The sequence below is a fragment of the Strigops habroptila genome, chromosome 7, assembly GCF_004027225.2.
Source record: "Strigops habroptila isolate Jane chromosome 7, bStrHab1.2.pri, whole genome shotgun sequence".
Lineage (NCBI taxonomy): Eukaryota > Metazoa > Chordata > Aves > Psittaciformes > Psittacidae > Strigops > Strigops habroptila.
In genome coordinates this window covers 37,347,527-37,491,705 of record NC_044283.2, presented here as the reverse complement: position 1 = coordinate 37,491,705, position 144,179 = coordinate 37,347,527, and the positions used below count along the sequence as shown (strand labels likewise).

The 144,179-nt window shown below is 37.4% G+C and overlaps 3 protein-coding genes across 15 annotated transcripts; 2 read left to right on the top strand and 1 right to left on the bottom strand.

Annotated features, from left to right (window-relative positions):
* Positions 1 to 25,396: 25,396 nt before the first annotated feature.
* WDR17 (WD repeat domain 17) lies at positions 25,397 to 87,718 on the top strand. 6 transcript variants are annotated; one of them, XM_030491902.1, is made up of 31 exons: positions 33,259 to 33,364; positions 34,263 to 34,288; positions 43,315 to 43,443; positions 44,525 to 44,708; positions 48,993 to 49,223; positions 52,000 to 52,251; positions 53,039 to 53,161; positions 53,503 to 53,690; positions 54,337 to 54,505; positions 61,475 to 61,566; positions 62,684 to 62,766; positions 63,661 to 63,747; positions 64,487 to 64,651; positions 65,672 to 65,874; positions 66,002 to 66,151; positions 66,279 to 66,409; positions 68,155 to 68,280; positions 70,498 to 70,653; positions 70,950 to 71,014; positions 71,387 to 71,519; positions 73,028 to 73,119; positions 74,009 to 74,108; positions 75,410 to 75,549; positions 77,959 to 77,979; positions 78,930 to 79,041; positions 79,763 to 79,904; positions 79,993 to 80,095; positions 80,987 to 81,088; positions 83,770 to 83,865; positions 84,050 to 84,233; positions 85,917 to 87,718. In XM_030491902.1, exons 1-31 carry the CDS (start codon positions 33,334 to 33,336, stop codon positions 86,034 to 86,036), a joined length of 3,936 nt encoding a protein of 1,311 aa, XP_030347762.1. In that variant the 5' UTR covers positions 33,259 to 33,333; the 3' UTR covers positions 86,037 to 87,718. The 6 variants fall into 6 exon arrangements, with proteins under 6 accessions (XP_030347764.1, XP_030347762.1, XP_030347767.1 ...); XM_030491901.1 differs by lacking the exon at positions 33,259 to 33,364 and having other exon boundaries at positions 34,193 to 34,288; positions 85,917 to 86,040; positions 87,221 to 87,718; XM_030491904.1 differs by lacking the exons at positions 33,259 to 33,364; positions 34,263 to 34,288 and adding an exon at positions 25,397 to 25,467.
* A 3,386-nt stretch (positions 87,719 to 91,104) lies between these two features.
* On the bottom strand, positions 91,105 to 132,457 carry ASB5 (ankyrin repeat and SOCS box containing 5). Of its 8 annotated transcripts, none has more exons than XM_030491908.1 (8): positions 132,092 to 132,457; positions 118,752 to 119,044; positions 98,340 to 98,419; positions 97,146 to 97,253; positions 95,510 to 95,660; positions 95,240 to 95,374; positions 93,006 to 93,197; positions 91,105 to 91,703 (listed from the first exon to the last, which is right to left on the bottom strand). In XM_030491908.1, the coding sequence occupies exons 2-8, from the start codon at positions 118,945 to 118,947 to the stop codon at positions 91,576 to 91,578; spliced, it is 990 nt and encodes a 329-aa protein (XP_030347768.1). In that variant the 5' UTR covers positions 118,948 to 119,044; positions 132,092 to 132,457; the 3' UTR covers positions 91,105 to 91,575. The 8 variants fall into 8 exon arrangements, with proteins under 8 accessions (XP_030347768.1, XP_030347775.1, XP_030347770.1 ...); XM_030491915.1 differs by lacking the exon at positions 118,752 to 119,044 and adding an exon at positions 100,933 to 101,000 and having other exon boundaries at positions 132,092 to 132,140; XM_030491910.1 differs by lacking the exon at positions 132,092 to 132,457 and adding an exon at positions 131,723 to 131,746.
* Positions 131,825 to 139,140, top strand: SPCS3 (signal peptidase complex subunit 3). The gene is made up of 5 exons (XM_030491917.2): positions 131,825 to 132,166; positions 134,607 to 134,680; positions 137,174 to 137,250; positions 138,327 to 138,442; positions 138,930 to 139,140. The coding sequence occupies exons 1-5, from the start codon at positions 132,024 to 132,026 to the stop codon at positions 139,060 to 139,062; spliced, it is 543 nt and encodes a 180-aa protein (XP_030347777.1). The 5' UTR covers positions 131,825 to 132,023; the 3' UTR covers positions 139,063 to 139,140.
* Positions 139,141 to 144,179: the final 5,039 nt, after the last annotated feature.

The following is a 144,179-nucleotide window of genomic DNA, read 5'->3' as shown; positions in this document are numbered from 1 at the left end:
GCTAAATCTGAAAAAGATCTCCATCAAGGGCAAAACCAACTTAACATAATACACAAATAACCAAAACTTAAACTACAGCTTTGTAAAGATGTAGAACATGTATTATTGCTCAATAGGAAGGCCACAGAAAATTCCATATGTCCAAGTAACTGACAAAATAATTCTGCTCTTATTTAGGTATTTAAGAAATAACAATTTAAATGGAAACAGCATATCTAGTTTTTAGCTTTTAAAAGAAAAAATATGACTGAGAGAAGCACTGCAACATGCAGTTACAATGTTTCCAAGAAAGCGATGTGCTATTCAAAGGAGAATGAAGAAACATGTTTTTGTTGAACTTTATAGTAGTAAAACCTTAAGAGTAGTCACTTACACTTTTATGTTAGAGTCACCACTTCAGCATCTGTGATACAGCTCGTGCTGGAATATCTTTTCTTTCAGATATCCATTGGAAAGTGAATTAAAAATATCAGCATATGTTGCCTTCTGAGGCTAACAGTTCTATGGGCAATGAAAGAGTGGAAAGAAATGCTTTAACAAATTTCACATTTAAACAAAGTAATTTTCCCAGTGTGGGTCAGGTATAAATACCAAATATAACAATCTTGCTGTTCACACACAAATAAAAAAGAATAAACTTTTGTTATTGTTAGTATCCACGTCAGCCTACCTGCCCCAAAGAATTTGTACACCTATTTATTATTTGATTTGAAAATATCTGTTGCATATTTCCAATCAAATACATCTATTAATCTTTTGATTCAATACAGATAAAGCTAGAACATACACACAGATACCATAGTGTGAACCACTGCATGCTACAACCATTTTATCTTCCTTCCATAAAATAGCATAAAAACGTATCAGTACTTTCAAATAGTGGACAAATTGGTCATAGATCAAATCTCTTTGTAGGCTTACTTAGGATTCAGATTGCAATGATAGCGGCAATTCCAAAATAGATGTACTAAAAATTCTTTTAGTTTGCCTAGAAGGTATTAATAAACAAAAATTTCTATTTTGCTTTTGGAATACACTTCGCTGACTGTGACTAGTTAAAATTAACATGCTTATTCTTTCAAGGCAAGTAGTTTCTGAAATAGATTTTCTACTATAAATACAATTCCAATTCAACACTTACTAAATTTCACTAGGAAGAAAAAGTCATATTTGCACTCTGGGACATACAAAGTAAAATTTGCAACTAAACATACTACTTAAAGCTATATATTTTTACATATTCTTATTTCCATTTAGATAGTGTGGAAAAGTACATAACATTTAAAAACATTTCACAGTATAAAGTACACCAAGAGAACTCTATTCAGTTCCCAAAGCAACTCTTGCATTCACTGTCACTTGGCAGTATGAGTACTTTCTGTTTACAGTACAGTTCTAGTGACAGGAATATTAATTCTGAAAAAATCTCTATTTAAAGAATGAATCTCTTAGAATTCTAAAAACCTTGTCTTTAAATAAAAAGGGGAAAAAAAAAAAAGTCACCTGAAAGCTGTTATTACAGACTTCCTTTTAACTGCGATATAGTAATAGCTACAGATTATTCTCCCCTTCAAAGTGTCTAAGCTCCTTTCCAAAAGCATGGCAGACCTAGACACTCTAGACAGTATCTCTGTTAACCCAAGGAACATCCCAGAACTTGCCTACAAAGACAGTGAAGATGAGGATCTATTCTTCCCTAGAGGTTGGGGTGAGGAGGGGTAGAGGGAGGGAAATCTGCCTCTGTAACTCAGTACAGGCTTTGTACCATAAGACTGTAAGTATTTTGTGGTTTTGTGGCTTACAGATTACCTAATACATAAACACAATCTGGATTATACAGTCAAAAGCACAGGCACATCCAGCAAAGAAAACATGAGTGAAACAAGCAAGGATGCTAAGTTGTCCATGCATATAAAGTAAAAACAAAGAAAATAGGACTGGCAATATCATCTAAATCGCCTGGCACAAGCTAGGATAAAGCTTTAACCTTTCTACTCTTTTGAAGAGCTTACTGCAATGTCTGTCTCAAAAATATTTAGAAAGCCAGTGAGGTTTGCTATGCTTCTAGCTGTTCCAAATATAACTTGTTTGTTCCTGAAAAAAACAAAGGTATGATTCAAGATAAATCATATATCAGACTTCTTAGTCACATGACTGGTGTGTGTTCAGCGTGGTAGTCTCTGTATGCTCTGTGCAGAAATGACTCAGAAGCAAGTTCCACTTTTGCTGGCCCAAGCAAGGGATACAACAGCAATTGAAAACTCTAACAATTGGTTGAGCATCAAATATGTCTCATGCATCTAGAACTAATAGATGTAATAGATGAGGATTGATTTTCTCAGGCTTACTCAGCATCATAATATATAAATAGATCTGGTGGAAAACTTAATACTAAAAAAAAGTTGAAAAAAAGAGAAAGGAAAGATAAAAATTGGCCTAGTTAGTAAGTTAATTCATGGAAGTGCAAGTGCTAACTGGCAGTTGCAACCAAAGGCTTCTTATTAAATAGCTCTTTCTTTGAGACTTGAATACATTCCCAGAGAACAGCACTAGAATAAGAAAAAATCTATTTACACAAGTAACTCCCACAACTCCTCCATCTCGCTCCATCAGTGTGCAGTTAAGTTTTCATATGTGTTTTCAGATCTTTCCAATAGTTTGATAAGAATTAGATGTAATAACATACTTGGGCATCTCGAAGTTACCTTTCATTTTAATTTTTAGGTGTTTAGTCCCAAATTTGAAAGCTAGGATCCTATGACAGGACTCCAGGAAGAAAGCTAGACATTTTAAAGGATATAACAAATATCCTGCACACCAATCAGGAAGTTGCCTAAGCATAACCAACAGGAAGACTAAGAAAAGCAAAATATATAAAAATCCATCCTTTTCCTGGCATACCTTCAGTAAAGTAGATATCAGAATCGGGGTAAGTGCTAACTGCTTTTTTTTCAATAATTAGGAGATAATGATTCTATTGTAAAATCCAGATAGAGAAAAAGAAAACATTTTACACCAAAGTACAATCCAAGAACAATTACCTGTGAAATGGAGGATGTAAAGCTTTTTCTGCCTGAGGCGATTCAAATACAGCTTTAATGACACATCCTCATCATCAAACTGTAGCATTGTCTGGATAGAATATTACTCACTCCTCCCAACTAATGTTAAGAAAATAACAGAACACGCCACTCACACTCCAAAACCTACCAAATACTGAAAGCTAATTCGGGTCTCTGTCCTCTGACTTTTCCCCAAACAGATCAATGACTCAATAGCTATGCTTTTGACACCCTGTACTCAATGATCCCCTCTCATGCTCTCCTTAGCCAAGTCAATTCAGAATTAGTTTCTGTTCCTTTTCTCTTACATCTATCCAACGGATTGTAAAATTACTGTTTTGAATGCCAATCTTTTTTTACTACTTCAAATATTTAACAGCTAAAACTAGCAGTTAGTTTTCTTCCTCGCAGATTTTAATTTTTTTTCACGACTGCTACTAAGCTCATTATACAGACCATAAGGGACCTCTTGAAGTACTATAGAGGTACACATGCTGGCAACAGTACAACATGAATTCACTAGTAGTTAGTGGGCACATTTTATGGAAAATCAGACATATTCCTAGCTAGCCTAGCTTTTGATAGGCTCTTTCAATCTTTAAAATACCTTTTCAACCATGAACGGAAAAGCTTAGTCAAAATTCCACCAGCATAATGAAACTCGAACACTTGAAATAACCCTAGTGGATCAACCCAAAACATCTCACTAGCCCAATACTCAGTTTTCAAAAAAGGCTCATTAACAGACAATCTGTTTACTTCCATCAGGAACCTGCTTAGGAATGCTGGCCTTTATCTTTTCCTCCTGCTGTAAAAAAATGCATGCTACCCGTGAGCATTTTACTATTTATTTGTCCCTTCCAATTCCCTCTTTAAAGGTTTAGTCTGTATATAGCCACTATTAAACCAAATGGGTGGATTACTCCTACAAAGATTTTGAATTTAACAATATTACTATTACCATAGATATAAAATTCCTCATAGAACTACTTTTTTCATAACTGCATCTAAAACTAGGTCTTGTGTACTGCTCAAGGCTAAAAAAAAAAAATAAATAAATAGTTACTGCTATTTTTCAGTTCCATTACCAGTAACTCTGAAAAGCAACTATTTATGAAATCTAAGTGTCTGCATCATTGCCTATCAGAACATTTATCCAGTCAAAATAAGCACTTTGGACCAAGCTAAGAATCTGCTTTTCATGCTTTTCAAACAGTAACAATTTATTTGCTTATAAAGCATACACTGTATTTCAAAGCCAATAGATATTACAAAAATCACGATACTGTAGTTTACCTTGGGAATGAAACCATAAACCCTAAATAAGTCACACAGAATATTTTTAAGCCCTTTAGAATGAAGTAAGATTTTTAACCAATGTTTCACATTAAAGCTCTGATACGACATGAACCAAAATATTATGAACAATCCTATTGTTACCAAAATCTATTTCCATTTTTGAGGCGAATGCCTATTTCCTCCTACTAGCAACAATATCACCCCCCCACACACACACACACACCCCCCCCATTTTAGACAAAACGGTATGAATAGTTGGGTAGGTTAGATAAACCAAATGGCCTTATTTTACCAAAGAGAGAGAAAGTGTTATTATAATACAGCTCATAGCATAGATGGAAACTGTCTGAAAACACCTGTACAAGTAACATGAAGGGTATTTCCAAATCAGCTCTTTGTCTATATGTTTTCAATAGTGACTGAAATCTCTACGCATATAACTAGCCTAGCATGTGCTAACACTGAAGTCGCCTACATTCTGCAGAAATACAAACCTCCTTATAATGCACTGCAAAGCCTCATCATTTTTAAAAATGATCTTTTGACTTCACTGAAACCAAGACAGCAGGTGTTCTGTGACAAAAGAAATTACTTGAACTATAATAAACAGTATGGTACCTCTTTTCCTGAAATATAAACATGTCTACAAGCGTGAAAAAGGCCTCCTAAAAGAGAACTGTAGTTAACAGATAAATATAGGTAATCAGGACATCTTCATGAGAGTTTGTATGTTTTTAGTAACCATTCTTGCATAACTTGAAACACAAGCAGTGTTTCCTGCTTTAAAACTCAAAATATTTAGAATTTATTTGAAAGTTTGAAACTCATACCAATTTAATGGCAGGTCACATACCAAGGAAAGTCACAAACTGATTCTATCTTCTGCTCCAGAAGATCTTATTTTGCCCCAGTAGAATAATGTTTTCAGAGACAGAGAGGAGCAAGGCTGTAACATTTATGTCACTTCACTAGGCCACACTTTTCTGAAGCGTTTATTTTTTTCTTTAAAAAGTGGCCTTGAACAGTCTGCATAAAGACTAGATTATAACCTAACTGCTCAGCACCTACGGTTTCCTACAAATCTCAAGCACATGGATGTCTAAGTACAGCTTAGTAAATAGCATCTTCCTCCATGCAAGCACAGTTTTAAAACATTTGTTCCTTAGTACATGCAGGGTTGTTTGCATGTATAAAACACCTGTGCAAAGAAACAGCCCACGCGAACCTGAAAATTATTTTGAAGAATCTGGATTCTACCACATGTGTACAGAACTGTCAGGACATTACAAAGAAAAAACAAATGATAAACCAACCTGCTGCTTCAGGAGAAAAAAAGCCTGGAAGTTGCACTCACTAAATAGGACACAATATTGAATTGCCTGGGAAAAATATGTTGTAATATTTCACCAACAGATGATGTTTGTTTGAATGTTTGTTTGTGTGTTTGTTCTGTGTTTGAGTTGTTAAGGTATGCAGGCAGATGACCAGGCTCTGGAATTGAGTTTAGCTGTCTGAACACAACATAACGAACATGATATGACAAATTTCCAGACGTACTAAATAACGCAGTGAGATTCTGACAAAATTTGCAAATAACACTAAGAGGAATGGCAGGATTTTACAAGTCGTTGAAGAAGAGTCAGGACCGAAATGGTCAAACCTCATGGATAATTAAAGGGAGCAATGGGAACCTTTTGGGAAGCAAACTCTTGTTAAGCCAGTGGTTCCTAGGTACAACTGGGACCCATGGGGTAGAAGTAATTACACGCAAGTTGTTCATTTTGGGAAGACCAGGGTGGATATAAAGAGGGATCCACAAGGAACAAGGTCAACAAAATGGAGAAGAGTTGGGGAATAAAAGAAACCTGACATGTAAGCAAGCTACTGGTCAGTATGCTTGTCTGGCTCATGTTGTTCATGTTTGTGAGTGCTGTGTGTGCTTACGTAGGTGCCTGTAAAGGCTGGCTGTGCCTGTAATATGTGTGTTTGTGTGTGTATATGTCTGCTCCTACTGGGAGGTAATCTGGCTACAGACTGGAAACAAAGAGAAGCTGCCAATTCTCACCTAACAAGGTTCATTGAATACAGCTACTTTTAAAACAAGTCATGTTATTTTAAGTCTGAACTGGCTAACACTAGCTTCTTTATGTTTATAGGCTCAATTCACACTTCCTCTATCAGTAAACATTAGGAAAAATCAGAATACATTCTCATACAACACAGTGCTTCTGTCTCTTCTATATTTTTTTTCTCCCTCCTCAGTTCACTAGAGGAGTACCTAGCAATTATTTGGTTATTCAAATATACTGGAAGACTTACAAGATGATATGGATGGTGAAATAAAAAGAGCAAATCATCAATGTGTTTAAAACAAATGGATGTAAGCAGTCTTACATGATATATTCATTAGGCTTGAAGAATTAGGAGAGAACAATTTTGAGTTGACTATAAACCACAGCACAGATACCACTTCCATCTGCCAATAATAAACGATGACTATCCACCCTTTCCAAATAAGATGCCTATCTACTTGAAAACGTCTATACATTTTTGAAGCAAAAATCCGCAACTCATTTGGAAATTACACAAGGAATTTCACAGTTAATTCTAACGAGAGAAACAAGTGATTATGTATTATTAGTACAGCCACATAGTTTTTGAAAATTATATTTGCCTATATATTTGAACTTTTAGAACAGTGTTCATGGCAACATATGAGAATATCAGGAATCGTAGGAGTTTTTAGATTGGGTTTTGTTTGAGCGTGGTGTGCTATGTGCCAACTTCTATTGATTACTCTATTTAATATATTATAACAGCACTTTTTCATAATAACATGATGGGAGTACCCAACAGCTGAAAGAGCATAGAAAGAAATATTGCAAGCATTCTGTATCAAACTATGCAAACTTTCTGTTTTGTTGGGGATGGGGGTGTTTCTTTGCTTCTGTTTTTTAACTTTGGTTTTTTGATTGCTGGGCAATATAGATTAGTAGCACTAACAATACTGGTGAAACAGAATTTTTTACACAATGCTCACAGAACTTTATTTTAAACCACATTAATATTTCACCTTCTTAAAGAATATTCTACAGATGAGAAAGTGAAATAGTTCTATACTTTTCATTTAAAAGCATGTTCTAGTTTGTTGTAACGTAAGACTGGAATTAAAGCCTCTGAAACCCCCCCTATATATTTCAAAATGTTAAAAAAAAACCCCTACCTTTAAGGTCTAGTAGACCAGTCATCTCAAGCAGGCAGATTTCTCATAGGACATCTTAGGAAGTTTGGAGATGAAGTCTAAAGATGAAGCTAGATAGATTTAGCATAAAAAAAAAAAAAAAAAAATCACGAAAAATCCCAGTCTGCAAATAATTTTCCAAGTGACAAATGAGAGAATAATAATTATTTTACAATGAGAATAACATTTTTTGATGGACACGTGAAAACTAATCCAGAAGTTATTGAATTAGTAAATTTTGGCAAAGTTGTGGGTTTTGGTGGGGGTTTTTTGCTGTTTGGATTTTGTTGTGATTGTTGGGAGTTTGGGTTTTTTGGGGGAGGGGCAGTGTTTTGGGTTCTTTTGTTGTCACTGGGGCTTTTTTTGTTTGTTTGGGGTTTTTTTGGTGGGTTTTGTTTGGTTTTGATTTTTGGTTTGTTTTTGTTTAAGAACTAAAAGCAGATAATATACACTATTCAACCGACAGAGTTCACTATACAGTATAACAAGGATGTTTATGGAACCAAATGGGAGAGACACTGGTTCTTCTGCCTATTCCACAGTCCAAAAACTGTTTAAGGGAAATATGAGCATAAGCTCTCCATACTCACTAAATATAGTTATACCTGTAAATCAAGCAAAGTCAGTGTATCATTCTTAAAATTTTAAAATTCTAGATCTTCTTTACAAATGTATTCGAATTTCAATTCACATCCTTCTCTCACAAAAGACTGTTACTGAAACCAAAGGGAAGATAAATATCAAAAGCATACATTGTGTAGCAGTTCAGGTTTTAAAAAGATTCTACTCACGTAAATTTTTTTTACACAAGAAGAATTTCACTCCTAACAGAGATCTATTCTTTTCTGCTAAATGAGAAGAAACTTAGAAGGAAGATCTACATTAGTCTGAAGAAGCAAGAGTAAAGAAAGTGCATCAATTAAGTCTATTCAATAAGCCACCTGTGCACCAGTTTGAATGATAATTATCTCAGGTTTAGAATTATTTAAATTAGCTCTTTGGATACGCCATATTTCTCAATTCATACTACTTCATTGCATACTACTTCACTGTTTAGGTGAGTCAATGAAACAACATAAAAAGTAGTAAACTGCCAGAACACTCACCACATAGCAAACAGGAAGTCTGTATTTCACACTTCACTCCAGGTTTGATAAATGGATGACCTGTATAGCAACAGACATACAACTGTTTCACTTAGATATATATTTCAGAATTCTGTATTTCAAATAAATTGAAATTTTAACTCGAGTTCAAATCTCTAAAAATTTGAAAATTTCTACCTTTATCCTAAACATTTGAGAAAAGACTATTTTGGATTCCTGACCACACAGGTTATTAACCGTTAAAGAGATGGAGAAGACATTTTAATTAAGCATGCTATTATTGTCAGACAACAATCACAATGAAGAAAGTTCTGATTCTATTCTTTCTATTATACACCACAAAAACGTATTTGGGAAGACAATATTTTAGTGCAGCCAGAGCTTTGGAAGTGGAAGATAGTTGAAGAAGGAAATAAAATATAAATATTATTTGACATGAGAGATGATTGTACACTAATAAGGTAAAATAATAAGACAAATGTTTGTTTCATTTTGAAAACAAATACCAAGTTTTGGCATGGTTTTTACAGCACTGATCATCAACTGCCACTGAAATCTCTATGCTCATGTTTAGTGCTTCTTGGAAAGCACTTTTCATTTGTGATCTGTCCCGCAGTCACTGCACTTGAATAACTCCTCACTGAACTCTGTGTCTGCTTCACCTTCACTCAGTTATGGAACCTGAGTCCTGCATATGGTAAGTTTTTCAGGACAGAAGATATATCTAATTCATTCCCTTTATTTTGTAAAGAAAAACCCATATTTGTCTAAGGAGAATTTAAAAACATAACAGAGACTTCACATTGATAGTAACTAGAGAACAAAATTGGATTGTATTGGATGTTCAGTATGACAAGTCTTTTCTATAATAGCCACTGATCATTTACAAATGCTATATAATTTGAAATTAATGCATCAACCTTGAGTACAATACATTCCTTCTTTAATGTGTCTCCCTTGACACAAATCTAAGCAGGTATATATTTGAAGACTTTTTCTTTTTAATAAAATTTAACAGATCATGATGTGCTAATGTGCTACTTCAGGATTTGTGGTAATAAAATGCCAAAGAACAAGCTGCAAGCTGTTTGTTACTTAAGATACTCAAAGAATTAATTTTATGCTGGCATATACTGTAATTAGAAATAGCTCTGTGCATCATGATTAAACTAGTAGCTATGGAAACCAAAGCAGACTAGAATAAGAAGAATACTGAATAGGCCAATCATAAACCTCCTTTAATCTGTTTATTTTTAATCTTTTTCATAATGTAAATTGGAATACTAAGGGTAGATATTACTTTACTTTTCTTAACCTTTGTATATCTGGAAAGAACCGTATTGTTTCCAGACAGCTTCCTAGCAAAGGTATTAGATTTAGTTTTCACATCAGAACTTCTCAGCCCACACAATCTTAGATGTTAAAAGCACACAATTTTTAATGACCCATTTTGTATTAACTAATTGCATATATTCGTTCTTTTATAAAATGAGAACTCTGTTGTTTCAAGAGTGCAAGATCTCCACTATACTCCATCCCTTTAACCATTCTGATAGCCTTCTGCTGAACATATTTCAGTTTAGCAATCTCCTTTTTGGGGATGAAAGGGGGAGGGAAGGATGGACATCTCTCCATGAAGTACTCACCTGGTGCAATCTCAAGTGCTGAATGAGGTGAAAGAATCACTTCCCTTGCTATGCTGGCTACATGTACTGTGGCCATCAAGCATGCAGATAGCTTTCATCACACAGAGCTGACTCATATTTAAATTCTCATACACCCTCAAGTCCTTTACGAAAGAGCTGTTTTGTGGCCAGTCACTCACTACCTTATGCTGTTGCATGGGGTTATGCCAGCCCAGCTGCAGGGCTTTTGCTGAATTTCTCCAGGTACATTTTGTTCCACCCCTAGAGCTAGCCAAGGTCCCTTTGAATGCTAGCCCCACATATGGCCCAGCGTATAGACTGCCTCCCTTACTCACCCACTTCTCAGCCATTGTCAAACATAAGGGCACCTTCTATCCTATCACCCAGGTCAACGATGAAAAATTTCATCAATATTTGCACCATTATTAGCCTCTAAAGTGCACCACTTGTAATCAGCCACTAATTATGCTTCAAGCTGTTCACGTCTGCTCTTTGAGACATCAAGTGCAGCTGCTTTACCACTCCTGTTGTGGTCACCAGTCTATAACGCTGTAAGAAATCCTGCCGAAATACTTATTCTAAGTCAAGGTAAATATCGTTGTTTACCTGTTCTCCCTTGTCTGCAGAGCCAGCTGCCTCATTACAGAATGTAATCAGGTTAGCCAGACATGAAGACATCACTTGCCCTTGGTAAAGCCACTCTGGCTGTTAACAACCACCTTATTTACCTTCTTGTGCCTGGCAATGGCTTCCAGGAAGATTTATTCCATAATCTTACCATCAATTGAGAGGAGACTGTCCTGTGTACGGTTTCCTGGATATCTTTCTTTTCCTTCTTGAAAGTGGGCATGATTATGAGACGTCTCATAATCACCACCACGGGGGAATAGCCCCCTCATGATAACAGCAACATTGGACACACATCCAGCAGTCTCAGTTTGCTTACATGGAATCTAACCCAATCTTCCTCTAACATAAGCAGCATTTCTCTCCCCCAGACTCTCCCAGCAGGCGTAGAAGTCTAGGAGGCCAGTAACCAGAGGCTCAAAGAAAGCACTTAAATAGAAATGGAAAAACATTAGGCATATTTGCTATACTGCAGATTCATCGAGTGTACCTGCCTTTACAAAGGGACAATTTATGCCACTCCATGCCAATATTTGGTATATTACTGGGCCATTAATGTAAAAGAACAATTCAGAAAATGCACTTTTCTCACATGAAGAATTTATTAGTGCAACTTTATTGAGCCAGTGCCTATCCCCCTCAATAACATCTGAACTGCTGGACTACTTCATATGCAAACAATTACCTACCAGGACTAAATAAGTATTTTTCTTGGCAATAAATCCAGGTGAGTTGGTGTGATACCAGTGGTGCCTGCTATCAGTCATTACTATACCTGTAGCCAGTCCTTGGCCACAATAGCCATCATCACAGTTACCATGCTTCTGTTTTTACTAAGAACAGTTCTATGAGCAAACTACTAAATAAAGGAATAGTGATATTATATAGGTGGCAATTTAAAAACCAGTGGTCTTACACAGGAGTATCATCCTATATGCAGATCGTGATGATTGCTAATAGACACATGCATAAATTATTGGTACTATGTTCAAGTTAAAAGTAAAGTACTGCACAAATCACTTCTATATTTTTAGATCAGTTTCTACGAAATAAATACAGAGTACATACTGGCATTTTACAACTTTCAGTGCATGCTGGCTGGCAGTGGCACAAACAGATCTACATGAAAGAAATGAGTCTAGTATCTTTGTGGTCTTAAACTGATTTGTCTTAGTCCTTTTCTTATTTACTTTTTCGCAGGCCATGATACTTTGTTGTTGTTCTTGTTTTAAGGCACAATTAATATCATAGATTAGGTATAAGAAAGTTCTTTACTGTGAGAGTGGTGAGGCACTGGAACAGGTTGTCCAGAGAAATTGTGGATGCCCCATCCCTGGCAGTGTTCGAGGCTAGGCTGGGTGGGGCTTTGAGCAACCTGCTCTAGTGGAAGATGTCCCTACCCATGGCAGGGGGGGTCGGAACTAGATGATCTTGAAGGTCCCTTGCAATCCAAACCATTCTATTTTAGTCTGAGGAGCAGAGAATGCACTTGAAACAAGAAAAAGCCCAGATATGACATCAGTAAAAAAATTGGTTTTATTTTATTACAAGGAAACTATTTCAGACCAGGAAGAACCATTATGTTCTGTACTATTATACGTTACTATCTTTAGAAGAGTGGAGCTTGAGGGCTCTGACTGACAGGCACAGAAATTTTTCAGTTTCCTTGCGCAGGTGTATGAGCTATTCCTCAACAAGACCCCAGACTACAGTTTACAAGCTCCATCTTACAACACAGCATTTCCAAAACAAACTGAAATCAGCAATACCTTGATTGGAAAATGAAGTTGTAACATTATATGTAATCCTTACTCATTTATCAAAACATTTTATTTTTACCCAGCTTAATTACTAGATCACAGTCTGCATCACAACCTCATGCTGTACCACAGTTAAAGTCCCTAGAATAAAAATTCCCCCCATTTCCCTACCTTTTTATGCCAAACATGATACCATAAAGGCTTCCTAAGCCTGTATTTGTGTATAGGTGTGCTGACCTGAAGACCAAGGGAAAATAGCAGTCCCTTCTTGAGGTTTTCAGAGGGCTGAGACTGAGAATTTGAGACTGACGTTCTTCAAAAGACTTGCTGGGAAATAAATGAAGCTGAATAGAAGGACACAATAAGGATCTTGATAAGGTCTACCAAGTGATAATATCCCATATCACAATACCCGGAGTATCTGGATAACCAAGCTGTACCGCAGGTCAGCAGACATCTTAGAACAATGCTTCAGTGTGCAGACATAGTAACACAAGTTCTGGATAAAGACCAGATAAAATCTTTTGAATAGGGCAGAAAACTACATAAGGAGTCTCCCTTCCATGGCACAGATTTTAATATCAATCCCTCCAGACCTTTTAGCAGAAGTTAATAAAGAACAACTTGTACAAACAACCAATGGACAGAACACATCTTTCAAGTTTATTCACAAATCCTTTGAAGATCGCTACCTCTTAGTCTAAACTGTGTTAAGTGGTAGAGTCTTAGAAACTTTTATTAGAGCCAAACTGGAAGAAGGGCAAAAGCGATACACAATGAAAGTGATGCGATATGCTGGTTTTGCTCCCTTCTCCCCAGTCTTCTCCCTTCTCCTCCCTCTCTCCACTCCTGAAAAATATTATTTAGTTGCCTACCTCTAAGGAGAGACAGATTATACATATAGTACCCAGATGATTTGATTTAATTTCTCCAGTTTTTAAGAAAGGCTATGAGCCAATTTTGTTACTGTTTTATTAAAAGCCTCTTGAATTTTAATCAGCCTGTTGCAATTAATGAAGAACTATCAGAAAGGTTATTTAAAAGGCTTGGGTACAATTTGTTCTCTTTTCAGAGATGCTGAGGGGAAGATTTTTTTTCTGGGTGCAGCTGCATTAAACAAGGTCAGGCAACATGCTGCTCCTACCTCTCACGGGCCTTCCTGGTCCTTGCCTTACAGTGGCCTAATTTACCTAGCACTGGCTGGACATGCACTGGCTTAAATACAAACTGCACTCCTCTGTGAGCCAAATCAACTCTACTCAAGCAAAAAAAAAAAAAAAAGGCAGCTACTTTTAAGATGGGACAGTGGCTTGAATAAAGATCAACAATTTTGACTTCAAGAAATTCCTAAGAACTGTGTTGTCTTCTCTGTCCTCCCCCATGACGTGCTCCCTTTCAGACCTTGAACATCCTCCAGTTCTCCACCTGCAGGCAGGCAGATGCGCTCACCTACAGCACATCCTGCTGGGAGAAAAGATATCAACCTGGTTTAAGCCTCCTGCTCAGTGAAAAGGGATTTCCACCCACTTTAAAAACAAGTTTATTTTTTTTCCTCTCTCAATAGGACAGAGATAACTACCACAGGCTACTGGGAGAAGAAAGACAGAATTAAACATAGCAAAGAAAAAGCAGGATGCTAAGAGACAAAATTATTCCACATCATGCTCTCACTTTAATTCTGTTCCAGTGGTTGTGAATGGTGTCTAGTTAGTTAAAACCTGTGCTGTGCTCTTCAGGAACTACCAGCTAAGGAAAGCTAGAGCTAGGAGGAGACAGGAAGCTGCGGGAGTCCCTTCAGCACAGCATTTACGAGCCCGAGCGCGCAGCATCCTGCTGGCGGCGCCCGCGCGAGCACACCGCCCCCTGCTGGGCGGCCCCAGCGCCGGGCCCAGCGGCGCGGGAGGGTCAGTCTGTGGGCGTCTTCGATAGGAGCTCAGCAGCTGCAGAAAAAACACAGCGGAGTTGTACTAGCAGTGAGCGCCACGCCGGTTTGGCCAGTGCTACTTGTAAAAGGGGAGCTTCCCACGACCCTGCCATTCGTGCTTCCTCGCTGCTCTGCCAGGTACCAACATAAGTGGTGCCTCAGAGCAGGGCTTCCCAGGCAGCACTCCGAGTTCACTTACTACATGGAGTGTCTCCAAACCATGGGGAGACAGACAGCAGGCAAGAGCATTTGTCACATTCCTGTGTTCGCAGGGATGGCTTTTGACCTCAGCTTTCCACAGGCAAAAAATTTTGTCACTGCATAGAAGCAGCTCCACTCTACTGACTTTCACAAAGAACAAATACCTCAACAGGTTTTCATCCTGCTCTTTTTTTCCTTTTTTTTTTTTTTTTTACAGCTTTGAAATAGCTGCTCTGATACATTTTTTTATATTCATTTTGATGCTACATAACATTACAAGATTGTAAAGAAAGGCTTGAAGAAGCACTCCTCTTTGGACAACCATCAACTCACGTTACTTGGCTGCGCCAAACAGGAGATGTCACCAGCACACACTGCAATCCAAATGTAAATTACCTCTGTGTTGTGCAATAAATAAAGAAGCCTGAATGAGGTACAGAGTTGATTGATAATGCAGTCATCAATACCACCACTCTCCTGGGTTTTACTGGACCAAGTACCATTGCTCAGAAACCCACAGTATCCTGCCACGCAGGTAATGTAGGCAGCTTATAAAAAATAAAACAACACACACACAAAAGCACGATCACCAAAAAAATCCCAACCAGAAAACAAATAGACAAACAAAAACTTCAAAACCCACCCACAATTCTCATCAGTGTACTTATTCGTCTGCAAATACCAAGTCAAAGCCAGTATCTTTTATGTTAATCTTCAAGATTCTCCAGGCAAATACTCCCAGAAAAGCACATCTCCATCCACAAAGCCAACCCCGCTATTTGCTGCTGCGTTTCTCAGTAGTGTGGAATGAAACCATCACAAGCAGAACTTGTAAGGTCAGATGATGGGGTCTCTCAGAAACAAGGCAAAAATCTTTGAGTCGGTTACTGGAAATGAGTGTTCTGACAGCTGCAAGGTTTGGAGTCAGAGAGGAAAATGCACTTGGCTAATCTTTGTCCAGAGCTACAGGTAAAAATAGCACAGAATAAGAAAGGAAGGAAAAGGGGAGGTAAGGGGGAGAGAGAGTAAAAAAAACCCAAACAAACAAATAATGGAGTATCCACTGACACTGGATTATGAGAGGTTCAACATTATGACAGGTTAAAATTATTTTGCCTAAATGAGTAATGTAGTCTTCAACAAGTCAAGCACATATATGTCATTATTTAACTAGGGTAGCAGACCAAAAAATGATTTTGACCCTTTTTCAGTGTTGCATTATATTTTATGAATCATGAGCAACTGCTTAAAAAAAAATTCTAATGTTGCCTTTCAGAATTTTTCCTTGTATTCACACAAATACATTTTCTTGCTTATAAATTCCAGAATGTAGGCAGATCATGATTTTTTAAACACTACAATAATCGGAGTAAGACCCAGCCACAGAATAGAAAACATATCTTCAGAGACTGCCAACTGTAAGGATTAGCAATCTGTTTACAGCATACCAGGCAAATTCAAATCTATATACTATAGGCTACGGAAAACAACTGCCATCTTTCACCCGAAACACATATGTTTTCTAATTGCTCATAAAAGCAGATTTCCATATTTCAGATGGCAAATAACATGAAGTACTAGCATTCACCAGCAGATAAAATTAACTGGAATCACTAGCCCAAAAACTGCTCAGCTCCCCAAAAAAGCATATGATACTAGCACAAAAATTATTATTTTTTTTTTTAACAAACAAAAAATACCCCCAGTGTTTACATAGGAAACTGGTTTTCTTTTAAGGGACTATTTTCCTGTCAGAGATGTTCAATTTCACGCATTTCAGCAAAAACAGACACTTGCTTTAGTCAGAATAAGCAGAAGAAAAAGCTTATATTTTATACAGTGGAACTAGTTGAAATAATTCACTGCCAAAGAACACTTCTTCTATTAACCTCCTTGATGACAGAAGACAGCATGAAAGCCCAAGAACAAACCAAACTGAACAGCTTTCTGGCCTCTAGACCAATTCTTAACACTGCCAAAGAGTTTTTAACTACTACAGTTATACATCATCAGCTGCTAACTCTGGAACATTGCTATATAGCAGCATCTGATGCCAGTAGAATTTCTAGGGAAGTCATTATTAGAATTTAGCATACTGATAATTTTACTACATTATGAAATAATTCAAAGATTATAAATGTGTATTAACTCTAAACCTGACTGTTAAGTAACCAAGTGCACTTAATAATTGCACAGATGTTCTGGTTTACTTCTGTTTATTTGCAAAAGGAGTTAGACCAGGATGAATATCCACAGGCCTATACTTAGAAAAATCACATCTGCAAGTTTCCCAGGGGCAAGAGGGACAAAGAATATTTTATAGCAGGCTTCCAGTACTGAACAGGTGCTCACATGAAATCTGGAGATGGAGTTTTTACAGGGGCATGTATTGATAGGACAAAGGGGAATGGCTATAAGCTGAAAGAGATTTAGATTAGATATTAGGAAAAAAATCTTTACTATGAGGGTGTTGAGACACTGGAACAGGTTGCTCAGAGAAGCAGTGGATGACCCATCCCTGGAAGTGTTCAAGGCCAGGCTGGATGGGGCTTTGAGCAACCTGGTCTAGCGGGAGGTGTCTCTGCCCATGGCAGGTGGTTGGATCTACATGAGCTTTAAGGTCCCTTCCAACCAAAACCATTCTATTTTTTTCCTTGTTCCAGTTAAAAGAGGAAGTTAGTAACAAACCAGTACAATTCTTTCCCTTCCATCCCCTATTTTATGTTGAAACCAGCTGTATATTTTTAAACATTCACAACCATCTGAGGTTTGGTTTTCCAAGCCAGGAAGACAAATTCAGTTTATGTTTTATTTTATAATTTGGTCATCCTTCCTGGTGACGTAATTTTACTTGAAGCTATAAGTATTAGAAATGATTACTCAAAAGAGAAATACATATAGATGATGAAGTTACAAATTGCAATAGAAATACGCAGCTTAAAAGAAGAAAAATGAAAACTTCATGAATGAAGAACCAGATACAGACTGAAAGAAATTCACATTCTTGGAATAATGTTAAATCCATAAACTAATCAAGATCCAATGCAACTAATTTTAATTAGTATCTCAAACAAAATATTTTTAAAACTCTGTCTATCCCCAGTAATATATGAACTGTCATTGTTACTTGTACAAATGAAGACTGAGATTGTAGCTATGATTAGGGAGAGACAAGATACATAAGTCCTATGATCAACTGACTTTTGTTTCCTCATTTAAATGAAATATTTCAGCTGAAAGCAACATTTCATTGTAAAACCATAGAAGTCTAGAAGCAGACATATTCTTTCTTCTCTTGCAGAAGTTTTACATAAAAGAAGGAAGCTAGGCTTCCTATGATTTTGAAGGTTTCTGATTTCTTCAAGAGCTAGCAGGAAGATGAAAGATGATCTTAAACATTGATGATTAATGTGTCAGTCTGAACTGTCATCATGTATTTCTTTCTTGCCTTTTACTTCAATAATTTAGAGTCACATTCTTTAGTTTAGCACTACACCTAAAAAAATTACGAACTTATGCTGGCTATGTAAAGGAAATTACTATAGATATATAATGCTATATCAAAATCAACCTATTAGCAATTCCTCTAGGTTTGCCATACAGCAATCTAGGATATGCTTATACACAACTGAAACTATTCAGAAGAAATGAAATTAAACACACATGTACAGTAAGTGGCTTGTGTCAACTTCTGAACAAATTTTGCCTTTTCCTTCCCCTGTTGGTTAAGATATATATATAAAAAAAATACACCACACATCAAAACAGTGATACCATAAGACTTTTTTATCTAGACTATCATAAATCTGACCCACTGCAACAGTTGTAAAAACAGAGTTCATTGATTAGAGCTTGAAAACAGACAGTTGTTTCCAACATCTTTTAAGTCAAAATGGTACGATACTTTTATCTGCCACAGTTCTTCTGCTGCACTTTCTTAACAGTATGTTTGATGTTTCAGTAAATTCTGAACAGTGACAGTGCCTTCAAATCTGACATTATCTCTCTGTTTCATGTATGTCTAAACAAAATCCTGGTCCCACTGAAATCAGTGACAAAACTTTTTCTTGGTATAATGAAAGACAGGATTCATTATCTCTGAATCTTACTACTACAAAGTTCTCTAAAAGGCAGGGGTTTTAAATGCATTGCTTCTATAAAAACGATTACAGTACTCTTTATGTAGATGCCATAATTTTCCAAATTTGAAAACAAGATCTCAGTTCTGGAACTTGGTTCCATTCCAGTTACATCCACTATGTTGCTTTCCTGAAAACTACTGATTTAGCCTTCAGAGATGAGTAAGCAAGCATGAAGAAACTATATCTGCATGAAAGCACCTGTCAAGAAATACAATATCCTATTTTATTCAGTGAAAACTGAAGGGTTTGAGTGGCAAAAAGGAGGGGGTGGGGACCAGGGAAGAAGACGGAAAGAAATGTGAATTAAGTGGCATTGTTCTTTAATCTTCCATTCTCTGCATATGAAGGATTAATACTCACAACATTTTACTACAGGCAAGTGTGTGAACTCCAACTTTTTTCAATTCTTCAACAGAACTGTCACAGTCAGACATTATGTTACTAAGTGTTGACTAAGTTACCATTCCTGACTTAAAAACTGTTGGCTTTTAACTTGTAATCAAGAGATAATGATAGGAGAAGGAGAAAGAAAAGCAGAGAGAATTCCTGCTAAGGAGAGGCTGCAATAAGGTAGGAAAAGCACATTAAGAGAAGAGGGCTAGAAGCAAATAATTAGCTATGCACCTGATCCCTGAAAGGCTAGTCAAGGATCAGCAAAGATGCAGATGAGGGACTGAAAGAAGTAAGAAGCAGGCAGACTAGGAGGGGAGGGCAGAAGTTCATGGAGTACATGGTAAAAACAACAAAGATATGATTTCACAGATCCACAAAGGAAAAGATCAGACTGTAGTTCTACAATCTGATGTACCAACAGTGAACAGCGCTACTGCAAAAGTGAAGTTCCAGCACAGAAAGCCCTGACTCCAGGCAATTTCCAGTCTCTTTCTCCCAAAGTGGCAAGGTCTGTCCTCACCTGTGCTGTAGCAGCAGCATGCAGCACCATTGCTTGGCCCCTGCCCACAGCACACCGCCCCACCGCACATATCCATTCCACTGCATGCCCCAGGTAGTTCTGTAGTCTGCATACCCATCAGCACTGGACACAGCACTGTGTTTGAAATTGCCCAATCCCACCGCATCTGGGCCCAGCCACAGCTGTTTGAGCATGGCAGAAAGACTTTCCTAATCAAAGGAAATTCTTTGTGTCTTGAAGCTGGCAGACGAGGGCCTCAGCAGTGCTGCAACATCTGACTGCTGGAGACAAGGACCAGCGGGAACCCTGTGCAAGTACATTTCTCATTTCCTGACATTAAAACACATGCAGGTTTAGCCTTTACAAACACATACAAAAAAGCACTCAGAAACCACCTTGCATAAGTGAAGGTGTGCTAAAAGTAAGATTTCAAACACACACAGGTACCTCTGCAGCATTTTTGGTAACGGAAAGACCTTTTCTCCTGAGCCTGATATTAGTTTGGAGTAAACACTATCCCGCACCTATGCCAGCCATGGCCTCACACAACACCCTGAGGGGAACCATGGTGACTGCCTGTAAGGGCACAGCTAACCCTGCTCTTGCTCACCACGGAGGAGTCTTTGCTTTTGGAAGCACATGGAGGAGTTCATCCCCAGCGGTTCACCCACCATTATTTCTCTCTCCCTTTCAGCTGTTCACACTACTCCTAGGACTCAGTTCGCTTCACTGAGTATCCTTACATCTCATCCCAGTCCACGGCACATCATCCTCTTCCGTGGCACCTTGAGCCTTGTTTTCTTGCAAACCCGGGTCACAGTTACCAAAATTCATTGTAAGCATTAAGAGCTTGGAGTATGAGTGAGGATAAATTTAAACCAACACAAAATAGTTGTAGTAGAGCTGGCAATATAATCTTCCTCCCTACCAGCAAAGAGCTACTGAAAATAAGTAGGAAAGTTGTCTGTCATACCTAACCTGAAATTACTCCTGGTTTCTGCATTTATCTAAAACTAAAAAAAAAAAAAAGTGCCTAGTTGTTATAAAACATAAGCAACTCATAACACATAGCTTCTGACTTAACACAATGCTTTTACGATATCTTATTCAAATTAGTGCCAAGATATTCAGAAAAAAAGAATCTTATTTCACAGGATTTAAATTAATGTTAAACATAAGATGAGAATAGTTACTTCAAGTTTGATTAGAACTGTATGAAATAAACCATTTGAGAGAAAATATGATTGATACCTGTGAAATAAGGGGTGTTGTTAGTGGGATTGAATGATAGCACAGTATATACCCACTTCTCTTTCTCCTTATCTCTCTGAAGAAGGCTGTGGAGGAGAGGAAGGAAGCAAACAAGAGGGAGAATACAATGTACTTTTAAATCAATAGGTCTACTGAGTACATGTTTTGTAACATCCAGGAGAGTTAGAAATGTTAATTCTCAGGTTTATCATCTTAGGTTTCTGCATTTTATATTTAATTATGCAAGATGCTGTAGTGGGCCACTGCAGAAGACGTGGTAATAAGGAGATAATGATTTCAAGCAGAATCTTGATAGTTTAATCATAGGCCTTGGTTGTAGAGACTTATACACAGGCATGAGTTAATGCTATACAACCCAAGCCCTTGTCATGACAGTAGTATGTAGGCCCTTTGACAAAAAGGCTTGTATCTACTGTTTGTAACAGCTTGTTCCTTTACATATGTGCAAGAGCATAATGCTATCTGCAAACCTCTATTCTGGTCTAAAAAAAAAATTATTTGTTCTGGTCTGTAATAACAGAAGTATCACATAGTTACATTTGCCAGCTCTTTGCTTTTTCAGCCTTAAAGAAATTCTACTAAGCCAATTGGAACTGTACCGTACCTGAAGAAGGAAACAGAATCAGCCTCAACACTTTTTTGGTTCTAAACTAACTAGCATCAATATGCTAAGTTACTTTTTTACAGTAGGCTAGAAATGCCACAAGCATTGCTGGGGGGGGGGAGGGGAATCAGAAAAGAAGGAAAAGATGTTGTTTTGCATCAGGAGATGCTGGTCCATTACAATCCTGGTTAGAAAAGCACTCAGACTCTCTAAAGTATCATTTAAAATGCTCTTTATTATAGCTAACAATATAAAGAAAGAGATAACAGTACAGGTAATCTTACCTCTCTTTAGATGTTGAGACCCCAAAGTTGCACTGCATCGAACAGGCTTCTGATCGGCACACTGTGCAGAGCCTACTTTAGAAAGGGTCACCTCATGTTGGTCATTTGAGCTACTATAAGGCTTTCTTACAAGACAGCAACTCATTGCTACTGTTAAACAGGAAGGATATTCACAGGAGAACTTTCTGCTGTGCTTTTAGATAAAGGTAAAGCCACGTAGATGGTGCAATCACCAGTACCAAGTGGCAGCAGCCCTACAGCCTCCTCTGTTACAATGAGCTGGCTGACATTGTCCCACAGCCACAGGGCAAGTGCAGCATACCACCGACCTGACAGCCATGAGGAAAGTCCAGCGCAGCGCCCTCTCAGATTCAATACTGCCTTGGCCAGCAGCTCTGCCATACGCAGAGGTCTTATGGTCAGGATCGCAGCAGGAGGGTGGCATTACCGAGGCTAAATGTCTGTTGCCAGTGAATATCTGGGGAGGGATTCAGATGGCTTAAATTCAGGTGTTTAAAATTCCCGTTATAGTCAATAATGATCTAATCAATACAGTCAATAGATTCCAGCAAACAATTCATTTTTCCCTAAAGACCTAGTCTCTAGTAAACTGAGCTACTCTGCATGAGACTGTGAAAGATCTTGTGGGACTCCTGTGAGAAATTAATGGTAATGGCAGTTTATGCACCTACCAGTCCAGTGCTTCAATGTAAGTGTCTCAGTCTCAAAGTAAACCTCATCCTAGTGCTAGATTATGTAACTCAAGCCTGACAGAGCAGTGAACGTCCCATGTTGGTAAAAGCTTCTTTTTAAAAACTACCAGTAGTCATCAGCCAGAAGTCTGTCACCTTGTGCTTCCACAGGTCCTGCAGAACCTCTGTGTTCAAAATCTACTCTGTACAAGTTACTAAGGGCAAGTAGGACTTTCTGATTTGGTCTGATCTCATTTGCAAATGTTGGACTCTGTGATAGATATTCCATTTCCCAAAATGAATTCTAAGCAATCCTAATGCTGTAACTGTAAACAGATGTCAACAGCACTGCTAAAGTGCTAAAATAGCTTATTAAAAGCTGTTGACTTTAGCCACAGCAGAGATGGTACGCATCTAATAAAATGACTGCATGAACTAAGTGTAATGACTGAAACTTCTTTCAAGTATTTTCTTCTTTTGACACCTTTCAGTAAGCGGTTCTCAGCAAGAATGGAGGAAAATAATTATCAGCCTGAGTTCTGCACGAAATCCTTTGCTAGTTGTAAATTGACAGTTAACACGAAGTAGAAAAGCACATGATCCCTGCCAGGCAGCAGGCTAATAGTATTATAGGATTCCTAGTGGAAAAAAAAACCCCAACCAACCAGCCAACCAACAACATTCTTAGTGAGAAATTAATATAAAATTACATTTGCTGACTCCCACCAGAGGTCAGTCACATCATAGGAATAAAATGAAAGTTACCAAAATTCATTGATTCTACAAAAAATGAAATCGAATCTCCATTTTTGACCCAATTTAAAGTTCTATTTCTACTTGTTTTATTGTATCATTCGTAGTTGGGATAAATGTATCCTGCTTTAATAACATGAGTGCAGGAGAAAATGCAGAGCTCTGGTAAGAAAAAGAAACAGCTAGCTGGATAAACTTCAGTATATGTTTCACTGCCCTAGAAAAAACAAGAAACAATTCTGTAAAAACCTAAGGTGCTGGTAACTGTAACTAATGTTTTAGATAAGACTGTGCATGATGGACATGGATGACAATAAGCTAGCACATTTCACCACGATTCTCATATTTCCTGAGCTCAAAGTCACAGAAAAGTTAGAAGAAGTAGGAATTGTTCTTAGTAGTGTGATAGAGCTAGACACTTTGATAAAGGAGTTAGGTAGGAATAGATTAATCAAGTCTTTCAGTAGTTAGTAGTTATTACCTTTCTGACTAACTAAAATAAATCACAACATAACAGAGATTACAGTGCTAAATATAATCTCAGAATCCAAAGAAATTATGACTTTATATAATACACTCAAATGTGAGTAGCCCCATTTAAATGAAAGCTTTCTATCCTTAATGCGTGAAAGAGTAAGTATTAAAACCTTTTTCTGTTATACATATTTAACTTTTTTTTAAGTCTACTCAGCACTTCTTAGATCACATCTGTAATACTGCATTCAGTTTTGGGCCCCCAACACTAGAAAGGTATCAACAAAATGGAGTAAGTTCAGCAGAGGACCACCAAGATAAAGCCATGAGCTACCTGGTTTGACCTGATCGCTCACCCTGCTTTGAACAGGAGGTTTGGCTAGATTGGGATACAAGGCCCTTTATAATCCAAATCATCCTCTTCTACTGTATTATAATGCTATGACCCACACACCATCTCTTTCCTAGGAATAAACTTTAGTCAGTTCCAGCCACCCTATCTCAAAAGAAATAAGAACTAGAAAAGATAAAGAAAAGGCAACAAGGATGGTAATTTGAATTTATAGATTAGGTCTCACCTAAGAGTCAAAATAGGGTAGATCTCTTCAACCTGTGAAAGGGACAGCTGGCAAGAGCTATGAAAGCAGAGAAACTGAAAATTATTATTTGCTACCTATCATTAGAAAGGGAACACATGGATTACCAGATGGATGTTTTAAAGATAACAAGTGCAGATGCTTTTCTGCAGGACTAAAAATAGAATTCAGTGTGATGGGATGTTTTGGAGATCAAAAGTTTAGGGGGATAGATAAATGCCAGGGGTACACATCCATGATCTGAATGTAATATTTAGTGCAAGAATCTCATAGTTTATAATTGGCGAAAGAAATAATATCAAAAGGGAAATAATATATTTCCTTTATATTCTTCGCACCTACCTCCACTAGAATCCTTTCTTGGAGATAGAATATAGTACCTGTGGGACCTTCTGTATGGCCAAGTCCCTAATTCATTGTTTTCAAAAGGCATAATGTAAAGAGAGAAAGGCTGTATGGCTTTGTTCCTTACTCTCTTTGCACCTACTTCTTGTACTGTCTGCGGCTGGATACGGAATATAGTGCTTGAGACTTTTGGTGTGACTAAGTATGATTGTTACAGTCTTCAAGAAGATCATGCAGGTTAAAACTTAGCATAGGCTTCTAAGGAAGGAAGCAAATTCACCAAAACTTTAAGTAGCAGGTGACCCCCGGGGGGCTGCGAGGCAACCCGCCACCGCCCGCCCACGGGTCCTCAGGTACGGCTCGCGCTGGCCGCCCCGTTGCTAAGTAACGCGGCCGCCGCTTCCGCCCGCCGGCGTCTCCCTCCAATGAGCGCGCGGCGGGGGCGGGCCCGCCGGGTTGCCCTGGAGGCGGGGTTGGATCCCCCCAGCGCGGCGGCGGGCGCGCTGTCGGCGCTGCGGGCAGACAGGTGAGGGATGGCTGCTGGTGCCGGCGGGGAGCGGGCCTGAGCCCGGCGGCAGGGCAGGACGTGTGCAGTACGGCGCTTCTTGTCCCGCTCTGTGGCGCGGGGGTGTGGTCCGGCTCGGGCGGTTGAGCCCGGCGTGGGCCCGGTTGTCCCGCGGGCGGCGGTTCTGTGGGGCTCGACCGGGCCGCGCCGCCCTGCGCCCGCCTGCGGCCTGGGGATGGGGCAGCCCTGGGGGTCTTTCGGGGCTTTGGGCGGTTGTGTGATGTACCCAGGAGCGGGCTGACGGTATTGTCAGAGTGTTGCACTGGTTTGGGGACTTTCCCACTGGATATCTCCGCACAAACGTGCTTGTGTGGAAAAATGAACAAAATCTAGTAAATGTGGAGGCAGCAGTCTTTAGAAGCAGCAAACTGTTGAAGACGCTTGTCCTCCGTAGGGAGGGAGAGCTTTGGGCTTATTTATACTCCAAATGCTTTTCCCAACTGGGATAAGAGTGTGGGAGGGGGGAGCAAGAACAAGCTAGAGAGTTAAAAAAGATGATTCAAGTACAAAAGCAAGCTAAGGCTAAACAAGCAAAGCTTATGAAGACAAATATAAGACAGCAGACTGCACAAATGAAGAAATTAGTTTTTGCTGTTAAACAAATTCCTCTGATATATTAAGAGATGTTGCTTTATGCAGAAGTGGTCACACAATTTGAGAAACTATTTCGAAGGCTTGAAAATGGTAGGCATGAAATCAGAGTCAGAGTGAGATCTGTAATTACTCAGAATGCTGTAGTAAGGATCATAATCCTGGTTTTTAAAGTGGCATTATGCAATTTCTTGCTATTGGTAAGAGCATTTAGGGGGAAGAATTCTGATAAACTTGTATAGTAAACAGATGTTCTTCAAACTTTAGCAAAGTGTTATTTTGCTTAAGTGATTCAAGTAACACATATTTCCCACTGTTTTAAATCAAGTTCAAGTTGCTAACCTCTGCATTTGCTAATTTTTTTTGTAGATCTAAAATAGGCTAATTGTTGTAACCAATAAGGGGACATGGTGATCTAAAGAACTTTCAAAGGCAATATGGAGTATGTATGGAATAATGCAGATAATGCAAAAAAAATAAAATATATTGGGAGCATTTTTTACTTACTGATTTTTTTCCTTTTTTTTTTTTTTATATTAATTATTTTCACTGACAAGATAGCTACTGTTGTCTTCCATCTCCTTATTTCAGTAGAAATGTCATCTTGGACTCACTGAGTAGCTCTGGCTATTTAAAGGACCCATGGTACAATACTAGGCTTGTAATTTGCTAATGAGGAAAATTTCCACATAGAAAGAACATCATATGAAAGTTCTCGCTGAGTTGGATTGACTGACTATTTAACTCTGTGGGCTGGTATTTTATTTCTAATAGTGGTAACAGGAGAAGATAACTTGGAGAAAGCAATGTTTTCTCTTTCTGCAGTCTTTGAGTCAGGGTCGGTGTGGACTATGAGTTACTTCAGCAAATCCTGGTGAAGATACCGTATAACTCTCATATTTTGTTATATAAGGCAAAAGGTATGCAGCACAAGAAGAGAAGTAAATATCGATATAACATTCAAATTATAGCAACTGGCTAAGAGAACTGAAAATTCACCCATAGAGTACAGGCAATTCAGTGACATAGAGTCATTCAGACTAGCGATTATTTATGGTAGCAGCTGAGCTGTACTCTTGGCACTGAGAACAGCGGAAGCTTTGTACAGTATTCTTTGCCCCATTTAAGTCTTGTAATAAGTACACCTTGACTGAATCCATTGGGGCCGTTTATTCCTTATCCTGTTCTAGCACAGGCTGAAGAATTTGGTTTTGATGCAATGTGTGGGATTTCCTAGATTAGTAGTAAAGGCTTGTACAGGTTTGCTGACTATTTCTTATGATGTTAACAATATCATACGCGAGCTGTCAAGGCAGTCTGAAGTGTGGGAACTCATCTCTTCCAGTTCTTTCTGTCATTTGGTGGTGTTTTCATTTATGGTGATGACCTTGACTACACCGTTGTCTCTGCCAAGTCCCCTACATAGATTTTTCACTTGGGCTGCTTCATTCAGTTTTATGTGGGAAGCTGTGTGTAAGCAGACAAGTTGATAAACAGAAATTTCTAAAATCTTCATCAGTGATGAATCTTTCTATTTAATGTCCAGTGTCTAATTTCCTGTTTAATGTTGGGGAATGCTCTCGGAAGCAGTTGTTGGAGTGGAAAAGTTCACTCTAAGTGTTCTTTTTTTTCTTGGACTGTATATTATAGGTCATCTATTGATGTGGTTAATACTGCCTTTTCCCTACTTAATTCTTTTTCTTAATGTTTCTAATGACTAGAATTTTGGTTCAGCTACAGGAACCATTATCTACTTTCCAGCCTATATAGCCAATTTGAACCTAGCTGCTTATCCTGTGAATAACAGGCAAAATAACACTTTTGTATCTCTGGTAATTACGTCCTCGTTCCATCATTTTTAAAACACTGTACTTATAATGTTTAAATTCATGTATCTTGAATATGCTAACCAAACCTATACATGAGTGCCTGGTATAATGATATCAAACTTCTTTCTGTGTTGAAAATATCTTTCCTAGCACACTGTACATCTCTTCTTATGGCCACATCCCATGCATAGCTCATACTTTTCCTGTGGTTTATCACATCCAAATTTTACATGTGTAGTGATTATGAAACAGACAAGCATTTCATTATAGATACAGCTTTATGAATAAGGTTGTAATTTTTCCGCACGAATATGCTGTGACCTATATTTGTCTTTTTTGACCAAAGAATTTGAAAATCAGAGTTATGTAACTTTCCCTTTTCTTAAATGTTATAGGTATTCTTCACAGAATTTGAATTTTGAATTGAAGCATCTGCTAAACCATACTAAAAGTGGTACACTATTATATATAAACATTCTCATTTGTATTTTTTTCTTAAGAGTTGTTAATTTAATTTATTTTTCAAGTTCCAATTGTGGAACATCCCTAGGAAGATACATGATCAAGTCCAATCCACTGCTATTGTTGGCAGCTAGAGCCTAATCTCCTCTGTAAACTGATAAAGCTCAGTCTTAAAGGTAGCTATGTTGTTGTCCTTGTAGTCTTGTGGGAAGGTTGTTCTAAAGCTTCATCCTGGTGCAGATCTGGTGATAATGATGGTCTTGCACACATTTATAACAGCTTATTCTAATCACTGTGAGGTGGCCTGGCTATCCTGGATGTCGTCTTGTCCTGATAAATCCATACAGTTTGTTGGGAAAGGGGGAAAATAAAAAGGACAATCATTTAAAGCCTTACTTATGTTTGTGCCCCTAGTAGCTTAGGAGGAGTACGGGAAATCTAATTCTGCACTGACCTCAGATGACATAGGATCACTGAGATATAGGTTTGCTGCATCATCATCGTATGATTGCTTCTTGAACAGCCTTTTTGTAAACTTTGTATTTTAGGATTTATTTTGGGTATTCTTCATATTCTTCATATTAGGTAGTATTGTGGTTTAAGCCCAGCCTGAACCCACGAGAGGTAGGCTTAGTTTTCTCAATATAAAGGTTCTTAAAGTAATCGTAAATAAACCTGAGGCTTTAAACTGACTACTTTATTACAGATATTGATGTAATGAATTTACATGATGCCATATAAAGTACTAAAGTAATGAATTCTTATATTCTTTTAATATAAGGAATTTTTAAAGTATTTTGTTCCTGGTTGGTTTTTTTGTGTGTGTGTGTGTGTGTGTGTTTTTCTTACGAGGACATTAATTCCTATAATGGATTTGGTGGATTCAGAATGTGTGAAAAGAGAAAATGCAATGTTGTAGCATGGTAATCTTTAGTATATGGTAGTTCAATAGATAATTTTCAGAGCTATGATGGGACATATGAAATAATGTCTACATGGATTGACAGAGAAGGAATTTTGTCATTGAATTGGGTTCAGTGAATCTGGAGACAAGTTTAATGAAACACCATTTTCTATGAGGTATAAATACAGTCAATTATTTGAAAATCATTCTTAATTCTGAAGTGTATTTAATGCTACTGATTTATGGCAAGAATACGTCAAACCTGACTTTTTAATGAAATTATAGACAAATGTCTGAATATTTCTCCATATAAGATTTAAGCAGAAATATAAACAGTGGTTAGAAATGTATTTGGAAAAATATAAGTGCATAGTTGATTTGGCATAGTATATTAACTACAAATTATTGAATAATAGGAAATTTGGTGGCAAAAGTGGGAGATCAAGATAGTGAGGTTTCTTACCTCTCTTCATTTCTTAAAGATCTTTCTTCAGAACTGAAATGCATCGCTGACTTCAGATATTGTCAGGTAACATGGGAGAATAGTATCAGTTTATTCATTCCAATGGCATATAGATCGTTATTTTCAGATGTAATCTTTTATCCTTTGTTTTCTAGGTAAACCGTATATATATGTTAGGTATATGTTTTAGTATAGATTGAGGCCAGTATACTTTCCAGCATGTCTCTTCAGACTCTTCTAAGGTCATGTCTTTGTAGGGAGCAAGGTAGTAGCTTACTCTCATAATAAATAGATACCTGCACTGGCGTGTCCAGAAGTAAGATCAACTTTCATACTGAACAAAAAAAAAAGCAAAACCCAAACAACACCCCCCCCCCAAAACCAAACCAAACCAAAACCGCCCACAAACCTGATTTTGTTTTTGTTGTTGTTGTTGTTTGTTTGTGGGTTTTGTGGGGTTTTTGTTTGTGCTTTTTTTTATTTTATTTAATTCTTGATCTTTGTAGCACTGAACTTTAGCCACACTGTGATGTTCTTATCCTAAAATATTAAAATTTAAAACATCACTTCCATTTTGTGCTTCTGGCTGTTTTGTTTGTTTGATTGGGTTTTTTATTGTTTATGCCTAGTCAGTCAAACTTTAGGGACAAGTATTCAGCTATTTTATCTACAGTACTGGAGTTAGTAACCTCCACTTACTGTCACTATTCTCAGATTGCATATACTTCCTTATTATCATATAAAGCAGAATCATTCAAAGTAGTTGGCAAAACCCAATTACTGTCTTACTCCTGCTGGATCATATCTTAGAGGAAATTTCATAGTGTTTGAGTTTCTGTCCTGCCTAATGTCCACACTTAAGGTAATTGAAGGTTGTCATCATCAATAAAGTAAGTCTTCACTTGGAATGAAATCCTCTCCTGCTCGAAGCTAGGAGTTTCTGATTCTGAAATAGTGTTGAACTGTTCAATATTCAGCTTTATTGAGAATAATTTGATTTAGGAATCCAAATAAGGACTAAAGAACCTTGTGTTAGTGGCTGGACTGATCCATTGTAATTTCAGACAGTAGTTCTGTGAATATGTACAATTTCTGTTATCCTTGACAGATGAAGTTCATAAAATTGAGAAGAAATTTCCTCTGTAATATTAATGTCTCTGAGACTATATATGTTACCAACTGGTAAAGCTGGAATTAAAAAAAAAAAAAAACCAAAACAAACCCCAAATATTTAGCATAGAGTATTTCCCCCAGTATCAACACCTTATGTGAAGGATTCCCAAACTTATTTGTCTAGTCACTATATTCAACTGTGGTGCATAGCTGCTCATGGCAGCAGATCCTAGGATTGTGCTGGCTACATGCATTACAACCATCATGGGATTTGCTTGTATGTGTAAGTGGAAATGCCTTATATGAACAACATTACCTGCTGTATGAGCCATCAACCTGATAAACTATGTACTCTATCCTTCTCCTTCATCTGCCTAGTTTGCACTCTTCCTCCTGAGTCGGCAAGCTTCTCTGAATCTCTGTAACTCATGGCTTCAGGGCTCACAGCTGTGGGATCCAGTGTCTCTGCCACATATACAGCTCTCTGCCGGTCGGCTTGGCTCACTAAGCATCCAGGCAGCTGTTGGTATACTTTTCAGCTCCCTAGTCACTCCCCATCTCCACAGTGTAACTGTCATCTTATGAGCAATCTTTTGTTCCGCTTCTGTCTGTTCTCCCCACTTGAACTCACAGAGCAATACAGGAAAAACCTGAGAAACAGTCTTCTAGGAGAATGTTTTCTTTCTTCCCCTGTCATGGTAACAAGATACAGGTTTTCATTGCACAGTTAGTGGAGAACACCAGACTCAGTGAGCAGAGGACCTTGTTTTGCTGAATCCCTGTCTTGATCTCAGATTTGCTTTGGCATTGTGAACTTGGCTGGTGATCACTGGACTATCAGCTGAACCTGGTTACCATCACTGGGTCTGTTCTGCTGCTCTTGAGTATGAGAGACTGTGCCCCTCATCAGAGAGGTCACACCCCCCAACTGCTTTGCAGTCACCTTTGGCTCCTGGCTTCTGTACTTTGCAAAGTAGCCTACTCGTGCTGCTCCCTGTTAGTCTTAGTGTAAGCAGATAAGAGCCCTCCCTACTCCTAATGGAGTCCAGACTGGGAAATAAAAAATAAAGACTGCACAGTTATGTGAAGGACAGAGAACAAAGTCCACAGTCCTATATTGTCCACAACTCTACGAAGTTGTGGAAGTTTGCCCTCTCCTGAGCATGTCGGCTTATTCATAGCCCCGAGACACAACCTCAGTGTGGCAGTGGGACTTGTTGAGGGCTGTGGACAGTCTGGACTTGAATATGTGCAAATATGACTGTGGATGCAGGAGGTGCTGAGCATTGTGAATTCTCCCAGAACAGCATTAAATCTAGAATGCTACTTTTCTATGCTTTCAGTTGGTTTATTTTGTGTATCTCACTTGCCTTTTAAAATGCACGTGGCAATGTGAGAAAGCTGAGTTGCTTGCTGAGCCCAGCAAGTTATGTTGGGTTTCTCTAAAATATGTTCTTATATTCTCAAAGTCTTACATTACAACATTGACAGTTATTGCAGTTTCCACCTCAAATGATGAGAAGTTAATATTTCTGAGTGCTAAATAGTAACAGACCTTTTTAACTTGTAACATACATTGGTAATATTATTCTTGTTGTATCACATATTTACATACTAGGTAGGTGCATCAGTAACGTTTGTATCATTCAGTCATAGAGCATGGATATGGTGAGGCATTCCTTCAGCTATATGACTAGAGGTGTTTGAATTTATCCTGTGTTTCCCATATGAGACCATGCAATACTAAACACTTTGCATTGTTTATGTTTGAGCTGAAGTCTTAAAAGGCAAATAATCTGAAATATTTCAGCAGTATGGTGGGAAGTTGCTCTGTATGTTCTTGTGTATGTATCCCTTCATCTGGAGGACTGTATAATCACCCAAAAAGTCTGCTAAGCTGGGAATGCTATTTCCCATAAATATAGTGGGTATCTTGATTTCAATTTTTATTGTTTTGTATGTGTGATTTGGCTTTTTGTTTGTTTGTTTGTTTGTTCGTTTCCCTTGGATGTCATAATTTCTGAGTAAGAGGTTGGAAAGCAAAAGTATTGCTACTTCATTTCCCTGCTGTGTATCTGAGAACATAGTTTGCTTATACAATAATCTTAATGGAAACTATGTGCACTAGAGCAGGACTGGTAATGACACTGAATTTCTATCTGGAAATGGTCAGTAATGTGGACCACTAACTCCATGTTAATATCTGGTACTTTCATCTGTTCTTTTCCTATTTTGCTTTGTTTAATAATTGACTTTACAGGCGAGCTTTTGCTTTCATTCTATTACAAATTTGTGGAAATGGCTTGTTAATCCAGTACAGAAAAGCAGAGTTTGTCTGGGTTCTAGATTTCTTAAGAAACTGGGTTTTTTTTAGGTCTCCATAATCTCTGTTGAGAATTTGCTAGTTGCTGCAACTCTCCCATCAGGAAGATTTGTGTGATGATGTCTTCTAAACAGCACAGCTGATGAAGTATGCTGCTGCAGTACTGAATTGTGGTGTGAGCAATACAGCTTTTATTTCTCCTTATACCTCTTGTTTTCATTGATATAATGCACTGTGAAATCTGATGTGAAACTTGGGAACATACTAGAAGAGGATAACTAGATGCAGTTAGGAATAAATACAGTCAGATACATGAAATTCTCCCAAGGGAGAGAAAAGAAGCAGATGTATTCTGAAATTAGTGAATTGGTGAAAATTAGGCTTTTTAAATTTCCCAGCCAGTGCTGGTGGCTGTAGCTGAGCCCTTCAGGCTCTGCTGGCTATGAACAATGGAGATACAGATCTTTTTTTCCTTTTTTTCCCTTTTAAAAAAAATGTTAAACGTAAGACATTTGGCACTTGTGATTAATTGTGGCCCCTCCTACTGTGCCAGTTGAAACCACTCCCTACATAATCAAAACCTATCACTCCCCATGATTCTGAAGGTATTTTACATTTCAGTCAAGCTTTTGTGCACTGAACCACATTTCTTACAGACAGTACATTTGAAAAAAAGGAAATATATTTTTTAGGAGACAAATAAGAATGACTTTAACAGCACCTTGTTTTCAGAGCTTAGAGTAAATTCAAGCTTGAAGCACTAACCTGCTTTAATTTAAAATACCGGAATATATAATCTATTGGTTTAGTGTTTATTTCTGTTTTTCAGTTCAGAATCCAACACATATAGCATTTAAACTGCTGCTAGAAGAATTTCAGATTATATATTTATGAATGTAGAATCATAGCACAGAGTTCAGATCTGATCTTTGGGTAGCTTGTTATAGTGTTGAGTAAATTTTAGCACAGGGCTCATTGTACTTACATGTGTTCAGGTTCTGTATTTTTTTATTTCAACTGTGCCTTCTGTCATGGCTTGGATGACTTATATTTCCCACTGGTTTGATGAAGATGATTGGTATGAAGGACAACAACGAGTAAGAATTGTTTAAATTAATATTTTTTCTTTTATTTCCTTTTATATTTTTCTTCTTTAAGCTGCTGTGTATTATATTACTAGTACCAGAAGTAATATTCCCATAGTGGTACTAAGAAGGGGTTTTTAGTAGTTTTAATGAGGTCTTGAATCATAGACAAGCACATCTAAAATTAGTTTTTTGAAAAATAATGTTGCTAGCTGGGTAAAAGATATTGGAAGTTTGGCCACCTACTGTATTTTTAGATTGCATAATTTAATGAGTAGTAATTCTTTAATACGTTATGAGATAGAAATCAGATTTTTTTTTTTTATTAGGGATTAATATACTGTGCATAGAAAAAATAAAATAATTATAAGTGGTAATTGAGTAAAAGAAATATTTGGGAAGATATTAAATTCGCCTTGGGCCATTTCCAAGTTGTACCTTGGATATCTGCATATTTTTATTAACATTTTTCCAAGGAGGAGGAGTTGTTACTATAGCAACATTTGCAGGATATCTTGGAATTTTTTTCATATTTCTTAACTGCATGCCTTGGGAAAGCTTGATCTACTGCTGCTTTCATGGATTTATAGTGGGAGGTGAATATAAGTCACATTTCACTGTGACTCTTTATGTAACCATATATTTCTGTAATTTCTATTTTGATCACATATTCTCAGCTAATGAATCAGAATGCTGGAGATGCTGCTGAAACATAAGGGCCGACAGCTGCCTTAATTGTATTATTGTGTATTACTTGGTAATGCCAGTTATATATGCTCATAAGTATTAAAAGCTAGTAGATTTTAATACTTTTCCATTGTTCTCATTTTACATGTCACTCATGATATGAATGTGTCATATGTGGAGTTAGGTTTTAATAGCTGCTCATCAGGGATTCAGGTGTGAGATGTGTCAAGAGAGAACTTCATTTGAAATCAGAAGCATCTTGTCAGTTAGCCAGGAGAAAAGCAATCTTCTGGTGATTGTGGTAGCTCTGGGGAGGAAGATGAGAACAAAATTCTTATAGAGGGTCTTAGATGCTTTATACTGAGATCAGATATGCTTGTATGTATTTTTTTGTATTACATACAGTATCTGAAAACTAGATTTCTGATACCAAATGACTAACCAATAGTCTCTAGCTGATAGTTTCATTACCACTGCTAGATATAATGTCTCAGGTTGATTAGGTATGGAATTCAACATTGCTAGTGACACATTGTTACAAATACCAGCATTTCTCCATGCTCTGTTTCAAACCCTACTATTGCCTTTAGATTATCTTGCTAAAGCTGCGCAATAAAAGATATAGGGTAGATTTAAAAGATAGAGGGTAGATTTAGATTAGGTATTAATTAGGAAGAAGTTCTTTACCGTAAGGGTGTGAGGCACTGGAACAGGTTGCCCAGAGAAGCTGTGGCTGCGCCATCCCTGGCAGTGTTCAAGGCCAGGTTGGATGGGGCTTTGAGAAACCTGGTCTAATGGAAGGTGTCCCTGCCCATGGCAGGGAGGTTGAAACTAGGTGATCTTTAAGATCCTGTCCAACGCAAACCATTCTAAGATTCTATGATATTCTAGTTAAACTGTACAAGTACTGTAGTCAAGACAGTCAAAAACACTCTTTTGTAAGACTTACCCTAGTCAGAAAACATAAAGCAAATAATTTAAATTTTTTAAAAGTCGTATTTTAGGGTATCTATCTTGGATTAATATATTTGGTTTTTTATTTCAAATAAGTGTGGGGTTTGGGTTGTTTTTTTGGGTTTGGGTTGTTTTGTTTGTTTCTCTGTAAAATACGATCTCAGGCTGTTATTTCAAATCCGAACTTTTTCCAAACTTCAGCAAGAGGTCCACAATTTCTTCCCTTGTGAAGCCAGAGATACTGTGGTTAAATAAATTCTAGTAGTAATTTGGCTCTGAGTTTATTGTGGAGGTTTATAATGGCTGTGAATACTATTAGAATACTTGTTTGTTTAAAATGATCTTTTAAGTAATAGTGTTCTTTTCCTAGTCAGCATCTGGATAACTGAATGTGCTTTTTTCAACACTTGCTAGGTCATCATAACTGAGGACATGCCAGCTGGCCATGCTGATTTCAAAAGTCTAGCCAAGGCTTCTGGTAGTTTTTGAGGAATCTTGCTGAAATTCAAAGCCTTGTCCAAGGCACTCTCTTCTTGCCTCTGGTTAATCTGATTCTCCAGGAGACCCAGATGGTTTTGTGCCATTAATTGCGTACAAAAGTAGAAAAATCTTTCCTAATTTTTTGCAGAGAAGCATACAAACTCTGTACTGCTCAGTGGTAAACTAGCAACCAACCTGACACTTCAACAAGCAGTAGACTACCTAGGTTAGATTCTACTGGGAAGCGTGAAGGGCTTAACTTCTGTTTCAAACAGTACATGCATAAACCTACGTAATTATTCTACATTGCTCTACATTGTGACTGTTGTCATTGATATAGTCAGTCTTTGCTCATCTTCTGCTCAGAAGCAGTTGCTTGAAGTACTGTGTGCACAGTCTCAGTAAGACTATTTGGAGACCTACATTAGTAAGTGCAGTTTGATTGTCCACAAGAAAATTTCAAGAACTGAAAATTGTTTAGGATTTTGTGGTATTCATGCAAAGTAGAAAGAATTTTTGTTTAAAGGAAGTAGCTCAACTGATATTGGGATATCTGATTCTTAGGAAATTATAATTGATATATGACATCGCCATCTATTTATTTGTTTCTAACCTTTGTTTTCCCTACGAATCTGTTAAAATCCATGATGGCTGACCTTGACAATATACCTATTGTTCACATTTTCATAGTGTAAGATTTCTTCTCATCTTCTGATGTGCTTAGTTTTACTTTTTCCCCAGGTTCATAAAGTAATAGATATAAATAAATACATTAAATGTAATGGATAGATAGCATAGAATAGAATTTAGAAAATGTACTAACTTCTTAAATGCTCCACCCAGAAACATTAAAGCTTTTGAAAATTTTATATCTCTGTTTAGTCATAGTAAATTTATTTTGTCTATTGGCTTTTAAGCTACATATGTACCAGAATATTTCCAATTATCACCTATTTCATGAGTCTGGACGTAATAATCAGAAATTAATTTCTTAACGTGGCTGTAATGTACTTGGTGTTTTCCAGCCCCACTGGAAGAAGGCTAGTACTAATTATACTTATGCTATTGCACGAAACTCAGTGCTATTGAGGCAGGCACAGTCAAGAAGTTGGTTTCTGCTGTGTCTTGCAAACATACAAAGATTTCTTGGTAGGTTTGACGACCTTCCTGTTTTTAATAAGATAAATTCATTGCCCATTTTCTGGTGCTTTAAACTGGTCCCGTTGGATAGTGTGAATGAATTTGAAACTCTATGGTTTGCAGGTCACATTTTCATCTCCAATGGATTTTCATAGAATAGCTTTTTCCTAGGAAGATGGATAAATATACCCAATGTCTTTAAGGAGACATTTTATATTTCCAAAGAGGATCTTTAATTATTTACATTATCATTGACATATTGACAAAAATAATGGTACCAGGGAACAATAGTCTGGATGAGATAAAGCAGTGTTATATGTCAGACATACAGGAGTGACAGCAAGCTTTCCATATAATCAAAAAAACAAACTTAGTTGGAAGATAGTGACAATAGAATGAACAGAAGCAGAGGATGCCAACACTTTACTGCATGTAGCTGTTCAGAAACTAGGAGTTTGTATACACAGAAGCAGATTGAGTAACGTAAGGCTACTGTATATTCACTTCTGTGTGCATGCCATATTGCATATGTACTCATCTGGACAGGTCATATACCATATGGACCACAATCGCTAACAGTGTAAGCATATGCTATTGGTTGTGCTTGATGGTTATAAATTTATGAATACTTGTAACATGCAAGCACACCGTTTGGTAATTAAAGAGTGCTAAGTGATGGATTTAAACAGCTATTATTATTCTGTAAATATAATTGTCGTAGAATCGGGAAATACAACTAGCAATGAAATACTCTGAGTAGCTGAAGCAAAGAAAAAGGAGTTACGTTAAAATTAAAATGGTGCCTGTTAAAGAACTGCAGTTGCCAGGCTGCTGACAGTGCCAGTTTGTGTGTGTGGTGCAACGTGATGCTCAGTCTTTTCTCCTGAATCCTTTAGTAACTGCATTATTCTGTGAACATCAAGGTTTAGTTCCTTCATCTGCCAAGTAAAGTGATTTCATACTACAACCAGAGCAAGATTTTGCATTTTTGGGAGCAGCAAGGTATTGGAATGAACATGCAAATTCTAAAGTCGTTTACAAAAAATGATACCTATGCTAAAGTAGGGATTATTAGGCATTTGTCTTTAAGTTATTGATATATAGCCATGTCTATGTATCTAGTCTATTCAGTTGTTATTTTTAAGCAATATTAACCCCATAGTATACAAAATTTCAGTTTAATGGTTTGGGGTTTTTTGTTTCAGTTTTTCTTTTTTCTATATTTAGCAACAAGGAAGGACTTAGAATGTTGCTGTTCATGCCAATTGTAAACAAAGGTTTTAGTTGTCCTCCTCCTTCCCCTTCATCTCTGTGGAAACTGTGGGCATCCTTTGATAGCATTTCCAGTGTAGTATAGGTTTTTTACCTGCATATTTTTTTCAGTGTATGCGTAAGAGTCCAGTATAATTACTTGTACGTCCCTTATTTTGAAATAAAATGCTTTTCTAACAAAGTATGGAAAATCTCCATTGTATAAAAATGCAACATGTGTTAAATAATATATATATTTATTATACTACATTTCTAGATTACTGCCATTTTACTCAGGCTGTTCTGATGAATGCTGCTTTCTCCCTTGTACTATAAGTAAGTATGCTCAACAGAAATCCATAGTGTCTGAAAAGATCTGCAGGAAACTTCTTTCATGCATAATACTTAAAAAAGAATAACAGTCACTATGCCACACAATTGTAATTTCTCCTTCTAGACACTATTGTGATGAATTTCAAACCATTCTTAATTCCAATATTTTTTTGTAAAACAGTATATGACTCATTAAAAGGAGCAGGAAATATTAAAAAGTTTTAAACCGTAAATAAAGTGCAAATTCCTTTCTATAATACAGCTCAGAATATTTTGTGTATATAGCTTTTTCACATATATTTAAATAGGAAAAATCTATATGAAGAATCAAAGTTTAATAATGTTTCTTAAGCATGAATTATTAACTCAGTGAAATAATGTTATATTACAAAGTGACATTTTTCATCTAAGTGTTGATCTTATTTAGGAGACATTTGCATTTGAATTTCAGACTTTAAGAAAAATAGTACATTAATTTAAACCAATTTTTTTTATATAAACTTGAGAATAAGGATTCTATTGGTGAATTTTCTTAAAAAAAACCCCAAACAAACAAAAAAACCCAACAAAAAGCAAAACGAAAAAGCAAAACGATTAAAATTACCCTTTGTCTTTAATATAAATGCAGAACAAAAAGAAGAAAAATGTGTTCTTCTGTTTCACATACAGTACTTAATATGACGTATCCAGCAATGCTTACGAACATTAGATATTTAGATCTAGGCTGAAATAATTTTATTTCATCAGCCATTTGATGACAATGTTTTTTGTTCATGCTTAATCTGGCCTGAATTCTAATTGGTGACGTGCATTTGGAAACAATCAAAATACCCTAAACTATACAAGAGTCCTGCTGACATGAAAGAAAAGTAAAAATACATAAGGGCCTCTTCATGTTTTCCATGCAGCCAATTAACAGTGGAAATAGTAGCGCTAGTAGTGGAACTATCTCCAAACCCAAGCACTAGTCCGTTTTGTGTGATCATGATATTTGTAAAACCAATGTAGAAGACCATTTTTTTTTTTTTTTTTTTTTTGGTTCGAGATTTCAGCACTTAGGCTTGGAATCCTTTTTATTCTCAGACGCTAGAATAGTATTTTCCTATAGACTAGACTTCATGTAGTCAGAAATAACTTCTCTCTTTCGTATCAAGGCAAAAGGAAGATCTACGGAATTTTTTTTTTTAATACAGATTACTACAGAATCCTATAAGACAAATCTGTTGTTACTCTGAATTTGTGGAATTCTGTTTTATAATCTGTAAGAGATCTTGACTTTACAATCAATTTTACCTGTAATCAAATCACAAATTAGACAAGAGTTAATATTTTCTTACAGATTAATCTTCATCAAGTCAGGAACCTCTTAGCTATCATATGAGAAGGTAAAAAAGAGGATCTGTACAAAATGAGACAAATCTGTTATTACCATGAAATACATATTTTTGCAATCTTAGTGTCTGAAGAGATGTTAACTTTTCATTACTCTTGTATGTGGTAAGCCTACAAAAAACATGTTTTTTTTAATATTCCTTCTCTGCTTGCTGACACACCTAGTTTTAACCATCATTTTGCCTGGAATCAAGAGTGGAAACCAAGAGTTCTGGTTCCAGGTATTATTCTGCATTTTAGTAAGTTGTTATGTAATCACCCAGGTCACTTTCAGAAAAAGTGGTTGTTAATGGTGCCATTTATATTTTTTTTTTCATTGTGACTGGAAAAAGTCTGCCTTGCAGTTCTGAATGTCCAAAACTCAAATATTTCTGAATACATGTGATTGATACTTCAGTTGCACAAAAGGGACCTCTGGAATTTTAGTTCTATTAAACAGTAAAAGAATGCTAAATGGCAAAATCAGAAACTTGGAGTCTATTTTTTTTGTCACTTTGGTGATGGTGATGATTCATAATAATGATAAGATAAATCTCTTTCTGTGGGACTCATGTCATTTATAACATGAAATGGATTGCAAATGATCTGCAAGGTGCCATTTATAGAACTGTTCTCTCTAGAATCTCTTTGCTGCAAAAGTCAGAATTAATATTGTTAGCAGAGACAGAAAAGAAGTGTAATAGCCAAAGCACTAGTCTGCAGCAGAGCTGTACCTTTTCACTTGTTCCTCTGTACATTTCTGTTCTCTTGTTGTACAGTCTCCTTTATCAAAATATTCAGAAGTTAAATGTGGGTGTTTCAGTTCCTTTAGGCATTTAGAACACAGTCAGAAATTTTAAGCACTATTGATTACAGTCAGCGATATCTTTGAGATGATCAGTCACAAACATTCAATCTGATCCCCATCTTTTGCTAAAGAAGCACCCAAAATAAGTCTCTCAATTTTTTTTTTTCTTTCACACTTACCGACGTGAGAGAGACTCATAATCTCATGGAGTTTGTTTCTTATATTTATTCATTACTATTTTTCTGCCCAGTAGATACCCCAAGCAGATAAGAAAAATGGAAGATAAAAATTGATCATTCAACTTCATTTTCATGCTTTTGTCAATATTGACTAATAGGTTCCCTTGGGTACTATAAGTCATTATTACTATACCTGTACAAACTTTTTTTGATATATGCCTTAATGCTAACATAATTCTGAAAAATATTTTCCCCTCCATACAGTTGATACCAAGTAGGTGAAGAGTGATCTGCAGACAACGTATCTGTCCTAGAGCTGTTACACAGCAATGCATTGCATAACTAACCCTTGCACTTGAACAGTTGCTTCCTCAAAATACTTGATTTTGAAAGTTTGTTGGTTTTTTTTCTTAATTCTAACACTTGGTAAATTGAACAGAACTCTTTTTGTCTTTAAAGATTATAGTCTCAGCTCTTTGAGCTGAAGATCCCTCCTCCATGCTCCAGGTAATGTTTTCCCACAAAATGTCCCTCTATTGTTAATCTATCCACAGTATGAATGTATCTTTAAATGAGACATTCTAACATAGTTGGAGGATTACATTTTTATGTCTGGACCTTACCTGAGCCCAAGCTGAAGCACTCAGTGGTATGGTGAAACTCAGTAGAATTGTCCTTCACCAGTCTACGCAAGACGATCGTGCTGCTAGCCCAGCTGAAGTTTCACCTATTGGTTATCTAAATATCCTGTGTATGAGTAGTACTTTCAGTCATGCTCACAGAGCCTTCTTTGGATTGATTTAATTTCTGTGCAGAAGTGTTGAATCCTGTTTGTGGCTATTTGGATCTTGTTATGCCATTTGGATCACCACACTGTTGCAGGCTGTGATCCACCTAGTTATCCTTGTCAACTTCATTTGCAGCTGTTTGGTCACTGGAGCCTTCTATAGTGGAGGTAAAGCCACAATTATTTCTGCAGATTGAACAAAGGAGCTGGCATTGCATCAGTTGACAGTTGGCTTGTACCTGGGACATTTGTATCACATGAAGATTGGTTTCTAAGTGAATTCAGAGGCCTAGTGGAAGATGTTCCTGACCACGGCAGGGGGTTTGGAACTAGATGATCTTTAAGGTTTCCTCCAACCCAAACCATTCTATGATACTGTAAAAACTGAGAGCCTTCACTACTTGTCATCTGCAAATAAATGCAACAAGGCTCATTTTGAACATTTTCTTACATCACAGAATGGCTGAGGTTGGAGGGGACCTCTGGAGGTCATCTTGTACAACCACCCAGGAGTTAAGCTTAAACAATGCCTTTGCAAATGTGTGCATTCCTGGTCAAGTATGTAAGTGGATCATGGAAAAATGGCCCAGCTCATGTGTTCTGGGTAACATTTTGACATTATCATGAATCAGATATGGCCTTGCAAAGCATTTCTTGTGGTTTCATGTTAAAAGTCAGTTGTTGCCTCTGTCTGAGGCAGAGCAGAGGTAATAACTTGAGACTTGTTTTGGAGAGTGAAGGCATAGTTTGCCATACAGCAATATAATAATGTTACACTAAGCCCGCTCCTTCTTTTTTTTATCCCAAATGGATACCTCTGAATGGTATTAAAATCCCTCTCTTGTGTAGCACTGAAGCCTGTGAACATCTGCTTGGCTTTATTTTGGATACTTTCATTTGTACCTCATAAACAAGATGTTGCTGTAAAAACTTAAAGGCTAGTTATATTTTTAAGGTACATATGTATACATTATTTATGGAAACAAAAATGTATTATTCAATTCTTTAACATTGTCATCTTGTAGTCTAATGAATTTCTGTTTTAAAGGCAAAAATGTCACAGGTCAGACAAGTGGGACTTCTAGCTGCTGGATGTCAGCCATGGAACAAGGATGTATGTGCTGCTAGTGGGGACAGATTTGCCTACTGTGCTACCCTTGCTATTTATATTTATCAGGTAAGATTTTTGTCTAACAGACTAGTGACATTTTTACATTGTTGTCTATTTCACTTTGAACCCTTTCAATAAATGTTTCTACAATGCTTTTGGAAGTATGGTTGCTACTGAGAAGATGTCTATGTAAAGTTCAATCTTCCATTCAAGATACCCTTTCCAAATTATTTTTAATCCTTGTTACACCTAATGCAAAAGATCTATGTTTGAAGTCGTATGTGTCAAGAATTATTCTCAAAAGACAGGCTCTCAATCCAGCAAACAATTGAGATGAATGAAGTGCAGTGATAGAAGAGCAGGTTCTGAGAGAGAAGTGAAGCAATTCTATGGTTTCATTTGATGCCTTACTGTAAAAGTAGTCTTTTGAAGTCTTTAATCCACTGTGCAAAATTGTGGATGCAGTAACCTTCCTTTGATTTGGAACAAGTTATTACTTTCTTAAATTCTGAACTGCTCAGCACCATAGTCTTCTGTAGTTACTATACATCAACACCTAACAAAAAAATAGAAATGCTGTGAAATGTGGAACTTTCAGACTGAGAAATATGTCAGGAAATAAAGGATGTGCTTATTTTATCTTCATGAGTTATACTGCTAGTAGGATTAAAATAAATAAAATTTATTGTGTTGGTTTGGGCACTTTTATTTTTGTTTGGTTGTGGGGTTTTTTTAATTGTACACAGTGATTTAAGAAATGAGAAGGATTTCAAACTCTTTTTCATATTCTATCCTGTTTAACTTATTGCAGATAACTAAATGATTGTAACCATGCCTATAAATAAAGCATTTTAGGATTGTGTTTGAGTGCAGTTATTAATGGGATGTAATAGTTTATAAGTGACAAGAAGATAGACTATGTTAATACCAGTAGGGCTAATTGAATATAGCCCTATACAACTTTTCTGTCCGAGTCAAGTGTATGAAAATTTAATTTATTGAGATATCAGGTACTGACAACTGTTAAATCCACTATAAATTCATCTGTAAGTCTAATACTGTTATATGAACTGGTCTCCAACCCAACACTACTTAAAGTGAGTTTACAAAATTTGTATTTCTAAAATGAATTTTACTTTTTGTTTAGCTGGATCACCGATACAATGAATTCAAGCTCCGGGCAATTATGTCTGAGCATAAGAAGACAATCACAGCCATATCTTGGTGTCCCCACAATCCTGACATGTTTGCAAGTGCCAGTGCAGATAGTTTAGTGATTATTTGGAATGTGACTGAACAGAAAGTTGTGGCCAAGCTGGACAATACAAAAGGTATTTCAGACATGGAGATCTATTTGATCTGTACAGCCTTTTCATCCACAGGTATCAGAAATACTTGATACAGAGTAAACTCTAAGCAGTTGGTAGGCCAGAGGTTTAACAATTGCGTAACACTGTTCTTGTCAGATTTGTTGCACTTCATCTTAGATGATAGTGAGTGAGTAAATTGCTCTGAAGCTTCTAGTAACTGGTAAAGAAAGAGGTGGTTCTTTTTTCTAAAGTACTTGACTAATTAAAGAATTTGCTTTGCCATTGATTTCTTGTTGAGCAGGAAAAAAAATTCCATCACTGTATAAAAAGATGTATAAGTTTTAAACCTTTTGTGTTTTCATGATAACTTTACAGAAGTGAAAGCAAATAAAATGTAGCCTAGGGTGAGCGGAAAGGGTCCGGCAGCCCAGCAGGCTGCAGAGGTAAGCTCAGCCAGTAGTCATCCAGAAAATGCTCTAGGATGGCATCCTCTCAACAGAAAGCAAAGAAAACTAAGTCCTTTCTGCTGGCCAGGAAGGACATGACGACCCAGACAGAGGTCCCTCATAAACATGTAGCTGTCCAGGCGTTTGGCAGTAGCGAGTGCCAGAGCCTGACGGTGACATTAGATGGTGGCTGTGTAAGATGTCAGCAGTTGATGATTTGCTCTGCATGGTGGCAGAGCTACGGGAAGAGGTGGAACGGCTAAGGAGTATAAGGGAATCTGAGGAGGAGATTGACTGGCGGACCCGCACTCTTATCATCCCTGAGAGAAGCAAGCCAGACACCCAAAACAAAAAAAGTTCAGGATCCCCTATTTTCTTGCCATCAGGCAGAGATATAGGGGACCTAGCAGACAGGGGAGGTTGGAAATGGGTTACTCCTCGGAGTAGACTGCATATTACCTCCCAGCTCATGTCACCTTCCCAAGTACCCCTTTCCAACAGATTCAAGGCCCTGGTACTTCAGGATCAGGCAAGTGAGGAAGATGATGATAAGGGATCATCCAGGTCAGAAGAGTTCCTACAGAAGAGTCAGAGAACACCTTGTATTATGACCAGCTCTACTAGAAAAAAAAAGAAGGTGGTTGTGATTGGTGACTCCACCCTAAGGGGAACAGAGGGCCCCATATGTTGACCTGACCGGGCTCAGGGAAGTCTGCTGCCTCCCTGAGGCCAGGATAAGGGACTTCACCAGAAAACTCATTTGTCTGATATGGCCCTGCAACTACTATCTTTTATTAGTCTTCCAGGTGGGCAATGAGGAAATCTCTTCAAGAAACCTGAGGGGACTCAAGAAGGACTTCAGGGCCTTGGGGCAAGTGGTTCAGGGTTCGGGAGCCCGGGTAGTGTTCTCATCCCTCCTGCCAGTCACAATCAATGACAATGATTACATCAGAAAAATCTCATTAATTAATTCCTGGCTATATGACTGGTGTCACCGTCAGAATTCTGGGGTTTTTTGACCATGGATCAGTCTACACGGCATCAGGCCTGCTGGTGGCAGATGGGGTACACCTGTCCCAAAGGGGGAAAAGGATTATAGCCCAGGAGCTAGCAGGGCTTATAGAGAGGGCTTTGAACTAGGTTCAAAGGGGGAGGGGGATAACGCCAGGCTCGCTAGAAATGAGCCATGGGGTAGCATGCTGCTGTTGGGAGTCCAGATCCACAGAGCAACTTAAATGTATTTATGCCAATGCCCGCAGCATGGGCAACAAACAGGAGGAGCTGGAAGCCATTGTTCAACAGGGAAATCATGACATAATCGCCATCACAGAAATGTGGTGGAATGATTTCCATAATTGGAGTGCTGCAATGGATGGCTACAGGCTCTTCAGAAGGGATAGGCAAGGAAAAAGGTGGTGGGATTGCGTTATATGTCAGGGAGTGCATCAACTGCCTTGAACTCAGTGTTGTGAGTGAGAAGGCTGAATGTTTGTGCGTGAACATTAGGGGGAAGGCCAATCAAGCAGATATCCTTGTAGGAGTCTGTTCTAGACCACTCAACCAGGATGAAGCTACAGATGAAGTGTTCTCCAAACAACTGAGAGAAGTTTCAGGATCTCTTGCCCTTGTTCTCATGGGGGACTTCAACCTACCAGATGTCTGCTGGAAGTAAAATACAGCAGAGAAGAAACAATCCAGAAGGTTCTTGGAGCGGGTGGAAGATAACTTCCTAAGCCAGCTGGTTAGTGAGCCAATTAGGGGATATGCCTGGCTAGATTTGCTGTTTGCAAACAGAGAAGGACTGGTGGGTGATGTGATGGTTGGAGGTCATCTTGGGCAAAGTGATCACGAAATGATTGAATTTTCAGTCATTGGAGAAGTCAGTAAAAAGGTTAGCAAAACCTCCACCTTAGCCTTCAGGAAGACTGACTTTGGCCTATTTAAGACGCTGGTTGGCAGAATTCCTTGGGAAACATTACTGAAGGACAAAGCAGCTGGCTGAACATGAGCCAGCCTGTGCCCAGGCAGCCTAGAACGTCAACGGCATCTTGGCCTGTATCAGAAACAGCGTAGCCAGCAGGGCCAGGGCAGTGATTGCCCCCCTGTACTCGGCACTGGTGAGGCCGCACCTGGAATACTGTGTTCAGTGCTGGGCTTCTCACAACAAGAAGGACATTTAGGTGCTGGAGCACGGCCAGAGAAGGGCAACAAAGCTGTTGAAGGGTCTGGAGCACAAGTCTGGTGAGGAACAGCTGAGGGAACTGGGGTTGTTTAGTCTGGAGAAGAGAAGGCTCAGGAGGGGTACCCTATCACTCTACAACTGCCTGAAGGGAGGTTGTAGTGAGGTGGGGTCGGTCTCTTCTCCCAAGTAACAGGTGATAAGACAAGAGTTAACAGCCTCAAGCTGCACCAGGAGAGGTTTAGACTGCATATTAGGAAAAACTTCTTCACAGAGAGGGCGATCAGATATTGGAACAGGCTGCCCAGGGAAGTGGTGGAATCACTGTCCCTGGAAGTGTTCAAAAAAACGTGTAGGTGAGGCTGTCAGCGATATGGTTAGTGGTCTTGGCAGTCCTGGGGTAGTGGTTGGGCTTGATGATCTTAAAGATCTTTTCCAACGTAGTTGATTCTATGATTCTTCAACAGATTCAAGTTAAATTATTCTAGGTAAGTTATCAGAAAATTTGAAAAACAGTTTTTGTTTAAATACACTGATGCTTGTCTACGTGCATCTTCTCTCAGGACTTGTAACTGTTGAGTTGGAGATTATAAGAGAAGTCTAGGGGGTTAAAGGTCTGTTTTTGTCACCTTTCCCTGCCCAGTTTGATTATTCCCTTCAGTCAAAACCAGTACCTGTGTTCTTAAAGTCAGTCTCAGTCACGTGTCCTTGACTCCTACGTTTGCATTCTTGGAAAATGGGTGCAACCGAGGAACAGGATTTCAGGACCTTCTAAGACATTTCAGGATCCCCTGCTCTGTTCTTTTCAGAATGCTTAGGATATCTCTGAAAAATCTTGTATGTCTTACATATCCTGCAAAATGAATAAGTAGGAAAATAAAACACACTCATTCGATCTATTCTAAAAGGAATATTGTGGTTTTGTCACATTAAAGTGTCTAATTACAAATAGTTTTGAATTTTCAGCTTGAGGAGCTTGTCTTACCGTCGTTTATTCCCTCAGACACACATTATTAAGTTAGGAGGATAATGGGGGTTGGAGACATTAAGGTCAAAATCCTTAAACTGAAATGCCTATAGTCAGTTGTTAGGCAACTGAATTAGAACTGTCATATATCCAGAAGGAAGCTATCAAGAGTACCCTTTGATAGCAAAGCTAGCTTTCCAATTTTTCACAAATATTTGCCTCTATTATACTTATCTCTATATTAAATTTCATTGTGTTTTGCAAAAATAGAGTTTCTAAAGTTTTCAATATTTTACCAGCTTAGTAGAAAACAGCTTACAGTAAAACCATGGTGAATGGAACTGTGAATGAATGAAAGTATTGTTTACAGGATCAGGCTTGTCCTTCTTCATATGTTTGATTTTTATTTGGCACTAATAGTATAGGTATCATAATAGTATAGTATATATAGTATAGGTATCATAAAATACAGCCCATAACAGTAATATTAAAATAATTTGGGAAATAATTTTATTTCCTGCCTAAGGATATGTATAGATTACTTTTACACAATAAAGTGTTTGCAGAGTTGTCTAAATTTCAGTCTAATCATTTTTATGTAGTATTTATGTAGTATTTCTGTAGCTTTCCAAGACAATTGCTGATACTGGGTCAAGCAGTAATACACCGAATTTCATATCCTCGTTCTTATAAGGTTTATCTGTATGTTTCAGGAATTCCTGCGTCACTTAGCTGGTGCTGGAATGCAGGTGATGCAGTTGCATTTGTGTCCCACAGAGGTCCGTTGTACATTTGGACTATCTCAGTACCTGACAGCGGGGTAACTGTGCATAAAGAAGCACATAGTTTCTTGTCCGATATCAGTCTGTTCAGATGGCATCCAAAGAAAAAAGGAAAGGTAGTATTTGGACATACTGATGGAAGCCTCTCTCTTTTTCAGCCAGGTAAAAACTGATATGGTAAAATATTTGGTATCTCTTGTCTCTGTATATGTCTGTACTTTTTCATTTGGGCTTTGTAATGTATGTACATACAAAAAATTTGTTCTTAGTTCATAGTATCCTTCCATATCACAAAAATATATTTTCTTAGATAGAGAGCACAGAGCATTTTCTTTGTATCGTCTCCCTTTTGTGACCAAGATAACAATGCAGCTTTTTACAAGTACAGTAAACTGTTTTATTAGGGAATGATAGCAGCCATGATATTCTACTGAACTAAGTTTCCCAGCAAATGTGTTCTCAATGGACTGACTTGAATCTTTTGCTTAGGCTCTTTGAAAGAATACAGACCAATCTTAGTTTTCATTTAACTTGCTTTCTTTACACTATTAGAAAAGACCGAAGATTTTTTTTAGCTAAAAACGTAGATGTGTTTAAGAATATATCATGAAAATTTTGATCGACAGATAAATGCATTAAAACAATTTTCAAAATTAGGTAACATTTAAAAATAGATTGTATTGCTGTAATAAAATGTAAGTACCATTACTATGGTTACTCTTTTATAAACAACTTTAATATGTGTCTTAACTTGGATAAGCCTACATTTTCAGTTATATATAAATGTTATCTATTTTATCAACTACAGGTTTCTAGTTTGCAATTTATAGTCAAAATTCACCTGACTTTTGTAATTGATATCTTTTGAAAAATAACAATACATGGAAGAAAGTGGTATCAAGAGTATGAGTATAGGCCTTTTATTAAAAAAAGGGGGGGGGGCAAAGAGTTGGTGCTTTTCAATAAGGAATAGAAAGCTAATTTTTTGCTTTGAGACTGAAGTTCAGCCCTCTTCTACCTCATGTCAAAATGTGTAAAATGACTTGTTACTGGACCAGAACCTAGTTTATCACTAAGTGAAATAAATTTTAAAAAAACCAAACTTATTTCTTACTTTTAAAGGTTTCAGTCCTTTTGTAGGATATCCTACAGAACACTATCTTGAGAGAACCTGAACATCCACAAGTTCCTCTTCATAGCTTCAAAGTTCAGTGTGATTGACTCTAGTCTTTCTATTAAAGTGTGAGTCACTGCATAGTTAGCAGGCTACACAATTTTTTTCATTATTGTTATCTACTAAGGTTTTTCTTTCATGGCTTTTCTTTTTATTAACTCCAGACTGTCTGTTAATGGAGCAGAACATTTAGTGTGAATAAAAAATATGCAAGAATTTAAAATTAGTACCCTATTTTTAAAGAAATACAGTGCAGTCATGTAGATCCAAATGTTCTGTATTAGTTTATCTCCATTTGTTCTTAAAATAAGCACACTGTGACTCAGTTGCATGATTCATAGTGCGGATGTCTTCTTTTAATGGAAAATCAAATTTAGCAGATAAGGTTTCCATGAGCTTTACTTCTGGAATCTTTTGTGAGGAACAGATAAAACTGAATAGCTCCTAGATATCCATACTTTCCCATCAGCTGATTGTGCTTTCTTGGGACTGAAGTGTTTGAGCATGACAGGCTTTGAACACTCAAGGATTCTTTGCCTTTAGTTGTTGTAAAGCTAACTGGAAAATGACAGTTCTGCTTTGTTGTCAGTTCTTAGTTTTCATTTGAATATTGATTTTTAGTCAACGAAAAAAATCTTAGCTGAAATTTAAGCAAGGAGACATTGTTAAAAAAGTGAGAATCCCCAAATTTTTGGCAAATTTAAAGCAGCTATTATATTTTTGATGTTATTCCTGTTGTTATGCCTGATAGATACTTCATATATGGAGTGCTTTTTCTCTAGAAAATCATAGTGAGAGTTATTTTAGTGTTAAGAATGTTCCCTAGTGAACAAAAACTTTTCAGCATTTTTTTTTTAGTATGTATCAGAGTAGGCTTCGTTCTACATCAATCATTAAGAAATACAGGTAGGTCTTGGCATTTATCATAATATGACAAATTAATTGGATTCTTCATTATTAAAATTGAAAATTAGATTAAAAATTGAATAATTGAAGATGTCAATTCCTTGTTTCTAGAAAATGGGTACAAAATTGTGTTGTTTTGGGTTTTTTAAATACAAGATCACAACTTCAGAACTACAGATCTATGTTATTAATTACTCATTTAGACTGTACATTTTCTTATAAAACTAAGACTCAGCTCTGTCTAAAAAAAGGAAAACAAAACAAGGGAAATGAGCATGATGTTAAAAATCGTGGTTCTTGATAGCATGGATCATCAAGTGAAATAGTCTTCTTTTAGGCAGGTGTCAAGCGAGATATTTAATGGCATGTTCTGGCTTCCGAATCTATGATCACTTCATAATTGCACACAGTTTTGAGTAAGAAAATAGTCTAAACACAGTTGTTCATACACATTTTTTTGACTGCCACATTCTTTTTTCTAGTTCATGCTGCCTTTATTTTGTCTGTGTTTACTGAGGTATGCAGATTTACCTCTGCTCGAAAGGCTTGTATTTTAGGCTGTGCTGCAGGCCTTTACTCATGGAAATCGTTAGGACAATGTATATGATTTAATATACATTTTTTTAGTATAAAATTATGTTAATAAACCTGACAGCTGTTTCTATTTTCTAATGGAGCCAGAAATGCTTTAAGTCAAATATTGCAAAACAGCTTCACTAATTTCACGGGTGCATACAGTAGAGCAGGCTACTAAAAAGTTCAGGGAGAGATAAAAATGGTGTTTGCAAACCTTGTAACTATTTTAAAGAATATACTTGATTTCATGTTGAAATAATCTGTTTTCTTGTGCCCTCAAAGGTTCTAAAAATCAGAAACATGTCTTAAGACCAGAGTCTCTTGAAGGAACAGATGAAGAGGATCCAATTACAGCGCTGGAGTGGGACCCTTTGTCAACTGACTACCTTCTTGTTGCTAATTTGCATAATGGTATTCGACTAGTTGATTCTGAATCTCTGTCCTGTATCACAACTTTCAATTTTCCCAGTGCAGTAGCATCTGTTCAGTGTTTAGCCTGGGTTTCTAGTGCACCTGGAATGTTCATAACTGGAGGTAAGCCTTTTATTTCCTGATATATACAAAGGTAATAAGTATCGGACTGAGTCTTTCTGTTTCTTAACATTTCTACAAATGAAAGCATAGAATCATAGAATAGTTAGGGTTGGAAAGGACCTTAAGATCACCTAGTTCCAACCCCCCTGCTTTGTACCAAAAAACCCCAACCATAAAACTGTAGAAAAGAACAGAATACTGCACTGAGCAATTCTTACTTACTTTGTTTGTTGTGTACGGAAACAAAATGACTTCTTTAAACTTTTTTTTTTATACTAAATAATATTTTCCTCATGCACACTTTAGCAACAAATATGAGAGTTACTTAGGGAACAGGAATAAAAATGTGTTGTACTAGCAGATATCACTTCTTGATCCTCTGCTTTTCTTCCCCAATTTTCAGAAGGGTTTGGTTTTGTTGGTTTTTCTTAAATCTACTTCCTGCCTCTTTTCTACACCATAGACATTAACAGTCAGGTTGAACTAATGAATAAAGAAAGTGAGTCTGTCAGAATACATTCTAATGAAAGAGGTCCCATAAAGTTTATCTACTGAAGCTTAAATAATGTGAATGATTATTGTTGTTAATTGTGATATTACAATGGAGGTGACAGCGTCTGGTTACAAAATGAATCTTAGGATTCTAAGTTCTATTCGTTGTATTTTTGCTTAAATCAGTCCTTTAACCACATACTTCTGTGTACAGAAAAAAACAAATAAATTAAAAAACAAAAAAAAGGGTTTGTATGGTGGTTTATTGTTTCGGGGTTTTTTTTCCAAATCTCAGATTCTCAGGTTGGTGTGTTACGTGTTTGGAATGTGTCACATGCAACACCTATAGACAATTTTAAACTGAAGAAAACTGGCTTCCATGGTTTGCATGTACTAAGTTCTCCTCCAAAGAAAAAGTGTGAGTATAACTTTGGTTGTAACTCATTGCAGTGGCTGCAAGTTAAGAAAATTTGTTCGTGAATCTTGTTATATCTGAGTTGATCTCTGTAGGTTTGTGTTGGCCCTGTAGTTCTTAATTAAACAAAGTATCCTCAGGTGCCAGTGGGCTAGACAAATGTGTATAGGATAAAGCACTTTGTAAGGTCCTTCTTCAGTAAGCCAGGCTTCATACGGGAATTCTTTTGTTCTTAATCTTATTGGAATAAAAGGCATTGTACTCTTTATAATTGTTACTAATGTTAAATGAAAAAATAAAATAATAATCTTATCTGTTTATATCTTTTGCTTTATTTTGCGAAGCATGTTCATCACAGCGTCCTACTAAAAATCACTATACGTCCTCAACAAGTGAGGCTATTCCTCCTCCAACTTTAACCCAAAACCAAGCATTTTCTCTTCCTCCTGGTCACGCTGTCTGTTGCTTCATGGATGGTGGAGTAGGACTTTATGACATGGGAGCCAGAAAGTGGGATTTCCTTAGAGATTTGGTATGTTTCATCTGTGTCTTTGGAATGGGAGTTTATTTGTCTTATATGCTCTCTTCTACCGGCAAAAAATGGAGAATGAAGTCAAGTTAAATTCTACAAATACGTATCTTGGAAAACAAGCAATTGAAATGTGTCATTTCTAATGGATTGATGTTTAAACTGCAATAGAACATAGACTGTATTTAGAAATACAAAAAACTGAGTGGAATATTAGAAAACTTATAAAACATGATCAACACACAAAGCTTTACTTTTTAGTCTGATACATCTACCTAAAGGTCAAAATTATTTTTGTTTTAAATAATTAAATAGTTTGGGGGTCGGGGGGGGTCAGCTAAACTTTTTAATTTTATTTTTTAGCAACTCAGTACCAGTGGAAGATGCTAACAAGTCCCTGGCATTGCATATGCTGTTGTTTCAGGGCAGAATTTTTCTGTCTTTAATAATGATCTATGAAAGAGTGTTATAGACCAAGATATTTTATGCCTTTTAATTTTGACTGGTGAGCCATAATGTACAGATTTTCTGGAATTCATAATTAACTTGACAGGTTATAATACGATTTATCTTAAAGTTTGATCTAGAGTTGGACTTCTGAAAAAAATCAAATGTAATAAAAATGGATTAAATATTTGTTTCATTTAAGGGACATGTTGAGACCATCTTTGATTGCAAATTCAAACCTGATAACCCTGATCTTCTTGCTACAGCTTCATTTGATGGCACAATAAAAGTTTGGGACATAAATACTTTAACAGCGGTTTACACATCTCCTGGTAATGAGGGGGTTATTTATTCCATTTCTTGGGCTCCAGGTAAGAATATTTTGCTGTAAGTGTAAATGTTCTATGAATTAGCATTGACTAGCAAAATTTCTGTTATAAAAGTATTAGTTGTATCTTCTAAGGTTTAAACATAACTGAACTATTATCTGTGAAACCTGTATAATTCAGTGGTTCAAACCGTATTGAGGCTTGTGTTTATAAGGAATGATCTTAGTATTTCATACTGAGTCAGAATGGAGGGAGAAAAATCTCCAGAACCTTTCTAGCATTACATTATGCAAATGATGAAAAGGTTTTTTTTGTGTGTGGGAAGGAATCCAGATTCTATTTTGTGCTGAAAAAGTGGAAGGTATGCATTTAGTTCTTTCTCTTCCTTCTTTGTCTAGGATTCTAATCACTGAAGAGCTCTGCTTTTACTTTATTAGAATAAAGAATACCTTTTCTCCAAAACAGCTACATTTTCTTAGAGAAGTCACTGAAGTCAGTGGGAAATTTTCTTCTTAAAATTGTTCAGCAACCCACTTAGATGAACCTGGGACTGATAGTTATTAGTATTACAATAGCTGATGACAGGTAGGCTTTCTTAGATGCATTTTTTGAAAAGTCTAAATAATTCAGCTCATTGCCTTTCTCTCCTATGCTTTTTAAAAAATAATAGCTGACAGGAAAAAAATATTGTGATGGAAAGCTTAATGTAGTCTGCACATGTGAAATGAATTTGCACTTCCTTCAGTTTAGATTCTCTTGCACCTTGTTCCTCTTCACAGATGATTTGTCTTGCTATATGGCAATTATGGCAATATGAAATATGGTGTTTTGTGTTATTTTGTTTTGAAATTTAAATTCAGTTTGTAGTAGTATCTCACATTGAGAGAATAGTTTGTTCACTGGAGAGGTGCTTTTCAAGTCTTGCGTTCTGATTCTTTATTAGTTTTTTAAAGTAAATTTAAATTAATTGTAAGCATGTGCTTCAACTTGAGATCCTTACCATCCTGTCCAACAGTTCCTGTCCATCCCAGACAGAACTTTTCTTGCTTCTTTTACATCCCCTGCTCCTAGAAGGTTCCCTGTGCTTTATTCCTAATATATAATCCAATGCATGCTACCATTTGTATTTGGCCTCAAAAGACCTTTGAACATAGTGTTTACGCACTTTTTCTTTTTCTTTTTTTTCTTCCCTATCATTCTCCAACCTGAATCTCTTTCCATCTTACATATGTACCTTCCTAGACTTCTCTTGCAGTTTGCCTTTTCCACCTCTGAAGTGTGTGGTATAAAATAACAGTCAAAACTTTTATATAAATATACCTTAAAGCTATCTAAGAAAAGTGTAGCTATATTGGGATAGAGGGTCATTGTGATGAGGAAGATTCAGTGGCTTTTGGATTAAGCTTGAATTTAGTTCTCATTTTCTCACTATGGAGTCATATATTTAGATTTTCTGCCCTGTAGAGTGTGGTTACAGATTTGGGTACACTCTTAATGGGCCTAGGTGCCGTAGGGGTGCAAGATTAAGAAAACCGTGGCCTGGTTTTGTCTGGGATAGAGTTAATTTTCTTCTTTGTAGCTGGTACAGTGCTGTTTTGGATTTAGTCTGAGAATAATGCCAATAACATTCTGATGTTTTAGTTGTTGCTTAGTAGCGCTTACCCTTATCCAGGACTTTTCAGTGTCTCATGTTCTGCCAGTGAGGAGGGACACAAGAAGCCTGGAGGAAGCAGAGACAGGACACCTGACCCAAACTAGCCAAAGGGTTATTCCATACCACAGCACATCATGCCCAGTATAGAAACTGGGGGGAATTGAGCGGGAGGGGCCTATCGCTGCTTGGGTCAGGCTGGGTATTGGTCAGTGGGTGGCGAGCAATTGTATTGTGCATCACTTGTGTTTCTTGGGGTTTATTCCTCTCTATCTTTTTATTTTCTATAATTATTATTAATATTACATGTGTTTCTTGGGGTTTTTCTCTCTATATCTTTCCCCCCCCCCACTATTATTATTATTGCATTTTAATTTATTTCAATTATTAAACTGTTTTATCTCAATCCATGGGGGAAGAGGAGGGAGGGTGAGCAAGCAGCTGTGCAGTACTTAGTTGCCGATTGGGGTTAAGCCACAACGTATGTCCTGATCTTCATCGTTTGTCTTAGTATGTAGGGAACTTTAACAGAAGATGCTTTAGTTGCTACAACTTTTCAGCTTGACACATTGAAATTGTATCTCTTTTTCAGTTTGAGTCATATACATCATGGACATTCCTTTTTTTGTCACCTTAACTGCAAGACTTTCAGCAAGCATTGAGAATACTTTTTACAACAATAGACCTTTTATTTTGTCCTTTCCTCAAAATAGGAATGTAGAAAAGCAGGCTTTTGTTGAAATTGATATTTGTGACAGTAACAAATGATGGCCTTAAAATATGAAAATCTCTTGTTTACGTGCTTTTGATTTCTTCTGTTTATATTAATTTTCTAGAACTTAAAGTAGAAACACATTAGTCAGATAATATAGAATCATAGAATCATAGAATCGTAAGGGTTGGAAAGGACCTTAAGATCATCTAGTTCCAAACCCCCTGCCATGGGCAGGGACACCTTGCCCTAAACCACGTGGTCCAAGGCTCTGTCCAGCCTGGCCTTGAACACCGCCAGGGATGGAGCATCCACAACCTCCCTGGGCAACCCATTCCAGTGCTTCACCACCCTCACTGTAAAGAACTTCTTCCTTATATCTAATCTAAACTTCCCCTGTTTAAGTTTGAACCCATTACCCCTTGTCCTACCACTACAGTCCCTAAGGAAGAGTCCCTCCCCAACATCCTTGTAGACCCCCTTCAGATACTGGAAGGCTGCTCTGAGGTCTCCACGCAGCCTTCTCTTCTCCAGGCTGAACAGCCCCAACTCTCTCAGCCTGTCTTCATACGGGAGGTGCTCCAGCCCTCTTATCATCCTCGTGGCCCTCCTCTGGACTCGCTCCAACAGCTCCATGTCCTTTTTATGTTGAGGACACCAGAACTGTACGCAGTACTCCAAGTGAGGTCTCACAAGAGCAGAGTAGAGGGGCAGGATCACCTCCTTCGACCTGCTGGTCACGCTTCTTTTGATGCAGCCCAGGATACGGTTGGCTTTCTGGGCTGCAAGGGCACACTGCTGGCTCATGTTAAGCTTCTCGTCAACCAACACCCCCAAGTCCTTTTCTGCAGGGCTGCTCTGAATCTCTTCTCTGCCCAACCTGTAGCAGTGCCTGGGATTGCCCTGACCCAGGTGTAGGACCTTACACTTGGCTTGGTTAAACTTCATAAGGTTGGCATCAGCCCACCTCACAAGCATGTAGAGGTCCCTCTGGATGGCATCCCTTCCCTCCAGCGTATCAACCGAACCACACAGCTTGGTGTTGTTGGCAAACTTGCTGAGGGCGCGCTTAATCCCACTGTCCATGTCGCCGACAAAGATGTTGGACAGGACTGGTCCCAAAACCGATCCCTGAGGGACACCACTCGTTACAGGTTTCCAACTGGACATCGAGCCATTTACCACAACTCTTCACGTGCGGCCATCGAGCCAGTTTTTTATCCACCGAGTGGTCCATCTATCAAATTGATGTCTCTCCAATTTAGAGACAAGGATGTCGTGTGGGACCTTGTCGAACGCTTTGCACAAGTCCAGGTAGATGACATCAACTGCTCTGCCCCTGTCCATCAGTTCCGTGGCTCCATCATAGAAGGCCACCAAATTGGTCAGGCAGGATTTGCCCTTAGTGAAGCCATGTTGGCTGTCACCAACCACCTTGTTGTTTTTCATGTGCCTTAGCGTGTTTTCCAGGAGAAACTGTTCCAAGATTTTGCCAGGCACAGAGGTGAGACTGACTGGTCTGTAGTTCCCCGGGTCTTCCACCTTCCCCTTCTTGAAAATGGGGGTTATATTACCCTTCTTCCAGTCATCGGGAACTTCACCTGACTGCCAGGATTTTTCAAATATGATGGACAGTGGTTTAGCAACTTCATTCGTCAGCTCCTTCAGGACCCGTGGATGGATTTCATCAGGTCCCATGGACTTGTGCACGTTCAGGTTCTTAAGATGGTCTCGAACCTGATCCTCTCCTACAGTGGGCCTAAGGTCTTCATTCTCACAGTCCCTGCATTTGCTTTCCAAGACTTTCGTGGTGTGGTCAGAGCATTTGCTGGTGAAGACTGAGGCAAAGAAGTCATTAAGAACCTCAGCCTTCTCCAAATCCATGGTAGCCAGTTCTCCTGATAGCTTCTGGAGAGGGCCCACATTGTCCCTAGTCTGTCTTTTATTTGCTACGTATCTATAGAATCCTTTCCTGTTATCTTTTACATCCCTTGCCAAACTTAATTCTAGCTGGGCCTTAGCTTTCCTAACCTGGTCCCTAGCTTCTCGGGCAATGCTCCTATATTCTTCCCAGGCCGCCTGTCCTCGCTTCCACCTTCTATACACTTCTTTTTTCCCCCTAAGTTTCCTCAGCAGCTCCTTGTCCATCCATGGAGGTCTCCTGGCCCTCCTGCTGCACTTTCTTCTAGTCGGGATGCAACACTCTTGAGCACGTAGCAGGTGATCCTTGAATATCGACCAGCAGTCTTGGGCCCCCCTGCCCTCTAGGACTGTATCCCATGAAACCTTACTAAGGAGGTTCCTGAAGAGGCCAAAGTCTGCTTTCTTGAAGTCCAGGGCAGTGAGCTTGCTGCATGCTCTTCTCACCGTCCTGAGGATCTCAAACTCAACCATCTCGTGATCACTAGAGCCAAGGCTGCCCTGGAGTGTCACATTTCCAACCAGTCCCTCCCTGTTGGTGAGCACAAGGTCCAGCATGGCACCTTTCCTCGTCAGCTCTTCTATTGCTTGAAAGAGGAAGTTGTCTTCCACACAATCGAGGAACCTCCTGGATTGCTTGTGCCGGGCCGTACCGTCCCTCCAACAGATGTCAGGATGGTTGAAGTCCCCCATGAGGACAAGGGCCTGCGAGCGTGAGGCTGCTCCTATCTGTCTGTAGAGCGCTTCATCCACAGAGTCCTCTTGATCAGGCGGCCTGTAACAGATCCCCACCGTAATGTCCCCCATTGCTGTTCTCCCTTTGATCCTGACTCACAAACACTCTGTTACCTCATCACCCATCCCCAGACAGAGTTCCATACTCTCCAGCCTATCACTGACATAGATAGCAACGCCCCCTCCCTGTCTGCCTGGCCTGTCTTTTCTAAACAGCCTGTAACCTTCCATTCCGACACTCCAGTCACAGGAGCCATCCCACCATGTTTCTGTGATACCAATGACATCATATTCCCGTAGCCTTGCACGCATCTCTAATTTCTCTTGCTTGTTCCCCATACTGCGGGCGTTTGTATAGAGGCACCTTAGCCGAGCTCCAAATGCAGCCGACTCAATGGCTGGGGCAGCTGGAACATCTCTACATCACTCCAAGCACTTATTACAGGTGCTGGCAACTGACCAGGAGTGTTGGGATGGATCAATGCTCCCCTCCCCCAACACATCTAGTTTAAAGCTTTCTTGACCAGCCTGGCAAGCCTCCTACCAAAACAGCTCTTCCCCTTCTTTGTCAGACCAGCTCCACCAGCCTCCAGTAGATCTGGCCTCCCAAATAGAGCCCCATGTTCTAAATAGCCAAACCCCTGCCTATGGCACCACCACTCTAACCATTTATTAACCTGCCAAACGCGCCTAGCTTTTTTAAGGTCCTCCCCTTTGTCCTGGAGAATCAATGAAAAAACTATCTGAGCTCCAGAGCCCCTAACCACCTCTCCCAGGGCTCTGTAGTCCTTCTTAATGTTCTCCAGGCTACTGCTATCTCTATCTCTAGCACCCACATGGACGACTAGAAGGGGGTAATAGTCAGCAGGACTTACTAGAGCAGGCAGCCTCTCAGCAGCATCCCTGATCCGAGCCCCTGGCAGGCAACACACCTCCCTCGAGACTGGATCAGGCCGGCAGATGAGTGCCTCTGTGCCTTTCAAAGTAGAGTCCCCTACTACTATGACCCTCTGCTTTTTCCTGGAGGCACCAGTAGTGATCCTCTTTACTGGTGCATCAGCAGGATGCTCATTAGGTGTGGTGGGTGCTTTCTCATTAGCCCCCTGCAGAACTGCGAAGCAGTTCTGGGTGGGGACATCAGATTTAGGAGGAAGCCCCTTGCCATTAATTGTCCTCTTCTTCCTTTTTTTGTTCATTTTTCTCGTGACTAATTCCCAGCTTCCTGGGTTGCTGCCCTCCTTCTTTCCTATATGAGCAGTGCCGGACGTTTGCAGCCCCTGTGCAGTTTGGGCCTGGAGCAAGCAGCCCAGCTTCCTCTCAGCTTCCCTGGCATCTTTTAGCTCTCCAACAGCCTCCCGCAGCTCAGCCACCTGCTGCAGGAGGACCTCCACCAGAGCGCACCGAGTGCAGCCCTGTCCATTGCGCACCCTCGCCTCAAGAGACCAGTCAAGGCACTCTCTACACTCCGAGGTCTGCGCTGCAGCCTCCCCTCTCATCGGCTCTGTCTGGGTGCCTGCGCTGGCCACCGCCGGGGCAGAGCTCCCAGAGCGGGCCCTGCTCCGGAGGCGAGTGCTCACCATCCCGCTCGCCCTGCCTGCGCGAACTGCTGCGCAAACTGCCGTGCCACGCCCTGACTGCCGCGCCACGCCCTGTTCGCCGCGCTCCTGGTCGCTCGCGCCCCCTGGGATGGGTTTTTCCCCACTGAGGGCTGGTGCCGTCACTCCTGGCGCCGCCCCCTGTGAGTCAGCTGCTCGCGTCAGCTGAGCTGCCGGCTCCTGGGCAAGTCCTGTCGAGGACTTGAGGCTCCCTCGGTCGCTCTTGCCGCTCCGAACTGAGGCTCCTGGACCCTGTGCTTCCCCCCGCTCCGGTGTTAAAGGCGTCCTCTCTGGAGATACTCACCTTGGCAATTCTTTTAATATTGTGATCTTATATTCATTTAATTCATTGTGATCTTATATTTATTGTGAGATCTTACAAATATTTTTCTCTAAAGGAGATCTGAACTGCATAGCAGGTGCAACATCCAGAAATGGTGGCTTCATCTGGGATGTCCAAAAAGGCAAAATGATAACCAGATTCAGTGAGGTAAGATGAGGTTACTTGTTTTGTCGATATGAAATGTAAGTTAGTCGTTCCCTCTAGTGTCAATAAATAAAGATAGGTCAAAGTTTGTAGGCTTTTAAAAGGTGCTATAATATAAAAATCTATAGAAAGAATTATGTGGATGCCAGCTTATATCTCCTCAGAATGGATTTGTGACATGAGAATGACGAAGCACCACTATTTTAAAATTTGCTGTGATACATGGCAAAATCCTGCCTAAGTCTTAAAAATGTAAATGTGTATGGACATACAAACTTTAAACTGGGTATCAAAATCTAAAATGCTTTTCTGTATTTTCAAACGTAAGGCTCAGAAAAATTTTCACTCTCTGAAGTCTAGACCACTAAAGCTCTATTTTGCAGCACACTAAACAGCATGCCTTGTTCAGAATCTTGCTTTGTGTTACCTGAAATCTATGGAAGCATTCGTAAGTCCTGAAACAGTGGCATAACTGTTATTGGAAGAAGGAGCTATTTAATATATGTAGTATTTTATATTATTTTGTATACTATCTTAGTATATAGCTGCAATCTGAAGATTATACAGACATAATTAACTGTGGCATCAGCATTGGAGGACAAAGGATGCTCATTAAGAAGACAGAGATGGGGGTGGGGAGCAGGCGGAAAACAATTATGCATACATACATACAGGAGTTCCTGAGTTCCAACACTCAGATTTGCACTTGTGCTAGTAAACATTTTTTCTCAAAGGCTTGTCCTGATACATGTCCCACTTAAGTTTTCACATTTCATGCCCACTAACTTCATTATTCCAACAAGTAGCTATAATTTATTCAAGCTTCAGGTTTATATAGTTATGGGTGGCTCATTCTTCAGCTTGACCCGGTTTTGTCTCTTGGATCCTGGATAGTGTGGCAGCTTTACTGTCTCTCCTCTTAGTCCCAGTTTTTTGGACTTGGATTCTCAAATATCCAAGCTATACTGAGGACTCACTGTAATGTGTTTTTGTACAGCATTCTTGACTGGGAGAAAAGGGCTGAAGCCCATAGGAGAATAAAATAAAAAAGATGAGTCAACAGATGAGAGAAAAAGGGGTGAATTATTTCTTATTGATAGGTATTTTGCATTTTTTGAAGCATGGAAAGAATGGAATCTTCTGCATTGCCTGGAGTCATAAAGATTCCAAAAGAATAGCAACCTGCAGCAGTGATGGATTTTGGTGAGTGTTATTGGAAGAAAATAAAAAATTGCTAAATACACTTAAATCAGTAAGCTTTGATAGTACTATTAGTGGTTAATTTGAAAACTTTTCTTGCTGGGCAAAACTTGGATTATATTGATCTCCTGTACTTGTTGGATGTGTTTTTCATGATTTTAAGAAAAAAATAAAGGCAAACAAAATAGTGTCTAAGACACTTTGATAGTGAAGCAGAATATTGATTTTATTTTTAGCCAAGAATATTCTTCTAGGTTTCTTATCTGTAGATATGGAGGACACTTTTCTAAAGGTATCCCACTTTACTTGTCTTTGGCTTAGTGAGGAGTTTTTTTGAGTTTGTCAGTTCTAGGACTAGGAATCTCTATTTTTGAACAAAGTAATTGCAATTCTATTACAGGGGTATAATAGCTTATGGGTAAAACTTGCCCACTGAGACCAATCTTGTATGTATTGTGTTTCAGTACATTTTTAAATCCTTGATCGTTCTTTTTCTCTGCTACCCATGTTATTTCAGCTCAAATATAATAAGAATGAATTTTAGAAAGCAATCAGTCTATTTATTTATTTATTTATAATCCTTAAATCCCTTTGTACCTAAAAACCATAGCTACAACTTAGATTTTGGCCATGAGGATCCTTTCAGGGAGGGAGGTACCTCGTGGACATCTTTACAGTCCTTCTGAAGGAACATGGACTCTGAAGTCCAATTAAATGTTCTGTTGGGAAATGTATAGTTAGCCTTAGTAGTTGAGGGGATGTAAAAATAAAGATTTCATATATTCTTTCCATATACATATTTTTATCTGGCTTATTTGCACAGAATCAAACTTGACTTTTGGATATGCTACTCAGAATGCTTTTTTCCTCATAATATTACATTTTAATTGGTTTCAGTATTATTCGAACCATTGATGGCAAGATTCTTCACAAGTACAAACATCCAGCTGCTGTATTTGGCTGTGATTGGAGTCAAAACAATAAGTAAGTAAAAATTAACCCAAAGATTTGATAATATTTACCATTAAAATTAATTACCAATAAAGTAACACAAAGTTATTTAGAATGTGATTTTTACTGTGATATTAGAGCACTGAAATTGTTTCTGTTCCACTGTAGTATATGTCTGTAGCAGCTCTATATTCTCAGCAGTGTATTTCATTGCCGAGCGTGAACTTACTTAACTCTCAAAAGAGAATCATTTCATATTGACGAGAGATAAAAAAAATATTATCTGACTGAATATATAATAGAAGAAAAAAAAAAAAAGGTCAGGCATTCAATACCAGGAAACTGGGGCTTAGTTTGATTAGATTGACTTCCTTTTAATGACTGCTAAGCTGAAGATATAGCAGGCAACTAAATACACTGTGATATGTGGTAATTTTGCAGATAATTCCTAATGACAAAATGAGAACCTTTTCTCACAAAAAAAACCCCAATCATATGGTAATTCAATCTATTCATAATTGTGTGTTGGGTGCTTGGTCAGAGTGTAGTGCAAATGCTCCCTATTGCAACTAATGGATCTTTATCACGTTTTTTCTGATTTAGTGTATTTTATTGGGTTATCAGTAGTTACATCATGAAGAGACGAAGGTGAAGCAAAAATACACTTTTTTAAAAGTAAACTGCAAAATACACATATTTATTTTTAAACTAAAAAGCCTAAGTACTTTTTATGATTCCTGTGACTGAGGATTTCGCTATTTTTATTTTTCAGAGATATGATAGCTACTGGTTGTGAGGATAAAAATGTTCGTGTTTATTACTTGGCAACCAGCTCTGATCAGCCACTGAAAGTTTTTACAGGGCATACTGCAAAGGTGTTTCATGTACGGTGGTCTCCTCTGAGAGAAGGAATCCTCTGCAGTGGCTCTGATGATGGGTATGTATTTCTGAACTATTAGAAAACTTAAAACTCAAGCAGGATTATTAGAGAAACTTAAGATCTTTAGTAGTACTGGTGATGGTACCTTCAAAAATTCTGTGAATAATAGAATAATCTAAATCTCTGCATTCTTCCAATTCAGGCTGTAGCTTTGCGGTTAGCTTAATGCAGTGTTTGGGCAGCAGGATCATTATCTAAAGTTGTCGCAACTGCTGTAGCAAAGCAACTTTCCCAATGTTTTCCCAAGAGTAGAGTTAGTGGCTGATACATGTTACTCCCAGGAATGATACAAGGATACCACATGCTTACATCATGTCTGAAGATATAGGTGCAGAGGCATTTCCAGAATACAGTCACACTTTGAGGGGAGGAGATCACTGGATAACTTAGTCCTAGGTAAAACAAAGTAAGCAGTCCTTTGAATTTGTCATACTTGCTAACACTCCTGTTCACAGTCAAACTCAGAACAATTTTGGATGACCTGTGTAGCACCTAGGCTGATACAGTACCTAGTTAACAGAATGCAAGGGTCACACGTGAGCTCATATTGCTGTAGGATAATATATATGTAAATATATAAAATGACCTTTTAACTTGTAGATTCTACATTGTGAAGCAAGGCCTATCAAATTGCCCCTTTGCAGCACTGGAGAAACCGTAATAGGTAGCTTTGCTGCCATGAAAGAGCTTTGGTAACTTATTTAATTACATAGTAAAATTTAGCCAGAATTACAATGATCCTTTCAAGAAACTAACTTTTTCTAATTCTGTAGTCTGCTCAATTAGCTGTACCCAGCAATAGCAACTGTTGAAAAGAAAAGGAAATGCTGGAAACTTACTTGTTTAAAAGGGAAGAAGAGTAAGAAAGCTGGTATGAATTCTTCCTCATTACTTGTATAATTTCACAATTCACAAACTGAGAGTTTCACAGTTTAAAAGCCTGTTTGACCACCCTCTCGGTGAAGAAATGCTTCTTAGTGTCCAGTATAGAAGCTTTCTTCTTTTATTCTGTTTCAGTACTGTTCGAATATGGGATTATACACAGGATGCTTGTATAAATGTTCTTAGTGGACATACAGCTCCAGTACGGGGACTGATGTGGAATCCTGAAATTCCTTACCTTCTGGTATCTGGCAGTTGGGACTATACAATTCGAGTCTGGGACACAAGAGATGGAACATGTTTGGACACAGTTTGTGATCATGGTGCAGATGTATATGGTAATATTTTTAAATTTTATTTCTGTATTGAAAGGCATTTTAATATACTGTATAAGATCATTTAATCATATTAGTTCTTAGATAAACTTAATTACTTGACTACGTTTTTAAATGCCCTCTCTACTAGGATTAACGTGTCATCCTAGTCGTCCATTTACTATGGCATCTTGCTCTCGTGACTCCACTGTGAGACTCTGGTCATTGACACCTCTTATAAATCCTCTACAAATAAATATCTTAGCAGATAGATGTTGGGATGAGATTATTGGTAATACAGGTAAGTAGATTGTATATACCATTGTTTTATTTTTCTGTATGTTACTTTATTTTTTTCCTTTTTTCTTATTTTTTCTTTTTTTTTTTTTTTTTTTTTTTAAATTTTGATGTATGTTTGTGTGTGTTAGATCGTGCTGTGGAATCTGGTGCTCCTCCTTTGCTGTGTGGTAAAGTTTCCAGAGATATTAAACAAGATGTGGAAAAAAAAACAGGAAATGCTCGAGTAAAAAAACTAAGGTGGTTTTCAGAATGTTTTACAGTAAGTATTGTGCAAACTTAAGGATGTTGTCAATGTGTGTGACTTTCTTTTCTGAAGTCAGTTCCCAAAAGTGAAATTTTTTTCTTTTCTACCATTTTTTCTTTCTCCTTTTCTTAAAGGAATCTCAGAAATACGCAGAAATCAATTCTGTCTATTAACAGTTCTGCATGTAAAAATGTCCATGACTAAATTCTTTGTCAGTTGTAAACACCAATTTTTCACGAAATGTAATAAGAGGGATAATTTAATTTTCTGTAGGAAAGGTTTGATTTGGCAAGAATTTTCTATTCAAGCAAATAAGATATGTTTTATCAAACTGCATTGGAGTTTTTAATTTTAATCCATCAAAGAGACATCCTCGTTACAGATAAGGTGTGAACTGCCCAAGTGTCTATGTCAGAACCGCTGTATTACCTTCTAGGAGCTGTAGATCTGGGTGACCCATGCCCCAGTACCCATCCCTGTGGTCTACTGCACCGTAATATTTCCTATACATTACTGCAGCATCTCTCTGCAATTGAGTTAAAAATAGAAACTGTCCTGAAAGTGCTTACCTGCACAGCAACTGAAGTTGAGGTAGAATGAGGATAAAAATGACCTGGAACTACAGCTTGTGTCAAGCTCTGTTGTAATTTAAGTCGACACACTGATCTACACAGGCCTAGTTAATCCAAAATATTTGGTTTGATTTCTAGCTAAATTGAAGTGTATGAAATGCCAAAACAATCTGCCTCAATTACAAATCTTGAAATTTCCTGTTTTGTTAAAAATATATTTTTATAGAATTCATTGTTTTACAGAAGTTACAAATATTGATGTCCCATGTTGATTTGACAGTAAAACTTTTATAAGAATATTAGAATATTCCAAGAACAAAATCTTCTCTTGGTCAGCTGTGTTCAGTGCTTTTTGAGTCCAGAAAATACAGTGCTGTGCTTAAACTATGAGCAGTCAATAAGAGTTTTAACAGACTGAAAAAAGAGGGAATAGTCTCTCTCTTCTCCATGCCCCCCACCCCCGACTTGTAATATTATTGTTCTTAGAAAAGCTCTTTCAAGTCGGGTTTAATTATGATTTTTATTTTTTTTTTTAGTCTTTTAATTACTCACTCTCTTCTCTCTTTTAGGCCTCATTCAATGTTCAGCCATTGTCCTAGTTCTACAGAAGGATTGATTCAAATGTTAGACCAATAAAAATGCTTCAAATTTATTAAAAAAAAATAATTGCCTTGATGGCCTGAAAGATTCTGTGCATATACAGTTATACCATATGTATCTATTTTAAGATTTAATATTAAGATAGTAAACCAGGTTGTGGCAGTCAATCCTTGAAGTTGTTTTTTGCCTGGCCCACACCTTTGCTTTACAGAAAATGGTAAACAAGCACTGGGGCAGCATCTGCATCCCAGCAGATGAATGTTGTTTTATGCCAGTAGTAGCCACCAAACAGCTTGCATTCTTTTGGGACCAAAAGGGAAAACTCTAATGGCGAGCCACCAACTGTGTCCACACATAACCAAATATTTAGGTTCATGGATCTTGCTGTATCTTCATAGCCTTCAAGAAGACAGAGTTGTAGTATCTTGAACTAGTTCATGTCTTCATAGAAAAGCTTCTAATATCAAAATGGTCTGAAATTGTATTTCTTGGAATCGACGAACAAATGTTTTCCAATGTCTTTATAAGTTCAAGTTTCTCTCTTGAACATTACTGTAATACAACTCTTTTCTTCTCTAAAAATTTTAGCCTCCAGGAGGCAGCAAAAATTTATGGGATTTGGTTGCTGTAATAAAAGGACAGGATGACAGTTTACTTCCACAAAACTACTGCAAAGGAATTATGCACATGAAACATCTCATTAGATTTAAAATGGTAAGTGAAGCATAAACAGCAGGTGGAAATGGTTGTTAATCTCCATAGTATTTCACTTATTTTTTAAAATAACTTTTAATGCTTTGCAAAAGGGTCACAATTTATTTCATATCCAAAGATATTTGTGCAGTATAATTTCTTTGTGCAATACTAGTCTGTTATAACAATAGCACCTAGCTAAGTCTGTATGACTTCATGCACAGTCAGTGTTAAAATGCTAGGTTACAGTTATTAACTGGAAAAGCATTTTTAAAATGATGAAAACGAAATTGCAAAGTGAGCATCACAAGCTTGAGCTATGAAGTGAGTTTGTCTTCCCTATTACATACACTGTACTTCTACATTCCATAAAGTCAAATTATTTGGTTGTATAAACATGGAGTTTGTTCAGATGCAGGGACAGGGGAATTCATGTCTGAAAATGGTGGAAAGTCAGCAGAAATATGCTCTGAAGCTGTCTAGAAGGAGTAGAAAACCAAGAACCTGACATTAATACAGATACGCAGCTGGAGTGACTCAGATATGAATGTGAAATTCAAGTACTAGGCCATAAATTTCTTAGTAGCTGCAAATATGAATATGCAACCAGACATACAATTTGCACAGTATATGGGGATATGTGGTATTGTCAGGGACTTCTCAGTGATACTAAAGAATCCCATACTCTAATGACTGAGTTGGAAATAGAGGAAAGATTATCTATTGATATGGATCAGGAAATACAGAACAGCCCACTTGCCACCTCCAGGGCTAAATACATGCCAGGTATCACCTGGTGTTTGTTGTTGCAGGCTGTCTTTTGCAAAATCAGACTCTTAAAGTGTCCTACATACCTGATGACTCTTAAGTGATAGAAGCTTTTTATTAGTGATGTTAACTGTAATAATAGCAGCTGCTTTGCTTATACTGTGATGCTCTGTATGTGTGTCCATGTATCCCAAAACCAGTTTTCTCAACCAGTTAGGCTGAGCAGAAGACCTTTAATTCTTGACTTATGCAGTGCAAGCAGTCTGTTTATCCCTGCAACTCATTTTCATGCATTTATAACTCAGGCAACCTGGAGTAACTACAGTAATTGCTGTTCATTCTATGGATCTGGATTAATTAAAAGCATTTTGTCCCCTTTTTGCTGACTCAGAATCTTGCTACAGAGCTTTAAGAGAAAGTAGGGATAGGGTAATGCCGGCTGCTTGTATATAGCTGCTAATACCATTTTCCCTTATGAAACTGGATGATGACATTGCAGCACCTAGATATTTCAGGATGAAGTAGGGGCCTAGAGCAAGTGGGTTTTTCTGTTTTAGCAGACAGAGAGGATACATCAGAGACTTGAGCATGAAAATGATAAAAAAGATAGAGGTGCCAAGTAAAAAAGTAACATTGTTTTAAAAAAACAGATTCTTTGTCATCCTTCTTGTATGGTATTGTAAAGCCATGACTAGCCAAACACTGTCTCACATGTACTGATGATAAACTGACAATTTTTGAAATGTGAAGCAAAGCTCCTTTGTGCTGGTTGTTTGGGGTTTTTTGGTTGGTTGGGGTTTTGGGTTTTTTTGTTGTATGTGATCCTATTATAGCTTGTTTCTCAAACTGTGCCAGATGAAGAAATTTAGTCTTGTCTCTTCAACTAATATCAAAATTGCAGTGGTTAGAAATGTAAATCATTTACTGGTCATGAGGTTCATTGGATATGATAGATCAGGACACCGATTGAGCCTACTGTCTTTATTCTTTTATGTGAACACCATTGTAATGGTGATAAGTACAATTCCCAGCCCTGTATGGTTTATGTTCATGGATGTTTTTCTGAAATTTCATGAATATCAAGATTTTTGTGGTAGACATCTGGGTGAATTACTATTACATATGAGAAAATGGTTGAGAATACAAAAAATATATATATGTAAGAGATTAAAGGAAAATAATCGAGGAAAATTAATATGTGCAACAAAACTAATAGTTACTTTAACAATATAAATAATTTACTGTAATCTCATTGTAAGCATTTCTAATTAGTTCACTTCTAAGATATTAGTAATATCTTCCAATTAACCTTTTCTCAAAAGGATTTTTTTCTTAAATTAATACCTTTGTATTCCGTTGTAATGTTTGACGCTAATTCATTCTGAAGAAAACTTGTTTTCACCACAGAAATCTGTACTTTTTAAACTTTTTTATATTTTCTGTTGTTTTTGTGTTGTTTTTTTTCCTCAGTCCAGGGCACAAGAACTGACAACAGTAAAAATGTCCAAGTTTGGAGGTGGTATTGGTGCACCAAGCAAAGAAGAGAGGCTTAAAGAAGCTGCAGAAATACATTTAAGATTAGGACAAATTCAGCGATATTGTGAACTAATGGTAGAACTTGGAGAGGTAAAATATCAGAACATTGTTGAAGAACAAGGAAAGATTGCTCTGAAATGAATGGTTTCTGAAAACCAGCTACCGTATCAAAGATGAGGTAGCAACAAAATGGGTCACAAGTGCAGAAAAGTGTAATCTTGCTCCAATTATACTATTTTTAATATGTGCAGTCTAATGCATAGCTCATTCCTTATTTACCCTCTTGACAAATTTATTTTTAATGTAAGAAACATTAAACTAGTTAAAAACATAGCTGTTTCTCAAAATAAAATGATTGGGTTAAATGTATTGCTGCTTTCTTCTAGTGGGACAAAGCTCTCTCAGTTGCACCTGGTGTTTCAATGAAATATTGGAGGAAGTTAATGCAAAGGTAAGGTAATAAAAATTATGATGCTGAATTGTAGATTCTGTCCATAGAAGGACAAAGATAAGTAGGAAGGACGGATACTAACACCAATTGTACTTTGCTTTTGCTACAGCATTCTAGTGATGTTACTTTTTGCTCTCAGTAAGCTTTGGGGTGGAATTGTGGAGGATTTCAACAACGATTTTGATGGGAATCAAGTTAAAGGGTTGAGCATAAATTGCAACTTGAGCCCTTTAGTGCAGTATCCACAGTTTGCAAGTCTTCTGAGGTCTGGAAAGGCAGATGGGTTTCAGTGAACTTTATATAGCTTCATCTAACACCTATACCATAGAGAAGAGTTGATCAATTATGTATTTTATTCATTTGTTTAATTAGGAGAGCTGATCAGTTAATTCAGGAAGAAAATGATGATGTCATCCCATACTGTATAGCTGTTGGAGACGTGAAGAAACTAGTGTCTTTCTTTACTGCAAGAGGCCAACTTAAAGAGGCTCTTCTTGTTGCACAGGTATTATACAGGACGGTATGGGAGATGTATTTAGCTATTTGTTTATAACTCTGAAGATGGCAAGCATATTTAAAAGACTAGCTCTATTCACTTCTGCAAAATGGCTAAATAATAATACTACCCTACTCTTTACTTTCATATTGTATTGACCAGTTTTTATCTGGAAATCATAAAAAGGTATCTCATGTTTACAGATTTTAAGCACAGTTCTTCTAAATGGCAATCAAATGTCCAAATGAGAACCGATGTATTTGCTTTTGGTTGAAATAGAAAATTAACCTGATTTTCAGGAGCCGATATTGTCCTTAACATCAAAAATATGTAAGATTTGTCTTGCATTTCTACTGAGATCTTGCTTACATTACTTGCTATAGAATCTTTGGGTGAAACTGCTCGATTGCAGTAGTAATCGATATAGGAAGCCAAATTTTCAAATTAGTACAAAAAACAGTACAAGAGACTACCAAAAGCACATTCTGATTCAGATGTAAACACAAGTTAAACAGCACACAAAACATGAGAAACCGATTCCCCCCCCCCCCCCCCCCCCACTCTCTTTCACCATTCCTTTATTCTTTTAGAGTAATTTCTGCATACTTAATATAGTTTGTTAAATAAACTGTCATGATTTGTCCCTGGTACACTCTTCATGCCTTGAACATTCGGTTGCCTCAGAGATAAGAACTTTAATAGTGCATGTGAATTTGTCCTTTATAAATTGCCTATCTGTATGTTGTTGTGCACAGAATGGAACTTTGAGGTATGTTTAAATTCAACAAGTCATAATGTTTAAACCTTAAAGCATTGTAAAGCTTTAGAAAGACCTTTATTTTTCTTGTAAGAGAGACATTGCAGGGGTTGCTTTTAGTACAATTCATAAAATAGTCTTTGTCTCAAAGGTTTAATCAGATAATATTAAGCAATAAAATACCAGGTCTTTCCCTTTTAACTGAGCCCTGAGTTCTAATGTTGTTAACCAAGTTACACCTTAAAGCACATGAAAGAGTTTCCTTTGAACCCACACTGATCTCTTCTTATTTAATGACAGAAATAATTTATTGCCAGACATGAAAAAGGGTCAGCTTGTGCCAGTGTCTGAATCTTTCCAGATTTGCTGGTATACCTACTGAGAAGTATCTATGGAGTTCATCCTTCATTCACAGCCATTTGCTCTTTGGGATGTAAAAATCAAGGTTTTACCCTTCGCTGTCCATTTTAAGCGTATTTAAATGCTGGGAAAAGTCCTCTACAAATGCATAGGAAAGAAGAAGTCTCTTGCTTCTGTAAAATTTCTTGTATGGCTGAGTAAATGTAGGCAAAGATTTAGCTACAAATAATTTATTTGGTTTAAATATTTTTGTTGTTATATCTGGTCCTTAGAAGGATTTTTGTAGATTGTTGATTTTTTTTTTTTTTTTTTTTTTCCCCTCCCCCTTTGATTGAGAAAATGCATTTCATATTCAGGTTTTGGGGTTTTTTTTGGTTGTTTTTTTTTTTTTCACTGCCAGGCAGCTTGTGAGGGAAACATACAGATATCACCACTCTCCACAACAGGTGGATCTTCAAATTCTGGTGGAAACAATACAGATGATTATAATGAGTAAGTTGTTCTTTTATATCTGAAGTCTCATTTTAATACAGAATGTAAAGTTATCAAGAGAGATAAACCTTAGTGGTTTAATTTGGCATCAGCAATGTAGACTTTGACACAAAATATTACATCTTCTAGTACTTAGTTACCTACTATTTGATGCTACTCTGAATAACTCCTCTGTTGTCACTTCTGGCACCAAATGGATTTTTCATATGTATGTATTATAAAAATCCTTTTCATTTGCCTGATGCATTCCTCTGCAATTAAATATGTTTAAATATGTAGCATATTAACATTGAACTTTTGGTACGTAGAGTAAGATTTAGCATTAACAAGTGTATGTGAGACCCTACGTTTTATGCGTCTTCTGAACCTTTTACTGTTTATCATCAGTGAAATTTCTGACAGTGTGTGCTAATGGCCATATTTTCATTGTACCTGCCCATAAAAAAAACCACGCATCTCTCCTTGTTTAGAACAGTGCTCAAAAAACCTAAATTACATTATCAATTTATGTGTGTAGTAACAAAAGCAGCTCGGAGGCTGTGTAGTTACTTCATTTACATGTGCAACTTCTGAGCAAATGGAGAGATACTTATGCAGAGTTCACAGATACAGCATGAACATCCAAATACTGGATTTCTCTTCTGTCAATATGAAGAGACATTTCCATACTGATGTAGATTTTGGAAAACTGACCCACTTGAATGTGCACCAACATAAGTAGTGGATGAAGCTCAAACTGGTTGCATTTTTAAAGCTAGTGGTGTCATTTTCTGTAAGTCAAATAGAGAAATTTTAGGGTACAGAAGCAAATGTGGTGACTTGTACATCAATTAAGAGCCGAAGAACTCCAATTAAGTAACCTTGCATAATTCACATTTTGTTCTTGCAGGCTTCTGCACAAGGTCAGTAAAGAACTGGCAGAATGGTATTTCCAGGATGGCCATGCAGTGCTTGCAGCATGTTGCCATCTGGCTGTTGAAAATATAGAGGTAATTTTTTTTTCTCTTTTAAGTGGAAGGGTCTTGAAAAGGCCAACATTGCCTTCCTTTTTACATCTCCACTTGTTAACTGTTTTTAAAAATGTATGTACCACATTCTAAAATATGTTACTTACTCTTGGTATTTGCTTTGTATAAATTTATAGAGACAGTTTGATCCTTACAATACCCCTTGATTCCATTAAATTCAAGATTTCCCTCATGTACAGAAAGTAGTATTTTATTACTGTATTTTCATATATCTAGTATCTTGTTACATTAGAAAATATGAGGTACCTAGGTACTTTACATATATACATATACACATAAGTATTACTGTTTATGGTGACTCAAAAGACCCGTTCAGAACTGGAACTTTATTGTGATGCAATCTCTACCTTATAGAATCATAGAATAGTTAGGGTTGGAAAGGACCTTAAGATCATCTAGTTCTAACTCCCCTGCCATGGGCAGGGACACCTTCCACTAGACCATATCTCCCAAAGCCCTGTCCAGCCTGGCCTTGAACATTGCCAGGGATGGGGCATTCACGCTTCCTTGGGCAACGTGTCCCAGTGCCTCACCACTGTAGGAAACAGTCTGTGTAGGAATCAGTGACACATAGGAAACTTTTGAATAAAATTTTCTATCTTTTTTTTGTGGTTTTACAAATTGTTTATTTCCCTCATTCTCTCTAGATTTTGTTGTTGCTGGCTCAATGTTTTTCCTCCTCTATCCCCCCCAATGAGTAAAATTCCATCATAATGGGTTGTTCAGAGAGAAATCAATAGTCAGTCATTGCCTGTATTTCAAAATAGACATATTTCAAGTCATTGTGTAGTGTCTTTCTGTTTAATATTCTGCTGTGCCTATCAGCAACTCCAGCTGACCAGAGAGGGTAAGAACAAGAGAGTCCTTCTTTGGTTGGTTTTTTGTTTGGTTGGTTTTGGTTTTTTTGAGTCTTCTTTCATCAAAAGAGAGGAAATATGTGCTTAGAAACGTAGTGTCCTTACTTAAGACTAGAAGGAGTTGCTGTCATGCTTTTTAGGTATAATATTTATGTAATCTTTTTGGTTGAATAAAAGAAGATTCTGTTAAAGTAAATCTATTTGGTTATTTATAAACTGATTAACACATGGTGCACAATTATTTACTCATTCAAGAGACCCAAATTATATATAGAGTTGCTTTAATTAATGCCTATTTTATCCTTCTGTAAAAAGCAGTCTCAAAAATGAATGTCATGTGCCTAACATGGTGAATCCCCAAAAATGCTTGTGTCCCTTAATGATATAATTTTTTCATTGAGCAAGCTTGCGATGGCAAACCTGATTCGTGGAAATGAACTGGAGTTGGCAATCAGTGTGGGTACTGTCTTAGGAGAAAGTGCAGCACAAGCAACACATTATGCCCTAGAATTACTAGCAAGAAAATGTATGACAGTAACAACATGGTAAGAATTTCTTAATCCAAAGATTCTGCCCTCCCCAAACCCCCCTGTCCCCCCCGACAAAACAATTAAGGTGTGTTATACTTAAACTTTTATAGACACCAAACTACCATGGGTAGGTTGAATAAGAATTGCTATATTAAACCTTTGAAGTACAGGGCATGCAAGTGTTCTGCTTTAATGTCAAAATACATTATATGTAGTGTAAATGAGAGAAGAATCATTGTCAAAGAGAGCATGAAACCTGCTGAAAAAAACCTAGGTGCTTGGGCAATAAGTAGCATTGCAAGTCCTAGTCTGTACTGAGTAAAAATTACTTCTTTGGACAAAGTAAGACTACAACTGAATTAAAAAGTCAAAAGGAACAGAAACTTAAGTGGAATCTGTGAGGTGATTTTAAAGTGTTTGGTTGAAAAATATAAAAATCTAAGAGGCTGAGGAATTATTTTATATTGATTTCAGGAATACAAGATAACTAACAAGGTTTAAGGTTGAAATAAGATTACTATTTAATTCTACAGAAGTAATTTCTCTGTTGCGTATAAGGGAAACTTTATCTCTGCTAAGCTTTCTTTTCCTTCTTGTAGTGGTTTTACTTGAAAGGACACAGTTTTGGTCAATGTTTTTGTGGACCAATGAAAAGCAGAAAATCTTTCTAAGGTATATTTGGCATCTGTACAGGTGTTTCAGAATTAACGTTTCATAGAAAATGTGTGCATAAACAGATATTGCAATTAAGCATCAATTTTTCTGCTACAGAGTTATTTGCTGAAGTATCTGAGAGAAACCTAGTGGAACTCACCTTTACAGAGCATTTAGCCTGCCTTAGACAATGAAGCATTTTAGAAAAAGATGAAATAAGAAATGGATGATGTGCTGCTTTGGTTTTGCAATGATTTAGCATTTCTGCATTGCACCAGTTCTAACAAGGTTCTTTTGTAAACTTCATCTGCTGCTTTTAAAATCTCTGAAACTCTTCCTCTGATCTCCCTGACTTCATTGTGAAGAGTGATTTTTATGTAGCCTCTGACAGGAAGCACTGGACGTAGCGTTAAGAAAAACAGTGTATATTTTTTCCAGTTGCATAACAACAGCTAGTTCTGATCTCAGTGTGTAACAAGTACTTATAATAGTATGGTATTTATGTGTATGTACATAAAACTTCTGCAAACTTATGGCATGTGTACGCTGAAGTCTACATGGGTACACATGATAAAACTGCATATTGCCCAAGTTTACATTTGGATTTGCCAGTGGGTTTCATATGCTATACTGAATACCTAGTACAGCTACACCCTGCCATCCTGCATTCTGATTTGCAGCCATTACAGCATATTTTTCTGTTAGGTAGGAAAAGGCTAGAGAATCCTGAATCTCTTCATATTTTGTAATAAAGAGGTACTGGCACAGCATAATACCACTTGGGCCACTGCATGTATAAGTTCATGTATGGGGAAGCTGGAGTTCAAGGGCCTCTGATATTTGAAGGGCTCCCTTTTTGTTTTTACTAGTTGTTTTGCTTAGAGATATCTAACAATTGGAAACATTCCATTGTAGAGACACACTTAATTGTAGGCAGCTCAAGGAATACCAAAAGGACCTTAATGGGTTAATAACGAAATAAGATATCAGTGAAACGTATTTTGGGGTTTGGTGGTATGGGGTTTTTGGTTGGTTGGTTTTTTAGAAGTGTTCTGAAATACAAAATCAAAACAAAATGTCAAACTAAACATTCGTGTCCTTCCCCATCTTTCCAAATCTACAGCCTTGGGAAAATGTGTGAGTGTTTAAGAAATATGGTTAAAATCAACCTTCTGCTATTCAGAAGGCTAGCAGTATTTTACTTGAGATACTGAATTCTGCATATGCAGACTCAGCCACCTGATTTTGTTCTTTATACTGACAATGTTTTCAGTTTGATTCTTAAAAAAAAAATAAAAATCCAGGTAATACCATTTGTAGGCCATTATATGAGGGCTTCTTTAGAGATTATTTTATTTATTTCTTTTTTTTAATAAACATTTGATTTCAGATTTTTGGCTGAAAAATTTCTAATAGTTTTTAAAAAAGTTTAAGTTGCCTATGAAGATGAGTCCATGTGAGTAACTGATCTTGAAAATAGTTTTAAAAACTTGTGAAATATTCTATATTCTAAAAGAGCCTATTGTAAGTTGGAAAAGTGGTTATTGCATGGTAATAGTATAACGGGTTTTTCAAAGACCTTTTGGCATTAGCTTCTTTAGGTTGGAAATAGCATTGGAAAGCTATTTTTTTTGCTGTTGTTACGGTCAGTTAACCTGACCCTTGGATTTGCTGTTGTAGTTTAGTTATTTTCTATTAGATTTTTTCCTTTGTAAATTAAGAATACAAACCAAAGTTTTGTTTATTACTGTTTCAATGTCTTCTTTTTAGCTTTCCATCACTTGGATACAGGTATTTTGTTTGTTTATCGAAAAAGATTTTGAAACATGTGACTTTACTAATGCTAAAAATGAGCTTAAACTAAGTGTTCTAATTTTTCAATTGTGATCAATACTTGAAAGTGGACAGAAAGCAGTTGGAAATATTGGACAGCAGCTTACTCAAACACCTTTAAGCCAAAGACCACATCCTGCACATCCAGGGGAACTCAGTAGGAGTTCTATGCCTTACACAGAGGCAAGTCAGTCTTGTGGGTTACAGGAAAAATGATGCCTACATGAGTAGAAGTCACAGAACAACCAGAATAATCAGTTATTAAAAGCTAAGTAGAATAATTGTTTCAAAACAATTTCCTAATATATGCCTGTTTTCCCTCAGCTGTTTGTCATGTCAGGGAGGGAGTAACAAATGATAAAAAGTTAGGAGTGTTTCAGAAATATCAGTTTTCTAAAACACAATTTTCTTTTCAGAAGGATCACATTCTTCTCATATATAATATCTTTTGTAATGTCACAGGAGCACTAGCCGCTCTGGATGACTAAGAGATGCTTTATGGCTCTGTCATGGAGTTCTAGAAGCCTGGAAGTTTGAGGATGGTTTCGTGACAGAGCCACATGAACATCTTCCCTTCTTTCAGATTGGATGGGTCCTACTTTCCCTTCCTATCCCTGCTCACATATTCTTCCATCTCACTTCGAGGCTGTTCTGATGCTTTAGATTTCACAGCTGTTAATTCAACCAACTAAAGCAACAGAAAATTGACACAACTTCCCCAAAAAAGCCTCATTTATTGCACAAAAGTAGTTTTAGAGACTGAGGTTGTTTCTGCTCTTCTCTGGAAATAGGTTTTTTTTTTTTTTTCCAGTAAACTCATTTCTAAAATTAATGTAAAAGAGAAAACAGAATTTCTGCCTATTACAAACCATCAAGAGTAACTACTGTGCCATCTTTTGTTTACGCAGGGATTTAGCAGCTGATCTTCTTATGATGATTCCTGATAATAAACTGCAGTTAGCAAAGCTGTGCGCTTTTTATCCTGGATGCACAGAAGAAATAAATGACCTGCATGAAAAGGTACAATGAAAAAGAATTTACCTGAATGCTAACAAGAGGTTATGTATTGATTTGTTTACTAATTTCAGGAAACTTAGGGTCAAATAAATCTGTTGTGCAAATTTGTCACTAACAGTCTTATCCTTTTTTGCATATCCTTTTTTTTCTCTTTTAGTCTCAATTGACTTTATTTTCAGTATTGCATAAGAAGAACTCTAATTCTTTAATTCTACTCTTTGTGCAGTCTTTTGCATGACATGGGTTACTTCCTGAAGTAGCTTATGATCTTCAGATTTATAACCTCCTCATTACTGAAGTGCAGCCGAATCACGTCTTGGCAGATCAGCTTTCTGTACTATCCTGAATTGGTTTACATCTTGTCTGTTATCTCCTTAAATGCCCCCTTTCCTCTTCAGCAGCAGCAGGGTCTGCTCCACAAGCTCCCTTAAGGTTCAATTCAAGACTGCAAATCTATTAAGCAGTAGTAAATAGTTAAAAAAAAAAACAGAAACAGCATTAGCAATTGACACTACTTAAAGTTAGAGAACCTCCTCTTCCTGTGGTGTTTTCTGGTCTAAATGGCTTTCATAATGTGCATTACATGCAGTTATGTCCTTCAAACAATGACTCTTTTTTAAGAGAATTTGATCTTATTGCTATGTGCAAACTTCAGTATTTCTCTACATCTTAGAGAATTGTTTGAACATTAAAATAATTTTTTGGCAAAATCTTTGTTTTCCAGTGTAATCTTCCTGATGTAGAAGAATGTATGCGGTTGGCAGAGACAATTCAGGCAGATGGAGATATATTTGAAACTATAAAGTACTATCTGTTAAGCACAGAACCTGAAAAGGCTCTCCCTATTGGCATTCAGTATGTGAAAAGTAGGTACTTAGGAGAAGAAACCTTTTAAAGCATAAGTCATTTGTATAGCTTGCCTCCTGAGATATCTTTGTTTCTATTTTTCAACAGAGCAACTTTGTGGCTCAGATTGGACTTTAGATTCCATCTGTCCGTACCTTGATCTTCTAAGTTATATACGCACTGAACGATTAGTGTTGCATAAATGTAATGAGTGAGTATATTTTCCTTACTTATAAAAGTGGAATTTTCATTAAAGGAGATGCTTGGAATTAAAAAAATATAGGTGCACACTGTTAGTATAATGTTTTGTTTACCACAAGAGGTAAAAAAAAAAATAAAAAAAATCAGCAAGTAGGCTAGTTCCAAGTCTGGAGAATAGAATATGGAATTTTCCTAAATTTTCAAGGTTTAACAAGAAGAAAAAAGATATTTCATTGCTGCTTTCTCTGTGGGACATTTATAATGGGTGAATCAATGTCCTTCATATTTGAAGAATCTCACTTTGATCAGAAGAATCTCACTCTGGTTTCAGTTTCCTGAGGAAAAAGAGTAGTGAGTACCACACATAATACAGGTTTTAATGTCAAAGTGTTAAGGAAATTTGAGCTGTCACTCTGAATTAATCTAAAATAGTTGGATGGCTGTGGTTCACCTTTATGGCAGATGATTGAAGCTGGACCTGGATGGCTGCACAGGTATACATGTGAAGAACTAAAAGGAGCAAAAAGCTTAACTCTTGTCTGTGGCCTGTAGGGAAACTTGGCAAAACTGAAGTCCACACTAATAAATGGGGCAATTTTATTTACATTTAGAGTTTTATCGCAGTAAAAGGTCTGAGTGATGTTGGTTTTGTAACTTCACATCATTGTCATTAACACCTATGTGTTGTACATGCTAGTTAAAATTTAATAGTTGAGATCAATATAAAGCAGATGGAGCCTGTTTTAACAATTACATCACACAGAAAGTAAGCATAATCAGCAAACATAGATTCTCCACAAAAGATGGATGGATAAATTAGGTTTCGTAATTATAATTTGAATATGAGTTTCTTTAATGTTTTTGCTTGTTATTATTCTGATTAATACTTGTCCATTTACAGATTTCGGAATGAGTTGCTGATTTTGTGTGGTTACATTGGTGCTTTACTTGCTATCAGAAGACAGTACAATAGCATTGTACCTGCACTTTATGAGTATACAAGGTAATACTATGTTTTCAGTAACACTGAGAAATCTGTCCCTTTTATGACGTATGCCATACATTGTCCCAACTTCTTTCATGCTACCCCTCTCCCCACCCAAAAAAAAAGAGTTCCCAGGTCTCTTATAAGGGTATACTCGTGCCTGAATATACAATCTTTCTTATTTTCTTTATGCATTATACATGTAGAAGTTTCTGAGGTAATGAAATAAGTTATGAATACAGGATTTCAGTCAAACTCTTAATTCTCTAAGAAAAAAAAATGTTTAGAAGTAGGTGAGTATTCAGCATCAGCTCCATGCATGATTACACGTTGATGGTAACAGTTCAAATTTTGTATCCATGTATAGACTGTATCTATGCCAAGACTTCCTCAGTAGCAACAAGGACAAGCTTTGAATTTAGAATTCATGACTGGGCATTAGCTTGATTCCCATCAAGAAATCTGATTTGACTTTCTTTTACTCAGTGAGCTAATATTCTTGGGCATTAATATACTTGACCTGGCCTGGTCCTGCACACTTGGCCCAGCTCATCCCCAACCAGTCACCTATCTAGCCCTACCTGACTAAACTTGACTGACTTGAACCAGCTCAGCATGACCCAATTTACTTGACCTTACCCACTTCACATGATGCAGCTTTACCAACTTGACATGAATGGACTTGGCTTGATTTTACTCAACCCCCTTGATGTGATCTGACTTGGCCCACTTGACTTGACCCAGCTCAATCTCACTTGGCCCAATCCACTTGACCCTACTTCACCTGACCGACTTGATTTCACCTGGTACACTCGACTTGACCTGACCACACTCAGACTTCAAAGGAGAAAGATTAAAATCAATGATCTTTATCTTATCTGGTAAATAAAATGGGCTAATATACAATACTTCAGTATTCTTTCCTCAAAATATAAGCAGGATTGCTTAGTCTTCCTGTCTGGTTTGGTAACAATACTACTATCCAGCTGACTTAACTTCTGTTTCTCCCTTACAATTTGGGACTGTCAGATCCTTCTGGTTTTGTTGCCCATCTTGCTGGGTAGCAAGGCCACCTCCAAGATGTCACTGATTTCATAGTGCAAGCTGTGTCAGCATTGTTCTAGCTGTTATGGCTCCACTTGCTGCTCTATCTGACCACTGTAGTTCTGTTAACAATTTCAGCTCATTTATCTCTTCATCAAGAATAAATGTTAGAATCATAGAATCATAGAATAGTTAGGGTTAGAAAGGACCTTAAGATCAGCTAGTTCCAACCTCAGTGCCATGGGCAGGGATACCTTGCACTTAACCATGTCACCCAAGGCTCTGTCCAACCTGGCCTTGAATACCACCAGGGATGGAGCATTCGCAACTTCCTTGGGCAACCCATTCCAGTGCCTCACCACCCTCACAGTAAAGAACTTCTTCCTTATATCTAATCTAAACTTCCCCTGTTTAAGTTTGAACCCCTTAGCCCTTGTCCTACCACTACAGTCCCTAAGGAAGAGTCCCTCCCCAGCATCCTTGTAGACCCCCTTCAGATACTGGAAGGCTGCTATGAGGTCACCACGCAGCCTTCTCTTCTCCAGGCTGAACAGCCCCAACTCTCTCAGCCTGTCTTCATATGGGAGGTGCTCCAGCCCTCTTATCATCCTCGTGGCCCTCCTCTGGACTCGCTCCAACAGCTCCATGTCCTTTTTATGTTGAGGACACCAGAACTGCACACAGTACTCAAGTGAGGTCTCACGAGAGCAGAGTAGAGGGGCAGGATCACCTCCTTCGACCTGCTGGTCACACTTCTTTTGATGCAGCCCAGGATACGGTTGGCTTTCTGGGCTGCAAGCGCACACTGCCAGCTCATGTTAAGCTTCTCGTCAACCAACACCCCCAAGTCCTTCTCTTCAGGCTGCTCTGAATCTCTTCTCTGCCCAACCTGTACCAGTGCCTGGGATTGCCCTGACCCAGGTGTAGGACCTTACACTTGGCTTGGTTAAACTTCATAAGGTTGGCATTGGCCCACCTCACCAGCATGCAAGGTCCCTCTGGATGGCATTCCTTCCCTTCAGCATATCAACCAAACCACACAGCTTGGTGTCGTCAGCAAACTTGCTGAGGGCACACTCAGTCCCACTGTCCATGTCGCCGACAAAGATGTTGAACAACACAGGTCCCAAAACCGATCCTTGAGGGACACCACTTGTTACTGTTTTCCAGCTGGACATTGAGCCGTTGACCACAGCTCTTTGCATGTGGCCGTCCAGCCAGTTCTTTATCCACCGAGTGGTCCACCCATCAAATTGATGTCTCTCCAATTTAGAGACAAGGATGTCATGCGGGACAGTGTCGAACGCTTTGCACAAGTCCAGGTAGATGACGTCAACTGCTCTGCCCCTGTGCATCAGTTCCGTAGCCCCATCATAGAAGGCCACCAAATTGGTCAGGCAGGATTTGCCCTTAGTGAAGCCATGTTGGCTGTCACCAACCACCTTGGTGTTTTTCATGTGCTTTCCATCTAGTAATTGAATTTGTCTAAGGTTTAATATAGTGATTATTGTGAAGAATCAATTTATTTCCATAAATTTATTTCTATATCCAGTAGAAAATAGTTTTATATTACTACTGTCTCTCTTGCTTCTCTTCTAAGAAAATATTCATTGTTAGAATTAATTTGGACTTTAATTACTTGTATTCTTTTTTAGTCAGCTTTTGAAAAGGCGGGAAGTATCTGTACCTTTGAAAATTGAACAGCTTTCTGAGGAACTAGATGCATGGAGAGCTTGTACTCAGTTAAACAAGTAGGTGGAAAAATATAAAATTACCATAAATGAGACTATTAGTATGTAAGTGTTAAGTTGTAAATACAGTGCTTATTTCGTTAGTGAAATCTAAATACGAATGTAAAAAATTAGTACTTCGTGGCTGTTCGCTTCAAAACCAAACTGAAACGTAAGTTGAAAATCAAGTGTCTCTTGTTCACAGGCCTACCGATGAATCGCCATGCACCCCGCCATCTGAATTGCAGAGAATGGTGTATTCCATACTTGTATCACGAATACAAGAGGAGCCTTTGAAAGGAATGATTGGGCCAGACTGCGTCACTGGATCAAATCTTCCTAGTCATTCAGATGTTCACATCTCTTGTTTGACAGGGCTAAGGATACAGGTATGGTTTCAGAGAGCTGAAGTGTTCTTTCTCAGTGATAGCATTGACTAGTTGTGAGCTTGCCAAAAATCTAAGGTCCCTCCTGTCATTTGAGAGAAAAATGTTTTACCTCTTGTCACAGTAGCAGAAGTTAAAAGGACAAGTGCTGGCATCTGCTAAAGAAGAAAGGCTACATAAAGAATTGTCCAATCAAATAATTTCCCAGTTTCCCAATGCAAAACTTTTTAATTTCCATGAGAAAGACAAATTTCCTTTGCCAAATGTTCTGTCTAAAGTGCATTTAACTTATTGCCTACTGCCTCATCAGAGCTTGAATAAAACCCTGGAAAATTATCTTCAACCACATACTAACATTATTCCGTTGTCAGTATTTATCATTATGGAAATGCATACTGTAAAACTTGTAATTCATGATTAATTAAAGCCAGATACTAGAAGACTAAATATTCAAATATTTATTCATCGCTTTCACAGGGCTTTATGATCAAATCATACTGGTCCTTCTAACACCTCTTTGGTATATGTTGTTATTTCCATAAAGGGAAAATTGACACAACCTGAAAATGCTACTCTCAGGCTCCTGTCTCCAGACAGTGCCTCAGAGTGTATTTACTCTGTTACCTGGGACTGATTCTGTTTCGTCTGCCCAGTGCAAGATGCCAGCTCAAAGAGTAACAGGGTTGCTCAGGGATTAAGAGGGATAGTTTTGCATCAGAAATTGGAGATTGCAAAATGCTAGAGGGATTTTTGAGGTAAATAAAATTCACAACTGCACACCATCAAGTCTAAAAAAAACCCTGCTGCCGACCTTCCACATTAGACCAATGGTCTCTGGCTATGCTGTACTCTCAGCATTTGCTAACAGCCACATAAAGCTGCCATTGTTGTAATCAAATCAACAAGAATAGCAAATATGTTGTCATCAGCTTGTCATCTACAATATCCTTATTTCTGGATTAGTGAACATTAGGAGCCATTGCTTTAGACATGCAGATCAGTTCACAAGTCTCTGAGGTATAGTAGGCTAATGGAGTAGGTTTACAAATTTTATGTAGCAAATTCAGAGAACATAACTCTTTAAGAAGGCACTTAAATGGAATTGCAGCTTTGAGACCATATTTTGTTGAATGAAGAAAGTAGCAACTAGCTCTTCTTCCATCAGATAAATTAGTATTTTGTCCTTTTCATAGTGAACATTTGAAATTATTCTGTAGACTTCGTGTTTTCAAACAATTCATGGAGGCTTTTTTTTTTTTTTTAGATGGGGAAACACAGATCAGCACAGATAATGACAGACATGATGAAATATGTACAGTATTTTGAAGTAAAAAAACCCCTTGTTACCTCAGTTTCTAATTCAGGCTAAATTTAACTCTGGAATAATTGGCAAACAGAGGAAATGCCATAGTTGTTAAAAATAAAACTAAAACCTTAAGGGTTATGAAATGTTGGGTCTCCAAATTTGAAATATAATAAGTTCACTTGATTTATAATGTGTAACTATTGCCAAAGCTTTAAGTTGGTGGGGTACAATTTTTGCATGAATGTAGATGATGATAGCTGTAAATCAGGTTTTCATGCTCTTCTCAGATAAAACGAAATGTGCTTTCTATTGTGGTAGCCTTTACACAATACATGTGAAATTTGTTTTAATTTCCGTCCCCAAATATTTTTGCTGTACAGGGTCCAGTGTTCTTCCTCGAAGATGGCAAATCTGCTATTTCACTGAATGATGCTTTGATGTGGGCCAAAGTGAATCCTTTTTCGCCACTAGGAACAGGAGTACGACTTAACCCATTTTGATGAGGTGTTTTTCTCTGTACTTTGTAGTGCTTAAAATACCACTCTGGGGGTTAGTAATGATTTCATCCTTGGTTGTCAAAGGACAGAAAGATGGCAGTTGACTCCTCCTGAAGGGAAATTATTTGGACTTTGAAAATTGTAAAATGAGAATAAGAAAAGGGTTTCCGTACAAATGTTTGTTGATAATCCAAAGAAAAAGTTATTTAAGAATCCAAAGAAAAAAAAAGTCCTAACTACATAGATAGCCATGTCTTTTTTTAAGTAAGAAAGAATAGTGTTGTCAGACAATACAGACATATCAGTCCACTCTGTGTAAACAGAATCCTTGTAAAGAAAGTAAGCAACTATCAGCATGTTGTCAAAATATTGATAACAAATTGTGATATCCATAAACACACTTTCAAATACATAATTTCAGATACATAATAGAATGACTTTATTGCTGGGATCTGCAACCTGTTTTTAAAATGACTGGAATCCTGTGGCTGTTTCATACATGGTGTTCTCCTTTTTAATTTTAACTAGGTTTTACACACAGGATTCTATAGCAAAAGTTAGATAATTTTTTTCATCCATTAGTTATTGTGCTTTAATAGCAGTATAAAGATGTTTAATAATGCGTTGTTTAGGCAGGTTTGACTATCTAGATTATAGAATTCTATTTTCTAGTAAGTTCATTTTTGGCAACTGTCCCCCGTATACTTTCATTGGAAGCTAAAATCTATTTATAAACTTTATTTTTTTTTTTTTTTTAAACAAAGGGTTCGTAAGGAACAAACAGCAAATGTATTGAAATCATTTAAATATTATATACATTAAAAATACCTGTTTTCCTTCTACATTTTATACTAGTTATAAATATACATATAGTATGAAAGACCAGAAGTATATACTTGTGCATATATTTTTATTTACTAAAGCTGTGCTCAAACGGAAAGAAAATTTTGGCAATAGAATACCAAGAATATTTAAATTTTAAAGCTGTGTATAGTATGGAATTTAATCATAAGACAAATCTTCTTAATAATTACTAAGACATCTTAAAATCAGAATTGCCTGTAGAAAAGATGCCTTGGTTATAGTATTCTGTATTAGCTTAATTGATGGCACACAAGCAGAAATCTGCTTTACCTGTTGTTACGTTTTTTGCTGCTGCTTCAAAATAATTTTTAAAATCCTGCCAGATACATAAAATGGAAAGAAGTAGAAATTGAAAACTGGCAGAACTATTTCTAGAGAAACTGCTGTGAAGCTGGAAGTAACACACAGTCTCTTTCTGCAGACCGTATTGAACAAAATCCTCAATATATAGGTAAGCAGTGCCCTCATTTAACTGGATATAACAATGCCACCATGCTGGAAAGGTGGGATGGAGATTAGAAACTTAAAAAAATCATTTCGTTTTCATTTTTTTTCCTCTTAAAAAAGTTAAGAATTCGTTCTGATGATGTTCTAGGCTATTATTACGGGGTTTCTGGTATATGAACATACTGGGCAAGGCAAAAAAAGCTTAGTTGGTTTTCAGCCTATACAGAAACATTTTTGTTTATGCTTGGGTGCTGGAACAGAATGTTTTACTTTTTGCAGAGATTGTTTGGAAAATGTTTTCCTTTCTTTAACCCTGGGACCTTGGGAATGAGAGTTTGATTTCTGAAATAAAAATTCATAGTTTTTGAAATAAATTTCCAGCAGTCAGTATCTGATGTGTTGCTTCTGTCAAATGAAAGACTAGTTATCTTTTAGCAAATAAACAGAAGTTGTAAATACAGACTTGGAGAGCAAAGGTAAGAACCAAAAATGCAGCCCCATGACTGATGATTGGGATCTGAAGGATTAACTCAGATGCCACTGTACTATATTAAAAATCTTTTGCTGTCTCCTAAGGATTTTTAACAGTATTTCACAGTTTAAGTTATGTAGTATAACTGCATCAATTTGTTGTGCATAAATTGTGCCTTAACATGGAACCTTAGACAAATGTACTCCATCTTGAAATTAGAGAGTGAGGTTTAAGAACACTTTCATGGCTGAAATACAAACCTTAAGTCAAAAGGCACTTTTTGCATTGGGAATTCGTCAGGTAACAGTCATTGTGACTAAAATGAGCTGCATTTTCTTTAAGGTGCTTGTACCCCATGTGAGGAGTGAGGGGAACATGCAGACAGGGTTGTAATTGTGTCTACTGCTACAACTGTGTTTGCAACTGTCAAACTATAGATTCTTCATCTTCAAAAATAAGTTCAGGTTGTTTGCTAACATGTGACTTCATCAGTCTCTCACAGCTAGTCAAAGACAATTATTTCCCCTTAACATTAAAGAATCATTTGTCTTCAGGTGGTTGTTTGACTCTTCTATGAATATGAAAAGTCATATTTCTATTTGAATGAAGAAATTGATCAAGCTCTGCAGCTAGTGCTTTCAAATTACTAATAAATCTCAGTTAAGTAAGTTTAACATTGCTTTATCGCTACAAAATCAAATTCACCGTCTGGCCAACATTACTGACATGTTTACAAGCTTCACAGACTGCGCTCGTGTGAGAGACTCCTAAGTGGAAACCCATTTTGAGCGGGAACGCACGGGCGCAGCCGGGACCAGGTGCCGAGCTCCCCTCCCCTCCACGCTGTGTCTGGGGCTGTAGCGCGGCAGCATCTCCCACCCCAGGTACCCGTTGCGGGCGTTGGGGGCCCCTCACCGCCTCCCGGCCGCGGCCAGGCAGGGGCCGGGGCGGCGCGGGCACGGCAGGTGGTGGCTCCGCGGGCGGGCAGGGCCGGGCAGAGCTGCCCTCCCCTTCTCTCCCTCGGGGCCGGCGGGCGGGCAGCGGCGGTGAGCACAGGGCCAATCTTGTATTCCGTCTGTTCCCTGAGCCCCCGAGCACGGCACCGTCTGTGCGTCCCTGAGGTGCTTGTAGCACACTCGCGGAGTGTCACAGTCGCGTTTCTTGCAGAATTGAGGTCTCGCACTACGTTTATTTTTCTGAAAATAAATTCTTGTTTTGCAGGTGTAACAGTTCATGTAATAAGAGGTACTTCAGCCAGTAAAGAAGGCTCCTTCGTGCTGTAGTAGTCTTTAACAGCTCTGACATGGTCCAACGTTTGTTTTAGATCCTAGTTCCTAATATTTTAATATTTTATTTAACATTTATTTCATACTAAGAATTCAGTGCATAAGAGCCCTATCAGAATGCCCTCTTCTCCCCCCTTACCCCTGTGAGAACAGTAACAAGCCCGTTTCCTTTCATGTCTGGCTAAGCAAGGTATCGGTTTTGGGAAAGAATGTTAGCAAACACACACTCATGTCAAGTATTTTGTTACTATGTGGTTTTGGTATGTGACATTAGCGCTGTCTGATCTGCCGGAGATCTGTTCCAGTAGATAGGCCTGCGCAGCAACAACATCCTTTCTCTATTTTGTTTGTTCCTGTTACTATGTAACAGAAGTGTGCCCCATCCAGCTTGGCTCAGCTTGCCAAAGTGACTCTATTTTCACATAATTATTTGGTAGCACACATTAAAGATTATGTTAACAGCTACATGTTGCCTGAGATTGAAGTCATAATATTCCTGTAAACTAGTTCTGGGTTACTCTTCCAGCTAGCATACCGTTTTGTACAATTGAAGAGAAAGTAGTACCACATACCTGTGAAGTCTTAAGATGGTCTTGTTTGCTCTTTGGATGGTGGCAAGGATCAGTGGGAACAGGAATTGCAGATGCCATGAGAGCATGAACACACCTATTTGTGATGAGATGGCTTGGACTCTAATGTGACTCTTGGCAAAACTTCTAGCACCATCTAGTTTTGTTTGGAACATGTGCTTTGCAGAATAGCCATGCTTGCTGAAAACTAATCTTACTGTAGAGAACATGAGAGAGCTTTGTTTTCTTTTCCTGAGTCAAACTTGAAAAGTGCTGTGCATACCTGGAGGTGAGGGTCAAATGATCTCATTCTACATAGAAAAGTTCAACAGTGCCATAATTGGCTTGGCTCTTCTGAGTTTCCTGAACTAACACATCGCAAGGGTATCGTACATAAAACCACAACTTAGTAGTTTCTGGATGAAAACTAAAACCACCTAACTTGCTCCATTACAGAGTATGTACAATATGGACTCCTAAGCCGTTCCTCTTACTTCATGCTTTGGTTTGCAGGAATTGAGTATCAGTCACTGAGGAAGTAACCTGTTCTCAAAGACCAAATGCAAAAGCCTAAGAAAAGGAGCACTGCATTTTGCTGGAGTAGTCATATGACCTTTTTTTGACATGACTGGCAATTGCCACCATGCAAGGGTATAAGCAGTCCATGGTGCAGACCATGGTGAGGCAGGCTGTCCTCTGCAGCTGATGGAGGTTAACAGAGGAGCAGATATTCAGATGCAGCGCATGGGGGACCCCACACTGGAGCATGGGGATGCCTGAAGGAGCCTGTGACCCTGTGGGAAGCCCACTCCAGAGCAGGCTCCTGGCGGAACCTGTGGCCCTGTGGAGAGAGGAGCCCAGGCTGGAGCAGGTTTGCTGGCAGGGCTTGTGACCCTGCAGGCATCCCACACTGGAGCAGTCTGTGCCTGAAGGTGGCACCCCGTGCAAGAGACCCATGCTGTTCGTGAAGAACTACAGCCTGTGGGAAGGACTCACATTGGAGAAGTTTTTGGAGGACTAGGGGGGAGGAGGTATTGAAAATTAGAGTGAACTTAATCCCAAGAAGAAGAGAGGGGTGGTGGGAAGGTGGTTTTAAGATTTAGTTTTGTTTCTCATTATCCTACTCTGATTTCATTGGTGGTAAATTAAATAGTGACAGTAATTGGTGAGTGATATCTCCCTGTTCCTATCTCGACCCATGAGCCTTTCATTATATTTTCTCTCCCCTGTCCAGCTGCAGAGGGGAGCGATAGAGCAGCTTCTGGCATCCAGCCAGGGTCACACCACCACAAAACTGTGTGTGGCTGAAAAAACTGTGGTTATATTCACAGTAGTATAATTCCAATTCACAGCACAGGCAGTTAGGAAGAATAAAGGAAGTTTCTCACTCTCTATCATTAATGAATTTTCTACATAAAGAAAAAGAAGAAAAATTGACATATATTTTTTTTTATTTTTATCAATGCATATAGTGCACCTATCATCGAGTATTTTTAGGTACACAAACAACGAAAATTTAAAAACACATAAAATAATGACTTCAACTAGACAAACTTAACAAATATTAATGAAGAAACTCTTTGTGTTTCAGGTGTGTCAAACAGATCTTAGAAGTATAAATACAATTAAAATTAACAGCACTAAAGCTATTTAGTAAGTGTTAAGCTAAAGCTATACAATAATTTCCCAGAGTATGAGCACACTAATTCAATTCAGCCTTATTAGCACCTTGGTACCAGTTGCTGAATGGTTCCCAATTATTATATACCAACACCAGCTATCAAAGATACATATTTCTTTAAGTGATATGCAAAAGGCTTTTTTTCCGCCCAGCAGTTTTTTAGGTAAAACGTACAATAAACAGAAGTACTTGTTATTCATGTTCATAAAGGTTAGTTACTCTGTTATCTGTACTGTAAGAAATTCTTCAGTATTGTTGGCAACTGGAGTTGTGGGACAAGATGCAATCTAGCTCTTCCTATGTAATTTCGGATACATAGTCGGCAGAGCTGACAAAGAGAAGATGGTGTGGCTGCAAATAAAAAAGAAAGGATATAATCATACAACTGTGAAGGCCACTAATTGTTACAACAGTTTTGCACAATAATGGGATTTCTAAAAAAAAGTCTTTTTGCTTTCAAAGATAAAGACTGGGGCTGCTGAAGCCTTATTTAAAATCAAGCAAATACTCAAAACAGCAAGGTCAGGTCAGCAAATAATCTGTGTTTTTAAATTAAAAATCTGCTTCTAGAAAATCTCTTATGTTAACATGTCAGCAACTTTGGAAATGGTATTTTTTGTGTATTTTTATTCATACAGCAGGTGAAATACGTGCTGCTGCACTACCAATGCATCGCTGCAACACGCATAAGTAGGGAAAACACCCCAAGATCCTGGACCATGTTTAGTGCTCTTACTAGCTCATGATCATGTCTTTGTCCCTCTAAGCCCCCACTCCCTCAAGATGAACACATTGCTGTGTTTCTCTGGACAATAAACCCACACAAATTCCATACCAATTCATTTTCGACATCTTTGCTGTGGATTTTAAAAATCCTCCTGGCCTTGGTAATTTTGTGATAACCAAATGTTTGTAGAGGTTTTTTCCTTTTTAACAGCATTCAGACTGGAGAAAATCATTAATCGGTGCTGCCTCTAAAGAGATGCCCGCAGTTAGTGCAATAGTTTCTCCGCTTATCTCCCACCTTTTTCTTTTAACTTATTTTTATGCTGCACATATGTCAGTCTGAACAAATCCAATTCCCTTTGGGATCTTCTCTCTCTAAGGCAACAGACCTTTAAGAGTATTAAGGGACTCTTAAGTGCCAACTCCTACTTCTCAGGTACTAATAAAACAGTAAAGAAAGTTTAGAAAATGAAACTTTTTGCCTACAATCAAAACAAAGTGCTTTACATGCACTCAAAAATATATTTTTAAAAATATTGGGACAGCTGGCCAAAACTAAATATATTTTTCATCTGAAATTAAAATTTTCTGTTTCTTTTTAACAAGGTCTGTAACAGCCAATGAAAATGTAGCTTTAATGTATAATTTAATGTATAATTGTGTAAACACCCAGTAAACATAAGATGATACTTTTTCAGCTTGTAAAAATTCGGATGCTGCTTGGTCAACAGGCTCTGGCCTGAGGCTAAATATTAGTGGGTATTTTCATAGTCAGAAAGGAAATTACTTGACTATTTCATAAAGCACAATGTTAGCTTCTATAACATAGGTTGTTTGGGCTGTTGGGTTGGGGTTTTTTTTGGTGTGTGTGTGGATTGTTTTTAAGAATACAAGTCACAGTTGCAAAAACACACATGTAAAACTTACCTTCATGGAGGAGCAGCACTCTCTCCACTAAACTGCTTGGAGCAGCTAAATCGACAGGCCTCTCAAAATCTGTATTTTTGGCATTTATGTCTGCCCCAAATTCAAGGAGTAAGTTTACTATCTCTGTACTAGAATGCTGGGCAGCAGCATGGAGTGGGGTTTCCAAATGCTTTCCTTTCTGCACATTGGCACCTGGTGGGTAGGTGCGCATAAAGAGATGGAAGAAGAGATTAATTAAAATTGTCATTGAGTAAAGATGATGTTACAAAACAAATAAAAGAACACCCACTGTCCTAGAACCCCACAGGGAAGTTAGCCACTTCATTAATTTTGTTGCATAGCAAGGTCGCTAATCATATCAATGGATTGTTTTGAACCCATACACTTATCCTAGGTTTTATTACCTAAGCACAACTAGGTTTCAAAGGAAAATACTTTACAAAAATAAAAGAAAAATCAAATCAGGTCATGTGAGCACCATTGTTGCCCTAATTATAAAAAAGTACATTTTGTACATGTTTAAGAATATTTGCACTACATAAAAATATACTTTCCTTATTTAAGTCTATAAAAATGATCACTAAACTGAAGTGTAGTATTTATATTTTTGTAAGTACACCAACTCAGCAAGGAATGTAACTTGGATGCTTTACAGTTTTTCATGTGTTGAAGTTGGCAAAAGCTTTGAAATAGACTCTCATCCCATCCAATCTTTATCAAGGATTTTTCTACAAAGTACTTAATTTTAATTAAGTCAAGAAAACCAATAGGGGAAAAAAACCCCAAACCATTCATTCTCCTAATCCACAAAATTGTAATTATTACATTTTTGTATTAATAAGGAATTGCTAATTTATTTTAAATTAAAATTGACTCAATTAATTTGCAATAATGCATTCATATTCCAGAAAAAATTATCCATACAAGAGTTAAACAAAACTAGCCAGTATGGAAGAATTTCCCTCATAGGCAAGACGTTAATCCCCTAAAATTGAGGTTGCCTGAACAGCTTTCTAGACTATTCTAGAAGAAAAACCCAGACTTCTTAAGAGAGATTTACTAATCTTCTGAGATGAAATATTGGCTTCTGTACCAACTTTTCTCCCTTAATCAATATTTTTTGCCTTTTTAATTCCCATTTGAGTAAAATAATAATATCACAGCCCTAGCAATTAGAACTGAAGTCTGAATAACCCACTGTTCTCAGTATTAACAATTTGAATACTTCCACAGTATCATTCTCTTGCCTATTTCATTGTCTATTTGCTTTTCAACTTCTAACACATCCTCACAAGTTGATGAAATAGGAAAAAATTCAGAATCACGTAAGTGGTTTACTTATATTGCAATTTACATACTCTTTTCTAATTCAGGGCACCAACGAATGTAGAATATGTCCTTCTGTTACTGTTTTTAATGTATGGTAGTATTTGAATCCTAAATAAGCTAATTATACCTCTGTGGTTCTTAAATATAAAAATCATGACACAGGACAGTTAATCACACAAGGAGGCTGACTTAATGAGAGACAATTTAACTGCTTGCTTAAGTTCTAAATAACCTGCAGTTAACTAGAAAAACAATTCTGATGCAACAATGGCAAGTCTGTAATTATTCATACATACATTTTCATGTATTGTGCTGCAGGACACAATAGCCTTTTGTGTTATTAACTGAAACACAGCAAATGATCCTTTAGCTATGCCAATTGTATCCCTGGACTTGTGCTGAAATAGAGTGAGCCTCCAACAACTCTTCCCCATTGAATAAATTATGTGAAATTTAGGGTCAAATGCCTTTTACCTTACCTCTTCTCTCTGCAACTCAGCCTTTATGCCTTGTAAAAAGATCAATCAGAACATGCTGAAGAATGAAAAATGGTGGGACTACATTGCTAAAAAAAATTCTGCTGAAAGCTCAATGATTACTGTAAAAAATTCCTTTCTCAAAAGCCAATTTTTAACCTTTGTTTTTCCTACAGAAAATGAACACCTACAAAGCTGTCCATAGCAGATGCTAAAAATTTTGAACATCTATTCTTTTTCTCTAATATGCTTGCTAAGCCACAAAAATGATTAAAGACCTAGTAAGTTATGATAAGAAAACATGCAGCACAGAACAAACTCAGTAGTAGAGCCCTGCAAGCAAGGGTTTTAGTTTCACTGGTGGAGCACAGCTCATTTCAAAGGCTTATTTTACAAACTAGTAATACTTTCATTTAAATCATGACGTACCTGCATAAAGAAGCTTTCGAATACAATGGATCTGCTGTGAAACACAGGCTACATACAGAGGTGTTCCTAAGTGAGGAAGATCTTGGTCAACATCTATGCCGGAGGATACCAGTACCTCCAGACACTCACTGTGACCTGTCAGTACAAAGCATGACAGAGTTTGCTCAACTTCAGTATGCTGTCTCATACACAAAACCAGACACATTTCTTAGCAATGTTATTGAGACATTTGTCAACTACTCCACATTTATTCAGAAGGTAATTTCTTACCTCTACTGGCTGCTTCATGTGTTGGTGATGGAAGGCAGGACTCCCACTGGGCTTTGGCACCATACTCTAACAAGAGCTCAGCACATGCTGCGCTGCCTCTCGAACACGCATTAAATAAAGGTGTCACTCCATCAATTGTTGTAGCATTTACCTAGAACATATAAAATCTATTTCAGAACAGAAGTGAAAGAAAGGTAAACTTTTAAACAGGATATAGTTAGAAATTGCATTAAAATAACAAAAAATATGACTAGCTAGAATAAGGTTGCTTAAGTGATCAGTCCCTGTGCTACTGTGTTCCTCTCACCACTCAGCTGAAATTATTTTACTATTATTCTGGTTAAGATATGTTGAATAAACCAAAACACACTTAAAATACTAAAGAGCACACATTAGCACCTGAGCAGTAAATAACTTTCAAAAGTCATTGCGCTTTATTTCATTGATGCTGAAAATCTACACTGTGTGTAGTAATGGGATAATGGGGGCCTTCTCTTCGCAGCTCTCAAGAATGCAAACTCCATGTTAGATGTCAGATTTGCCATTTTCCCCTGTGGCTTTAACCTCCAGGTTGGAGGGATATTTCATAGGTTTAGGAAATAACTGATACAAAGCTGATACAAAAGCTGATAGAGAGACAAAGCTGATAGTACAGGCTTGCTGATTTAATACCAACCTCACCACCTCACCATTTAACCAAATATTCTTAGTGTGAGAGAATGAGGAGAGAAACTAGGCAAATTTGTAAGGGCTAATCATACTAAAGGAGGAAGCACAGATAATAGGAGAGGATTCCTTCAAGGGCTCTGGCATATTCCACACACCACCCAAGCCCACCAAAACAATTAAAAGTACTAAAAAAAAAATCAGATAGGAAAATGAAATTTGTTCTTATAGTTTTGTCCATAGAATCTCTAGTTTTGTGTCTTTAGAATCCTTGTGCTAGCTGAGGGGGAGAGCAATTGGGTTTGGAAACATGTATGTATTTTTTCTCTTTTTGTTCTTCTGTAATAACATAAACATATTCTACAAGGTTCTCAAAACTGAATTATAAGGACAATAAATATTTCCATCACAAAGATCAGAGATTTGGTAAACTATGCATATGAACTCTTATGTCAGCAGAGATTGTAGGAAAGTGGTACGTAAGGTCCCATAAAGTTTTGGGATAACAGATAGACAGGCTGCGTCAGGAGCACAGAAAAGAGCCGGTGCTTTTTTATACTCAGACCGAAGAATCGTAAGAGAACACATGCAGTGTGACAAGAAGACATTCTGGAGGTTAAAGGAGCAATATCCTGAAAGCTACTCAAAGCCAGAGGAAATCAAAAGAGGAGAGGGATGCATTCCATATTTAGAACAGAAATAATTTAGTGAAATTCAGAGAAGAAATGAGGCTGGTAACATACTGCTAGCAGATTCTCTCCAGTTCATTACTCTGTGTCAGTGTCTGCCCATCTCTTTCCTTTGCTAGCTTTCAGAGGGCAGTTTATTGTAACTAAATGAGATAAATGCAGTCAATAGGGTGAGTAGAGAGAAATACCAATTAAAATAAAATACAAATCAAGGATATATATCCTTCTCAGTGAAACCAAAGTTAGCATTGGACTCCATGCACAAAATCAAACCTCCTTACATTTGCTCCTGCTTCAAGAAGGATTCTTGCACATCCTACATGATCTCCCAGGCAGGCTTCATGAAGTGGAGTTACTTGGTCAATTGTTAGTGTGTCGACATTGTACCCCTATACAGGATATGAATGACATGTAAAGATCATAAAACAGCTGCTCTTGTTCAAATGAATAGCTTACAATACTCTAAATAGGCTTAAAACTCTACTTGCAATAAATAAATCTCAAGTGAACACAAAAAGAATCATCAATCAATGTATATAACAGAATAAAAGTTACTTGTCAGCTTTTTTTTTTATTAAATCAGAAATAGGGATAGGATATAGAGGGCATAAAGAAGATGGAAAGAGACTGTTGAGATGCACAGTGATAGAACAAAAGGTAACAGACATGAGTTGGAACATGGTGAGTTCCAATTAGTTATATGAAAAAAAAATTTCACTGTGGGGACAGTGAAACTCTGGAACAGGGGTGCAGACAGGTTGGTGCATCTCCACTGATGGTGATCTTTAAAACTCAACAAGGCCCTGAGTCTAAACTGTCCTGCGATTCTGTGATTCTCTGACTTAAGGTCTGAACTATCTAAAACCATGAATTTAGCAAGGAAAACATGTCTTGGATTGATAAAATCATCAAGCCCTTGAAATTTTCTGCAGTAGATGTTGTTTGATTCTTAAGAACTAATAATTGTGTCTATTGGCTTTTATCAAATGTATTCTATAGTATAATTTTTAGTAGTGTAGTAGATAATATGACAATACTGTAATAGTATAAGTTTAGTGGTTTTGCCTTTGTATTAAAAATATATATATTTTTTTTTTCAAATCACAGCTATGCAAAACCCAGAATGTTTCAGTGATTCTTCCCCTCAACAAGTATCTCCCTGGGTAGCTCTATTTACCTGAGGGCTTAACGCAGTGGAACTACATTAACTTACACCATGCAAGAGGGCAAGATTGATATGAATTTAGATACAGCTTTGATAAATTTTTTGGGGGGAGGAGAGAAGTTTTAAAACATACAGAGAAAATATATTAAATATTAACTTGTATCTTATCATATAAAAATTCTTAAATGTGTTTTGCTCTGCAAAATTCCAGTGAAAAAAGCAAAGCAAAGCATACTAAATCTGCATTAATAATCTATGAGAGACTAAGTAACATTAAAAATGAAAGCAATTTTAAGAACATGGCCTTCACCTGTGACAATAAAGTCTTTAGAGAAAGAAGACGTCCTTGACTGGCTGCCTCATGCAGAGGTGAGCGATCTGCCCAAGAACCTATGTAACAACAACATTTATTGAGTAAACCATATGAATTAAGATTTTGAAATGCATAGAGCAAAGCAAAAAATATAAGGCATAGAATGAAGACAACTGTCCTATGAAATTATTCTTTCCTCTTTAGAAACTCAATTTCAAATGATCAGTTTCTAGACAATAAAAAATGCTCTATTAACTGTAAACACCTCTAATAAATGATTATGTGTTGCAGACATCAAAATATTTATATACTGATTTCATTAATCTAATTAAAGAAATCCATCAATTACCATGTTTCCCATCTCTCACTTCTATTTTTGTTCCTTTAAAAAAAAAAAAAAAAATTTATTTTTGCAGCTGCCATATAGAAATTTATAGACTTTAACAAACTGATTTATGAATCTAAACCAGATATAGACCTGCCTAAAAAAGTCCTAAAAAAGCTGATGTATATAAAAATCAGTATGGAAATCCTCATATATGAGATTATTCTGCAGCTACTACACAAGTGCAAGGAGAGAAATACAGTGAGAATCACACTAAAAAATGGCTATTGTAGAAGTATGGTATTAAGTCTAAGTTCTCATTCGAACAGGCTATCAGAACTAAAAATAATTAGATATGCATAATGTAAAGGTTTGACTTTTTTTTCAGTTATTTATCACCCACAAAAAGGAAAGCGGGGGAGAAGGGGGTGGGAAACTGCTCAACCAGAAAAGAAATTGGGGCAGAGTTAAAGCCTGTGAAATAGTGCACAGTATGGACATTGAGATAAAACCTCAACTTTCCTAGAGGTGTTAATGAACGTAACTAAAACTTACTCAGATGTAAGCCTGTATCTTCTTACAGAACATATAACTACACTGTGGAACTCAGCACTACTGGATGCTATTCAGATCAAAAATATAGCAAAAAGCACAGTTGTGTATTAAAATTATCCTAAAACCATATAAAGCTGATCACAGATGTTAAAAAATACAGGAAATTAAAGCTTTGTAAACCTGATCTTAAAAATGCATGGACATTTCTATTCTGTCAGAGTATCCAGTATCTGTGAGTCCTTCACAGGTAAGATTCAGCTTCCAAAACCCTCAGAATTATTTGCACTAAACTCCGACATTATTCCCTATACTTTTTACTTTAGGTTTAATAAATGTAATATTTTGCAATTCTTATTGCTAGTCAGAATAACAGCTAAAAAAACTGTGAACAAAGTGACTGGGATTTTAAGGGGCATTATACTACAAAAACTGACCTCAGAAATCTGAAAGAAACCTGATTTTGACAAAACATCAGTATTTTCTCTGTCATCCCAATAAGCTAAGATATATTAATCCTATTGTAGGCTGGATGTATGCAATCACTATAAGAATTTTGACCAACATCTTCCTTCTGTAGTAGTGTCTGAACCAGCACTCAAGTCATTCTAATTCAACTTAATTAGATCTGTTAAGATCTCCTGCTGGCAGTTGCAAAGAATTCCTCAAAAATAATGATAGCTGTATTTAGAGGCTGCTTTTGAAATTTTGTCACCCTGTCTCTACAGATGAGAACTTCTCTCTCTTGACAGTTTATCCTACTCCTAAATTAACAGGCAAAAAAAGGACACTTTATTATAAAGAAAAACATTTAATAAAATACTAAGTGTCATGGAGTTTTTATGCCCGTAAATACACTAAATTTTTGTAGCTGTTTGTAACTCTAAACAGAACAAACATGCAGGTAGGATCTGAAAGCAACATGTTTTCCACCTTTCTTCCCTTCACCTACTTCCCTCTCGGATTGCTCAGAAGAACGCCTGCTAATGTCATTACTCCAGTGACATTTGAGATCAATCAAGTGATGCCAGATACCACTGTGAGCTCTGTTTTGCACCTAGACCCAACTTATATCCCTTTCTTCATGTAGAGACATCCAGCAGCTACCTGTTTCTGCTAAATCCATTAAATACAAAAGGCCTGTATCATCTTTACTAGAAATAAAATCTACAAGCAAAATGCTGCAGAAACATTTTGTACAAACCAAGTTTGTAAAAAAAAAACCTTCACATTCCACCTGATTTATTAATAAACAGTAATTCATCATTAAATACCACAGGGACAAGAACATGTTCAAAATAAATATGCATCATAAACAAATATCAAAGGCGTCTTAAATTTTTTGTCTAGATTGCTGCCTTCTGCTAATCTACAAACTTGCCATGTCTTTCACTTAGAAAGCATTAACGAGAACATAAACAAGGACAGTTTTTCATTCATTGTTGTCTGTAACAGCAGTATTAGCAAACATGGTCTATTCCAAAACTGTTAATGCATTAATTCCCTACCGAATTCATCTCTGACAGATGCTGACTACAAAGTATCTCTAACTATATTTAGAAGTCACATTAGTTCCAAGTTCTCTGGTGTTTAGTTTACCAGGAAGGGCAGCCTACATTGCTTTGTAAACACAAGAAAGAATAAATATATTCACTGTACTAACAGGTGAAGTTAAAAAAAAAAAAAATAAAATTACAAAGTATCATACAATACCTAAATCTCCATCTCCCCATGGCACTTCCAGCCAATTGCAATTATAAATCCTACTCATTTCTTTCAATCTGGAAAATAAAAAAACAAACATCTGTTCTTGCTAGTTGGGCCTGTTCACTCCAACTATGTTTGGAAGGAGATCAGCAGCTCACTGTAACACGAACTTGCACCCTTCAGTGAACACAGCTTTGAAGATATGCACATAAACAAGTTGCCGGTTACTTTTCTTATGGTGAAGGACTGCAGCCCTTTTTATTCATTTTTCACATTTCTTTTTGTAATATAACAACTTTACAAAGTGCCAGTATCTGTGCATGTGCCTTCCAAGATATATTGACTGGAATATCAACACAAGAGAAACTCACAGTGAAATCAAGAGAACCTTGAGCCGAAGAAGAACTGCAGGGCAAACTCCTCCCTTTTAACCTCGTGCGAGGAGATACAGTTTTGTATCCTCAAAAATCAGTGTTAGTACACATATTTGTAATGGAAGCATTGCCAAATGTTCATGTTATTTTACGACTTACTCATAACATACTTAGAAAAGAAATAAGCACAGATATTCTGAATGTATCCCAAGTGCTATTTGATTAGTATGCTGAACTGTGTTTTTCTTTTAGCAGTTCACTATTGCCTCAGCTATTTCCTAAACAATTCTTTGGTTGTTAAACTGGGGGGTTGATAACCATTCACAGCTGTGAAAATCCCCAAACCGGGGATTTTTAACTCTGGCTTTGATCCATTTCTAAGTCATTAATATTCTTTTCTCCATGTTTTCCTACAGACTTCACTTCTTTACACCTACCTGCTATTATTTGTCATTCCTGCACTTACAATCATAGTAGTAAAATACTAAGTAGAAATATATTTTTGTAGAAGTCCTTCACTCCATTCATCCCATCTGTTTTGGTTTTATATCTAAATATGTGTGTAGCCTTAGACAAACAAACAAAACAAAACCCACGCCAGTATAAAAGGTATATTTAAAAAATTAAAAATGGGATTTTGGAAGCAAGGAAGACTGGAAATGAATGAAAGGCTTCTCACTGACTTTACTGGGAGAAGATTCACACCAAAGCTCATCATTTCAGAAAAATACTGCAAAAAGGATAAATAGATGTTGTCCCAGTCCTCAGAAAAAGCAGTATCATCAGAGAGGAACTGAAAACAGAACCCTATCACAGTCTTCTACTGGGAAATGAGAAACAAACTATTCTGGAAGTGTTGTAGCTAACATTCATTTCTGCAAACCCAACAAATGCTATGTATAAGTTCATCACTGCTCCCTTTTATTTCTTAAGATGTATTTTGGGTGCTTCAGTTTGTGGCAACTGAAGCAACAAACAGGACCAATAACTAGAACAGAAAAACTGCAACGTTATAGTCCCAAGATCAGCGGCCTCACTTCAGTTGTTAAAACTGCCTGATATTTTGTATATGTAATTAAGTTCTAGCAGATTTTTAGTGCAGCACTATGACATTATCCATCTTTCTAACACCCATGCAGGTTAAAGAAGTGTGTCAACTACTTAATTGATATTTGATGTTAAAAACAATTCAAAAGAATCTGAAGTCAAGGATTTAAAAGTTACAAAATGCATCTTTGGTGCTTAACTACTGTGATTAAATATGAACAGTAAAATGAGCCACTTCTATTTAACAAATGAAATTCCAGCAATCAACATTGAAGAACTCCAAAAGAATCACAATTTAGGCTAGAGAAGATTAAAACATATCTAAGGGAGAAGATACAGTTCAAGTGACATTTAAATACTTCATTTAAATATTTTAAATAATCTTTGTTTTCATTTGACTAAAAATTATATAAGAATATAAATATATACACACAAATTAACATACACATGTAAAAAATACCAACCCAACCTTTATTAGTTCAAACCAATATTCTTTTCATTGTTTCTCATCATCTAGACTTTCAAAATTTGGGGATTTTATTCCAAATGCAAGTGCCAATGATATCCTACTCTTGAAAACCATACAAACCATGTCTATCTTCCTACACGGTTCTGCTTGTGATGTACCCATATTATGTGACAATGCAATAGTGTTGCCATTCCACTGTTTATTTAATGAATTAATTAGCATTCAAATTATTTTTTAGCTCCATATCTAATAGGATCTCTTGCTCTTTAAGACATGCTATCCAAACTATAAACTGACTATAACATTGTTAATTTTATATTGCACTTTTAATGATATTCTCTCAATAACAAAAGAATACTTCAAAACCCTTGATGAATCTATCTTCATAACATCATCCATTCCTACTATTTTATAACTAAGTAACCAAAGGACAGAGACTTTAAATGCTCAAATTGCAAAACCAATCTAATAGCTTATTTTTTTCAGAGTAGTTAGGCCTTAAAGTGTACACTGAAAGCATAGTTTAATTATGGTTATGAGACCTTTGAGCTTCTCAAATTTCAGCCTTAGATAATAACAACCATGGTCAGCCAAGAAACTTTCAGGTTAGATGATTGGTCTTAAAACACACAGGTGCCACAGCAAAGACAAGAATAGAATTTGCTTTTAGGGACACTAAAATATTAACCCTTTTCCCCTAACATTCACTACAGGCTTCTAAACTTTACAATATACAAGAAAACATTGGGTGTATTTTTTCCGAGTATAAAGCTAATGCATTCTCAGCACATCATTCATCTTGCACATCACAGGAAGAAGGGGCTTTGTGGAAAAGTACAGCATGTGACCATGTTGTCAAATACTGAGGGTGACTGAGCACTGGAATAGGCTGCCCAGCGAGTCAGCCTTTTTGGAGTCTCTTTCTCTGGATATACTCAAGAGCTGCCTGAACACAATCCCGAGTAATGTGCTCTAGATGACCCTGCTTGAGCAGGGAGGTTGGGCTAGATGACCTCCATTGGTCCCTTCCAGCCTCAACCATTCTGTGATTCTGTAATAACACATCAGAGGGCCAAATCAGTGTGGCACAGGCAACATTACTTTTAACAGTTCCCAAATTTTGAGTGCTTTGGCATTGCAATTTAACATACTTTTCACACAGAGACATGAGTCACTAAACTGTATTAAAAATTCTAAAAAATCACAGCAGCAGTATCCAAACATAGCTCACTTGGTTCCTGACAGAAGCAACATTATGCTACGTGAAGGCACTGGCAATGATGATGGTAGCTGTGCCAGGCCTTGCATACACAGGAGGAAGTGTGTAACCCCTTCTCCCATCACAGGAAAGCATAGCCACAACTCCTCTGGTCCATTGCTCCTGAACAGTCTGGTTTTGCCATCTTCTTGAAGGCTCAACAACTGGCTGGATATTTTTCTAGCTCAAACCAGCTTGCAAGCTCTGTGTGCCAGAGGTAGAGTGACAAGTGCAAAATCACATCAACCTCTAAATTCAGTCATTTGTTAGATCCAAATCAGGTTTGATTTGAGTATATGGAGCAGCTGGTAGTACTCTTAGGCTGTTATAATTTCATTGGACAAGCCACTAAAACAAAGTAAGAGTTTTTAAGTAGCCTTCCCAACTAGAAAGTGACAGAAAAGACATATGGATGTTCTGAGCCGAGTCCAGACTCTGGAGAACTTCTGCCTGGAATAATTTTGCTCCTCAAATGCAGTTTCAGCCTTAATCCAGACTGCAACCAATTTTCCCCTAACTGCGCTCAAAATTCTTAGTATTTTCCCAGCCTGCTGGAGAGTGAATACAGCACGTGGCCTAATCCCTAGCCTTAAAACCAGAATCCAGCTCGGCAGCAAACCTGGGCCTAGTGTGCTGACTTTTGCCACATGCAGGAGATTTTGGTAAACTAGCCTGGTTGTGGACCCTCAAGCCAGTAGGCTGAAGACCTTTTCCTAGCATGACTTTATCCTTTCACCCTTCTACCAAATCTTATCATGACATATTCCACCTCCTACATCACTTTTAGTCCATTTTCCAATCTGCATATTTAATTACATGCTGCATTGCAGTATGACTTTGCTCTGCAAGGATGGCTGAAGAATAAAGTCAGGTTTGGATACCTCCATGGATGGGAACAGAGAGGGAAGAACAGAGCCTCCTTTAGATTTGATATTAGATATACTTGTTATTCAAGTGAACTGCAACAACCAGAAGCCTCAACTGCAACACAAACCTCTCAGTACTTCAAGATGTCCATCAATAAATATGTATATGCTCATCTTGACAACCACAAAGAGGCTGTAAGTAGCCGCACTGAGTTGAGATGGATTTTTCAGAAAAAATTACTTTGCATATTTTACTGTGATTTTCAAAAATTCAAAACTTGAATTTGGCTATTTCTTTATAAGAATGGCAAAAGAGGCTAACCCTGAACCATATCAAGGAGGGCTAGTGCTAACATTGATAAACTTGTGTGTTTCTTTTCTGTCTGAGGAAGAACGTCCTAGTTTTTTGGGAACTACTGACCTAACTAGCTGAAAGGTTCAGAAACAGAAATTACAGATCAGGAAATCTGTAACAGCAAACCGTATGAGGGCAAAAGATACACTGCATATTAAAACATTCAAACAGATACTTGTGAAGCTATGGTAACTGTTGCTTAAGTTCTTGAATTTTACTTGATTCTAAAACTGGCAGTACTGGAAATTAGCAAAGGTATTTTAAGAATAACTCTGATTCCTGTAGCGTATAGGTATGTTTTACATGGTAAATTAATAATTATTTTTATGCACAATATATCAAATCTCCCCTTTCCTTGACTATTTTAACATCTCCAGTTTTTAATTTGAGATCTTATTATCATGGATTTCAAGTTTTATTTCTTTTTTTTTCTTCACTCTAAGCCTTATAAGATCAATGTAAATTGGAATTATGATGATATATATGACTAATTATGATTAAAATATTCCTATTACTCTTGCAGTTGCTCACAGCCCCCTTTTACACACTTGTATTATGAAAAAAATGGGAAAATATGGCACAGACAATCGCAGCCCAAAACACTTCTTTTGTAATAGAGTTTGTTCCTCATGGCTGAAAACCATGTGTCCAGCAACTTAAATACCTCTTAAGTACTTCTCTATGCAAACCTTTACAATTTTATCTTTGGTTTAAGTATCTTAGTAAATTACAATAATTCTGCCACCTGTAGTGCCTCCATTGTCTCCTATTTCAGCTACCTATACACTTCACACATAAAGTTCTATGTAAAGTTTACTCCTCCCCCTTCTTTCCTTCCCCAGTTACTTGCTGTAAATAATTACCCCTCAGTATCCAGTTACCTTGTGACAGGACAGCAAAAGTCAGGGTAAGTCAAGCCTTAAACACTTGCATAAAACAAATAGGGCAGATAAACAAGAAAAGGTATTTTAGATCAGCTGATAAGAGTGCAGAACAGACTAAAATAGCTTCAACACCCCTGTGTTAACCCATGCAAGACAACAAAGTGCCACTAACATAAGCATGCATTTATATTACAGCTAGGAAAATAAAAATCAAAGAACAGTTTTAGAGCTAGAATATCACAAATTGGGTCAGCTTAGCATATTTCAGCACACGGTTTCTGAAATGGCTGCTATACAAACCTTGGCTGGTCAGAATACCCCAGCTAGCTTTTCGTTTCGCAGGACACTCCCCTATATGTTCTAGGCGTCTTTTGGGGAGATTCTGGCTCCTCTGAACAGCAGTGTTTGTTGTCATTATTTGTTTCTTGAGGACAGCCTGTGTGTCATTGGTGCAGGTACTCTGGTCTGACGAGCATTGCCGAAGGGATTTCTACTACCTTTTTTCCTCCTTTCGCTTTTTCACAAAGGATCTTGCTGTACTTACTGTAGAATGGCTACAACACTGAAATCCATTCAGTAACATTTACTAGCTTGGACTAGTGAGTATGTAGTGGGGGAAGGGAAGGACTGCTCTAGCATTTTCTATTTTTAAAACAGAGAAAGAATCAGCTTAGCTACAGCATGAGTCTTAACTATTTACATGATTTAAATGGAAAGAAGGTGTTAATTTTTTAACAATTTAACAAAAAAAAAGAAACATTCTTAAAGCATAAGTATTCAATGCTTTGTTGCTTGAATTGTAAGCAATCTAAAACAGAAGAACTAAAGCTGTATTCTCAGTCTGTCAATTCTTTTAGTAACAGAAACAATAATTATTACTGCATCAGGCTTTACTCATATGTAATTTGCAGTTAAGAGAGATTTTGGAGTTCAGAAGAATCCATGAAACTATGAAGCACTTCCAATACTTTTTTTTTTTTTTTTTTGTGTGTGTGTGGTTTGTAGTTTTTTTGTTGTTGGTTGGTTGCTTTTTGTTTTGGAGCTTTTTGTTGTTTTGGGTTGGGTTGGTTGGTTGTTTTTTTCAATAGGGGACAAGGTGTCTTACAGATGTCAACTAGACAATAAATCCTGAATAAACAAAAGCATGATTTGACTCACAAAATAAAAGATTTCACTGGTTATTTGAAAGTCTGATCCCATTATGAAAGTAAGGCTGTAGTCTTGTCAAAAGAAGCACAAGCCAATATTATCTAAATAATAACAAACACAAGTGGTAAGTTTTGTTGAGGGTTTTTTGTTGGGTTTTTTTTGTTGTTACTGTGTATCGCACTGATGCTATGTGACAGAAATCTGCAAGGAGAAGCAATCTATAAAATTCCAAATGCATAAAAAGGATGGTGATTTCTCTGTACTAATAACATGCTAAGATGCTGGCTTTACCACTTCTAGTATTTCCTCACTCCTCTTCTACTGATATAAAAACTAGCAATCTGTGAACTTTTAAAAAGGAAATTACCATTACAGGGTTTCATTATTACTACCTCTTGCAGGTACCTGACAAAAATTAATCCCTAAGATGTTGACATAATAAACAGGTATTTAATGAAATTTTGTATATCCCTCTTATTTTTCTTTAAGAAAACAATCAAAGGCAGGACTATAGTTACGTAGGCTAAGGGAAAGAAGCAGGAGCCACTGCAAATTTCACCTTTAAATTACAGCACATGAGAACTGCCCCACTGGAATGGTGCTACACTCTATAGAAAAAAAGCAGGTGGGCTACTGCTATTCTTGCAAGAGAGAACAAAATCGCGCTCTCCCAGGCCTTATGCTGCTTTCAGACAGTTGTTTTCCTCAGTTTCATCCAGCTGAATGAACCAGGGTATCTCACAGACTGACATAAACACTTCTATAAATCCAGCAATCAGACTCTGCTAGTACTTCTTGAATAGAGCTTTCACTAAAGGGCTCATTATAAAAGGGCACATTAAAAATGTATCACTTTAATACTAGAATTATTTGGTAAAATTTATGTTTTCTTCAAGTAAATAAATACTGGAAAATTAATTAACAGGAAAGCTTCCTAAGGATGTGTCTGTGTCAGGGAGGTATCAGCACTATTCTCCAGGTGAGGAATAACCAATGACATTCTCTGTGCTTGCCACAGCTCTGAGGCTCATCTCAGTTTTACACTTCCTCTCCATTTGGAATGGCATCTCAGGACTTTCAGGAGAAGGTGGTGAGGATCAGGATCAAGCAAAAAATATCTGGCACTGCAGGGCAGGGATTGACAGTGGGCTGGGAAGAAAAGACCTACATGTTTTTGTAGGAGTTTTGTGGGTGGGGTTGTCAGCTGAGAATGAAGCTGGGTCCTCCTAGAAGAGTGGTACAAACATGGAAGTAGTTCATACAACTTGCTTTCCACAGATATTCCAGCCCCCCTTCTCTCTTATTAGTTTCAGAGGTGCGACTTGCAGGAACAAGGAAAGCAGCAGATACAAAGACAGCTGCTATGGCTTCAAAGAGGAAGACCCCAGGGGAGCCAGCAGCACCCAGTCACTGTCGCCCACAGAGCTGCATAGGAAGCAACGAGCTACCAACAGAATCTGCCACCTTTGAGGCAAGGGTACTAGGAAAGGTATCTCTATTCCATAGAGACTTACCACTCTATTATTAAGCTACTTTGAATACTTTGGAGGACACCAAAATGCAATGTATAAAAATATGCACACTATCTTTCTTCAACCTTCAAAGAAGGAAAAGCTTATCTCATTCAGGACTCTAGAAGCAACTTTCCACTAAATTCTGCTAGGCACAACCATTCATCCTCCAGGTAAAAGCCATTAAAAAGTCCTATTAAAGCAGTGTATAAATAAAAGGGGTATTTAAAAAAAAAAAGAAAAAGCAAGCTAGACGAACATGAGAAACCAACTGGAAATGTATTAAAAATATACTTGAGATGTTGATATAAAAAGGGGATGAACATACAGTTAAAACTGTGGAGTAAGACTGAAGAACTCGCTATTTCACTTCCACCTCTAACATGGAATTACTATGTGGTCTTCCTCAAGTCAGCCATCCATGCAGTGGGTTACATTAGCTACAATATAAAAATCAGTATCTCTTGAATTCATTAGGTAATAAAACTATTAATATTTGAAACTACTTAGACTTGGTATTCATATTCTGTTTTTCAGATTTTTCTCTATAGACGACACTCAAACACTTCCAAAATCTGCCAGAAAACCTATACAGAAATATAAGTCGATATCCAAGCATGCAGAAAGCACAGTAGACCGTTACTTCCCCTGCCTTGGCACACAAGCAATTAGGGACAGTATTTAGATTATAGTTACTCATGGAAGCAACGTAGCTACCCGCAAAAAAGCAGCCAGAGGAAGGGGTAGACACTACAGTCTGAGAATAAGGAAATCAGAGGATTTTACTGATGAGTTTGGAATTCTGACTTAATTTAGCTGACAAGCTTTAAGCAAACCACTGTGATGTTGCATTTCACTAATAATTTATATTCAACTTTTATAATGCAGGGGAAGAATTGTTAAAGGAAACTTTCAAGTGATTTTCTTCAGAATAGTTTTTAATCTGAGTTATTTTCTTCAGAATAGTTTTTAATCTGACTTTTATAAAAAGAAATGTCAGTACAGTTTCAACTTCTCTGTCACCAAATAGCCTTGATTTTACAGGGACAGCAGTTCTTAATAGGTGGGAATGAAACTGGGAAGATATTTTTGTTCCTTCCTTTCAATAGGGAACTCATTCTATTCTGAAGACTGTTCTTAAGGCAATAAAGATACAATTGTGACAGCACCAAAAAAAAAAGTGTTAAGAAAAACAATGACAATCCGCCTGTACCCTTCATCTTTCGACACATGACGCAGCCCAATGCAATACAGTCCAAATTCCAATAACAGCAATTTAACTTAGGAAAAACTGGACAAAATTGCACTATTTTCAAATGTCACAGATGAGTGTTTTATTTGCAACTCTCCTCAAGGTAGCCAACTGATGAGCCACATCCCATTCTGTACTTTCAGATTCACTCTAATGACCAGGATTATTACAGAGTCACAGTGACTGCATAGAACCTGCCACACTAAATTCTAGAGGAGGACTAGGAACTGTCTGTGCCTACTGATGTAATCCACAGACTACAACCATGAAGCTAAATAATAGACAGGCTCCTTGGATCTCAGTGCCAGCACCCCAAGAGTTGCCTGTCATTTGACACTGTCAGAAAGGAACCAGCAGAGATCTTGAACATTCCTCCCTGTAGGAGAAGCCAAGACAAAGGAGGTTTTAGTAATAATTACAGAAACATGTTTATCAATGAAAACAGCATCCTAAAAGGCCACAGTGCCACTACTACATCCTGCAGTGCTGGCTCAGCACCAGGGAACTTAACTGCACCATAAAAGTACAGTGGTAAAGCTCTAACAGCAGGACAGGGAAAGGACTGGAACAATTTTTTTTTTTTTTTTAACAGATTCTTGCATCAATCCATACTTCATGGCCAATACAATGATATTATAAGTCATTAGCAGACAACCAGAAGCTTAGGTATTACCCAGGTGTCACCAACCTGCCCTCTATCCTCCACATCTTGACAAATGCCAGCAAGTGTGCAGATAATACTTAAATGGTCATTAGTTATTTAAGCATAAAATGACATTTCTCTATGCCACTGTAAGCACTAAAAAAGCCTATTACACACTCCTGCTCTGTATATATTACCATCAACCTCTCTTGGCTGGAAAGCAATATTATTTTGTTATTATTATTATTATTATTACTATTATAGCAACAGTATGCATGGTTAGTAATTTTTCTGCCTCTTCCCTGAAATTTTTACAGTTGTTAGGCCTTGTTCCTTGGATGCTAGGAATCAGAATGGAAGGCTGAGATAAGATTTAATAGTCTGATATGATAAAGGTGTTGTCTCAGCCCCCACAGAAGTCAAATATGGAACAATGATATATTTACTACATTTCTTGGCTTGTGGATTTGCAGTCTGTACCTGCCAGACCTCTTCACGCAGGCAAGCAGTGGTAACACAGAATATGTGCTAACACACAGACTAAAGTAAAACAAATCACAGCAGTCATGCTGATGAATCTAGCCAGATCAGTTACCAAGCAGGCCTAGGCTTCAGATATTAACAGAGAAGACAGACACAAGGCATGAGATCAGCAGTCAGCATGGGAGTGGCATAGAGCACCACAGTGTGAATCACCAGCCAATTACCGTGAAAGAACAGCCATAGAGATCATACCTACTGCCAAAAAGACACTAGATGTAGCAAAGAGTAACATCCACTAGTGCAACAGATGCAGCATGCCATAATGGATTTATTACCGACCAGACAGCATTGCTGCAATCATGAACAGAGCTCAGTACTTAGGCACGTAATGCATTCCCCCAAAGCCATCATCATCTAAACCTGGCAGAAGTTCACTCACTGCTTGCCTGCATTGCAAATGTTTGAGAACATCCCCTACAAGAGAGGAGTGTGAATAGCAGAACCCTGGCCATAAGTCTGTGACTGAGGGAAGGAACATCACCTTCAGGGAGCTATGCTATTTTGGTCTTTCCCTGTTGCCTTACTCCCCACCTCTGCAAAAAAGACCAGCGCAGGTGATATGTTTGATCTTGCCCCAATCCAGTACTGGAGTTTCCTAACGGCTTTTCTTTAACAACAGTTGTCTTTAAGGCCTCACAGGCAGATTGCTCCAGGATAATCTTTCAGTCTTATTGCTAGGTACCTTTAAAACTCCAGATTTTAAGCTACATCAGAGTTCATAATGTTTCATTTTGTACTTGTTTGTAATTCAAACATTCTTCATTTCATTCAGAAAAATTAAAAGAAATCATTTGATTAAGAGGATTTCCATTTGAGTTAAGAGTGTGCACATCAAGCAAGCCAATCAGACCTAGGCTGGTGACAAGTTAAGGTCCAACTTCAGATAAGACACATTTCAAGGACGCACACATAAATTATACTAACTATAAAATCCAGCTGTGGTAATGCTATTCTCAAGGAGGTCCTGACATAAAAATACAGATAGAATTTAAAAACAATCACCACAAAGCAATCCACTCGGTAGGATATCTCAGTTCCTTTCAGGGAAAAAAGTATGCAAACAGGCTCCAGCAGATATATTCACTGTAAGTTTCTTTAGCCTTGGAGATTTTCTTTAAAGTAAGGGAAGAATCAATGCTTGCCAACAGAAGTGCTTGGTTTTCATTGATGCAAATAGGGCAGGGCTCTGGCCATGCTAGTCTAGTTGCACCATGTAACTCTCACCAAAACCTCTTTAAAGTAGATTATATTCTTCATACCAATGGTTCTAGTATCTTGCTGACGTGTGGTGTTATTTGCTTCATTCTAAGCAAGTGTCTTCTTGAGATTTATTTTGAAGTACCAGTCGTCTTTGGCAGTTATTTGTCATACTAGGCAATGTTATTTAGCATATTAAGAGAAGGTGATGAACTGCATCAAAGAAAACCTCCCTTCTGAACTTTCAAAAAAGAACATTCACACCATCTTAAGCATTTTTACACCATTAGCTTACATGCTGCATATGAAAAACAAACGCTAAATGTGGTGCCTTACACCAAGTGGTATGGCAAATAGGTATGCCATACAATATTCCTATCATTACTAAATGAATCTCTATTGTATCCAGGAAGCTAATAGAGGTCTTATATGGCTTTTATTAATAGAACTGTGATCTCTGTGGAATGCAAGTTGAGAAAATGCCTCATGCCTATCTTCCCTACCTAACAACTGTTGCTGAGTGACATTATCAATTGCAACTTGTTAAAACAAAATAATAGGAAAACTTTGCTCTACTCATTCACTACAGTTCAAAATGTAATCCAGCTTTCCAAACAGTGGATCTCTAACAGTGAAACAGCATTATTTCCTACTTATGAGTTGTATTCAATGGATCAGTTTCTTGGGTCCACCCAAACAGCACTCAATGTACAAGAAAAAGAAGGGAACATAAGGCTTCATACTATTTACAAGCTTCCTACTCCTGAAAGGAGATGGCACCTCCAGTCTTGAACTGCCACAATCCCATGGATGGCTTAATTTAGGGTAACTAGGAGTAGCTAGTGTACTGAGCATTCCTACCATGTCTGGCAAAGGCAGATAGAGCAAAGACAGGTAGCTTAGAACTCACTGTGTTCATTCAAGGGTAGACTTTTTTAAAAAAGCTTAGAAGAAATCGGGACATATTCACCTTGCCAGTTCTGCAAAAAACAGTATATTTTGAGAAGCTACACTCAAATACTACAAATATAAATTCTGTTTTCAAAGAACTTTCAAATATTACTTTAAAGTAGTGTAGTTATGCATAAAATGATATTCTACAAAAATTTTTGCAAAGAGAGTTGACATGATTAAATAATAGGATATTAAAGAAAATGCATTTTATGTTGTCAGAACTACTTTGCTTGTGCATCAGACCCCAGGTATCTGCCAAAGTACATGACTAGTTTGTTGTTTATGCTATATTAACTTCTGCAAAATGGTTTTTTATAAGAAAGTTCCTCTGTATCACCTTCTGCTTGCACCTAAAAGCATTTTGACAGTTACTAAGTATCAGATTTAATTTTCACAAAATAGACTTTTTGCCTTATAAAAAGTTTATAAATGGGAACTATATCTCCTTCTATAAAGTCATCTGTATTATCAAAGAATGGATTCTTCCATACAAACCAAGCTCTTACCATTATTTGTCAGTAAAGTTTATATCTTACAGACCCAAAACACCTGACAATGAATTAACTCTTCAGATTTGATACACACACTTTGACATCACTTCATACCACAGTGCTATTACCTCATCCTAAAGCAACTGAACTATAAAACTCAGCTGAAGGTCCAAGTCAGCCCTTGTATGTAGAGAGAACTTTCACGATATGACCAGCTACTTGGTATAGTAGGGAGAATTTAAAGGTTGCTTTTGATCCTCCCATTTGTATCCAACAACAGCTGTACAAAGGCTGAGTTAGTAACTCTGCACAGGTCTGGAAATACCGTGAGAGAAGAAATCTTACTGTGCAGATCACTGTCACTGCAACTAGCCTGCTAAGGAACTAATTACACCCACAGTTTATTTGCAAGTGAGTTCATTTTTGTAGATCATTTGGTAGGTCACAGAATTTTAAAATGGAATAAACATATATGTACTACAATTTTTTCCATAAAGAAATAAATTAATGAAGTGTTGACTTTTCTGAAGTTTCTAGTGTAATGAATAAATACACATTCACTTCAACACAATAAAAAAAGAAAAGCTAGGCACCATAGCCTATTTACAACACAGCTATAGTCCCTGATTGCAAAGCACTTAGCTCTAAACAGCTTATCGGTCCCTTTCAATTCAATGGGGCAAGTATGTGTATATGAGTAAGAGTACACAAAATAAGTGCCAAAGCTAAAAATAATCCAGTAAATGCAACCTTTATAATAGAATGGATCCTTTTTTCTTTAATTCTTTTATGATAGTAATACCACTGACTTCACTGAAAAAAAAAAAATTAAAAAATTCAATTCTCATAGTTTATAAAGACATAGGACTTTAAACAAGCTTTTACTCTACAGTAAAAACTGTAGAGTTCTGTCCTGAATTTAGCGCTATTCAGTTTTTTATATTGCGGATGATAGTGTATTGTATTTATTTTTATAAAAATCAGTAGATGACACTAAACGGTAGATGCTGCAACTACTCAGAGGGAAACAATTCAAAATAGACTTAAGCAAAATGGAAAAATTCTCTGATATCAAAAACATGAAGTTAGCTGAAGGCCAGTACAACATATTATATTTAGAGAGGAAAAAGCAAATGCATAGTACAGTAACTCTGTCTTAACGTGGGTTTTATAAGCTACAGACTGTATCCTTAATACTTTATTGCTGGGAAAAATAATTCCAGGAGGTATTACATAGGGTATCATATATATGGCACTTCCACTTTTACACAAGTAATAGTTCCACTGGTTGCACTAGTAAATTCTCAGCTGGAGCATTCTGCTTAACATGAGGAATTAGACATCAATAAACCTATGAATTGTATATGATGAACTGGCACAAGTCCAAAGGAGAGCAACTACAGTAATTCCAGGTCCAGAAAACAAGACTTAGGAGGACAGACTAAGTTAAATCCTTTTTTCTTTATTCTAGAAAAGACAAAAACAGTAGAGGTAGGAATACACATGATAATAGTCTTTAAATTGATTACTTTTCATACATGGAGAAAAACTGATAAATATCTTAATCATATTTTATGTATTTAGTTTGCAGAAATAAAGATTTAGGTAGGTCTGAGGTGGAGTGGGAAGCATTCTAGCAATGAGAACAGCAAAAGCTGTAATTAGTTGCATAAGGATGCTGCAAGAATCACGACTACTAAGCATTTTAAAAACAGGTTAGCCAAACGTTTGCCAGACAACCCATGTATATTTGATCCTAGAATATCCAAATAACCTCTGAAGGTGCCTTTCAGCTGTAACAAGAAAAGTTTTACTCAGACCTCCTCTCCATAAACAACTCAATATGACTTATAATCAATAGAGCTTTTATACACTTTTGTGGTCTTAGTTGATGCTGAACACTGATCTAGCTCTTACATTTCAATGTCATATACACAGTATAATAATTTCTAATTAATTACTGGGACACTATCCATATCTAGCTATTCACATACGTATGAGATCAAAGGATAGATTTAACACAGTGAATTGGTGACTATCCAAACTGGAGAGAAAATACTCCTGAAATATTAAGGAACAAAATATGACCTGTCTCAGTACTAACATGTAGCTTCAAAACCACAGTAGGCAGATGACACAGGTAAAGCTGTCTCCCTGCATTCAACAAAGAACAAGACAAAACAAAGTCAGCCATGAAATGTATAATCCCTGGGCCTCAAATCTTGTACTGACCTGTATACCTTCAGTTTGATAAAAGTCGTTCCACCAAATACTACTACTCGATACCTAAAACATTGTCAATTATACAGGCTTCGTAAAAAAAAAGGCTTGTTGTAACTCAAGAGCTAAATTCAGTAAACATGAAATAATGCCTGTTCCTAGTAGCACATTATTTCCAAAGGCTCTTCTTCAAAACTACAGCACTCCATCCTAACCAAGCTGTTACAACAGCAAAAAGTAACTTTGTACTATTACCAGCAAACTGAAAATACCAGCACTAACAGACTTTTAAGAGTATATAATCAGGTTATAAGTAGAAAATTAAAACTAACATTTCCTCTAATTTTAATTACTTCTTGGAACACCATAAACTTGTATTAGGCAATGACAGGCTAATTTTCTGTTTTGTTTCTTTTTTTTTTTTTTTTTTTCCTGAGGCTTCTCTGTTAAGAAAAAACACAGAACAGGAACACTAATTAGGAGGATACTCAGTATTTAATTTTATCTTTTAATGTTTCAACCTGTAGCTTCCCATTAGTTGTTGTACATCTTCTAGCTATTACTTTGAACAGGATATTTTGTTGCATGGTATCATATAAACTCTACTGAGGTATCTCTGTACTGTATTTCACAAACATAAACAAACCAAATCCCACAACAGGATGTGAGTTGAGACAGTAACATGCCCCCTTCTACAAACACAGAACAAAGGTACAGAGAAAATGAGATAAAACAGTAATTTTGAGGAGAGTTATCTGCATCCCAAAGAGCAAAGACTGGTCCTGTTAATCATGACAAATGGCTGAATTTGCAGATTATGTAACATTAGCTGAACATGTGCTTAGAACTGTTACAAACCCAGACCCAAACACTACAAATTGGGCAGTGGAAAGTTAAGACACACTGGTGTTGAGTTGTAAAACGTACAATTTAAGTGCAAAATAGTTGCATTGACTATTTTCTTTTAATAAACCAAGCAGAAAACCAGAAAACTCTACCATATATATGAGCCTTGAAATCAATATAAATCTCTGCTACCTGAGCAAAACAGTAACCTGTAAGCGTGATAGATTTTCATATTTTGCATAGGCCAGCTAATAGAATGCTGAATATACATTTATTTAGATATAATAGTTCAGGCATTTGACAAATGACCAAACTAAAGTCTCCTGGATTTAGCAACAAGACTGTAGACAGATGATTTTACTTTCCAACCTGATGCGTTGGATGTGATGTTATTCCTTTTCCTCTACTTTTTCCCTAATCTTTTTCCTTCCTTACTCAGATACTGCATCAGCCTTCCCAGAATGAGCTACCAATGCAGTTTCTGTGAAAAAATTCTTGATTTCAAGTGAGGGCTACCACATTCTCTGCGAGTATTTCTGCCAATAGAATAGACAGTCCTTCCCATCCTACTCTAGCGAATACATACACACAACTCCACATGCATCTGTACATATACTCACACACGCACATGCTTAATAGTTCAAATGATGTCATTAACATTCTCAGATGTAAAACCCCTGGATTTCTGAACTTTTTCTCTAAATTTTTCAGAGAACACGTTAAAAACCTACCTTGAGTAAATCATCTGCTAAGCAAGTTAATTCCTGCTTTAGGATGTAAGTCTCTCTGGTTTGCAAATTTAAACACATACACACAAAATGCCTAGCTTTTGTCACTGCAGACTGAAAATATCTTTAGGTTTGAAACAGTTTCTGGCTCATTTCTGTAGTTTCTCCATTTGCATTTAACTTGGGTTACTCTTGTTCATGGTAGCTAGGGATGAGTGACGAAGGTGATAAGAGGGAAGACAAGTCTTCCTGTTCCATTGCCTAACTCATATTTGATGTTATCTCAGAATAAAAGGAACAACAATAAAGACAAGTGAGGCAGCAGGGATCCCAAGTTGAGCAAAACCATGGCTCAGTCATGCACTAGGATACCACAATTCAGAAGAGAGAGTTTTCTGTGTTCAGTTGCCCAGAAAAAGTATTGAATGAAAATGGTACTGCCTCACCACAGATGAGCTTGGGGGAACACCAGTGCCCAGCTCTGCCAAAAATCTGCTTCAGCAAACAGAAAAAGGAGCTTTCAACCCAGTAAAATTTGATGGATTTCCACACAGATGCCCAAAAGCTCACTCTGACAAACAGTAAGCAAGATTCCTGATATGAGCCAAGACGCTAATTTATTCAAAGTACAGAAGGACTGTATCTTCTCAAATAAATTATTACAAGAAAATTTTAACTTTTAGAAGAAATTGGCAAAATAGTCTTAGATTGGAAAGTATTTGGCAATCTTAAATATAGCCATTTTAAGTATAGGCCTCTCTCCTAACAGACATTGGCTGTAATATTTCAGTTTTATTCTGAACCTAATATTAACCTTAAAAAAAAAAAAAAAAAAGGCAAAAAGGAAAAACAACCCCTTAAATAATCTGACAACAGATTGTTAAAAAACAGAGAGAACTACAGAGAAAAAAAAAGAGTCACGCATATCATTTGACAAACTGAATATAAATGAGGCTAACAGATAAGTAATTACCTGGGAAAACAGAGTAACAACAAAATCCCCAAACAGTACTGATAAGATAGTAAGTACAAATATACCTTGTCCTTGAGGAACTCCGTAAAATTCAGCAGCTATTCTTGCTGCTTCCTTACGGTTTCCTTTCACAATGTAGAAATGACTAAGTATAGCAAGGCTGATCTTCACGAAAAGTTTAAAACAAAAAAGTGAAAGTATAGTAAAGTAGACATTGGATAGCTGCTGGGCAAAAGGGCGACTTTCTTCTATGACAGTCATTGCTGCAGCAAAATCTCTCTCAGTGTTTGAGTAGGGCTCTCAAATGTGTTGATAAGATCATATGGCTCCAGCCATGTACTCTTGGGAACAACTGGTCCTGAGGAAAGAAAATATCAGCTGGTCATGATGCTTGCTGCTCAAAATATGATGATTATTTATACTGTACATAGTATTGAGTTCACTGTCACTCCTGCTAGCCTGGTGATATTCAAGTGAGACAGAATATAACAGAGACAAGTTCCAAGACCCAGGATTGTACTTGTTACACTTAAAAGGTCTGTTTCATTACAAATTCTGCATTTCTAACTCATTTACTCACACCCTATTAATACATGTTTAAAATACACTGTCAAAATTATTAAAAAGAACTTCAATTTCATGCACTAAACCAGGTAACCCAGGTAATCAGTTTCTGCTAAAATAAGTTCTCCTGCTTCTCAAGTACAATTGGTTTTTTGTGCTCCTTCATTTTATGTTGGACTAATTTGGTTTTTTTCTTACAAAACCAAAATCACATCAGTTGAATACTTGAAACACACATTAATAGAAACAGAGGTTGAATATATAGCAGCTATGACAGTCTCTTATTATTTTGTTTAGGCTAAATGAAAACATCTAGTATACATGTCTTCTAGCATTATACAAAAAAAAGTGTTGAGAGCATATTATAAGAATGAAACTACTAGATATTTTTACAAATAAGATCTTGAGGCATCTAAAATTAAGTCACTTAAAATGTAATTAAAATTGAGTAAATGAAATTGGTAAGCATACAACACAGGAAATTTCTAATGCTTGTGATATAGTTCATTGTGCTGCAAAGTATCATTTTAAATCTATGACATGAAAGCTTTTATTTCTTAGCCAGTTTTAGAGATGGGAATCTAAATTCCTCGGATGTTTCAAGCATTAATTTGCTTATATACCATAAAGCTATTACTCACGGTCATCAGCAGTTATGCATAAGTTGTTCCATTAGCGTAATTGCTGAGTAAATAATGGTGTCACAACATGATACAAACTGAGGAGCCGCCAGACAGAACTGGATTCCTAAGTAAGTTATAATCCTAAAATAAAGACTCATAGCAGCATTGGAAAGGGTCCCGTTATAAACTTTTATATTTCCTTTTAAATAATAGTAATAATGCCTTGAATTACAGTTTAAAATAGTCTACCCATAGTAATCTTAAACTGACACACCCCTTCTATTCTATCTTGGATTCTCTAGTTTGATGGTCAGAAAAAAACATTTTAGAATGTTGGCAACTGTCCCTCAGGAACAGAGGGTATGATCCAAATGTTACTAAATCCACAGTGTCACGGATCCACAGATGCAGATCCACTGCATCCACAGATTCCCCTGACTTCAATGAACAGCATAGCAGACATTAAAGTTACGATACAAAACCAAATTTCTGAAACGAAAGTGGCAAAATAAAGGACCTCTTATCGTCTGGCTCCAGACGTAATTTAATAGAGTAAGAATGCATAATGTTTTTTTGAAAACTACATTCAAATAAGCCTATATAAATGAAGAAAAGACAATGCTAAAAGGAAACGTGTTGGAAATTAATATAAAGATTTTTTTACAGACAGGAACTGAATTGAGCTTATCTTGAGAGAAACAGACATTTCATCTTTCTCTTTGAAAAAAATTTAATCCACATAAAAGTCAAAACAGTAACTAGAAAAGCCAATTAAAAAGCAGTTACACCATTAACTACATTAGTCTGTGAAGAAAAATATACATGTTTTCTCCTAAATTTCATTTATAGACATTTTCTCATCCAGCCAGAATAGGAGCTGCTCTTCTCATACCATAGTTAGAAGCAGGAATGAGTACTTAAAATGCCAAATGAAAACCCCTTTTTATATTTGGCATATTGTTATCTGACACTGAATTGAGGTGTCATGTTTTCCGTAAGGATAAATAAGCATTATGTTCTGAGTCACCACTGCCAATTTCCGTTTCAATCATTAATAGAAATGATATTTTCCTTAGTAACACATCTAGTATTGGAATTTATTTCTTCTTCCATATTTCTACTAGCTTTATTAAGCTTAATCAGTCCATAGAATTCCCCAGCCATCTTAAGTACCTGTTTTGCAAATTTACCATGCAAAATAAGGAAAAATCCTAATTATCTCACAGAAAACTTTTCTTTTCTTTATAGTATTTTACCTGACCCCTTGTTTTCTGATGCCACACTGTGTCATCTTGTAACAGTGCTTTCTCATCTGGACTTCTCCCATGTTTTGCTAATTAACAAAATAGTCTTTCTGTGTAGAGGTGAAAATCCAAATAGTAATTACTATAAATAACAGCTGCAGTTAACAGCACTGCTCAGAGTCAATATTCCCCTTACAATACTGTTTCCTGCTTCTTATATCAGCAGCAGATAAATCACTGAAAAGAAATATTTCAGTAGCTAGGTTGTCTTCTTCAATTTGAATTTTTGCATAAAGAGTCAACAAAAATAACAAAAGCTTTTTTCAAAAATAAGGCTGTGGATGTATGCAATATTTTTTAAGTGATCTTTTTAAAATCCTCATTAATCTATAAAACTTCTGCTTTTAGAAACAACACGAATATTGAGCAGGACAGTTTTTCCTACAACAAAGCTTGTCTTCTGTCCTCTAGAAAATTTATGTCCTCAGCTATAAGCTGCATAAAAATGAAAGAAATTATGAGTTTTCAGAATTTCAGTTCACACATGCTCATAAGAAGCTACAAAAATTACTCTCCTAATAATATTTATCCTAATCTAAGGCTATTAAAGCTCTGCAGAAACTGCCATTACAGCTTGTTGACAAACCCATGCTACCACACACCCAGTCATAAAAATAGAACAACTGTTCAGATGTTAACACTCACACGGCATTTTGGAAGAATCAACAATGTGAATACTGAGACTTGAACACCAACCAAATAGCTGAGAGCAAGCCTATGCACACTGGGAGAGCTAGGAACAGAAAGCTACAGACATTGTAACAGAAATCAGAAAGTAGAAGCATAAGTAAATAAATATAGCATCCAACAGTCAATGTGATGCCATTAAAGCGTAAAAAACCTGGCATGTAAATTTTCCAAATTTTCTGTTGCACAGCAACATGAAGCGATTGGAGCCTGGCCTTGCAGCAGTGCAAAATATTGAGAGCTTCCAAACAGAAATGCATCAGCAATATGTAACAAATATATAATGTTGAAAAAACATCAAAGCACTTGAAAAGAGCAGTGGCTTAGTCTGGGCATTCACATTTCCTGTTTAGTTTTGTTTTTTGGGAATGAAAATTCTCTGCCTCATCTCACTTGTAAAATGGGTTTTAAACGACCACTCAAGAGGAGTATTCTGAAGATGACTTCATTGCCCTTAACAAAACACTCAGATATTCTGGCAAAAACAATACTGAAACTCATTAGGTATCTAATAATTTTTCTTTTACAAAATTTGGATAACAAACCTAAATGAAATATTGAATGTTCACTCACTTACTGGCTACAAAAGGCATAGCATGTAAAATTATTATAACCTTTAAGGTTTTATCGTAGCACAGAGGAAAATGGCACAAAGCTACACTGCAGATAAACAATATTAGGATTTTTGGTTTGTTTTAAAAACACAGTAATACTGCAACACACAAGGATCCCTCCAGCTTGACATATTAGTACATTTCCAGCAAACAAAACAAGAACAATATAACCATCTGGTATGCTTTCCCCATTTTGGGCAATTAACTATTTTAAATTTAAAACCATTTTTAAAACTTCAAATTCTGGAATTTATGGTCTTAAATTGCCTTTTAATGTAGGTTGGTCACTTACCATTTCCAAATAACATAATCAGTACATCTCGGGTAGCAATATTGCTATTTATTATGACATTTATAAAAGGGGTTAATTTCAAACTCCAATGCTCAGACAAATCAGCCTGCCCTTTACTGCTTTACTACGTAGTGGCCAAACACAGAAAGAAAGTATTCAGCAGTGGCACCTGTTCATGCTAGTTCCAACTGTTTGTGAAATCTAGTGCAATGTGCCCATAACCTAAGGAAGTAACTTTTAGAAACAAATACGTGCTAACTTCTATGATTAATTACATAACCACGTTAATAAACTATTTTATTCTGGCAATTTTTCCTCAATGCTTTAGAAAACAGGTGTGCTTAGTTTTCAGTAAAGCAAGGTACACAAGAAAAACAACACAACTGACATAATATTTAGACTTTGAAGGCACTTTTTAATGCTAAAGACTGTAAACCCCTTAGAAATATGATTTCTTTCTAGCATATACGGTGTCTTTGGTTCTGGAAAATATATTTCTAATTAAATCTTTTAAAACAACATCCTTAAATGAGATTAACATAGAGTTACGTATGTTATATATATGTGTATATATACATATATGTGTGTATATATACATAACTCTAGGTTTATAACATAGAGCTATGTATAAGAGTAATTATAGTTATGGCACAAGTTCTGTTACAGTTAGCCTTAATATTTTTCTCAAGTATTTTGGAGATGCATCTAAATGTCTGAAAGAGAAAATGTTTTTGATTTGGTTTTTTTTTTTTAAAGACAAGATATGCAATGCAGTATAAGGCATTATCCATGTGATGCTTCACCTGCATGTCTTTCTCTACATAGCTAAAAATACACAAGAAGTTCAGGTAGCTGTCCCTTTTTTGAAGCTTCTGGCTAATACCAAATACAACAGGAGACGATTTAATGAAATGGGATGCCAGGCAGAGCAATGGGAAGTCATAGGTGCTTTGAAGAATACATTATATTATACGTTATAGACAACCCAGCAGGAAAAACTTCTAAAACAATGATGTCGAAACAGACAGAGTTTCAAATAAAATCAGTAAGAAGCCACTAGTTCTAGTACCAAGTTTCTGATGTAAGCACACAATGCTTGATGTGCAACTCAGAAATGCTGAGAAGCCCGACCTACTAAAAAGGCAATGTCTAATTCAGCATGAAAAATGACCTGCTGACTTGTATTTTAACAGGGGTACAGGATGCTAATCCTCAACACTTAAAATTTTATCTGACTCCTCTAAAGTTACTGAATGTTGTTTATGTTGTTTCCTCCTTGATATACGTTAAACAATTTTTTCATTATGTCCTAGTCAAAGCATTTGAACTGAACAAAGCTAGAGCATCTATTTTAAAATACATTTGCTCATATATGTTGTTATGCAAAATGATACCTTAAGTTAACATTGAAAGTAAGACAAAAAAGACAGACATACCATAAAAAGATCTTCAAAAATATTAAACATTCTTTTCAATAATAACCTTCATAACTTAAGGATATTATGCATCTATGCTTAGGCATAGAAAACCAAACAAATCATATTCATCTGACGGCTACAAGAAATCCAGAAATTGGAGAACTGGAAGACATTGAACAGCTGCTGAGTCTTTTTCCAAACAGGAACTCAAGTGCATTAGCACAACCCAGACACTCTTTCTTTGTAAAATGTGAAGAGAAGTACAGACTTCATGCCTATGTTTTGGGGAGAATGAAACAAAGAATAGTGAGAGAAGACAAACTTTGGTACAGAAAAGACCAAGCTTGGTTCGGATCTGAACTGCTTTTTCATTGCACCCTGGTGCTATCCTTAAAAATTCTACAGACTTACATGACAAAGCCATATTTGTGGCACAAAAACCCAAGAGTTGTGTCACTCACAGAAGCAAACACAACACTGTAAAACAAACAAAAGGTCTATATCTCTCTTCTACAGCTTTTCTTCCTGAAGTACCTTCATGCCATGGCTATCCAGAATCTACGCAAACAATGCAGAGTAAAGTTCTGATATCCAAAGTTATGTTTCATTCAGATTTTTTCAGTTCTCATAATTCATGCTAGCCTCCTGATCACCCAAGTGAAGACTTTAACCAAAAGTCTCTTTCAAAATGCAATGCAATGGCATCTTAAGTGTCATAATAGGGAAAGTCAGAATAAGCGTTGTAAAACATGTCACCCTCCTCCTCTTAGTAGTCATGCTCCAACTTTTGACACTCACTCTACTAAGCAGGCGTGTATAGAGACACCATTCCTCTTCTCTCATAAGACTCTGAAAGACACCCTTTCGTTTAAAAAGCTTTAATACACAAAATTTTCTTATAGCACATTTCATTACATACATAGTTTCTCTCTGTATTTTTGTATAGTACATTATTTCCATAATTTCTCAAACTCTTTCAGAAAGTAGAAATTTATGTCTTTGGGTGGACACCATAATTTTTTTTTTTTTTTCCCCTTCACTGTATTAAAATTGGTGTTCTGATACAGCTTAGGCTCTATACAAATGAAGTTCTGGTACATGAATGGTGCAACTTTTCATTTGTAACATCACGGAAAATTTGCTTATTCTGCTGCTACCTTTTAACGAATTTAAATTGGTTTTATTCAGGTGTTTTGTCTTTCCTGTCTGTTGAAAATACTACTCTTATCTTAGACAACACTTCTAACATACAGACTTGCATATTTGGATTTCCAGAGAATGGAATTACCAGGATTTAAATATCAATCAGCATCTCCAGACACAACAGTATTGTATCATATGTGTTTAAAAACATAAAAAGTAACTCAGATATTTAAGGGATTATGAAATTCCAGTTTTCTCACTTTCTCAGTTCTTTGAAAGAATACACAGACATTTTGAAGCTGTATCATCTAGTTATACACCCTCTGCTTCTAACAATAGTGATAGACGCCACTTCAAGTACAAGTCTTATTATATGTCTTATTATCAAGCAATCCCTGCTATCACAAACACTATCATATGAGCATGCTTGATCTGCTTGAACCAGTCAATCTAATCAGTGGCAGCAAACTTCTATACAGAAGGGAAACAAGTATAACTGACCTGCTTACAAGTAAATTCAATCTGAGTTCTGCTAGGAAACACACTAAGTTTGCCCTACAGTAGTTGTTGCAGTACTCTGGATACCTAACACAACCCAATTATTAAAAGCATTATAGAAGATGATTCCAAAATCAGTCATGTGTGTGCTTGGAGACATTACTAGAACTAGAAACGTGTCAGACAGCAGGCACACGCAACCTGCTGACAGACAAACTCTAGCAAATCTTGGCCCCCAGGAGTTAAAAAAGTTACCACCTCCAGCTGCCCATTCCATTCCTCAGCTAAACGTTCCTGCCCCTCTTTCTCCCTTCCTGGAAACCCACAGGAAGGAATGTGTATTGGTATTCAGCTACTTCAGTTCAAAATCTGGCAATTTAAACTGGTGATGAGTTTAAACTAACATGCTGGCCTTTACACTGAAAAAACACTCTGATCCCCTACCACCCATTATGCTACAGAGATAGTAACCTCCTGTTAAAATGTAGTATCAAACTGAGGGGAGAGTATGTCAAAATGCACCACACAAGCTGCCTCTTACTAAGGATATTTAGCTGTACTTTTTGATGGCTCAGTGTACTGATATGGCTGTACCAGTGAAACTTTGAAAAGTCTCATTTTGCATCTCCTTCTCTTTGTACAGTTCCTTTCTTGGGTCCAAACAAGTGTTTTCATCACCAACCACATGTCTGTAAGAACTTCAAAAATTTCTAGTAGGCAGTGCAACCACCCTATTAACCTAAATTCATGTAACTGACCCTGGTATTTTTGCAGTTTTTATGTTAATCTTTGCTTTATTGAACTGCAAAAATGTCACATGTTCTTATTAAATAGCTGTCTCTAAATAAATGAGAAAGTAAATAAATTGGTAACATTCAAATCCCAGAACAGCCGTTATGTGCAGATTTGTTTTTCATCACATATACAGTTAGTACATGAGAGATGAACTTGATAGAAATTTTATGTTTCAACTGACAGTTTTCAAAAGACCAGATGTGCATCTGTAACTAATATCTCTCTGCCACTATGAAATCTAGACAGACCTTTTCAGCTGTTCTAATTAATACTACCTGGACTTATGAAACTATTTTGGATCCATATTATTTATTTTTTTATTTATGCGTAAAACCTTTAAATTATGCTGTCAATATGAGATGAGTGTCCGTTACTCTGAATGAAAAGTTTGCTTGAAATAATATCCAAGTTGTGAATGTTTTGTCAGCAATTTGAATTCCTTTCAAAATTTTTAATTTTATCCTACATTATGGTCTGTCTTTTATTTCTTCCTTAATTAACTGATTTTTTCTTCATTACAAACTGTTTCTAAAACCAGTGAAATCATCCATTTCTTTTAACTTTATACCCCTTTTCTTCAAACTTTTGCCAAGTTTTCTTCTAGAATAAGTAAAAGCTGTTTGATTTGACCGTTCTCAGTATAAAGTGTATTTTGGTGCCTATGAATGGTACGAATAAAAGGGAATTACAAAGTCAATTTCATTACTTGATAGGGATGACAGTTAAAAGACTATTCTGCAAGCCTATGCCCCTATACACTGACTCCCATGGCTAGTACTCATATCAGAAAGGTTTTTTCCATCCACTAAAATTGGTATCAGCTAAGAGATATCATCATGACAGAGCTAGCAAAACATTCTTTTTCACAAGCCGAGGCATGACAGTCTCTGCTTGGTACTTTTACAAGAGACACAAAAATACTTTATGATGATGAACTTGTAACTGACTTAGGGAATGAGGTAAAACCCGAGTGAGGTGGATCAGTAGCACACAGGCTGCTTGTCACAGAATGAAAAGCACAATGAAGTGTAAAAGCTTCAGCTGCATCAGTGATGTATGAGAGGACTTTACATAACATGGCTTCGTATGACATGGAATGGGCAATAGCAATCTGCCAGCAGCCAAAAATTAACTGTGTTGGGCTCCAAAATATACTTAGAGTTGGTTTTGGAGCCAAGAACATTTGGTTCCATCACTGATGCAGCATTCTTATGCCACCAAAGTGACACAGTGTTATAAAATATCAAGTTCATTCTGAAATCAGAAATTTTAAACTCTTTGAAATTTTCTTGCTGGAGGACTAGCAATAAGAATATAGAGGCAAGTGAAAATTTCTGTTTGCTTATCTTCTTATTCTCCATACTTTGTAGATACAAAGCAGAAGAATGGAGGTGAGAAGGTTAGAAACAAAACCCCTCCAACGCAGTCCAGAAAGACTACTTCTCTTAGCCACAGCCTTTCCACACCAGTTGTAAAAATGGCCCACACAGAAGAGGTGATAACTGGAAGGGGGCTATTGCAATAGAGACAAAGGTTCCCCAAGCTGCTCGTGGCCATGTTTATTTCAGTCTTCATCTGCATACCCAGAGCTGCCTAACGGACTGTGTGTTGCTATTGTCTCTTAACAAGTTAACATTTTAATAATTATTAAAAGACAAATTCAATAAAAGATTTAGAAATTTTTGGTAAAATTTAGGAAGTATATACATGGCCCTAGACCAAAAGAATTTATCTATACAGTCCTCATCTAACTAGCTAGGCATCAAAGATGCCACAGGCACCTAAACTTTCACCTGTAAAACTAGTTAGAAACTTAAGCCCCAAGAAGGCCAAAGGTGCTACCACCTGGGCTGAAGTCAACACCTCCCTTTCAGCTGGAATTCACAAGCCATACACCTCAAACTGTCAGCCTCCTCAGAGCTCCTGTCTACATGTACCACGTTACAACCAATCTGACTTCAGCGGAAACAGAAAGACCTTATAGTGATCTGTGTCGATGGTCAATGTCAACACTTGCTATTTTGCTTATATATGATTAAAGGAATCATCCTTTAGCATCAGAGTAGAAACCTATCAACCAGAGAAAGCAAGTCTTCTCTCTCAGAAGACTACTCTAGCCATCAGCTGCTGACTGGGATCAATCTTGTTTAAGTGCCAACACTACAAAGAAAGAACACATGATTAATAGATTGAAGAGTGCATAAGAATACAATTCCAAAGTCAGATAATTCTGGGGAAGAACAGGAGAAGAAGGGAGAATTCCATGTTTCAGACCTGCTCTCAATCCCATCTCCACATTTTGTTTGATTAGTTTGTAATGAAAAATTATTAACTTTCTTGAAATAAGAATCAGCCTGAGCACTACTATGCCTTAGGTGCTCTGCTGGTCTAGGGCTGAGTACACTGCTCAGGCATACTGAATAATTACAGTGTTTGACCCATTCAGACTAACACAACTTATTTACCTAACAGTAACATCTGACATTAATATTATGTCAATGTTCTTTACAAAAAGAACAGATTTTATATCTTTCATGGAACAATTTGGAACTTACCAGCAAACAGCTATTGCGAATAATCGTCCCTTCTTCACCCACAATTGCTACCTTTGTTTCAAAATTTTTCTCCTTTTGATTTTGCAAAATTTCAATCATTAAAAAGATACAGGTTTCTTTGTTCTGAAACAGTAATGGATCACTCCTTGAATAAACTATACCATCTGTCTTTCCGTGCATACTGTGCTTTTAAGTGACATTTATTTAAGGGTTCTACTATAATAAATCCAAAACTATATGAGCAACAGCCATATTTATTCCTTTTTCTTAAAAACACATGCTAACATGAATTTGGCTAAACCTTTTGATTTTAGTCTTCTTCAGGTACCTCACTGCTGCACTGGAAATTTCACTATTTCTATAAGTTCTGCCTTAGTTACTTAAGTTATACCCAACATCAGAGTTGTTTAGCATCTAATGAAAAACTATAAATAGCAACTATATGAGCTGAAAGGAAAAGCAAAGGCAATTGAGCCTTTTGTTTGTAGATACAAGAACGTAATAAGTGCTCACATTTGGAGCTACCTTTTCAATTACAGAAGAGATTTCACAACTTCAGAAATATTTAGGTTCTCCACTTTGCAGTAAAAGCTTCCTTGTTGCTTCTAAGTCTTGAAATATTTTGGGGAAAAGTACCCACGTTTCACTAACAGTTATCTAAGGTTTTAGTAACAGTGTGTTCCAGATCATAAATCAAAAACCTTTGCCCCACAAGAATTAATGTTTTGAATACCAAACAAAAACATAAAATAATAGCAAGCCAACAGAAACCTTTACACCAGAAACTCTGTGTTTCTGGAACTCTTCTGGAATATCAGGAAAATCAAGAATTACCAAATGCAAACTGGTAAAGAGTTTATCATGAGAACATTCCTAAAGAGGCTACCCTTTTTGGGCCTACAACTGATTTCATTATGGCAAATGCACAGACACAGAAACCAACAGCATAGCAGAACAGAGATTCCCAACTGCAAGGAACATCCCAATAGGTACCTTCACTTCCTGCACTTATTAATAGTGCTGAACAGAAACATGCTACAGATACTCAAGCTGGGTGCAAATATAGAGCATGAGTATGATCTTTTCTCCTCTTCAATTCCCTACCTTACCTGCAAAGATTTTTCTTCCCTGTATCACAGACCTGACTCTCAGTTACAGGGAAGGAAAAGAAACAGCACCATTATTACAGAGCATACATATTAAACAATAGCCTGACATCTTCTCCCTATCCGTTCACCATGAGACCTTACTTCCACCTTTATGGACCCCTGTATGTGAGCTCCTTTTCCTACTCTCATTTACAGCCCTGGAATCTTAAGGCTGGGAAGGGGAAGTTAAATGTAACTGAACCACTGCTGACACCTGTTGTCCACCCCGAGAAATCCGTTTTAATCAGGTCTGATGTACTTAATACAGGGAAATATAGAAAAAATAATAATAATTTAAAAAAAAAAAAAAAAAAAAAAAAAAGGCTCTCCCACAGTTGTCAGACTCACAACATTGCAGGTCCAGAGAGAACTGGGTGCCAAGTAGGGGCCTAGAAAAAGGAATTAGAAACCACCTCACTACATAAGGTAAACTTTGCTAGCACCAGTTTGAAGTGAAATTTCAATCAACTTGGAGGAATAAGGTGAAAGATGGCCTCACCCTGTGAACAGTGTGGGATCACTGAGCCATCTGGTAAAGAAAAAGGATTCTTGTGCCATGCCCAGCTGCTAAATGAGGTTTCTAGACAAGATGCTTTACTCAGGAAAACTAAGTATGTATGTAACAAAGTAAGAGATGCACAGGAACATCTTATAGGAAACAAGGCAGTGAACGGCAAAGCACAATATCAATGAAAGCAAGATACAGACATCAAGTGAAAAAACAGGGCTTCATCTCTAGTGTTATTTACGTTCTGTTATATAAATATTAGAATCCACCAGAACTATAAATACCAACGAACCTCTAAAGACAAATGCTTAGCAGGTGGCAAACAATTAATATGCAAAAAATCCTTCAACACGCAACAACCCCTTTTTTTTCGTCAAGTTACGAAGGAACCAGGCCGAGAACACGTCCTGCGGGTGCCAGCGGCGGGCGTACCGAAGAGCAGCCCCAGCAGCCCTCCGCAGGGACCACCTCAGGGGACACAGCCGTCGGGGGCCACAGCCGCGCGCCAGCACCTTCCTGCGGACACACAGGACACGGGCAAGCCGCTGCGACCACAGCTCACGAAAAGAAAACACAGCGCTCACAACTAAGCAGCGCACAACAAAGCAGTCACGTCTTGTCTGCAGGTATGTTTTTTCCCTTCTATAAACCAGACCGACGCAGACACACCGTACAGGCTCCTTTATGAAAGCCTGTCACCTTCGCTACGCGACACCTAAAGGGCACGGCGTGTTTCTTTCTCAAAACCCCACAGTGCGAGAGTGCTGGTCTCAAAAGGTATAGCGGCGCAAAACTAATGGCCGTCCACGAGGAGCAGACCCTGAGGTGCCCTGCCAATATGCAGGCTATGACCTGCGACCGCCACGTCCCTGCCTGCTCTCAGGTACCCCGGAGCAGTCCCACCGCAGCCGGAACCGAGCAGGGGCCGTTCCCGGCCCGTGCGCAGGCGCGCAGCGGTGCGGGGCCGCATAGCACCGCCCCGGCTGGGCGGGCTCTGGGCGAGGCCGCCCCATCGCGCCGGCCGCGCACCCCCGTTCCTCCGCGGCCCCAGCGAAGGCGCCGCCGCCCGCTTCCTGCCGCGCCCCAGCAGCGCCGCCGGGTCCGCCGCTGCTTCCCCCCGCGCCTCCCTCCGAGCAGCGGCTGGAACCTGGGAGCCTGCGCGGCGCGGCGGCCAGGCCGAGCGAGGAGATGAACACGGTGCTGTCCCGGGCCAACTCGCTCTTCGCCTTCTCTTTGAGCGTGATGGCGGCGCTCACCTTCGGCTGCTTCATCACCACCGTCTTCAAGGAACGCAGCGTACCCGTCAGCATCGCTGTCTCCCGGGTCACGCTGTGAGTGCGGGCGGGAGAGGGGAGGGGCGGAGGAGGGCCGGGCCGGGCGGCGGCTGCCCGCCGGGGAGGGGAAGGGTTTGAGAGCCACGGCTCTTCCTGGGCTGCCCGCCGAGGGGCCGCTGTGCAGCGGGTATCTGTCGGGGCGCGTGAGGGAACGTTAGCGCCCGCCGCGAGCGGAGGCCTGCCGCCGCCGCCGAGCCCCGCTTCCTGCCCGCTCCCGGCCGGGGCCAATGAGCGAGCCCCACGACCGCGCTCCGCCGCCTCGCGGCCCGGCCGGGCGGGAGCCGGGGCGGTGCCGCTCGCGTTGGGCGGTTCGCGGCTGGTCCGTTCGCTGGGGATGCCGGAGGGGACCGCGGTGCCTGGGCAGGCGGGCTGGCGTGACCCCGTGCTTCCGAGCACCAGCCGCGGTCTCTGTGTCAGCGTGGTGGCTTAGAGGGGAGTCGAGCGAACTGCTTTTGGCAGTTCCGGGGATGCAAGGACCTTAATGAACTAGGTTTAGTTAGTTTAGCACCTTTTTTATCAGTAGTTCCCTTAGATTTTTCCATTGGCAACGTATTTTTCTTTCCTTTTTGCGAAGTCTGTGACAGCAGACTGACTGGGATGGTGTATCTTCCTGTGAAATGCACCAGGTGTAGAATATGTGAGAACCACATCAAGAGCATGTTACCCACAAGACACAATGTGCTGGTGCAAACTTGTGCCAAGGGAACCGTTTTTCAACTTTTCTATTTCTTTTTTTCCCCATAAGGAAACTGTCACAGAAAACTTCCATCAAGTACATATGATGCAGAGGGCTGCTGTTTTGCAAGCAGCTAAACAGCTGCTACTGTCACCAAAAGTGGTGGTCTTTGCTGCTGCTTTTAGCTTCATAGTCCTTTACCAGAGCTGCACAGGGGAATCAGGCTCATAGGATAATTTACTGAGCTGCTTTAACTAGACAAATGAGTTTGGTTTGGTTTTGGCCAAGTTAGTGACCTAAAGCAGCTCATGGAGCTTTGGAGCCACCCCAAGGTAAGTGGCATGAGTGGATGGCTAGCAGCAGGGTTTGATAGGGGAGATGAATGCAAATAAAGAGAACTGCCATCATCTTTTGGATTGGTTTAATACCTCTGGAAAAGAAACCCTGTATTTATGCTAAATTGAGGATTGCCAACAGCATAAAACTGGCATAAAAGCATATATCTGAATGTTCCAGTGAACTTGACATCTGTGAGGTAGCATACTAATGCCTAATTCGGATGAAATCTGTACTGTCAGTCCCTTATTTGATACACAGATTGGTGTTAATTGTGAGGCATTATACCTTACTTGCATTTTTGAACTTCTCAGAAGTTCGCAAACCTCCAGCTTTAAGGCCTGATATCCCACCAGACTGTGATCCAGAAATGTAGTCAGTGCTAGGTAAAGGTCACTATGTAAAAGATGTTGCTTTTTGCAAAGGGATGTAAATTCGTAACAAGGTTTAAATGATGAAGTTTTGGTGGTGTTTTTCTTGACTACTGTCTCCAAAAATGGGGGGTTTTTTTCTGCTAGTGAACTTGTTTTTCTTTTGGGATTACTAAGCTTAGTTTTAAGGAGATGATACTTTAATGGATTAATTTTTAAACTGGAGTAAATGTAACTAGGAAGTTCATAATTCATAAAATTTTTGTTACATGAGGAATTAAGGTTCGTAGTTGATTGCCAACCTGCGTATGGTATTCTTTGTGGAGGGTAAGTTTGGTGAATTGGTAAGCTTTGTGAATATGTATGAAAATACCTGCTGTGTCTCTGTTAATTTCCAGTCTCTTTTTCTAATGTGGTTTAGTGTGGCAAGGTCAGATATTCCTGCAAATGTGGATTTGTAATAAAGTTTTCCAAAACTTTATGTTTATTCATACTGTAGAAGAATATAAGTATCTTCTTTATACTGCTACTTAAAAACATTTCAGGGAGAGATCTTGTAAGTTCTGAGGGAACTACAAACAAACTCTGTTTTATCAGAAGGGTTGGAGCATCTTGTACAAGACAGCACTAGAGGCTTTTCTTTTTATGCAAATTTGAGAAATAATAATGAAAATGATTGCTAGCAGATAGCTGTACTGTTGGTGTTCCAATCTCCTTTGTATCTTTGGGGATGGCTAACACATATTTTGCTGAAATGGAATGTAGTGCAGTTTAGGTACAGAAAAACACAGATTTTTTGGTAACAGGAAAAAGTCTATGGGCTATTTGTATAATTTGGACCACTGTGGTGGCAAGGCCTGTCACTCAAAACTGGGGCTGCATGATTTCTGGTGGGCAGGTTTTATTTTGTAATGTTGATTAGATTTTTGACAAAAATATTTCAAAGAAAGTACAGAAAACAGTTGAGGGAAATATGTCATAAGAATAATAATTTATGTAATGCACGAAAGAGAAATAACGAGAAAGGCTAATCTTTTGTTTTGTTTTGTCTTAGAAAAAATCTAGAAGATTTCACCGGACCTAGAGAAAGAAGCGATCTGGGATTTGTCACGTTTGACATTACTGCAGATATCCTTAATGGGAAAAAGTGGTTTGCAAGCATTTTGAAATAATATCTTGACATCTGTTTTAGTTACTTATAATCTTCAGATATTCAAGACTTGAGAAAAACTAGCAATTTGTCTTAAAATATAAAGCAGTGAAAAGTAGTGTTTTATATAACTACAGCAGTAAAATAGAACTTGGAACAGCTGTTCTGTCTGTAGTAGATGCCATAGGGCAAGTTGTTTTCTCTGGGTTTAATGCCTGTTTTTAAAATCATGCTCTAAGTGCCCTGTATGTAATAGTGAGAAGTGGAGTTTAACATCTGGACAGTATTATTGTTAAGTGAAGTTTGTATTAGTGGTTTGAGGTATATATTAATTATGGGGTTTATATAACATACGATTTTGACTGTCATCCTGAATCTAGAAATTCTGATGCACCTTTCAGACTTATTTTGTTGTTGGGCTTTCAAAGTTCTGGCCACATAACAGTTGCATACAAGTACCTGTCTTGTATTTCCCTGCTTTCCTGCTAGTCTGGTTTTTATTGGGAAAAGTGTATTGTGTGGGGGTGTTTGGTTTTGGTTGGCTTTTTGACAGTAGAAGGGAATCATTCTTGGGATTTAGGGTCTTGACATAATAAAAAATTGTGTGTTTTTCTGCAGAAGTCAGTACCAAATAGAAGGCAACATGCTTTACCTCAGGTGATTACACTAAGCCTTGCTTTGCAGCTGGGCTGAGATTCCCGAGATTTTTCCCTGCCTGCTGTTTTTTGTCACTCTGTTAGGGAAGGCATTACCTCTGTGTTTTGGTTTCCCTGTTTTGGAGAATACTACTTTGTGTAGGCAAACCAAACGAAATACAAATCTTGAATACATGTGAATGCTGGTTAAAAGGGTTAATCAGATTTTTGCAGGTGTGTGTTCCACAGGAATAAGAGGGATGTTTTTTTTTATCAGTTGGAAGCGGGAAAGGTGAACTCCTAAGTCTGAGTTATACTTCTGAAATGCTTATACATGTTAAAACTAGCGACTAAAATTCTAAAGAAGGTGAATCGAATTCTATGCAGTGCATATAGAGGGTGGCAGAGCAAGACATTAAAAGTGTTCTTATGCAAGGATTAGTCTGCAGTATGTAGACATAGTGATTCCATGTTTTAATGACTTTTAATAGTAGCAGTAGTTTTAAAATTTGTTTGAGGAAAAACTGACTTAATCGTTCATGCCTGTCATAAATAAACCTTGCAGTGTGTAGAGTTGTAAAACGGAACTTTCTGGTAGGTGGTTTTTTTTGGACAAAATCTTAGAGATACTGGTACATGGACTCTCTTAATTAAAGGAAGCAAGTTGTTAGTCCTAGGAAAAATAAAATAAAATGACAGAAAAAGAAACTAGGGAAAGGAAAGCGGAGGAGGCAGTTTTCACAAACTCTTTTTAACTTGGTAATTTATGGCTAACTTTAGCAGGCGTTAAGAAATCCTACAGAGTAGTTCTTCAGTCTTGTTTGTTGTTTTGAGTTAGATGACAAAAAATGTTCAAGTAAAATAACTCCAGCTATTCTTGCAGCAGCAGCACTTAAATAATTAATTTCTTTCCTTATTTGCCTTTTGAATTAGTGGCTTAAGAACATGATTCAGTTTTTGGATAAGTGGAACAAGATAAAACAGATTTTTAAGGCTGGTTGGTGTATCTGTTTAATTTGTTCTTTGAGATAGTTGCAAATACAAAAAAAAAGAGGATTGGGAACAAAAGGTTACAGCTAATCTTTATTGTGAGTTAAAAAGTCTTTAGCACTCACACTGCATTTTATTGTTAGACAAACAGACAAGTATTTAGAATATCAGCTTTATTACATAGTCAGTCTCAAATGGTAGTCATCAGTTCTTTATTGTTGATCAAAAATCGGGGCAGAGTTTTGTTCCAGTCTAGTAAGCTGATTTTGTTTGTAGTATGTAGGTAATTAAATTTGCTAACTCCTGATGTCCCTTCCAATATGAAATACTTCCCACCTACTAACTTCTCCATCGTCGGTATTGTAGGCTTTTCGAACTCTCTACTCTCCGCCAATTTTGTATTTATATATTGTTTAAGGCTATTATATCTTTACCCACAGTTGGATACCAGGGTTCATTGATAGTAGAAATAATCACTTTGAAGATATTTACTGAAGAATTCTTTCTTGCCTTTTATGTTTATGATTTTATAATAGATTGCCTAGCAGCAGATTATGGTTACTAGCTTACAGTGTCAAATATAGAACTCTTCAATCATTGGAGGAAATAGCTGTTAGATTTCATAAATAGTAAAATAAAAAAACCAAAGCCACCACCAAACCAAAAATCTGTCCCTTTAATATGGTTAAAATATATGTTAGATCTCCTGGAAGTGCTCTGATAAGAAGTAAGATGAGGTATGTTGAAAGATAAGAGCTCACTGCAATTATTGTAGTCTATTTAGATCTAGTAAAAATAAAACAAGGTTATGTAAGTACAATATGGTATTTTTCTTAACTCGCATACATCTGCAGAGTATATTTGACTGGAATGTTAAACAATTGTTTCTATATTTGTCTGCAGAATATTCAACAAAAAACAATGTAAGTAGCAAGAAGAAAGTTGGAGCAATTACCCATTTTGTACTGCAGCTATATTTAACGTTCTGAAGTTCTGCTGGGAAGAGTTAAGGCACCAGCATTTCCTACTAGCTTGGACTGTTTTTACTGGCCTTCATGACTGTTATTTTCTGGACAGTTTAGCTGCAGGGTGGGGAGTTCAGCCTCGTGAAACCTAACTTAACATGTGCCCACCAGAGTGGGAGAAAATTCACGCAAGTTTTGTTGTTCACTTACACTGTTGTGCTGCAAATGGATTTTTTCACTTATTTGCTCGGTCAGTTTTACTTTTCCCTAACATTCTGCAGTTGTCTGCTGTTAGAAACAAGATATAGTGGCCTTTGGTCTGGGCAGGTGTGGTGGTTCTTTTTTTTCATAGATCATGGAAGCGTTTGCATGTACCAGTTACTGTAGCCCTAGAATACGTTTATTTTATCTCACCAAACTTCTCATAATAATTGGCCTTGCTGCATCCTTTAAATTGGTTGCTACTTATGTTTCACTTCAGATAGCTGATCTGATAAGACCTGTGTGGAACAGTGTACAAAAAAATTATTGCAATGAAACACCATTCTGCTACTGTACCACTGAATTCTAGTTAAAGCTACTACGGTCACACTGCAAGGATATAGTGAAGGCTTGTTTATTTCTTAACTTGCTGCACAAAACTGTCTCCCTAGTTTTAAGTATCTTAGTTATTTTACATGTGCTGGTGGATATTCTGTTTGTACTAAAATAGTGTTTAGGGTTCTTTATTAGGGTCTGGGATTTCATTGTCTTGTTTCATGTTTTAGACTTTTTTTCACATAAATCACTAGCTCTCACAAATATTGCAGATTTTTTTTTCCTAAATTATTCTTTGTTGTTTCCATTTATTCTGTGCTACACGTAAGTGTGTAGTAGTACTAGTGTCCCCCTCTGTAAAGCATTATTTTGTTAAATTGGTTGTGGATTGTAAGCATGTACTTCAGGGTTTTTAGATGAATAATACTATGAAATTCCAGTGACTGAATATGGTCTTGTAAGTTACCTTGCTGACTTAATTATAATTGTATTTTTAGGCTCTAAATCAAGTGGTGCTTTGGGACAAGGTCATGTTGAGAGGAGATAATCCAAAGCTGTTCTTAAAAGATATGAAGTCAAAGTACTTTTTTTTTGATGATGGAAATGGTCTCAAGTAAGTAAATCCTGTTTTTATCATTATTGATATTATTCATGGTGTCTTGACACGCACTAATTGCATTGTAGTTTCTTGCAATGGTAAGGTACTGATATTGTGTCTGATACTTTGTCAGTCTGTTGCATCTTTGTAACTTGATTGTTAAAAGATAACCTTGGGATACAAGATACTCTGTTTCTTCTGTAGCCTAGAAGATACACTGCTAATATGAGCACTAGGCTTCTGGGTTTCTGTTTCCATTACCTGTGTCTGTGTAGAACTAGTTCTGTGATACACTCAACTGCAAAGGAGCTAGGTAGCAGTAACAACAACAAAAAAAAGTCTTTCCTGGAAAATAGGTAATACTTCGTGAAGTAACTACATAAAATTAAGTCCATTGTTTCTGGATCAGGAAAACAATTTATATCGTAATTTAATATTACTGATGATTAATTAAATTGATTAACTTGAGTATTTGTGCTGATGGTCTTCGTTGCTTTTGCAGGGGAAACAGGAACGTCACTTTGACTCTCTCCTGGAATGTTGTACCAAATGCTGGCATTCTACCTCTTGTAACAGGATCAGGACATGTGTCTGTACCTTTCCCAGATACCTATGAAACAACAAAAAGTTATTAAATTATAGTACTGAATCCTAAGCAAGATATTTTTATAATTGTATATTATGAATAAATTTTATTGCAGTTTCTTCTCATACCCCATGCAACTCTTCAGTGAAAGGTACCTAATTTCCTCAGGCCAACAGCATAGGAAAAGGAAATGAAAGTTCAGCGTTGTTTGTTTTTTGGTTTTTGGTTGGTTGGTCTGTTTCTTTTTGGGTTTGGTTATGTTTTGTTTTTAATAAAACATTGAAGCTGAAACTTAAGGGAAAGGTAAATTGCAGAGTAATGGTTTGGGGGGGGGAACTGAGGAATTATTTTTTTTTCTCCTGGCCATTTGGGTATTTACCTCCTTTTCTTTTAAATAAACATTTTTAAGCCGGAATATAGTCTTACTGTGGGTTTTTTTGAGGTACTGAGGTAGTTATTTAATCTGTGTAGAAGTCAAATACACCTTCTGGAGTCAGTTTCTGTGAGTGCCTGAAGGAAATGTCTATTCTGTTTTACAGCATTTTGCTTAGGGTGTTACAGTCAGGTAAGTTTGGTCCTTTTAGGACTGCCAGCAGCTACTTTGAAAACTACAGGCTGGCTGACAGATAATGAACCATCACATTGTGTTTTGGGAGCCATTGATGTAGCCCACATGCAATTCTGTATTATAAAACATTTTAATAACTGCTTATAAAGCAGCTAACAGGAAGAATAAAAAGAAATTTTTTCAGTGTATTAAGCATAAGTCAGTAAGAAGAGTAACAGTTTTAGGTAAAGAAAGGCTGCCTACAAAGTGAACACTTGATTTTTATTGGGATCTGCTCAGCAGGAGGAATCAACATACTTGTTCCAGAGGGAGCTGGGACTAATATTAGGCTCTTCCATAGCAAAGAATGGGACAGATGTTCTCCAAAACAGTCTAGGAAAACACTTAAGAAATAGAGGATTTCCCGTGGGAACACAGGAATTTAGACAGATTTACCACCTTGAACATGGATATGAGTCTACCTGCAGTGAGTCTGATTTGCATCAAGTAATAAGCAGTTTCAGTCAGCACCTCAGCTGAAGAAGTAGCCTCTCTGGCTGCAAGTCCTGCTCTGTGTGGCCTATTTCACTCAGCTACAACTGCAAATGCTTGCTATAGCTGGGAGGACAGAAGAAACAGGTCATCAGGATTGCCTCTTGGCAATAATGATGCTTCATACTGAGCAACATGTGTTTCTTGCTCATATAGCCAGGAGGAGGAGCACTTGCCACTGTCACCTTCCTGACAGTTCTAATGTACACATATGTCTTCAAACAAAGTATGGTAGAAGTTAATTTACTGCCAGACTCAAAAAGAGTAAACATAGCCTGAAATTAAAACTATGAGGTTTTTAATACTGCAAATTAGGAGAGGGGAGGTGTGGGGTGTGGAAACAAAACAAAAAAACCCAAACAAAAAACAAAACAACAACCCAGGAGAAATGATGAGATTTGCAGTGCTGAGCCTTTCAGAAGAAGAGATGCTGAAGACTGGAGCAGAGTCTTCCCCATTTGTTGTGAGTTCATCAGAGCTGATGGATTTTGATGAGGCCAACTTGCTATTAAAAGGGATCTTTGATTTGTGAATTGTTCCTATTTAGTACATTCTCGGTGTTGGTGTATCAATCAAAGAGGTATTTAAAAAGTTCCCAAAAGGTGCTATGTCTTTACAAACAAAATTTCATTAAAGTGTGAAAACTAAAAAATTTTCTCAGGAACGTTTTAAGACAGTTTTTCATTTGTATCCAGCATGTTTGCATGAATTTCAGTTCTCTGAACTTGTGCCGTTTTCCACAGATCAGCATAATCAGCACACTGAATACACCATGCTTTTTCTGTGCTTTGATATCAAATGTATATATTGCTCTAAAAACTTAACTGTTATGGAGAACTTAATACTGTCATACAGGAGAAAAGCAAAAAATGACTTTTTTTTTTTTTTTAAGATAATTGGACTAAGTTGTGGAGTTTTGTTAATGGCCAAATTAAGTTGTGGATTTATTCATAAATTATATTCCTGAAATATTTACTGAAATTTATTTCTGTGGCTTGGCATTCGACCGCTTCCCTGTATTCCTTTGGCAGCACTGTCAGAATGAATATATAGGCTGTCTGTGAAAGAGATGCTTTAACTATAAAGACAAGGATCTGCTGTCAAAAAAATTCCTAGATAAATCTACCTTCTTTCCTCCAATGTGATATATTCCAGCAGATAGTAGCAGAATTTTAAGGCAGTAAAATTGTAGCTTCAAACATGATGCTTGATGCTTTTCTAGCTTTTCCCAGTGAAATTATGTTTGAAGTAATCATTTTAGAGGGATGAAGAAGAAACCATCATGGAGTTTATGTTCAAGTTCCTAGGGAGAAGAACTTGGTTTTATCCTGAGGAGAAGGCCAGCATAGATGAGCTCTTAAATGATACTGTAATAGCTAGGTCTGCTTCTCAGGCACCAAATGGGGCAGGATGGTCTGTTTTATTCTTGGTTCAGGGAGAATGGAGGCAAATTCCTCAGCTGGTCTCTTTAAAGACTTTCAAAAAGTAAAATAGCTACTGTGTTTTGTTGTGATGATTCTGAAACCATTTATAAAAAGAACGCTTTTTAATGGAAACAAATGTCATTCACTTATCTTGTCTCTTCTATACATCCTATAAAAAGAAGTAGTATTATTCCTGATTTTTCTCTTAGATGTGTTACTACCTAAATAATGATGTTTTATGTAGTGATGTGTGCAAAAGAGGTATTTCCTAGCAACTGATTTACTTAATGGGAAAAGGCTTGAAACCTTTTTGTAGGAAATCTGAACTGAAAACACTTCTGATGAATTTCAGATAGCAATTTATTGAGGTTCTTAGTTCTTTTATTGAGTTCTTGTCTAAAGACTGAAAAAATGCAAACTCTTAAAACAGCCTGGGTTTCCATTTACTCGAGAACATGCAGCACAATGCAGAAAGCCCAGTGCAGGAAAGGAAGATAACTTTAAAAAATATGTATTTACAGCTCTTCTCCCCTGTGCGCACAGTCTTATTCATAGATTGTAACTATAGCTATTGAAAATAGAAAGACATTTAGAAAATATATTATACTATTGATTGTTTATTCTTTTAATAAGTTTCTTCTGAGCACTGAAATTAAAGCTAGCTATTATATTGTTTCATAGCCAGACTCAAGTAGAGTTTCTGCATTATTTTTGAATTACAAATGTTGAAAATGTTATTCTTCTGAAAATTATTTCAAGAGAGGTTTTGCAGAAACAGTTCTGTAAAGTGATGCCTGTTTAGATTGAAAACTTAGGTACTGGAGGAGCAATCTTCAAATTTTTGTCAGAAAATACATAGAAAATAATTATTTGTACGTCTGGTATTTAAAGAATGTTCTGGTTTATTTGGATTCTTAATTTTCTTCCAAATTTGAGATTTCATCCATTAAAACCAGTTTAAAACTGTTATGAAAACATTTATCATAAAATAATAGAATTTTAAACTATTCAAGCAAGCAAACAAGCAAACAGGCATATACTCTTTAAAGTGAAGAGTCCCATTCTAAACACACAGGTGAATGCTCATATTACAGTGGTCACAACAGGTATATTTTTATTAAACAGAAAAAAAAAAATCCCAGACTTAGCTTAAACAAGCCAAACTGTGGCTGGATCTTTTTCTGGTGCCCTCCACCACTTCCCTTGGACTGTTTTTATGAATCTGCATGTTCTTGAAGAGACGAGGCATAGGTAAAGACAAAGCAGGCATTCCATTGTTAAAGTTGGGGGTTTTTTATTCCTTGCTATTGTCTCACAGTAATAATTCCTTTTTGCAAGTTATTATGTAGTTTATCTGCCAATAATTGTTCTTAATTAACAATTCTTAATTTGCCTTTGTTTTAGATGGAAAGACGGTCAGAATTTTTTCCTCTTTTCTGTTTACTCCAAACTCCAACAGAGTTGTATTTATGATTTCTTTTTCTGAACATTGCCTAATAATGAAATTCCAAATCCTCTATGCATAAGTTAATCAGAAAACAAAAAAAACCAACAAAAATGTATAGTTACGTTATCCAGAGTTACAAGCTATTGATCCAAAATAAAACCAATGGAGCCAAACAAGATACATAATATATATATAAAATAAGATACACAATAATAATAAGAGAATATTTCAAAACTCAGATATGGTCAAAAGTGCTGCCTGACCTCCCGACCCCTTTCCTTCCACCAGCTCAGTGCTAATGACAGTCACCAGTGTCACCTGGAACTAACCTCTGCTTTCCAGCTATACCCCCTCGTGCTCATTAATGGTGCTCTAGCCCATAAACTCTGACTAAATAGCTGACACTCCTTTAAAATCATAAAACTGGCATAAATGCCTTAGAGATAATGTACTTATTTCTAGCACTAGAATATGCTTATCCTAGCACTAGCATTAACTCATGACAGTGAGCAAACATTCTTGTGATTTGAAGACATGTTTATATTTTACACCTATCTTCATTAACAGCAATTGTCATGTGTTTTGGAGTTGTAATCCATCAATTTCAAAATCCTTTATAAAAAACCCACATATTTATTTCTGGAAAGAGGTTGGCATCCTGAAGACATACCAAAAGTGTTTTTGCAAGTGACCATCTCAAAACTAGGACTCATCAGTAGCTAGAATTGCCTGGGGTGGTGTGTGACGTACCACAGGCTGCTCCCACCTGCCTTCCCAGGTGCTTGGCAGGCAAGGGGGTAATTAGGGCATCCTAATTGGGAAGTGCCTTGCAGAAGCAGGCTTTGGATGCTGTGTGTGGGGTTTTGCTTCTGCATTGCAACCAGGACAACAGGTACAATGTTTGCCTTCTTGCTCAGGTTTTTTTCTTGCTTTGTCAGTTTGGTTTTTTTTTCTCAAGTGACTGTTATGGTCCTAGGTGCTCATACTGAGGTGAATGAGTTGGATTTGGTACTTGGGTGAGATTTTAGAGTGTGGTGGTAGAAGCTATTACAAGAAAAAGATTGGGGTTTGTATGCAGCTATGGAATATCAGAAATGAGTGTTTGGTTGAAGCATAAAAAATATTTGCCTGTAAGAATGGTTTGTACTAGATGTAGTGAGTGGCTGACAAGGCAGGCAGACATAAGAGCTCTTTTT

Coding starts and splice junctions, on each gene's coding strand:
- ASB5 (XM_030491908.1), bottom strand. CDS start 118,947: ATGACTGTCATAGAAGAAAGTCGCCCTTTTGCCCAGCAGCTATCCAAT. Junction 95,661..97,145: donor TTCTTGAAGCAGGAGCAAAT/GTAAGGAGGTTT, acceptor TATATGTTCTAG/GTAAATGCTACAACAATTGA. Junction 93,198..95,239: donor TCGAAAGCTTCTTTATGCAG/GTACGTCATGAT, acceptor CCTACCCACCAG/GTGCCAATGTGCAGAAAGGA.
- WDR17 (XM_030491901.1), top strand. CDS start 34,223: ATGGCTTGGATGACTTATATTTCCCACTGGTTTGATGAAGATGATTGG. Junction 80,096..80,986: donor GTGTTGCATAAATGTAATGA/GTGAGTATATTT, acceptor GTCCATTTACAG/ATTTCGGAATGAGTTGCTGA. Junction 81,089..83,769: donor GCACTTTATGAGTATACAAG/GTAATACTATGT, acceptor ATTCTTTTTTAG/TCAGCTTTTGAAAAGGCGGG.
- SPCS3 (XM_030491917.2), top strand. CDS start 132,024: ATGAACACGGTGCTGTCCCGGGCCAACTCGCTCTTCGCCTTCTCTTTG. Junction 132,167..134,606: donor GCTGTCTCCCGGGTCACGCT/GTGAGTGCGGGC, acceptor GTTTTGTCTTAG/AAAAAATCTAGAAGATTTCA. Junction 137,251..138,326: donor AATATTCAACAAAAAACAAT/GTAAGTAGCAAG, acceptor TTGTATTTTTAG/GCTCTAAATCAAGTGGTGCT.